General features: G+C 35.9%; 4 protein-coding genes, 3 long non-coding RNA genes and 5 pseudogenes across 10 annotated transcripts; 4 read left to right on the top strand and 8 right to left on the bottom strand.

The window, feature by feature from the left end:
* Positions 1 to 28,382: 28,382 nt before the first annotated feature.
* On the top strand, positions 28,383 to 31,790 carry LOC148584032 (uncharacterized; annotated as a pseudogene). Its single transcript, XR_015913015.1, has 6 exons — positions 28,383 to 28,549; positions 29,345 to 29,764; positions 30,202 to 30,267; positions 30,424 to 30,563; positions 31,096 to 31,222; positions 31,627 to 31,790. The product of XR_015913015.1 is annotated as an uncharacterized LOC148584032 (transcript).
* A 5,921-nt stretch (positions 31,791 to 37,711) lies between these two features.
* On the top strand, positions 37,712 to 40,572 carry LOC148584031 (uncharacterized). Its single transcript, XR_015913016.1, has 2 exons — positions 37,712 to 40,167; positions 40,284 to 40,572. It is a non-coding gene; the product is annotated as an uncharacterized LOC148584031 (long non-coding RNA).
* Positions 40,573 to 40,625: 53 nt separating this feature from the next.
* Positions 40,626 to 42,113, bottom strand: LOC148584030 (GDSL esterase/lipase At5g22810 pseudogene; annotated as a pseudogene).
* A 6,281-nt stretch (positions 42,114 to 48,394) lies between these two features.
* On the top strand, positions 48,395 to 64,981 carry LOC148584028 (uncharacterized). The gene is made up of 3 exons (XR_015913005.1): positions 48,395 to 48,514; positions 48,631 to 48,766; positions 64,908 to 64,981. It is a non-coding gene; the product is annotated as an uncharacterized LOC148584028 (long non-coding RNA).
* Positions 48,944 to 53,022, bottom strand: LOC148584029 (GDSL esterase/lipase At5g22810-like). Its single transcript, XM_088519250.1, has 5 exons — positions 52,791 to 53,022; positions 51,969 to 52,096; positions 51,470 to 51,703; positions 50,344 to 50,599; positions 48,944 to 49,166 (listed from the first exon to the last, which is right to left on the bottom strand). The coding sequence occupies exons 1-5, from the start codon at positions 53,020 to 53,022 to the stop codon at positions 48,973 to 48,975; spliced, it is 1,044 nt and encodes a 347-aa protein (XP_088375376.1). The 3' UTR covers positions 48,944 to 48,972.
* Positions 64,982 to 81,038, bottom strand: LOC148584027 (GDSL esterase/lipase At5g22810-like; annotated as a pseudogene).
* A 7,124-nt stretch (positions 81,039 to 88,162) lies between these two features.
* LOC132162811 (GDSL esterase/lipase At5g22810-like) lies at positions 88,163 to 98,841 on the bottom strand (annotated as a pseudogene).
* On the top strand, positions 93,558 to 94,654 carry LOC148584026 (uncharacterized). Its single transcript, XM_088519170.1, has 2 exons — positions 93,558 to 94,338; positions 94,623 to 94,654. Exons 1-2 carry the CDS (start codon positions 93,558 to 93,560, stop codon positions 94,652 to 94,654), a joined length of 813 nt encoding a protein of 270 aa, XP_088375296.1.
* A 4,403-nt stretch (positions 98,842 to 103,244) lies between the features above and the next one.
* LOC132163332 (GDSL esterase/lipase At5g22810-like) lies at positions 103,245 to 105,278 on the bottom strand. The gene is made up of 5 exons (XM_088519165.1): positions 105,026 to 105,278; positions 104,627 to 104,757; positions 104,268 to 104,501; positions 103,867 to 104,122; positions 103,245 to 103,534 (listed from the first exon to the last, which is right to left on the bottom strand). Exons 1-5 carry the CDS (start codon positions 105,261 to 105,263, stop codon positions 103,341 to 103,343), a joined length of 1,053 nt encoding a protein of 350 aa, XP_088375291.1. The 5' UTR covers positions 105,264 to 105,278; the 3' UTR covers positions 103,245 to 103,340.
* A 3,549-nt stretch (positions 105,279 to 108,827) lies between these two features.
* On the bottom strand, positions 108,828 to 124,612 carry LOC132162812 (threonine dehydratase 1 biosynthetic, chloroplastic-like; annotated as a pseudogene). Its single transcript, XR_015912989.1, has 7 exons — positions 124,145 to 124,612; positions 115,046 to 115,225; positions 114,657 to 114,926; positions 112,796 to 113,002; positions 111,283 to 111,557; positions 109,851 to 109,944; positions 108,828 to 109,637 (listed from the first exon to the last, which is right to left on the bottom strand). The product of XR_015912989.1 is annotated as a threonine dehydratase 1 biosynthetic, chloroplastic-like (transcript).
* Positions 124,613 to 126,007: 1,395 nt separating this feature from the next.
* LOC148584025 (GDSL esterase/lipase At5g22810-like) lies at positions 126,008 to 128,643 on the bottom strand. Its single transcript, XM_088519242.1, has 5 exons — positions 128,406 to 128,643; positions 128,021 to 128,151; positions 127,657 to 127,890; positions 127,188 to 127,443; positions 126,008 to 126,201 (listed from the first exon to the last, which is right to left on the bottom strand). The coding sequence occupies exons 1-5, from the start codon at positions 128,641 to 128,643 to the stop codon at positions 126,008 to 126,010; spliced, it is 1,053 nt and encodes a 350-aa protein (XP_088375368.1).
* A 7,404-nt stretch (positions 128,644 to 136,047) lies between these two features.
* On the bottom strand, positions 136,048 to 138,373 carry LOC148584024 (uncharacterized). Of its 2 annotated transcripts, none has more exons than XR_015912942.1 (4): positions 138,234 to 138,373; positions 137,224 to 137,321; positions 136,353 to 136,428; positions 136,048 to 136,109 (listed from the first exon to the last, which is right to left on the bottom strand). It is a non-coding gene; the product is annotated as an uncharacterized LOC148584024 (long non-coding RNA). The 2 variants fall into 2 exon arrangements; XR_015912941.1 differs by lacking the exon at positions 136,048 to 136,109 and adding an exon at positions 136,114 to 136,167.
* Between the last annotated feature and the right edge of the window lie 5,806 nt (positions 138,374 to 144,179).

Below are 144,179 nucleotides of genomic sequence, written 5' to 3'. Positions count from 1 at the left end.
CGTGATAATGTATAGGTATTAATATATACCTAGTAGTGTGTGCATTTGTTATATATGATCGAGGACCCTAAAATAATTAAAGAACTAGGTTAGTTATTTAATTAATATTCATATCCAATATTCATGGATATGAATTTGTTAGAAAAAATAAGGGGATAGTACCAATTAAAGTGTGTATTCATTTGGAGTACTGTCTCTATTTAATTAATATTCATGTATAACTTACAAATTAATAAGAAATTTAATGTACGTCTCAATATTAAGACTCATTCAATTTAAGTATTAATTAAACAAAGTATGGAATTAAATCTCTATAATTATCACTACGTACTACACGTACTTAATTAGAAGGTCAAATGATTAAAATTGAAATTAAATAATGTTGTATAAATTATTTACTAATTAATAAGCCAACATTTTTCAGCTAAACAAACAAAAAATAAAAAAAATAAAACAACAATCCGGCCACATTTAAAAAACTATTATATTATGAAACAAAAACCTAGCTATCATCAGAAACATCATCTTGCATGCATGCATGTGCATATACAGCGAACGTACAATAAGTAAATAACATTTCAAGCAAAAAAAAAAAAAAAACAAACACCTCCATCAATTAATACCTACTCACAAATGCTCGATCAATCCAATATATTAACCAAACATCATAAGGATTCATGACAAAATAAAACATAAATTTGATTAAACAAGACAAAAAATATATATATATATATATAATAAAACAGTATATATAAAATAAAACTATATATAAATATATATATATATATATACCTGCAGGAGATCGAGCTGGAGTTGATCGACGACGGAGAAGTTTCAGCCGGCGAAGTGATGGAGATGGCCGGAGCACGTCATGTGAGCTGGAGAGAGATAGAGCGAGAGAGAGAGAGAGAGCGCGGGAGAGGGAGCTGAGAGAGAGAGAGAGTGCGGGAGAGAGAGCTGAGAGAGAGAGAGAGCGCGGGAGAGAGAGCTGAGAGAGAGAGAGAGCGCGGGAGAGGGAGCTGTGGGCGCTGGAGGAGAGAAGAAAAAAAAGAATGGGAGGGAAGAAGAAGGCAGGCCGGCGGGAGAGGTAGCTGGAGGGGAAAAAAAAAAAAAAGGGAGAAATCCCAAATTTAAAAGCACCTTGCCCCTGCTGGCGCCTGCAAGGCGTGGCCGATGGGACGGCCAGCAGGTGCTGGCCTTCCCAAGGCCGCGCCTGACGCGCCACTTGGCACGTCAGGTATATATATATATATATATATATATATATATATATATATATATATATATATATATATATATATATATAAGTTATATAATTGTATAATTATATTTATAAATATAATTGTATGATATAAATAATTAAGTACGTTAATATACTTAATTATATCCTATAAATATAATATTCTAAGTATATAGTATTTAATTATTGTAAGTATAATATATAATATATTGTAATTAACTTAATTATAGCAAAGGTTCTAATATTAATCTAAGTATTTTTCAAAAATCAAAGAAGAAGAAAAAAGGTTTGTAAATTAATATATAGTATTTAATCACAAAAGATTTTGTGTTTTCATCCCTTGAAGTTGCAATATCTCCAAATTAATTGAAAATGTCATTTTATACAAAAATAGTATATCGACATGTTTATATATATATATAATATGTTTTGGAATGATTGGTTTTGTAAAGCAAATTTTCCAAATCAAAGTTATAAAAATGACATGTACGTGTACGTCAAACCTAAATTAAGGATATATAACGTACATTATCCTATAATTTAGCTCGTTCAATATTTTGGAATCTCCTTAAAATAATAAAATTAAGTAATTAACATGCATTAGGCATATTGAAGTATATAAATATTAAATAAGTTGTATAAACAAAAACAAAAAACCAAAAGAAAACAAAAATAATAATAATAATAATAAACATAATAATAATAATAGAAATAAAACTTTCTGACGTGTCTTTTTGACACGTCAGAAATTTCTGACGTGTCGTTATGACACGTCAGCAATTTCTGATGTGCCGAATGTTGGCACGTCAGAAATTAATAATTTTTATTTCTAATTAAAAAAATTGCGTCAAAATTAAATTTGACTAAATTTTTACTGACGTGTCAAGAATTAACACGTCAGTAAATCCTGACGGGTTACTTTTGACACGTCAGAAAATAATTTTCCTGACGTGTCTGATTGGCACGTCAGTAATTACTGACGTGGCAAAAAAAAGACACTGTTTGCCACGTCAGAAACTGCCCTGTTTTTTGTAGTGGACGTACGGTGGTGAAAAGAATTATATATATATATATATATATATATTATTTTAGTTGAAAAATAATTTAAATTAATAAATTTTTTTATTGAAAAAAATTCCAAAAAAAATTTAAAAAACAAAAATTATTATTTTTTAATAATTTTTAAATTACTGACGTATTAATTTTGACACGTTAGGAAATTTACTGACGTGTCAAAATTTGACACGTCAGAAAAATTTTTGACATGCCAAAAGTGACACGTCAGAAAGAAAATTTTTTTGACATGTCAATTTTGACACGTCAGAAAATTCTGACGTGTTAGATCTAACATGTCAGAAATTTTTCATTTTTGACACCCATAATTTTAATGCTTGAAACACATTCAAAATGCCCCATCAAAAAAATTTCCTGACGTGTCAGATCACCTGACACATCAAAAAACTTATGTTAGCAAAAAATTATTTTTTTGTAGTGGCAATTGCAATTTCAAACAAACTCACAGAAGGGCAAAAGTGCTTGTTAGGAATCTCCATTTGATAACTGCTAACCTCCACAACGGCAACCAAAAAAGAAAAAAAAATAGAAAAAAGCGTGACCAAGTCTCTTATCCATAAATAAAAAAACATTTTCCAATGGTGCCTCTAAATAATTGCATCATTAAAAAAATGGCAAGAGAAATTGTAAGTTTTAATTGTTGGCTCAATATTCAGTGATGAAAATGGGTTCAAAGTGCCAAATCCACATGGGCATCCGGACGGGACTTATAGTCGTCTGAACGGACATCATTGCCGCAAAGTTGTTCTTCAACCCAAGAGATTCGTCTATAAGCCCATCTGCATGGCATCTGAACGAGATAGATGAACAAGAAAACCCGAGAGCCTCGTTTGCAACATTGTCTGCAAGCCGTACGTAGACGCCGTGAAGTCAACTAGAGTTTCGGTGAAGGAAGATCACGTAGAAGGATTGTGCCAGCTGTCTCTGGAAAGGGCTATTGCGGTTGGAGGCAAGTGGGTCGCTTGTCTTGTACAAGAGAGTGTCAATTGCAAAGGTTTTGTAAGTGTGAACTTCTTGTAATCCTTATTCTTTTACTGATTTAGTTGATTTCCTGGGTTTGGTTGCCCTGAAGAGGTTTCACATTTTAGAGAGTTCTCTAAATGGTTTCCTCTTCGTAACCAAAATATATGTGTTACTGCTTTACAAATTTTGGTGTTGTTTATTTTTAATTCCGCGTATTATTTGCATACACCTTTGCAACCCCTGCTAGGTGTTGTTAGGAGTCGTATATTAGGTTTTTCAATTAGTATCAGAGCGATTTCACTCTATTGGGATTAATTTTCTGAGTGTGATCCTAGACTCTGCAAAATATGTCTCACACAGTTGCACTTAACTCTCTTCCCGTCTTTGATTGATCCAATTATACGTTTTGAAAAATTCGCATGAGAGCATATCTCAGATCCACTAACGTTTGGTATATTGTTGAATTTGGATGGAATTGTCCAAATAAGACACTTGCCGAATTGTCAAAGGATGAAAAAATTGATTCTTCTGTGAATGACAAAGCGTTAATTGCCATCTTCACATCTATCTCCATCGAAGAATTCTCAAAAATTTCTCGATGGGTAATAGCTAAAGAAGCATGAGAAACATTGGAAATTACTCATGAATGATCTAAAATTGTGGAAGCGTAAAAAATTAAGATGTTAGTTTCTCAATTTGAAGAAATTAGGATGGAAGAGGAAGAGACATTTGATGATTTTTACTCTAAGCTTAGCATCATTAGAAACTCTACTATTAATCTTGGAAAGAAAATAACTGATGCTAAGATAGTAAAGAAAATCTTAACATCACTACTTGCGAGGTTCATACCTCAGATTACTGCTATACAACAAAGCAAAGATTTAAAGACAATGAGAGTAGAGAAACTTGTCGGTTCTCTTCAGACCTTTGAACTCATGTTACCTAAGCCCAAAAACTCAAAAAATCTTGCTCTTAAGTTCAAGACTGCTAAAGGTAAATCTGTAGATCTTTCTGATGATGACTTCGGGGATAATGAGGAATTAGTCTTGCTTGCTAGGAAGTTTAGAAATTTTTTTAGATCTAACAATGAAAATTTTAAAAGGAGTGATTCAAAAAATTATGTGAATATAAGAAATGAAGTTAAAGAAAAATTACCTCATGGTCGTAAGTGTCATGAATGTGGTGGTGTTGGTCACATTCGTGTTGATTGTGGAAATTTGAGAAATTCAAAAGGCAAGGCTTTTAATGCGACTCAAAGTGATGAATTAGATAACGAGGAAAAAGCTAAAAATGTAGCTAATTACATAGCTTTTGGGGTTTCTTATGATAGTGAACATGAGGCTAGTGAGTCTAACTCTCTAGATAGTGAACATGGTATATGTGATAATGAATCAGAAGATGAGGGTGATTTGCAAAATGCTTATAATAATCTATATGTGGAATGCATTAAACTGAAGAAGTTGAATAAACAGCACTTGTAGAAACTCAAAGAGGTTAATCTTGAATATGATCAACTTTCTATTACCTTAACTAATTCACATGCTATTCATAATACTTTGATGTCTGAAAATCACATGTTAATTGCCAAAGTGAAATTCTTAGAGAATGATCTTAATGAATCAAGAAATCATCTGAAAAGTTCTCTAATGAAAAGCTAAATCATATGTTGCATAATTAGAAACATTCATTTGATAGAACTAGATTGGGCTTTGATAAATTTGTTGTTTCTTCTACTAATGTTGCTTCTCCTTCAAAGTTGATTTTTGTGAAACCAGTTTGTAAAGAAGAGAGCTTGGCTAAGAAGCAGGTAATGTATCCTCTAGTTTCAAGAGGTGAGAAAGGTAAGGGAATTCTAACCGATTCCTATGTGTCTCATTCTACACTGAGACGTGCTCATATGGCAAAGAACCAACTTTTTTCAAAGGTTCATTCCAACATGTCATCATTGTGGTAAGATTAAGCATATTCGCCCTAATTGCTAGTCAAAAAGAGATGATTTTCGTTTTAGGAATAGTCAAGAGGAATCATTCAACATGCTAAGGGGTGTTATTACCCAGTTAAATGACTTGGACAAGTGTAACACTTTTGTTCCCAAAATGAAGAAATTTTGGGTGAAGAAGGTTGATGCCATTCACCCGTTGAGGGGGAGTGATAGTGGACTTACCTAGATTAGGTGGGCATATTGCATGCCTAGGACAATTCTTGCTTACACTCTTATGTTCTAGTGCAAAAGTGTGTTGGGTGTGTTTGTTTCTTAATTTTTGTTGTTGTTTTGGTTCTTTTTATTTGTGTGCTAGTTTTGTTTTAGTTGTTATATTTTTGCTTTGTTTTTTTTTTTTTTTTTTCGTCTCTTATTTTTTTTAAAAAAATACAAAAATATTTGTTTTTTGGAGTGCTCTGCACTGGTTCTTTGTGCTCATATTCATAGACTTTCAAAATCCCATGTCCAGTCGTGTCCTTTGAAAACGGACCTACCTTTGCATAAGGCACTATTTGAGCTTTTGATATTGCATGACCATGGTGAGTGTTGTATAGCTTCTCATGTGGGATCTTTTCTTTATGCTGATCATGCACTTTTTAGAGTCGATTTTCTTTTTGATTACTATGGAAAATGGCTCAAGGTCACAATGTAGGTGATGTATGGTTTAAGGCTCGGTTAAAATTGACCAATCTGCTAGTTGAACCTAAATCCTAAAAATTCCTACATTCTTTTTAGTCATGCACAAATAATATATGACATGTCTGTAAAAGAGCATATTTGAACAAAAATGTTCTATGTCATTAATGCTGGAAGAATCCCTCTAGAAAAAGTTAGTGACCAACTCATTGCAGAAAAACACGGTTACTAAAGGATTTGTGGTAAAATGATGTTTATTCTATAAAAGCTTTAGGATGAGGGATTCTAGGCCCTAGTACTATAAGGTTTGCCTTTAACTGTGCATCATTACCATCATCGCTTGCCGAGTGATCCTAGATCCTTTCTTATGACTTGACGATTTGACTCTCACACACGACACATTTGAGCATGAGTTATCTTGTCCCATTGGCAAGCTAATGTTCACTACTTTTGGCACATGTGTTTGTGTACGCTTATATATATCTGTTCTCAATGCATGAGTTGTTCTAGTTTTGAATGTGATTTCGCTCAATACATGTTATTTTTGTCAAAAATGATATGTGCACTATCTTCTATCCAGTATTGCATTTAGGGGGAGAAAGTCTGTTTCTTTTGTTCCTTTTGTTCTTCGTGACAAAAAGAGGGGGTAGAAATTTGATTTTTTTTAATAATTTGAGATATTTTAGGATATTCATTGCTTGAAATTATGAGTTTTTGATGTATGCATCATGTGTGTTTACTTGATTTTTTAGGGGAAGAAACATTTTTTGTAAAAGTTTCTTGTTGGTATTAAGTCATACATTGAGGGGGAGTTTTTGTGTTCTTCAATATCTTGATGTATTCTTCATGCATTTTCCTGCATGTGATTGTTAGAATATAAGTAATCAAATCTCATTGATTTGATTACAATCCCAATATTTGATTACAATCATTCCATAAGTAGAGAATATTTGATATCAACATAATTATGGAATATACGAAAAATATATTATATTTTCTTGTTCCATGTATTTTGTGAGTGTTTCAGGAAACATGCGACCTTTTGTGAATTTGTGACAAAAAGGGAGAGTTATTGTTAGGGAGATGATGGGTTGTCTCGGCTATTGATTTTGTCACCGAATTACCAAAGGGGGAGTTTGTAAGTTTTAATTGTTGATTAAATATTCGGTGATCAAAATGGGTTCAAAGTGCCAAATCTACATAGGCGTCCGGATTGGACTTATAGCCGTCTGAATGGACATCATTGCTGCAAACTTGTTCTTCAACTGGAGAGCTTCGTCTGCAAGCCCGTCTGCATGGCGTCCGAATGAGGTAGATGAACAAGAAAACCTGAGAGCCTCGTTTGTAACCTCGTCTACAAGCCGTCTAGATGCGCCGCACCAAGAGGCGTGAAGAAGCGATGTTGCCCTAAGGCTCGTCTGGACGAACTTACTCCCCGTCCGGACGAGCACATACAAGAACTAGATTTCTTGGTTGTAAGAGCCCCATCAAGTCAAGCCCACTTACCGTTCGGATGACTCGTAGCTTTTAGGTATATTTTACAATGTAATTGAGTTCTACCTAGACTAGGGGTCTTTAGGTTTCATATATAGATCTCTACAGATCTGTATACATAAGAATTCTGCATCTAGAGTTCGACATTTTGTGCTAAGAGAGTCTATGATAATAGAGTGTTTAGTCTCTCTCTTAGAGTGATCAATTGATCAAAACTTGGTGATTGTTAAAGTGAAGTCAACCGGAGTTCCGGTGAAGGGAAATCAAATAGAAGGATTGTGCCACCTGTCTCTAGAAATGGCTACTACAGTAGAAGGCAAGTGGGTCGCTTGTCTTATACAAAAGAGTGTCAGTTGCAAAGGTTTTGTAAGTGTGAACTTCTTGCAATCCTTATTCTTTTACTAATTTAGTTGATTTCCTGGGTTTGGCTACCCCAGAGAGGCTTTACATTTAGAGTGGTTTCCTCTTTATTACCAAAATATTTGTGTCACTGCTTTACACATTTGCAACCCCTGCTAGGTGTTGTTATGAGTCGTATATTAGGTTTTTCATAAATGAATTGCACAATTAGACTTACTTGAAAGTTTGGCTTCATGGAAGGTGATTTTAAGGAATGGAATGCAGCCTCCAAGACTGGATTGCAAGGTTTCCCCCAACAAATGTCTTGATGGCAAAATGCTTAAGCATCTGACTTCAAATGATCAAACAAACACAAATTAATGAATCTAAATCTTGGAGAGACCGAAATTTCATTTTCAATAAAGTCAAGGCTTTTATACATGTTTTGTTGAATCTCTATAGTATGTGTATCACTTGGGCGCTTTTTAATTTGATTGCCTATACATATTGTGCTGGTCCATTGTGGTTTCAATTTCAGATCATAACTTTGAATCTATTTTGTTTAAATGTATGTGTTCAATTTGTTGTTTGTAGCTTTATATGATTCTTTAATTTTGTGGAATGCAATGAAATTTCATGCGACTGATTCAATGTTTTTCCATGATTTCCTTCAATTGTTCGAAGCAGTTGGATTATCGGGGACAACATCTCATGGTTTGCTCATTGAACTGAAGTTGTAATTCTTTGGCCGGCAGTTAGAAACATGTGGTATTGACTGAATTTGAAGATGGTTGGTACAATTTTTTTCATACAAGAGTTGCTAAAAATCAAATCTTTATTTCAAGATCAAGCGTGAACCCATTTTGCATTTCTACTAGTGAAGCGGTAATTTCTGAACTTGGATCCAGGCAGCATTAGTTTCTAAAAGAACCACATTGGGTTGTTGAAGTGGAAAGATAGCAACCTCGGAAAGAATTCCCATACATATTTGCACCAGCACCATAGCTTCTGATGCCGCGTGACTTAGTAGGCTGCAGCGAAGAACAACAATAAAGCAACAGATAAATAATTCTTAGATCTTAAGTCTACCAATGATCTAAGAATTTCTCTCAAAATATAGAGTCTACCTATGATTTCAAGGAAAAATATGAAGAAAACTCACCTATGAGTAATTTTTATTCAACAAACTTCAATAAACAACGTAAACTGATAAACTAGAGGCTATAAGCGTGTATTTATAGCCCTAAGACTTCTAAACCTAATAAAATATGACATAAATACCCATAAAACCTTAAACCTAATAAAATAACGAAATATTGACTTGCAAAACCCTAATCCTATTAAAACAATGAAATAAAGTGGGTTTAACCTAACTAAAACGCGGAAACATAACATAAGGCCCTATGTGCGCTCGATCGCAGGCATGCATGCAATAGATCGTACTTCCAGGGAATTATGTGATCGATCATGCACTCGATCGCAGGATCGAGCACAGTACTAGAACCTGTTGCGATCTGCATCATTCTCCCCTTGTTGGAGAGAATTCACCCTCGAATTCAGCCGGTTCTTTCCACGGTCCTTCAGATGTCCAGTCAACTCATTCCACTCGCCCTTCCTCAAGATCAAGACAAGGAAACACCCCAAAATAAACATAACACTTTTCATCATCGAAATACCTTGATGGTTGTCATGAAAGCCCTATACACCATTTGGCAATACTTCAGATTTGCCGTTATTCATTCGTTCCTTCTCCCTTCCACGTGCCATAAAGATACTCAAAAATGGATTAGTCGTAATTGCCCTTATGAATAAATAATTCTCCTCAACCGCATAGAGCTCTCGACAATCATTATTAGGAGAATTTAAAATATCTTAAACACGAAGGAAATCAACATAATCAACCTCATCACCATTAAAATTAGGCACTTCACCTGAAAGGTCTTCATCAACCTCTTCATAATCGGCGATGTCATCCGTGGGCTCTTCCTCTTCCAATTGATCATCTTCTTCAGAGTAAAGGTCGCCAAACATGGGAAGAAACTCATCTTCTTAATCTTACTCTTGCTCTTGGCCGAATGGCAAGGGTGTTTCTTTAAGATCTTCATCCTCCTCGATGGGATCACATGTTGGTGGGGGATCTCAATCCCCAAATCTTTGTGAAGGCTCTTCAACATCTTCTTGTTGTTTGAACTCTTCATCAATGAATCCATCTTCTTGGAACTCCTCATCATCCCCTTCATCTTCCTCCTCTGCATAATACGGATTTGATAGGTGGGGTTGAGGTTTGGGAATAACAGCTAAGGTCTTGTGCCGTGGACCCCGGTTGTCTAATCGTATTTCCTTCCGTTAAGACATCACCTCACCATAGGAAACCATGTCGTCCTCATCCACGTCCGGTACTACCCCCTTGATGGCCCTTTCCGTGTCAGTCAGCTTGGGCCTTGCTATTAGTGGTTGACCATTCCCTTGTGAAGGTTTTGGCTCCGCTTCTTGCTTAGGTAGTAATGTCAACTTGACCTTGTCAACCATGAAACTGTACGTATTTTTTGTTTCATCATGGATAACACCCTTATCATGTTGCCACGGCTTTCCCTACAATAGGTGACACATATCCATGTCGACAACGTCACACTACACACAATCTACATATTTAGCTCCAATAGAGAAAGACACTTGGCAATGTTTAGATACCCTTACCTCGTTTCCTTTCATGAGCCACTCCAATTAATAGGGAGTAGGATGCCTCTTGGTTTCAAGCCCTAGTTCTCGAACCGCTTCTTTTGAGACTACATTCAAAGCAGCACGACCTTCACCAGAGGTAGTAGCAGACGAGAGGCACTTGATGGCAGCATGGAAAATTTTATTGTTAGAGAATCTAATAACCACAATTGCAAAGGAAAACCCGCTCAAGACCACCATAGCAACGGACAGCAGCAAAACAAGAAAAAAGTACCAAAATAAAGCCAAAAATGAAGTCTCCGCCCGAAGATAATACATCGCAAAAACAAGGAGACTACTTACACAGAAAATACAAGAAAACAAATGCGACAACATAAAATACAAAGAAATAAAAGACAATAACAACAAAACAAAAAGCAAAAAACAATAGATAAAACAAATAATCCACAGAGCAGCAAAAACACCACAAAACACCGGCAGGGGCGGGGTGTGGCCAGCGCCGGCGAAGAACATAATGGGTGCCGGCGAGCGGTGGATGGATCGATGAACGGCTGGCGGAGAAGGGAAGCTGGGAAGCCGGTGATAAAGATGGAAGAGCTCGATTGGTGACAGAATCGACATGGGATAATAGATTGGGTTGTGAAAAAACCTGATCTAAAACCCCAAAAGCCGGATCCACAACAAGGAGCGACAGGCTGGACGGTGATGGACAGGATGGCGATGGGCTGAACGGCGAGGACGGCGACAGGCTGGATGGCAATGGACAAGACGACAACGGGCTGAACGGCGAGGACGGCAACAGGCTGGGGCTGGACGATGACAGAAAGCAGAAGACAACGGGCTGGGTGGGTGGGATGGATTGCGGGCTGGACGGCTGGATGGACGGTGGACTGGACTGCGGACTGGATGGCGGGATGGACAACAGGCTGAATGACGGGATGAATGGCGACCTAGACGGTGGGATGGACGGCGACACTGAAGAGCAGCAAATGGACAAGACGAACGATAAAAAAGGATAAATAAACCAAACAAAACCTGCAAGGAGACAAGGAAAACACATACCAGGTTGATGATTGACTTGAAAGATTGATGGATGAAAAAGCAGAGGACTTGTACAGAATGGAATGCATCTTTTGTTGCAATGAATTTTGTTGTAATGAATTTAGAGTTTTGAACTAAAAATTGTGTTTAAATAACTTTTGTTGTAATGATTAATATTTTTATTTGGTTGGAACACATGTTTTGGTAACTTCTTTTCTCGCAGTATTTCCAGCACTGCTACTCGCACATGGTTCTCGTGTTCTTGATGATTGGTTGAGTAAACTAGGATGTCGTCATTGATCATGACCACGAATCAATCCAAGTAGTTGCGAAAGAACCATCTGCGAGAAATTGCAAGGGAGCCATTGTGTTCTCCAATATAGATATTCAGTCAATGTACCATTAATTAGTTCTTAGTAGATATTCAGTTAAGTGAAAACGTGCAAAATATGAAATTAAGGGCCTGTTTGGGATATGTTTGAGAGGCTTAAAAGTGTTTTTAACACTCAAAAAACCTTTTTTTTTTTTTAAATTAAAAAAAAAAATACGTGTTTGGTAAAAAAATTAAAAGCACTTTTAAAGGTCTAAAAAGCCTAAAAATGGCAACAAAAAAAAAAACTTTTGGTGAAAGCTAAAAGCTTTTTTTTGACTTAAAAGCTTTATTTCTTAAGCACAATCTCAAAAACATGCTCTTAGACGAGTTTTTAGTCATGTTGTTTGCATTGGCTAACGCACTACCGGCTTATGATTTTTATTTTTATTTTTATTCAATTTCAGTCTTCTTCTCTAAAATAGTGAAAAGTTTGTTTGTTTGTTTTCTTTCTTTCTTTCTTTCTTTCTTTCTTTTTTTTTGGGTAGAAAGAATTACATGAGATTGGCTATCATTCCATGAATTAATTAATTTTTTTTTTTTTTAAAAAAAATATTGTTATCTTTAATGGATAACTTTTGAAACTAGCAATGATAGAAAGAAATTTGAATAGATAAAAACAATGGAAAATTCAGGGAAAAAAAAAAAGAAGGATAATAACAAATCAAATGGACTAATCGCAAAAGCTTTTAACGAGAATCCATATTTACATAGACACTTATCCACCAACGTTAAAGATAAATGCTTTATTAGACGGATTATAATAGCATAAACTCAACAAAAAAATAAAATAAAAAAATAAAAACACTTGAAATAATATAGATAGAAAAAGACGAAGAAGCCAATGGCCTTACAAGTCTTGGAAAAACAAACCTAAACAATAAAAGAAACACTCATAACCTAAACGACAATATCAAAACACTCAAATCTAAACGGCATTTTAGCTAGACCGACACACATTCCTCTATCCCAAAGAACCCTCATAACTTGGAACAACATAAAAAACTTTGGTTTGCCCGTTTTCCTGGAAAAAACAAAATTCTTCGACTTTGTCAAAGGGCTCTCCACTTCCACAAGTGATGCCTTTAGATCGTTTGAGTGAACAACAAGTCTTCGTCGGAGCATTATTTATTTTCCAACAACGGAAAGAACTTTTGGAGCCGGACCAACAGCCATTGCCAAGACTATCACCAACGACTTTAGGCAGCGGCACTGGAGCAGGCGGCTTATAATTCGGGGGTGCGGTATCCCATCCCCATTCTGCAGGCGCGACTGGAACGGTTGAAATTGGTGGAGATGGACTCGCCGGAGTCGATGAACATGGTGGAGTTGGAATCGGAGTCGGAGGTGGAGGTGCACTTGGTGTTGGTGAAGGCTGAGTCGGAGGTGGAGGTGCACTTGGTGTTGGTGAAGGCTGCTGGTGACCACAACTATCCATTAGCCAATTAATAAAAGGCATTTGAGGTTTAAAAAATATAGATTTTGAAGCGCAATCGCCATAATATTCTTTAACAACCCCGCAACATTTGGAGCTTATGTGCACTTTCTCCCCTCTAAGAGACACAAAGGAAAAAAAGTCCCGGCTAACACAATTTATTATTGTGTTATCAAAGATTGAAATACATTGATTGATCCAACCAAAAAAATTTTGTGAGTTGAGCTCGTGCTTTGGAAGAATATGATCATGTGAATCAACTTCCTCGGCATCACATGTGAATGAGACCGAGCAAATAATGAAGAATATAGCTGCTGCAACTAAATATTTCTTCATAATGCTTAAAACTGAATTTCTAAGTGAAGGTGCAAGCAAGGATGATAATGAAATTCCGTAGACTTGGATGTTATGCTATATATATATATATAGAGGAATGATAGGGACCCAACTTTTTTGCCCTACAAAAGTCCAACTTTTGCCTTATTTATTTTTAAAAAATAAAATAAAATAAAAATGAAAAAAATGTTTGAAGCAACCCTATCTATTTTTTGTCTTTCTTTTATTTGGTATTTTTTAAAAAATGAAAAATGGTATTTTTTTTCATAATAATGTCATTTTTTTTTAAGAAAATGTCATTATTATGAAGAAAAATACTATTTTTCATTTTTAAAAAAATACTAAATAAAAGAAAGACCAAAAATAGATAGAGTTGCTTCAGACATTTTTTCCATTTTCCATTTTGGTTTTTTTAGAAAAAAAATAAAAGGTAAAAGTTGGACTTTTGTTGGGAAAAAAGTTAGGCCTTTAGCATTTCTCATATATATATATATATATATAGCTTAATTAAAAGATCAAATTAGTTAGCATGTCAGATTTTTTTTTTAAAAAAAAAAAATAATAATTAATTATATCGTTTCATTATCTTATGGTTTCAAAAATCTGCTCAAATATAAGATTTGGAAATTGACCGAGTTTAGTATTTTTAAAAGCAAGCTTTTCTAGACAATTCAGATGGAAAATATTTGGTAAAAATCTGTTGAAGATAAATTTTCAAAAATCTTCAAATGATGCACAAGATATTCAAGAAGCATAAAATAGCGAAAAATCATCAAGTTCAAATTTAAACTCAAGATTGAAGAACGGATGAGTTTCTGGTTATCAAGAAGTTTATATACAAAGTAAAAATAATAATAATAATAATAATTAAAAAAATTAAAAGAAAAAACCAAAAAATTAAAAATTAACTAAACTAAACTAAACCTATAACTTCAAACAATTTATATTAAAAAAAAGGGGGAGGGGAGGGGGATGGCCGCTTTGGGCAAACCACCCCAAACCGGTTGAATGAGGGTGGCTCAGCCCCCCCTAAACCCACTTGGGTATATTGGGTCGGACCACCCCTATGTGACACATGGTCGTTTGGTACCCCATACCGAATGGGGCTAGCTGAGCCATCCCAAATAGCTCGTCCCCCCCCCCCACATTCTTTTTATTTTTATTTTTTGTGTAAGTTTTAGGTTTATTTATTATTATTATTATTATTATTTTAATGTTTATGTTTATGTTTATGTTTACTCCTGAAGTCATTTATGTTGACATTTTACCCCGAGGGCATTTTCATAATTTTTGGTTGAAAAATATCACATGCCACGCACATGACTTGGTTTTTGTCTAAATAGACGAATTTGATGGATGCATGGTATTTTTTGCTAGGTGGATATTTTATGGGATAAAATGTAGTTTCTCCTTAAAAAAAATACCGACACACTGGCATACGTTCAGGTAGGCAGCATTTACAACAAAACATAATTAAAAATTTTAAAAAAAAATGGGCCATTTTAATCTTAGGTGGCATGGCTCATTTTCCAAAAATCTATTAATTTATTGTTTAAAATTTATTAATTTTAAACTGGATCATGCCACCTATGATTAAAATGGCCAAAAGATGGACTTTTTAATGAAGCCAGGCATTTCTCAAATTTGTTAGTATCTCAATAATTTTTTTTTAAAAAAAAAAAAAAATTAAATTACATTGTATCATTATCCTAATGTTTCATAAATTTGTTACAAGATAAGTTTTAAAAAATCTGCTCCAATCCAGATTGAAGAATGAATTAGTTTCTACTTATCAAGATAACATAGCTTAAAAGATCAAATTTGTTAGTATCTCAAATTTGGTTTTTTTTTTTTTTTTTTTTTTAAAAAAAAAAATTAAATTATATCGTATCATTATCCAATGGTTTCATAAGTATGTTACAAGATAAATTTTCAAAAATCTATTCCAATCTAGATTAAATGATGATAAATCATCAAGTTCAAAATTAAAGTTAATATTGAAAAATGGATGAGCATTCAAATCTTAGATTTTGGCTAAATGTTTTGGTTGTTGTCTAAGATAGTCAATAGTATCATAGTCAAAGGTTCTGAAATCGAACCTTAATTTCATTAATTCACCTTATTTAAATTAAATATTATTTATGTTGTGCCCCACCTATTAAAATAGAGTTTGAATCCATACATGAGGGGTATTAAGTGATTAAATTTACCCATTCCTATCAACTTAAGCTTTTGGGATAAATGATAATTAAACAGAACATACTAAACAACAACCCTTAACATCAACATATATATGATCGACTTAGTGAATGGCCATCAAGGGAAGGAAAAGGTTGGCAATTAGGGTTAAAAACAAGCCAAGCCAAGTTGGGAATAGTCATTTTCTTTGAATAGCAACTCTCAAGAATAAAAAAACTAATCAAATAACGAAATAACTATTCCTTAACAATGTCTTATTATCCATACCAAACGCGTCCTAAGGAGTTCTCTTCAAGTGGAGGGCGTTGAATTCCTCATTATCTCACCCTCTCTTCAACCAAATCTTTATTGTACTATTTCCCAATTGTACTCCGATTTCTATTCATTTAGTTATTTTGTTCAAGCCTTTGTTGAATTCTTTTGGTTATTAGAATCAATTTTCAATTTTTCTAAGTTATTTAGTGTGATATATATTTTCTAATTGAGTAGTTTCATTTCATTTCTAAATTTACTAAATTTGATTGTCTTCTTATATTTACATTTTCTAAGAAAAAGAAATAAAAAGAAATATTAGACATACTTGCAAGTAGTGACCACATAGTTTTAGGTTACAAGAATCTATAAGTGTGTCCCTTTCAATCAGAGTCCAACTTTCAAAAATGAATAAATAATTTACAAATAGAAAATGTTTTTCTCAAATCCGATTGTGTTCCTTAAACATGTACAAAGTGCGTGTGTTTTTTAAATATAATAGGGTCATTGTTAAAAAAATTTCAAAATTATTATGTATATATATTGCTGTTTGGAATGTAATAAATTGAAGCTATTAAAGAGCCTTCAAAGAAGAGAATTTCACATTGAAAAAATAGAAAGTCAAGTTAACATTTATAAGGCCCAACACACATTAAGTATTTGCTTTAAAGCAATGCTTGGGTGCACAAAGCGCGTGAGTGGCAGTGAGCTGTAGGGTGCCTTGATGGCGCAGTTGGAACTTAGCGTGCAATGATCAATTCATGACAATTCATTTTTGGACGATCATGATTATTCGATCTAGTGGTTTATGTTAACCATAGAATGTTTCTAACGTAAATCCAACGGTCGAATTTACTGGACTGTTTAGTCAATAGTGAGATCAAATTAAGTTTGATTTGACATATTGTTACTAAAAATTATGATCTAACAGTTATAATTAAGTAATGGGAAAAATACACTTTACTCTCCAAAGTTTCACTCAATTTGCAATTTTGCCTCAAATGTTTAAAAATTGACAATGTACACTAACAAAGTATCAAAAATTTGTAATGTGACCCATTGTCAATAATTTCCGTTTTCTCTTACGCAAATTATTGAAAAGACCTAATTGTCTCTATATTTTTGAAAAACAAAAACAAAAAAAAGTAAAAAACAAAGAAAAAAAAAAGTAAAAAAAATTGGGGGTGGTCGTAGCCACCCCCTTGGCCCATTTAGGGGTGGCCGAGCCACCTCCTTTGGCCATTTGAGGGTGGCTCGGCCAACCCCAAAAGGTTTGGGGATGGTTTCGGCCACCCCCATTTGCCCATTTGGACACCCTCAAATTATTTTTTTTTTAATCTAATATTTGTTTATTTAATTAGGGGCATTTTTGAAATCCTCTCAAAAAATTAGGGGCAATTTTGAAAAGTTTAGACAAAAAAATGCACATGCTCAGGATGTGAGCAATTTTCCGTCAAATTATATGGAAATTGCTAACGGATGGGGGTCGCATTGGCAATTTGATACTATGATGGGGTACCTTGCCAATTGTTAAATATTATAGGCCAAATTAAAAATTGGGAAAAATTTTGAAGGTGTAAAATGTGTTTTTCTTTTTTTTTTTTTTTGAAAAATTGCTATAGCATTGTATTATATCGAAGAACGCATAGCAGAAAAATCAGCATGCAATGAATCACGAATACATTCCAGGGGATTATATAACCACACCCTATTGACATTTTCATGCATAGCAACAGCTGCGAGAACATGTGCCACAGTATTTCCTTCTTGACGAACATATCCCATCTCCCAAGTCGGAATAGAACTCAAAGCCACAATGATATCTGCTATCAGATGACCTCGGCTACTTTGATCAGGACACTGTAAATTTACAGCATCAACCACGTTTTTTTCATCCCCCTCCAGTTGAACCCGTTGCAATCCTAACTCCTTGCAGAAATTTGCAGTCACAGTAGCCCCCATCGCCTCTGCAGACATGGGATCTACACAACCCGCACGGGTCAAGCATTTCGCGGCCCACATTTTTCCAAGGGGGTCCCGAATAATCACGCCTAAACCAATTCTTCCTTGTTTCCTATCAACACTGGCATCCCAGTTGGCCTTGAGGAAACCAGCGGGGGGAGCCTTCCATGTATGTGTTTCTAGTGCTTCCGAGATTACATTCTTGCTCTTTAAAGCATCCGCCAGTGCCTGCATATCTTCCGTCGCCCTGACTGCTTGCTGGACAATAAGACATGGGTGCGTAAAATGGCCACCGTGTATTATTTCATTACGTTGAAGCCAGATGCGCTGTGCTATCCCCACGAATTGGGAGAATTCCATCGTATCACATTTAGCCAACATCCCTTCCACCACTGACAGGAATTTTGGTCCTGCAAACCTGCTTTTTTGGAACTTTATACAACCAGCTCCCCAGACATCCCTTGCAGCAGGACATTGCCACAGGATATGGAATGTAGTTTCCTCCTCCATCTCACAGATTGGGTAGCTAGAGTTGGTAATCACCTTCCGAGAGCATAGATTCACTCTAGTAGGGAGAATCTCATGGCATGCACGCCAGAGGAAGTGCTTTTCTGCATTTGAAATATTTAAGGTCCAGAGCTTACCCCATAGAGCGCTAGCACAAGTTCGGGAGGATCCCTCAGCCGTGTTGATCTCCTCTCGTTCTTTTAGCATATGATAAGCACTCTTTACTGTAAATACTCCTCTTGCTGTGCCCCTCCATATTAGAGTATCCTCTTGATCTGTCAAACTTATTGGCACCGATTGTATAGCAAGGATCTCCTCCCTAGTAAAAATCTGCTGCAAAAGGTCCTGATCCCACTAGTTTGTGTTGGCATCAATGAGATGGGAGACCGTTGCATTTGGCTCAAGCACCGAAGGAGGTGAATACACCATGTAAGTGGTTGGTGTCCAAAGCCATTTATCCTTCCAAATGCGAGCTTTTTTACCATTTCCGACTCTCCAGAACAGCCCCTCTCGAACCAAGTCACATGTCCCTTGAATGCTCCTCCAAGCAAAAGAAGGTCTTTTCCCTAAAGGAGCATCAAGGACCGAACAATCCGGATAGTACTTGGCCTTCATAATCCTTGCAATGAGACTTTCTGGTGTCTTCCATAGACGCCATATTTGCTTTGCCAACAAAGCTTGCTAAAATGTGTTCTTCTCTTAAATAATCGTTGATAATATTTTTAATATAACAATCGTAATTAAGTGTTTATTATGAATTGACAGTCAAATTTAATGACTACAAATCACTCTTTCGAGGTAGTTTAGAATTGCGACAAGTGTCCTTTTAATAATTTATTGCACCAATTACTGCATAGCCACCTGTTTATATATATATATATATATTTTGAAACCTTCCGAATCATATTGCATTTCATTCTCAAAATCAGCATACATTCATAGCAAATTTCTCTGCGTCAACAATCTCCCGCAAACAATCTGGGATGTCATCAGACCACTGCCTATCTACCTCCTGTAGCAAAGCCATCCGAGCCAAAGCGTGAGCAACTTTATTACAAGTTCTATTGACATAGAGCAGTTTCGAAGCGGGGAAGGAATTGAGGGAAGCACGTATATCATCGATCAAGTGACCCTTTCTACTCCAATCTGCAACGTCGGACCCCACAGCCTCAACCACCACCTTGGCATCCCCTTCCAACTCAACCTGCATTAAGCCCATCTCTTGCACCACTTGGGTAGCCAAGAGAGCCGCCAACGCTTCAGCAGCGGTTGGCTCAAAAGTGCCAACACGCGTGCTGCTCAAAGCTGCATGCACCTCCCCCGTATGATCCTGAATGAGCACTCCTAAACCTATCCTCCCCGTTTGCTTCCCAACAGCCGCGTCCCAGTTCAATTTATACCACCCTTGCTGAGGTGTTGTCCACTTCCCCAGAATAGCTGGCTCTTTTAGAGCACAGGGCCAAGAAATCCCTGCTTGAGCTTGAGAGAAATCCTGGAGAGTAGTGATAGCATTCTTAACAATGGTATTAGGGTGGGAAAAAAAACCTTCATGAAGGAATGCGTTTCTACGAAGCTAGACCCGACGAGCAGTGAGAATGAAAGTCTGGTATTCATCCACATCACATTTCAGCAACATCTCCTCTGTTAGCCGTAGGAAATTTGGTTCCCCCAGAGAGCTTTTCTGAAATTTTTTACAACTCCCACTCCATACATCCTGTGAGGAGGGACATTGCCACAGAATATGATAGCTTGTCTCTGCTTCCAAGCCACACATGGGACAGCTTGGATCTGAAATCACCTTCCTCCTGAACAGCTTATCCCGTGTAGGTAAAATATCCTGATAGGCCCGCCAAAACCATACCTTCTCCGCATGTGGAATTTGTAGTTTCCAGAGGCTTTTCCAGACCAAACTGTTTTGTCTCTGGGAAGAACACTCTGCCATTTGTGCACATTCCAGATCTTTTTGAATATGATAGGCACTCTTGACTGAAAAAATACCTCTATCAGTTCGCCTCCAGATGAGCTTATCTTCCTTGTTAGTGCAACTGATTGGGATAGCTTGTATCATTCTAATCTCTTCTGTCGAGAATAATTGAGACAGTAATCCATGCTTCTATTCATGCCCACTTTCATCAATTAATTGGTTTACAGTTGCTGCCAGGTCAAGCATTTTTGGAAAAGACTGTACCTAATAGGTTGATGGCTTAGGGAGCCATCTATCTCCCCAAATCCTCCTTTTTTCCCCATTCCCGATCCTCCAAACCAGCCCCTCCCTCATAAGAGTACATGATCCCTCATAAGAGTACATGAGCTTTGAATACTCCTCCAGGCAAAGGATGAATTTCTCCGTAGTGGAGCTTCAATGACCGAGCAATCCAGAAAATATTTCGCTTTCATTATGCGTGCAACTAGGCTATCCGGCGTAGTCCACATCCTCCAAATTTGCTTAGCCAAGAGTGCTTTGTTGAAACAAGTAATATCACGGAAGCCCATGCCTCCCCCCGCGTTTGAGACCCTCAATTTGCTCCAACTCAACCAAGCAATTTTTCTACCATTTCCCTTGTGACCCTACCAAAACCCTTTCATAAGGGAATTGGTCTCTGAGCACAAGGTTTTAGGAAGCAGAAAAACACTCATGCAATAAGAAGGGATGGCTTGAATTACAGCCTTTAGGAGTATTTCCTTTCCTGCTTGGGAAAGAAATCTCAACTTCTAATCCTGAAGTCTTTTCCGCACCCGCTCCGTAATACCCTTAAAGGCTTTCAACCGGGAGCAACCCACCAAGGCTGGCAACCCAAGGTATTTGTCATATCTCTGTGTAGCTGGGATACCTGCAAACTCCAAAATGGTTTCCTTCTCACCCACTATTGTATTCCTACTGAAAAAAATGGAAGTTTTATTAGTGTTCATTTTTTGACCCAAGGCCTCCTCATATTTTTGCAGAATGGCCGACAAATTGCTCCATTGAGCTAGAGTGGTCCTGCAAAATAATAAACTGTCATCTGCAAAAAAGAGGTGGCTAATCTTTGGGCCCCTCTTTGAAGTTGGTACCCCGGATAAGAACCCTTGCCTATTTGCATCCGCCACCATAGAACTCAAGACTTCTGCACAAATCAGGAAAAGGTAAGGGGAAATTGGGTCTCATTCCTTGAGACCCCTCGTAGGGGTTATATGCCCACATGGTTCTCCATTAATCAGAAGCTTATAATGGACCGAAGTAACACACATCATTACTAGTTGGATCCAACGCTCATCAAACCCCATTTTTCGCATTACCGCCTCTAAGAACCTCCATTTCACCCTATCATATGCCTTACTCATGTCTAATTTAACAACCATAAAACCTTTTTTTGTCATATCTTTGTGTAGCTGGGATACCTGCAAACTCCAAAATGGTTTCCTTCTCACCCAGTAGTGTATTCCTACTGAAAAAAAAAAATGGAAGTTTTATTAGTATTCATTTTTTGACCCGAGGCCTCCTCATATTTTTGCAGAATGGCCAACAAATTACTCCATTGAGCTAGAGTGGTCCTGCAAAATAATAAACTGTCATTTGCAAAAAAGAGGTGGCTAATCTTTGGGCCCCTCTTTGAAGTCAGTACCCCGGATAAGAACCCTTGCCTATTTGCATCCGCCACCATAGAGCTCAAGACTTCCGTACAAATAAGGAAAAGGTAAGGGGAAATTGGGTCTCATTGCTTGAGACCCCTCGTAGGGGTTATATGCCCACATGGTTCTCCATTAATCAGAAGCTTATAATGGACCAAAGCAACACACATCATTACTAGTCGGATCCAACGCTCATCAAACCCCATTTTTCGCATTACCGCCTCCAAGAACCTCCATTCCACGCTATCATATGCCTTACTCATGTCTAATTTAACAACCATAAAACTTTTTTTGTCATATCTCTGTGTAGCTGGGATACCTGCAAACTCCAAAATGGTTTCCTTCTCACCCACTAGTGTATTCCTACTAAAAAAAATGGAAGTTTTATTAGTGTTCATTTTTTGACCCGAGGCCTCCTCATATTTTTGCAGAATGGCCGACAAATTGCTCCATTGAGCTAGAGTGGTCCTGCAAAATAATAAACTGTCATTTGCAAAAAAGAGGTGGCTAATCTTTGGGCCCCTCTTTGAAGTCGGTACCCCGGATAAGAACCCTTGCCTATTTGCATCCGCCACCATAGAGCTCAAGACTTCCGCACAAATCAGGAAAAGGTAAGGGAAAATTGGGTCTCATTGCCTAAGACCCCTCGTAGGGGTTATATGCCCACATGGTTCTCCATTAATCAGAAGCTTATAATGGACCGAAGTAACACACATCATTACTAGTCGGATCCAACGCTCATCAAACCCCATTTTTCGCATTACCGCCTCCAAGAACCTCCATTCCACCCTATCATATGCCTTACTCATATCTAATTTAATAGCCATAAAACGTTTTTTGCCTCGCATTCCGGTGTGCATTGTATGGAGAGTTTCATAAGCCGCCAAAATATTGTCCGAAATCAGTCTCCCCAGGATAAATGCACTTTGGGTGGATGAAATAATATTAGGAAGGACCTTTTTAAGCCTATTGGCAAGCACCTTGGATATAAGCCTATACAATACATTACAAAGACTAATACGCTGGAACTCTGTCACATTTTTCGGATTATTAGTCTTTGGAATAAGCGCAATGTAAGTCAAATTCAGATTTGGCGGCAAACAACCAGAATTAAGGATCTCAAAAATACCTCCACATACCTTCTCTCTCATAATAGCCCAATTCTGTTGAAAGAAACAAGCATTCATCCCATCCGGACCGGGTACTTTGAGGGGCGCCATTTGGTGTAGAGCTTGGCTAATTTCTTCCATATTAAATTCTTGCATGAGCTCAGCGTTCATGCCAACCGAGACACGAGCATCTATGTGTTGCATACACTGCCCCAAGTCACCTTCACTGCCAGCAGAAAACAAATCAGCATAATAATCAACAAAAGCCTTACATACCCCTTTAGACGTCTCCCACCACTTCCCATGTACATCTTGGATTCTATCAATTACATTTTTCTTTCTCCTGGACTTGACACATGCATGGAAATATTTGGTGTTCCTATCTCCATACTTGAGCCAGTCAGCTTTAGCCCTTTGTCTCCACCATAAATCATCTTTCTCTAGTTGGACTTGGATGTCATGTTTTAACTTTGAAATTTTATCACTACTGCACATATTTTCACTTCCCTGCAGCTCGGCTAATTTCTCCCCCATACGTGATATGTGCCCATGCTTTGTTTCTTGCAAGCTATTCTTCCAACTTAAGATGTGTTGCATGCATGCAGAAAGCTTGTTCTCCATCTGGTCCCACCCCCTCTTCTTCCCCATTGGTTGCTTCCAAACCTCTTCAATCACTTCCTGGAACCCACTTTCCAAAGCCCATCCAGCTTCATAATAAAATCTACGGCCTCGTTTAGTCTTGCGATCATTTTTAATGAGACTCAATACTAAAGGAGTGTGGTCTGATGAAACAGCAGCTTCCATCCTCACCACCGCCTTCGGGAAACGAGTCCTCCATTCCATATTGGCGACACCACGATCCAGCCGCTCCTTTACGAATGTTCTCCCCTCTCGACAGTTATTCCATGTATATTTTGGGCCATAAAAGCCTAAATCAGACAAATTGCACTCCTCCAATGTGTGCTGGAATGCTTCCATATCCGTTCTCTTTCTCAAACTCCCCCCGCCCCATTTTTCTGTCCCATTAACAACCTTGTTGAAATCGCCAATGCACAGCCATGGGAGAGGGTCTTGCCGGGCTAGGAATTTTAATAAAGACCACGCCTCATGTCTCTTGGCAAATTAAGGGTGGCCATAAAACCCCGTGAATTTCCAAAATAAGTCAGCTTTGGGTCCGTTTATTATTACATTGATATGCTGATGGCTGAAATTTTTAACCTCAACCTTTGCACCTTCCCCCCATAATAACCCCGAACCTCCACTCTTCCCGACGCAATCCACTACAAACATATTAGAGAATCCCAATTTGATTCTCACATTCTCCATTTTATTTTTTCGCATCTTGGTTTCCATTAGGAAAACCAAGTCGGGTTTCTTGTCCCTCACCATCTGGCAAAGGTCTTGAACTGTCCAGAGGTTTCCAAGCCCCCGGCAGTTCCAACTAAAAATAATCATTGCGGTCGGCGGGGCTGAAATTCAGCCTCCGCCATTCCCGATCCATCTGTTATGTTACTGCCTAGGCATTCCTTACGTCCCTTCTTTGGAAAGACCAAATTGTTGTCTCCCCCTTCAACCCCAGTCTTTACATTTTTTTTTCTTGTAACCCCACCGAACCCTCTGCTGCTCCTTCCATCCATTCCCTTTCTTTTCTTTTCCAAGTTACTATAGCACTCTCTAGGCCTACACTTTCCTTGGGTTCCTTACTGCTAGCACAGGCTTCCTTCACAGTTTTTTCTATATCAGCAAAACTCAACCCCATATAACCTCCTTTGTTGCCAGGCCGGTACTGTCCACTTCCCTCCAAGCCCAAATTTTTTGTTGGGCTCTCCCTCAGACCTCGCTGGGCCTTAATCCCCTTGCCTTTGATTTTCTCCTTTCGTCCAGCAACCATACGCTCCTCTTCTCAGTGGACTGCATTAAAAGAAAAAGCATAAATATCTTTTAACTTTAAATTGTGTCCCTCATCAACCAGCTCAGTCGAGACATCTCCTTTATGTACCCATTCGAATCCCATGGGTTGACCAACCGTTACAGGGAGAGTTTCCTTTTCGACTTGATTCTCAACATAGAAACTTGTTGCTCTTCCACCTTGATTTTCGCCAAAAAATCTGCTCCCCTCCTTGATTGAAGGGGATCTAGATCTTTCCCCAAAAAAATCATCAGGCTCCTCCCCTTCATCGGAAAAGTTGGTATCTCGTCTCTGTTCCCCTCCCCGCCAAAATTTTCTGTTGCCCTGCCCTGACCGACTTCCTGAAACCGGTGGGTCTGGGTAGTTTCTTCCATGTTTTGATACAAAGCCTCCTTGGTTCTGATCTGCCCTTTTGGTTGGTGATGGTGCTCGCATCCAGGGGCCATATTGGCTTGAACCAGCCTGGTTTCGCATGTCGCTCCGCTTTTGACACCCACCTGGACCATGGCTAATGACACCACACTGGAAACAAAATTTAGGAAGCCTTTCATATTGAAAAACAATCAAGCTCGACTTTCCTTCTAGTTTCAACTTACGCCCCCTCGAGAGGGGTTTGGTCAAATCTAGTTGTATCTTCACTCCTAAGAACTCCCCCCAGCCCACTCTGTCGGCGTCTGTGTCCACCTCTTCCACTAGTCCAACTGAAGAGCCAATCTTACGCCCAACCTCACGCCCCATACATCCCAATGGCAGATGATACATTCGAACCCAAAATGAGGCCTTGTCAAACATAAATTGTGCCAGAGGAGTGCGATCGTCATAGTCCTCAACTAAAAAAAGAGTGCCTTAAAAAACCCACGGCCGGCCCTCCAAAACTCTCTTTTTATCTCGACCGTGGTCAAACTTGACGATAAAGAGATTTTCCCCCAGAGCTTTGAATGACATGGTCCCTGATGGTCTCCACCAGCGTTTTAGGGTATTTTTTATTGTCTCCATACTCACGTATCGATGGGCTACCAATTTTTCGACAACACAATCCCTGCCTCGGTTGGTCACTGCTTGGAAATCCCCGGCCTGGACTTCCACTTCCACCTCCTCTTCATCTAGCAAGGAGAAGTTATCCCACATCCTCGTTAGATCATCCGCCATGATGTTTAGACTCAGCTTGCACGCAATCCTCCACAATCACAATAGACGTGGAACCAGATCCTTCTCCTCTAGGTTATTGCCAGAGAGAAAACATAGCAAGGAAAACAAACAAAAGTTGAGATTTTCTCTGTTTATTTTTCTCTACCTTTTACTGTTGTTAACCCACATAACAAATAAAAGTTGAGATTTTTCTCTACTTTTCTCCACATACAACAATTTCTACACTTCACGCATGTTATTGGTTGACAAGGTTGCTCATTAATTGTGTCTTCCTATGCTCCATGTAGGAAAGGATCTTATCAAACTGCTTCTTATATACAACATATAAATTCCTTAATAGATCAACTATTATTAATTAATGTTCAAATCAAATAAAGAAACAAATAAATAAAAATCAAATTATATAATAAATACAAATCAAATTATATTGAGGAATTAATATTTACTAAATTATACAATATCGTTTTAACAACCCCCCCCCCCCCCCCCCCCACCTTTTTTTTTTTTTTTTTTTTCTTCGGTTCTCTCTTTCCACGTCTCGCTCTCCACTCGTTTGTGAACTACGTTAAAACCTATACTTGTGGCAGTGGGACAACTACTCCTAAAACGTTTGGATTTATTTATAATATTTTTATTTTTGTTGGACATGTGATCCACTAAGCTGGTGGGCAGTGATAGTGATCATCCACGCCTAGCCTCAATCTCGGATTCTTACAAAACAACCAAACGTCAAAGCGACCCTACGGGAAGAAGGGAGGGGAGCGATGACACCACATTCGATGCTTAAGTCAGTAAAGACATAAGGTGCAAATGAAAGTGATAGATAAAGATTGGGGGATAATAGCATATTTGGTTAAAATGAGATAGAGATGAAGATTACGTGATAATTGGATACCTAGTTTAGCCTCTTACTCACCTTATATAGATAATAGAAGAGGTATTATTTATGTTGTGTGCCTTCAAAAGGCAATTGTCGCCCGACTGCCATTAATTTGGCCTTCAACTATGTGGGTGGTGGTACTTTGGGCCTGGTGATGGCGAGCTGAACCTCCAAACTTCCATTCAAATAATTTTTTATTTCCCTAGGCTATTTGTATAGACTAACGAAAATTAAGTGTTAGATGGACATGTGATCTTGATGCACGGAGCTCCATACTTCCATAGTTCCATTCCAATTTTTATTTTCAAATAATAAATTTAACCATTTAAATGTAGATTTGATACTCATTTTTACATCAAAAATTCAAACTTAAGATCATCTATGTCAATTCTCAGGAAAAAAAAAAAAGATCATCTATAATGTCAAGAAAATTATGACTGATATTATGATTTAAAAAAATAAAATAAAATAAAAATTAGGGTAAAGTCCACATAACCTCCTCAAACTACCATCCAACTGACAATGTCCTCCCCAAACTTTCAATTGTGACAATGCCCCTCCTAAACTATCAAAACATTGGCAATGTCTCCCCCCAAGACTAACAAAAAGATCAAAATGCCCTTATATATTTCTTAATAAGATAAAAATACCCTTGAAAAAAAAAATTAAAAAAATTAAAAAAAAATTATTATTTATTTAATTTCAAAAGAACAATTTTTTTTTTTAAATAAATAAATTAATTTTTAAACGAAATTTTTTAATTTTTTTATAAGAATTTTTTTTTTTTAAACGGAAATTTTTATTTTAAAAAATTTATAAAACAAAATTAAAAATGAAATTTTTATAGCAAAAAAAAAAAAAAAATCGAAAATTTTTAATTTTTTTCTTATAAAAAGGATTTTTTTTTTTAATTAGTTTTAGGTTTTTTCTAGAAGTTTTATTATTTTTTGTTTTTATTTTATTGGGGGTAGTTTCGTTATTTGGGGAAACATCATCAATTTTTAGTAGTTTGAGGGGGACATTGTCACAATTGAAAGTTTAGAGGAACATTATCAATTGGGTGGTAGTTTGAGGGAGTTATGTGAACTTTTCCCTCAAAATTATCATATATTCTCACATAATTTTTTTCTCTTATTTTGTATTTTGTATTTTTTTTCTTTCTTTCTAAATGTACTATATATATATAAAAGCTCTATGCAGTAGCGAAAGCCGGGAAATTTGAGAAAGTAGAGGCAGAGCTCCGCTAAGCCGGTGGGTATTCCGCACAGTTAAGGGCTATGGCGCTCGACTTAGAAGCAGACCTTGTAGAAGAAGAAGAAGAAGAAGAAGAAGGGGAAGTACAACTTGATGCACCGGCACATCACCCTTCTGCTCCGCCTGATGAGGTAGCAATCAACGGCTTTGATTTCACTTGGTTTCTTTTTTTGTTCCTGTCGTCCGTTTAGCTCTTATCTTTTCTCTTCCCTCTCTCTTAGGAGCTTAAGTGTATGTAAATAGGGCTTTAGTGGTTCATTTGTCACGCTATTTGATAGTGACGATTCTGTTTGATGGTTCAGTGAAAATTTTGCCAATTCTAGGAAAATCTCACAGTGTTCTTGGCCCTTTCTTTTTGGTTGTATTTGAGGTCTAATTGATTTATAAACAGGTTAAATAGGGCATTCGATGATGTGGGTACCAGTTGTTTGTCAAATATATTCATTGTTAAATCCATTTGCAGCTCAGATATATGCTGGTTCTTATTCAAATATGATTTGGCCGACTTTTGGCACAATACATGTGAAGTACATTGTGATTAAAGCTCATATGCTTGCATAAATTTTCCCATACGCACTCAACTTGGCTGAAATCTGAAATTGGGAACTCTTGATTGTGGTAATAACCATAGTTTTCTTCCGTACTCTGATTGAAGCAAATGATAGAGCGTTGATAATACATGTCCACACCAGCCCGGCCCATATATGTGTAAATACATATATAAATACATTTTAAGAGCATTAACATAACGTAAGGGTGGGTTCGATGGGCCCTGCCTTGAAGAGGCTCCTTGACATCCAAAAAAAAAAAAAAAAAAAAAAAACATAACGTATACCTGGTCAACAATGTCTTGTGTTGTAAACATGATTATTATTATTATTATTATTATTATTTTAATTTTTAATTTTTTTTTTACTGTTGTGCAGTTGTTTGACATCTCAACTACAGTTGATCCTATTTCAAAAAAAAAAAAAAACTACAGTTGATCCTGGTTATACAATCTCTCTGATACGGAAACTTCTACCAACTGATGCAAGTAATAACCACGATTCTCTTGGCGTTGATGCGCGTGTTGACATTAATCAAGTAGAAAATACTGGTCATGTGGAAGAATGTTCAGCTTCTCTATCTGGAGATGAAGTTCAGAACTCTTCAAATAATAACTTTGAGAGCATGGAGATTGTTGGGGATTATGATCAACATGCTCGACAAGAAGGAGAAGATGAAGAGTCATGTCGTAGATCTGATCGATCAGCCTAGTATATCATCAGGAGAAGAGGCTTGGGGAAGAGTATGGTTGCATTTTATGGGATCTTTCTGCAAGTAAAACTAATGCAGAACTCATGGTACTCAAGTTTTCCCTTCAATTGACAATTAATCTCAATGGTGCTTTTTGCCTGTATTGATTCTGATTGCATGTCAAGTCATATCAACCTTAATTCTGGATTTTGGATATAATGAGGCTATTGTAACTCAAATAAAAAGTTGATTAAAGAACTATCCAGTTGGAAGTACAATCTAGCATCAATCCTCGTATCCCCTCTAAAGTCTTGATTATGCTTGTGATCATGAGATGAAGATAGCAGTCATTAACACTTTATTAGAAGGCCTGATTAATCATATTGTTATAGGTTTCTACCTCCAACCACCCTTCTCTTTTGCAAGCACCCGAATTTTTTTAATTTTCCTTGAACTAGGTTTTGAACTATGATTTGTCTTGTTATTGCTAGAGGTCTGACTATGAAAGCTTTCGTACTGCAATCTAAGTAACATATTTGTGCAGGTACAAAACCTCGTACTTGAAGTACTTTTAGCAAACCTTTTAGTTCCCCAATATGTGCATGTTAAGGTAAGCCACATTTCAACTTTGTTGTAAAATTCTTTTGCCCGATGAACTTATATTCATTCCTTCTCTCTTAACTTGTTTTCTGTAAATGGAAAAACTGTTAACCTGGAGATTGTGAAGACTTGTTTCCTGTGGATCTAATTGATTTTCTTGCTCCAGGAGATTTACCTCGGAATTATTGGAAACCTTGCCTGCCATGAAGTTCCATTGAAACATATAGTCTCCACAAATGGGTTGGTTGAGATAATTGTGGAACAATTATTTCTAGACGACGCTCAATGCCTATGTGAAGCTTGTCGGTAATACATAGTCTTGCGCTTGTAATTCCTATTGTCAATCATTTGAGAAAACGTTTCAGATTTTGGTTTTATTATTATACTTGCTGCTAGTGTTTCATTCTTTCTAACCTATTAAGTTGTAACTTGTAGCCTACATCCATAAGTCTCATTATGCCTATCCTGGATTATTGTGCTCCTAATTTTCTTTTTCTTGGTATTCCTTGTTTCTTCTGGCAAGAAACTTTCAAATCAGCCTTTGTTTCTCCTCTCTGTCCATTTGCGAACAATAACCATACATAGTGGAATGACAGTTCTCACTTTTTCCCCTCTTTTTGAAAGAATACCCATGCTTTTTTATTTTTTATTTTTATTTTTTATATCTATTAAATTAGAATACTCATTATCTTGTAATAGAAAATCAGCAGTGTCCGAGTCTCTTATTGCATGTTGCATCAGTCATGTCATTTACAGTTTCGTGTCTCTAGTATTAGTGGTTTTGAGACAGACTCAAACAGATGCTGTATGCTTTTCTTATATATATATCCTGATACAGGTTGTTAACTTTGGGTTTTCAAAGTGGTGAATGTAGAACGTGGGCTGAAGCATTGCAGTCTGAACATATTCTATGCCAGATTTTATGGATTATGGAAAATACCTCAAATCTACAGCTTATTGAGAAGGTAGAAAATATTGTCTGTGGTTTATTTTCTTTGAGACATTCTGGTAAATGTGCGTGTGGGTGCCTATATTGAAAAGTTTTCACCATAGGATATTTTTGGGTGCTTGTGGTGGTATTTCTTAGTAAGTATATTTCAAACAGCAGTGTCAGAGAAAGCAAAAAACCAAGTGATTGCACAAATAAGGGTGTCACCGACTATGGAGTTTAAAGATCCTGTCCACATATTCATTGTAGGAGGTCAAGCTTGATACTTCCTAAGAGGGCTGATTGGTTGAATAAGTTATGGAAGTAAGAAACACTATAGTTGTAGGAAGATTTTGGTTATAATTGTCATTTGAATTATTTGTCTTTTTAATCAGATGTTAAAAGTATTTTTCTTTTGTTAACAGAGGTTATATTATGTAGGTTTGAATCAGCAACTTGGTAGGAGGGTTGGCTGGTTAAGTGGATTCTTGACAAAAGAAACTTTGGTACTGAACACAGCTCATCTCAACTAAGCTTATGTCACAATGAAAGAAACTTTAAGAATGTTGAAAAATCCCAAATATAATAATTTTTAAATGGTTGACTTTTGCCTTGTTTAAATGTTAAAGCATTTTCTATATAACTTGAAAAATTTACATATTTGATGTTTCACTTTACTTGTAGAGTTCTTGGCTTGAAATGTGTGTACTATTTTTATGTACTCTTTAATTGTTCCCCCTGTTCGCCAGTTTTTGTTTCATTTAAACTGAACAAGTATTTAGAGTGTTTTTTTTTTTTTTTCATGAATAAATGGGATAATGGTGTTTGGTTTTGGTTTTGTGATTATTTTTGGTTATTGCTGAATAAATTGCGTATAGGGGTATACAAACAGCCAGTGTTTATCATATGTTCCTATATTGTTAAAAATTTTAAAGTTTTTGAACACTTGTGCCTTCATTAAAGTTAATAAATTTAAATAATTATTGAAATATATGCATTTGAGTCCATATCATGTCGCATTAGATATGATTAAAACAATGTTACTTGCAAATCACAAGGAGTTTTAAATACCATTTAAGTTCAGCTTTGTTACATACGAAAGCCAACTTTTCAAAAAAAAAAAAAAAAAAAAAAAAAGGGGAAAATTATATTTTACCCCTCCAAAGTTTGGGGCGATTTGTAATTTGACCTCCAAAGTTTCAATTTTGGCAATGCACCCCCTCCCCCCTCCCCCCCCCCCCCCCCCAAAGTTCCAAAATTTTCAATTTGACCAATTGTATCCAAAACTTTCCATATTGCCCATAATTTTTTATTTTTTATTTTTTATAAAAATTTAAAAAAAAAAAAAAATTCGGGGTGGCCGTAGCTACCCCTTTGGCCATCTGGCCATTTTTGCACTTTCAAATATATATTTTTTTTAATAAATAAAAAAAATAAATAAAAATCAGGGGCAATATAAGAATTTTGAGATAATATTGGTCGAATTGCAAAAATTTGAAACTTTGGGAAGGTAGATTGCCAAAATTGAAACTTTATAGGTCAAATTACAAATTGCCCCGAACTTGGGGGGGGGGGGGGGGGGGTAAAGTCTATTTTTCCCAAAAAAAAAAAAAAAAAAAAAACCAAAATCTTCTCTTGGATTGTTATAAAAGCTAGCTTTCTAAACTGAATTTTTGGGTTGATCAGAACGCTATATTTGAGGGCCTCATGTAATCATCAATAACTCCCTTCTCATTGCTTTTGGTTTGATGCTTTAGGGGCTAAATATTGCTAAAACATATAGTAAGTCCACGCTTTTTCAAGGAGTTAGAAAAAATTCAACAGGAATTCTTTGTTGTGATATTGCGAGAGCCTTGTGGAACTTGGTCTTTAGGATGTTTGGAGCCGAGACGGGTGATGGAGCTCTTGGCATGTTGGAAAAGAAGGTTTTGTCAAAAGGATCCTAATGTTATTTTGAATGTAATCCTTTCCTATTTAATGTGGTGCATCTAGAAAGAATGTGAGAAGACGAGCTTGGATATATAGCTTTGTTTCTGAAACCTCTCATTGAGTGGATCTCAGTTAATGTTTTTTTTTTTATGCCTCTAAGTTTGTAGATATTTGTTCTCTTTCCCGCTGTTCCTGATCTTGCTGGGCATTTTCTATTGTATAATTCATGTGTATTTTGAGTTGTGCTCCCTTGCGCTTCTAATAAATTTTTCTTCTTAAAAAAATAAATTCAACTGGAATTTTAAATTAATTTTCTTTGGCTGAAGAGGTTTTCTTTTTTGAACAAAGTGTTGGAATATTGTTAGCCGTCGTTGAAAGTCAGCCGAATGTTGTGCATATTCTTCTTCCACCTTTGATGAAGTTGGGATTACCAAGTTTATTGATTAATCTCTTGACTTTTGAGATGAGCAAATTAACAAGTGAAAGAATACCTGAAAGGTACAGCTTCACTCTGTATTTAAATGGGAGTATATATTTCGTAGACCAAGGCTCCCTTTTTTTTTTAAATGACAACTGATATATCTGTAGCTTGCAATGGTTCAGTCAAGCAATTATCTCATTTTATTTGCAATTTCTTTTAAGTATTGCTACTGGGGCAATTGGCTATCTTTTAGCAATTAAGCACCTTATAGTCTAGTAGTACAAAATAGTGGTCATGTCTTACATGAATCTTATTCACCAAATACCAGTAATACATTTAGTCCACATGATTTAAGTATATCTCTCTGCCTGTAATTTATGAGTCTAAGCAAGCAAAAACCGTATCCTGCTAGTTGTCCTTGCCATTGTTTACCGTTCCTGTGTTTCATTGCTGTAAAGGAATATAACTAGGGATCTAGAGATCCATGACTAAATAATGACTCCTATATGAACTGCTGTTAGTAAGATTTGGTGTCTTTGTTCAATTTGCAATTTATATTTCTATAAAGAGGATCAAGTGATCTGGCTCAGTTGGCCATTGTTGTGAATAATTTGAATGTGCCATGGTGGCTGGACTTGTCAATATGCATCACTGGGGCCCATGTTTGAAAGCTTTGCTGGCCATGGAATTTCTGGCACGTGCCCAACAATCAATGGCCTAAAACTATGTTCATAACCTATATTCGGTAACTTAAGCACAGTATATATGATGTGTTATTGTTTTGAATTTCTAAATCTTCAAATGTACTTGTTTAGCAATTTTTGTTTAAAAATCCAATGAAAAGGGTAAAGTCTCTTATAGGGGCTGGTAGTTGGACAGCGGATATCTAATGCTTTAGTCTTTGTATAATATATGGTTTTATGATCAAAGATAATTTAGCTTTTTTCAAGGAGTTACTAATCTATCTTACGCGATTTTATAACCCAAGAAAATTGTTAATTACTCAAACTTTGCAATTTATGGCCAGACGGAATTATATTGCCTCCTGATGCTTTTATTAAGATAAATTATAGTGATTTTCCTTTGTTTTTTCTTTTTCTTTTGGCTAATGAGGTGTTAGGAGATTTTTAAGCACCTGACTAGTACCTGGGCATATGCGGTCTGCTCGTCCCAAACAAGCTGATGACTAGTTGCAAGTATTATAATGTTTGTATTTTTGGATAGAAATTGTTGTGTTTATCCCTTTCGTGTGGACTAGCATGGTCATTTGTTTTGTTTTGGGCCTATAATGGGATGGGTCAATTTTGTGGACACGTGAAGAAGCCATTTACTCTCACCCTATATATAAGTGAAGTTTTCCCATTAGACTTCATTAGGTCATTATGTGAAAATTAGGATTGAGAGTAATAGCCTCTCTCCACACACAAAACACAGTTTTCTTTTACATGTTTGGGCATTTATAGGTGATTCATGAAGGTAGATATGAAAAGGCTGTCATGAGAATTTTGAAGGTATGACATTGTTAGATTTATTTATATATGCTATGGAGAAAGAACATATTTATTATTGCTTTATTCTAACAATTGGTATCAGAGTCTCTGTTTCTTTTCTTCATAGCTGTAATAAATCTTGTTTAGACTGATATTTTTTATCTAAAAATATTGTGAACAAACGAGATTTGGTTTCGAGTGGAGGCGGTAATGGATTTGAATTTCTTGCCGCCACCACTACTATGGGTAATCTAAGCGTACCGTCTCCATCTCGCATTGCCGCCGTGCAGTGCTGTTGGCAGTGTTTTTTGGTTTGTGATTCTATTTTTCTTTCATTGTTATGTGGCTTTTAACGCGTAGAAGATGGTTGTCAATTTGTTTAGCGTGCTATTGTAGCATGTTTTAAAATAATATGTATATTATATTTTTTTGAAAATGGCATGATTTAGACGCCTCAATTTTTCTTAATAGTGCGTCAGATGCTATACGATTTGGGGTCTATTTTTTGTAATGTTCTACATGGTTCTTTTTTTTAGCTTCTACACTATGAGTCTCATTTTTAATCCTTTTTTTTTTGGGGGGGGGGGGGGGGGGGGGTTTAATTTGCTTGTGTATTGAATTAAAAGGATTTTTCTTTTTCGTTAACGAATCAAATGTGAAGACATATATTTTGTCCTTCATGTATGTTTGCTTCATACGAAGCATAAGGGCTTAAAATTTTTATTAAAAAAAAAAAGGGGTTAAAGATGGACATGTGATAGAGTTACATATGTGTGAACTTCAATGGTGTGTGCATATGTGATGAAGTGATGAGACTTTTGCATTGACATTAATTTACATATTTATCAAACAAAGCGGTTAAAGATTAAATATGTGTGAACTTATCCTAGATTCATGTCATTTTATGTCCAACAATGAGTTGTTTATATTTTTTATAAACTTGGATTTACTGGAGCTAAGGATTTGGGCGGAAAAGAGATTGGTCTCAATTGTGGTATTTATTTTGAGATTGATAAGTTTTTTGTGCTATATTTATTTCAACAATGTGTTTTATTTTTGTGAATATACACACTATTTTGTTTTATGTATACATATGATTTTGAGTATACATATTATTTTTTATCCCTAAAATGAGGGCTTTGACAACTCCATTGATATTTATTTCAATCATATGTGAAGTTTATTTTGATTGAAATATTTTTTGTCGAGCAAAAATTGTTAATGTGTTATACAGTATATTTATATTCAATATAAAGATGTAAGTTTTATGGTGTATGGATTGACAATTTCTTGTATGTGTGTTAAATGTGAAGCATATAATCCAAATTTTTATTTCATTTGTCATGGACAACAAGCGTTTTTTCGACCCAAGAGATTTTCAATATTCTTTCTTGGAGATATATCATCTTATGGGAGTAGTGAGTTATATATTTTCTCATAAAACTTTAGTTCCAGCCCATCATTTGATAAAATGCTATTGGTATAACTCTTGTATACGTGACACTCTATGATTTGTAAAATACTCGCATATAAGAGAGAGTTGAGCCAATGTAAAAGAAATAGACACGTGAGGGGGAGATTTGTTGTAAATTCACGTGCGAATGTTATGTCTCACATTAAGAAATGAAAAGAAATGAGTAAATATTATATTGAAGAAAACAAAAGTTAATATCAGCTTATTTTGTATACAATATTGTTTTGTTTATATTGTTCATCATATTTGTGATTCTGAAATATTTGGTTATGAACAAATACTGATTTTATGGCATGTCCTATAAGAAATATATAAAGGGTGTATGTATTGTTGCTTGTGAAATTTTATGCATTCCTTTCAAGATTTATATGTGAATTTATATAAATTCCTATTGAGATTAAGGAATTTTGTGTAATATGAATAATTGTGTTGTATATAAAATCGATGATTTTGACCGGTTATGTTCCCACCTATCGTGGGACAAACTTTGATAAATTGTTGGATTTTATCGTAAATTCAATAAATGTGTGTGTGTGTGTGTGTTTTTTTTTTTTTTTTTGTGAACGAATAATTATGTTATGTATAAAATTGATGATTTTGACCAGTTATGCTCTCACTTATCATGGGAATAACTATAATAAATTGTTGAATTTTACTGTTAATTCAATAAAGGATTTTGCGAACCTTTGAGAGCATTGGTATGTTTAATACATGATGCATTATTGCCCTTATTGTAATTCAGTGATGCCGTGCATGTGGTATAATTTGGTACTTGTGACAGTTTTGTGTTATTTTGATTAAATGTTATTTTAGTGTCTATTGGTTAAATCTCTAGTTTGTTTGAAATATATCTTGAGGTAAATCTGGAGAGTATTTGTGAATATAAAATTCTTATGTAAAGGAACAAAATCCAATTTGTCAATAATATTTTATAATGATTATCAAGTAATTTTTAATATGTTGTGCCTTTATTATTGTAAAGGTGTACTTGGTAATCATTTTAATGAGTTATGTGAAAATATTTTTGGACTAAGTGAGACTTATAAATAGATTTCTTTTCCACAAGAAAAGTTTTTTAAGTGAAATATACAATCTATAACTAATGTTCATTTTAATTATGACTAAAGATAACATTTGTGGTTTTCTGTTATCTTCCAATATAAGTTGAACTACTTGCATATATAATGATATTCATTTAGAGATAAATGAACTTTTAGTTAAATGTACATAATTTTTTTGTACACCAAAACCGATGATTTTGAATGGTTATGTACCTACCCATCGTGGGACTAATCATGATAAATTATTGGAATTTACTGGTTCAATGTGAATAATGTTGTTGTACATCAAAATAAATGATTTTGAGTGGTTACGTACTTGTTTATCGTGAGACTAACCATGATAAATTATTAGGTTTTATTAGATATTATTCGAATTAAATAAATAAATAAATTTGGAGTTATTATTTTGTGAATCGTAATAATTATACCAAGGTCCATACGGATAATAACTTTGCCCTATCAATAAATTATTAGATAGTAAGATGTTTGGGAAGATGAAGAAAATGGTTAGATACTTTGCACTTGGTTGCCCAGTCTTATCCTCTCGATAGCGGGTCATTTTAAGTCTTTGTATTTAATTATTTTGTTTTATCATGCATAGGAGTCCATTTTGTATTGCGGACTCTAGCATAGAATTTGACAAAAATAATGCGTAAGAATCCATAATGTACTATAGACTCTGACATGGAGTTGAAATAAAAACAATGCGTAAAAGTCAATTGTGTGTTACAGACTCTAGCATGAATTTGACATGAAAAAATAGTGCGTAAGAGTTCATTATGTGTTAGAGACTAGCATGAACTTGAGATAAAAATAATAATGCGTAAGAGTTCATTCCGTGTTACAGACTCTAGCATAAACTTGACATGAAAAAACTAGTGCGTAAGAGTTTATTATGTGTTAAAGACTCTAGCATAAACTTGAGATAAAAGTAATACGCAAGAGTTCATTATGTGTTAGAGACTTTAGCATGAACTTGAGATAAAAATAATGTGTATGAGTCAATTGTGTGTTGCAGACTCTAGCATGGATTTGACATAAAATAGTGTGTAAAAGTCATTGTGTTAGAGACTCTAGCATGAACTTGAGACAAAAATAATGTGTAAGAGTGCAATGTTTATTTTGAACTCTAGCATGTGTAAGATAAAAATCTTACTATTTGGTGAATGAGGATATTTATGAGTGCATGTTTCTGTTTTTTTTTTTTTTATATGCATCATAAATTTATTGTGACATCCTCAATCCTAACGATCCTGGCATATCTCTCTTGGAAAAACACATATTATGAAAATGTGATAGTTTCTAAGTGTCAATTGCCTCAAGCAATCATATTAATCGAGTCAACTGTGTATAGCTTGATGTGGACTTAAGTATGTACATAACATCATATGATTATATTAACGGTGTACTTGGGAAATACTTGAGTCACTAGAAAGCTGCAAAGAAAATACTAAGGTACTTGTGGGGGTGCTAGGGACTTTGTGCTAATATAACGGTAATTCGACATTCTTATTGTAGATGGATATTGTGATGCCAACTATTTTGGTTGTCCAAGTTGTGTATTTGTGATAGTGGGAAGAGCTATTTCGTGGAAAAGTGTCATACAAATACTTATAGTTTCCTCAACTATGGAGACATAATGTATAGTTTATTGTGAGACTACGTATCATAATACATGACTGTAGACTTTTATCTCAGGGGTAGGTATTCTAGATGCCATTGTGATGTCATTAGAGATATTTTGTGTTAATTCTACAGCAATTTTATTTCTCTCGAAACACTAGGAACTCCTTACGATACAAGCATATTGACATAAAAGTATATGTTTGTTAGAGAGAAAGTTAGCTGAATCTCACATTTGTGTAGTGCATACTCCCACAGAACATATGTTGGCGGACCCACTAACAAAGTGTTTTGGCTCCTATAATGTTTCAGGAGCATGCGACTCATATGAGGTTGTTAGAGTCTTTTGTTCTATTAAGTTAGTGCAAGTTATGTTCCTGAGTATTTTTTTGTGTTGCCATATAATGTTCTACACGCATTTGTGTTAACTATGGCATTGGTGTTGTGATATGAGACATTGTGTATTAGTCTCAGTGAGCTTCATTTGAAAATATAGTAATCACTATTTGTGTTATTTGTGTCTTATACTTGCATTCTATTTTCCTTGGTCACGTGATTGTACGTACTTTTATATGTCATGCATCTTATCGGTGTTTTCTAACTTGTTACTTGCAAATACATTTTGATCAGGTTGTGTGTTTAGAATGCTTATTTGTACTTATCTTGTGATTAAATGACTTATGTTGTTAAAGTTGGAGATTGTTATATTTATTACTTTTGGGTGGACAAGCATAGTCATTTGTTTTGTTTTGGGCCCATAATGGGATGTGCCAACTTTGCGGGACACATGAGGAAGCCATTTACTCTCACCCTATATATAAGTGAAGTTTGCCCATTTGGCTTCATTAGGTCATTATGTGAAAATTAGTGTTGAGAGTAATAGTCTCCCTCCACACACAAAACACAGTTTTCTTCTATATGTTTGGACATCTGCAGGAAATTCATGAAGGTAGATATGGAAAGCTTGTCATGAGAATATTGAAGGTATGACATTGTTAAATTTATGCATACATGCTATGGAGAAAGAACAGATTTATTATTGATTTATTCTAACAGTAATTTCTTTCCTGCATTTGTTCTTCACTTGCAAACAATTTTAGGTACCCAATTCTTGATGTAGTCCTTCGTGCAATTGAAGCTTTTTCTGCTGTAGATGGTTATTCTCATGGAAACTGTTAAAATAAGGAACTTTTTAGACTGGCTTGTGACATGGTCAAACTCCCTCACAAAGTTGAGGTACATTTTAGCTTGCTGAAAATCGTAAAATACGGGTATATTATATAGGTATAGGATAATTGTAATTTTTTGTAGTGCTGTTTCATTTCACCATTTTCAGATAATGTTTTGATAATTGGTTGTTTGCTGAATGTTTGATTCTTGACTATTCTATATCTTTTGCACTTTGGAGCTATCTGCCCTTACTACTAAAGAAATTAATTGGATCAGCTGTAGAGCACACTGCCACTTGTGAACAAATCTAGGGTGACAAAGCTGTTCCCAGCCTTCGATGGATGGAAACCGTCCCCGAAGACGTACTCAGATGCATTAGCACACGTCCCCACAGAAAATAGATTGCATAGTATTGATGTTTCTAGCAAACCTATTCCACAGCAAGCCTTCCTTGACTTAACAAACCCTGTAACCACCCACATTTATGAAAAATTAAACAACCATCATGCAATGAGTTATGTCTCTTAATTCATCCCAAAAAAAATAAAGTTCAGTCTCTTAGGCTCTGTTCGTTTCGACCTGAAATATTCTTTGTTTATCGAAATGATTTTTTGGAAAAATAAAATAAAAAAGATTTTAGCTTATAACAATTTTTGGCGTTTGGCTTGTAGGGAAAATTGGCGATGGCGGCGGGAAACCGCTGGTGACTTCTGGCGACCTCTAGTTGCGGCGGCCGGCGACGAACTCTAGCGCCTCCGTACGGCTTCGAACGGTAGAGAATGAACTGCGAGAGAATGCATGTAGAAAAGAGAAGATGAAACTCATAAAATAGTTTACGGTTTTTTTTTTTAAAAAAAGGAAATTACTTTATAGGATTAAAAAAGGTTTTTCGTGTCAGTAAAAAATGTTTTCAGTTTAACTACGATTTTCAATTGTACCAAAAAAAAAAAAAAAAAAAAACTTTTTCTAGAAGATATTATACGCCGAAACAAATAGAGTTGTAGTAGAGGCTCACTCAGCTGCGCAATACTAAAATTTACTAGGCACTTTTTTTTTAGGTGTCTAAGCCAAATTGTTTAATTAGCTCCTTTTTTTTTTTTTTAATTGAATTAGGAAAATGTTACAAGTGAGTGCATTTTCCACTCTTGATCCGAAAGGAAGAGATCAAGAGTCTGAGACCCAACAAAAGGGATGGGTTCCCCATCAATAAACCCAAAGAGAAAATTGCAGTGCAGAAAAAACAATCAAATAATATAAAATGGATCAAAAAATGATAAGGTCCTATCAGAAGTGATTGCATAAAGTTGTACTAACACCAAAACAAGGAGGATGAACAATGTGAGGGAGGAGAAAAGAGATCCCTCCTTCCCTGGAACAGCTTCACAAGGCAGTAGAAGAGTCTCACTAGGGAGGCAGAAAATCTCAAACCATAGAACATTGAAAGGTTCTCTCTCTAAAAATTAGAGAGAGAGAGATATATGGTATATATATATACAACTTTTTTGCAATTTGCTAAAATAAATTTAACTCCCTCCAATCACATGCTTATGTGAACCCAAAAAACAAATCCACTTACCATTTGCTGTAGGATTTGTGGAAATATTGTAACGAGGTTGGTAGATATCAAGGATAACCAATGACAGACCAAAAAGCCGATTTTGCAACCTCTGAGATGTGGCATTGAGATTGTAATTGAAGGAAACTGCATCAATGTTCAACCTTTCCACACACTCGTTGCTACCCAAACCAAATATTGTCATGGCTGCTGGCAGGCATCCCATTGGGGGCAGTGTTGTCACTCTAATTCTCCGTGCTCCCAATGCATATAGCCTCTGTCACACAAAAAAAAAAAAAAAAATTATTGTTTATCAATGAATGCATAGGAATTTGTTTATTTTCTTATTTCTTACAAATAATATACATAAAAGCCAATTTATTAGTAGTAATTGATCATCATTGAAATGTTATGATATGACATAAAGATAAAAGTAGAAACTTGAGGCATTAAGCTTAATTTTTAAGCAAAAATTACACATATTTAACTTAATAAAAAAAAATTAAAGGAAATTTAAAATCAGTTAGGGCCACATACGGCCTCCCTTAGTTAGTCATAATATGGTTTGGTCTCTGGTTGGTTTTGAGTGGTAAGTTACTTGGTCATGGTGCTTCATGAAGCATTAGGTCTAAGCTTTAACCCCTTTGATTATTGTTGGGTGGTCTTGGCATCTCTCAACTCCAAAAGCTAGTTCAAGAGGTAAGGCTTATCCTTATATTTATAAAGTGCCCTTCAGCCCCTTACACAACCGATGTTGGATAACCCCAACAATCTCTCTGATCTCACACATCGGGTCTTGGATTATAAAGTCCCCAAATAGGAACATTGCCGGAACTACTGCCCATTGGCGACAAATAGTGCATGAAACAGAAGAAGAAAGGAAGCCAAGAAAGATCTTGAAAGAGCCATTATAATTATAATATATATTATCTGATATCAACAGTAGTGTGTTAAGGAGGTTGGAATTTAAGGAGGGCTGTAATAACTGGCTGGAGAAACCTTTAAACCTTTGATCTTGGTTTCCTCAAACACACACTAATCACCATGCACACAAAGATGATTGGTTGAGAAGTCGTCACTGTTCCTCAAACACACAATAATCGCCAAGCACACAAAGATGGTTGGTTGAGAAGTACTCGTCACTTAATTAGAAGATCAAATTAGTTAGCATGTCATATTTTTTTTTTTAAAAAAAAATTAATTAATTATATCGTTTCATTATGTTGAGGTTTCAAAAATCTATCTATTCAAATATAAGATTTCGAAATTGACAGAGTTTAGTATTTTTAAAAACAAGTTGTTCTAGACAATCCAGATGGAACATATTTGGTAAAAATCTATTGAAGATAAATTTTCAAAAATCTTCAAATGATGCACAAGATATTCAAGAAGCATCAAATAGCGAAAAATTATCAAGTTCAATTTTGAACTCAAGATTGAAGAATGGATGAGTTTCTGGTTATCAAGAAGTTTATATACAAAGTAAAAAAAGAAAAAGCCAAAAAATAAAAAATAAACTAAACTGAATTAAACCTAAAACTTCAAACAAAAAGTTTATATTAAAAAAACAAAACAAAAAAGGGAGGGGAGGGCGGGTGGCCGCTTTGGGCAATGACCCTAGACCGGCCGAATGAGGGTGGCTCAGCCACCCCTAAACCCACTTGGGGTCGTTTCGGCCACCCCCATTTGAGCATATTGGGGTGGTCGGACCACCCCATGTGACACATGGTCATTTGGTACTCCATACCGAATGGGGGTAGCCGAGCCATCCCAAATGGCTCGGCCACCCTCACATTCTTTTTATTTTTTATTTTTGTGTAAGTTTTAGGTTTTTTATTTTTCTTATTTTTTTTAATGTTTATGTTTATATTTACACTTTACCCCGGAGTCATTTATGTTGACACTTTACCCCAAGGGCATTTTTGAAAATTTTTGTTGAAAAATGTCGCATGGCACGCACGTGACTTGATTTTTGTCCAAATAGACGAATTTGATGGACACATGGTTTTTTTTTGCCAACGTCAAATACATTATGGGGCCTTTCGTCAATTTTTAAATATTGGGCGCCAAAATGCAAATGCATGGATACTTCAAGGGATAAACGGTAGTTTTTCCTTGTAAAAAATATCAACACACTGGCATACGTTCACGTAGGCAGCATTTACAACAAAATATAAAAAATCATTTAGTAGACGATCAAATTTGTTAGTATCTCAAGTTTGTTTTTTAAAAATTTAAATTACATATATTGTATCATAATCCAAACGTTTCATAAATTTGTTACAAGATAGATTTTCAAGAATCTGCTCAATTCCAGTCTTTCTGCTTATCAAGATAAAAGTGCTTAAAAGATCAAATTTGTTTGGTTTTTTGGTTTTTTTTTTTTTTTTTTTAAAAAAAAAATTAAATTACATCGTATCTTTATCCGCTGGTTTCATACATCTTTTACAAGGTAAATTTTCAAAAATCTATTCCAATCTAGATTAAATGACGATATATAAATCATCATGTTCAAATTTAAAGTCAAGATTGAAGAATGGATGAGCATTCAAATCTTATAGTTTGGCTAATGTGATTGTTGTCTAAGATAGTCAATAGTATCAGAGTCAAAGGTCCTGAGATCGAACCTTGACTCTGTTAATTCGTCCTATTTAAAGTAAATATTCTATTTGTTGTGCCTCACCTATTTAAATATTCTATTTGTTGTGCCTCACCTATTAAAAGGGAGTTTGACTCAACACGTAAGTGGGTGTTAAGTATGGAGCATATAATCCAAATTTTTATTTCATTTGTCATGGACAACAAGCGTTTTTTTGACCCAAGAGATTTTCAATATTATTTTTTGGAGATATGTCATCTTATGGGAATAGCGAGTTATATATTTTCTCATAAAACTTTGGTTCCAGCCCATCATTTGATAAAATGCTAATGGTATAACTCTTGTATACGTGAGACTCTATGATTTGTAAAATGACTTACATATAAGAGAGAATTGAGCCAATGTAAAAGAAACTCACACGTGAGAGGAAGATTTGTTGTAAATTCATGTGTGAGTATTATGTCTCACATTGAGAAATGAAAAGAAAGGGGTAAGTATAAATTGAAGAAAACAAATGTTAATATCAGCTTATTTTGTATACAATATTGTTTTGGATACATTGTTCATCATATTTATGATTCTGAAATATTTGGTTATGAACAAATACTGATTTTAAGGCATGTGCGATAATAAATAAATAAAGGGTGCATGTACTGTTGTTGTGAAATTTTATGCATTCCTTTCGAGATTTATATGTGAATTTATGTACATTCCTATTGAGATTAAGGAATTTTGTTTAATATGAATAATTGTGTCGTATATAAAATCAATGATTTTGACCGGTTATGTTCCCACCTATTGTGGGACAAACTACGATAAATCATAAATTCAATAAATGTTTTTTTTTTTGTGAACGAATAATTAAGTTATGTATAAAATTGATGATTTTGACCAGTTATGCTCTCACCTATTGTGGGAATAACTGCAACAAATTGTTGAATTTTATTGTTAATTCAATAAAGGGTTTTGCAAACCTTGAGAGCATCAACATGTTTAATACATGATCCATTATTGCTCTTATTGTAATTCGGTGATGTCGTGCATGTGGTGTAATTTGGTGCTTACCACAATTTTGTGTTATTTTGATTGAATGTTATTTTAGTGTCTATTGGTTATATCTCTAGTTTGTTTGAAATATATCTTAGGGGAAATCTAGAGAGTATTTGTGAATATAAAATTCTTATTTAAAGGAACAAAATCCAATTTGTCTATAATATTTTATAACGATTATCAAGTAATTTTTAATATGCTGTGTCTTTATTATTGTAAAGGTGTACTTGGTAATCATTTTATGACTTATGTGAAAATATTTTTGGACTAAGTGAGACTTATAAATGGATTTCTTTTCCATAAGAAAAGTTTTTTAGATGAAATATACAATCTATGACTAATGTTCATTTTAATTATGTCTGGAGCTAATATTTGTGATTTTTTGTTATCTTCCAATAGAAGTTGAACTACTTGCATGTATAATGATATTCACTTAGAGATAAATGAACTTTTGGTTAATGTGCATAATTTTTTTGTACACCAAAACTGATGATTTTGAATGGTTATGTACCTGCCTACCGTAGGACTAATCATGATAAATTATTGGGATTTGCTGGTTCAATGTGAATAAAGTTGTTGTACTTCAAAATGAATGATTTTGAGGGGTTACGTACTTGCCTATCGTGAGACTAACCATGATAAATTATTGAATTTTATCGGATATTATTCGAATTAAACAAATAAATAAATTTGGGGTTATTATTTTGTGAATCGTAATAATTATACCAAGGTTTATACGGATAATAACTTTGCCCTATCGGTAAATTATTATGTAGTAGAATGTATGGGACGATGAAGAAAATGGTTATAAACTTTGCACTTGGTTGCCCAGTCTTATCCTCTCGATAGCGGGTCATTTTAAGTCTTTGTATTTAATTATTTTGTTTTATCATGCGTAGGAGTCCATTTTGTATTGTAGATACTAGCATAGAATTTGACAAAAATAATGTGTAAGCATCCGTTATGTACTATAGATTCTCGATAGCAGGTCATTTTAAGTCTTTTTATTTAATTATTTTGTTTTATCATGCATAGGACTCCATTTTGTATTGCGGACACTAGCATAGAATTTGACAAAAATGATGTGTAAGCATCCATTATGTACTATAGACTCTAACATGGAGTTGAGATAAAAATAATGCGTAAAACTCAATTGTGTGTTGGAGAATCTAGCATGAACTTGAGATAAAATAAAATAATGTGTAAGAGTTTATTTTGTTTTACAAACTCTAGCAAGAATTTGACATGAAAAAAATAGTGCGTAAGAGTTCATTATGTGTTAGATACTCTTGCATGAACTTGAGATAAAAATAATGCGTAAGAGTTCATTATGTGTTAGAGACTCTAGCATGAACTTGAGATAAAAATAATGTGTAAGAGTTAACTGTGTGTTGCAGACTCTAACATGGATTTGACATAAAATAGTGCGTAAAAGTCATTATGTGTTAGAGACTCTAGCATGAACTACATAAAAATAATGTGTAAGAGTGCAATGTTTATTTTGAACTCTAGCATGTGTGTAAGATAAAAATCTTACTATTTTGTGAATGAGGAAATTTATGAGCGCATGTTTCTGTTTTTTCTGTTTTATATGCATCACAAATTTATTGTGACATCGTCAATCCTAACGATTATGGCATATCTCTCTTGGAAAGACACATATTATGAAAATGTGATAGCTTGTAAGTCTCAATTGCCTCAAGTAATCATATTAAATGAGTCAACTGTGTATAGCTTGATGTGGACTTAAGTATATACATAACATCATATGATTATATTATCGGTGTACTTGGGAAATACTTGAGTCACTGGAAAGTTGCAAAGAAAGTACTAAGGTACTTGTGGGGGTGCTAGAGACTTTGTCCTAACATAACGGTAATCCGACATTCTTAATGTAGATGGATATTGTGATGCCAACTATTTTGGTTGTCCAAGTTGTGTATTTGTGATGGTAGGAAGAGCTATTTCGTGGAAAAGTGTCATACAAATACTTATAGCTTCCTCAACTATGAAGACATAATGTGTAGTTTATTGTGAGACTACGTGTCGGAATACATGACTACAGACTTTTATCTCAAGGCTAGGTATTCTAGATGCCATTGTGATGCCATTAGAGATATTTTGTGTTAATTCTACAGCAATTTTATTTCTCTTGAAACACTAGGAACTCCTTACGATACAAGCATATTGACATAAAAGTATATGTTTGTTAGAGAGAAAGTTAGATGAATATCACATTCGTGTAGTGCATACTCCCACAGAACATATGTTGGCGGACCCACTAACCAAGGGTTTTGGCTCCTATAGTGCTTCAGGAGCATGCGACTCATACGGGGTTTTTGGAGACTTTTGTTCTATTAAGTTAGGTCGAGTTATGCACCTGAGTATTTTTTTGTGTTGCCATATATAGTTCTAGGCGCATTTGTGTTAACTATGACATTGGTGTTGTGATATGAGACATTGTGTATTAGTCTCAGTGGGCTTCATTTGAAAATATAGTGATCACTATTTGTGATATTTGTGTCTTACACTTGCATTCTATTTTCCTTGGTCACGTGATTGTAAGTACGTTTATATGTCACGCATCCTATCGATGTTTTCTAACTTGTTACTTGCAAATACATTTTGATCAGGTTGTGTGTTTAGAATGCTTATTTATACTTATCTTGCGGTTAAATGACTTATGTTTTCAAAGTGGGAGATTGTTGTATTTATTACTTTTGGGTGGACTAGCATAGTCATTTGCTTTGTTTTGGGCCCATGAGGAAGCCATTCACTCTCACCCTATATATAAGTGAAGTTTGCCCATTAGGCTTCATTAAGTCATTATATGAAAATTATGGTTGAGAGTAATAGTCTCCCTCCACACACAAAACACAGTTTTCTTCTACATGTTTGGACATCTACAGGAGATTCATGAAGGTAGATATGGAAAGCTTGTCGTGAGAATATTGAAGGTATGACATTGTTAGATTTATTTATACATGCTATGGAGAAAGAACAGATTTATTGTTGATTTATTCTAACAGTAATTTCTTTCCTGCACTTGTTCTTCACTTTCATACAATTTCAGGTACCCAATTCTTGATGTAGTCCTTCGTGCAATTGAAGCTCTTTCTACTATAGATGGTTATTCTCGAGGAAACTGTTAAAATAAGGAACTTTTTAGACTGGCTTGTGACATGGTCAAACTCTCTGACAAAGTTTAGGTACATTTTAGCTTCCTGAAAATCGTAAAATACGGGTATATTATATAGGTATAGGATAATTGTAATTTTTTGTAGTGCTGTTTCATTTCACCTCTTTCAGATAATGTTTTGATAATTGGTTGTTTGCTGAATGTTTGATTCTTGACTATTCTATATCTTTTGCACTTTGGAGCTGTCTGCCCTTACTACTAAAGAAATTAATTGGATCAGCTGTAGAGCACACTGCCTCTTTTGAACAAATCATGGGTGACAAAGCTGTTCGCAGCCTCCGATGGATGGAAACCGTCCCAGAAGACGTACTCAGATGCATTAGCACACGTCCCCACAGAGAACGGATTGCATAGTATTGACGTTTCTAGCAAACCTGTTCCACAGCAAGCCTTCCTTGACTCAACAAACCCTGTAACCACCCACAATTATGACAAATTAAACAATCATCATGCAATGAGTTATGTCTCTTAATTCATCCCAAAAAAATAAAGTTTAGTCTCTTAGGCTCTGTTCGTTTCGACCTAAAATATTCTTTGTTTATCGAAATGATTTATTAGAAAAATAAAATAAAAAAGATTTTAGCTCAAAACAATTTTTGGCATTTGGCTTGTAGGGAAAATTGGCGATGGCGGCGGGAAACCGCTAGTGAATTATGGCGACCTCTGGTTGCGGCGGCCGGCGATGAACTCTAGTGCCTCCGTACGGCTTTCGAACGGTGGAGGGGAATGAACTACGAGAGAATGCATGCGGAAAAGAGATGATGAAACTCATAAAATAGTTTATGGTGTTAAAAAAATGAAATTATTTTATAGGATTAAAAAAGGTTTTTCGGGTAAGTAAAAAATGTTTTCAGTTTAACTACAATTTTCAATTGTACCAAACACAAAAAAGAAAAGGAAGAAAAAAAAAAAAAAAAATTTCCTAGAAGACACTATACGTCGAAATAAACAGAGTTGTAGTAGAGGCTCACTCAACTTCGCCATGCTAAAATTTACTAGGCACTTTCTTTTAGGTGTCTAGGCCAAATAGTTTACTTAGCTCCTTTTTTCTCTTTTCTTTTTTTTTTTTTTTTTTTTTTTTTTTTTTTTTCTAATTGATTGAAGAAAATGTTACAAGTGAGTGCATTTTCCACTCTTGATCCGAGAGGAAGAGATTGAGAGTGTGAGACCTAACAAAAGGGACGGGTTCCCCAACAATAAACACAAAGAGAAAATTGCAGTGCAGGAAAAACAACAAATAATATAAAATGGATCAAAAATTGATAAGGTCCTATCCGAAGTGGTTGCATAAAGTTGTACTAACACCAAAACAAGGAGAAGGAACAATGTGAGAGAGGAGAAAAGAGATCCCTTCTTCCCTGGAACAGCTTCACAAGGCGGTGGAAGAGTCTCACTAGGGAGGCAGAAAATCTCAAACCCTAGAACATTGAAAGATTCTCTCTCTAAAAATTAGAGAGAGAGAGATATATGGTATAGATATATATATATATATATATATATATACACAACTTTTTTGCAATTTGCGAAAATAAATTTAACTCCCTCCAATCACATGCTTATGTTAACCCAAAAAACAAATCCACTTACCTTTTGCTGTAGGATTTGTGGAAATATTGTAAAGAGGTTGGTAGATATCAAGGATAACCAACATCAGACCCGAAAGCCGATTTTGCAACCTCTGCGATGTGGCATTGAGTTTCGAATTGAAGGAAATTGCGTCAATGTTTAACCTGTCCACACACTCGTTGCTACCCAAACCAAATATTGTCATTGCTGCTGGCAGGCATCCCATTGGGGGCAGTGTTGTCACTCCAATTCTCCTTGCTCCCAATGCATATAGCCTCTGTCACACAAAAAAAAAAAAAATTATAGTTTATCAAAGAATGCATAGGAATTTGTTCATTTTCTTATTCCTTACAAATAATATACATAAAAGCCAATTTATTAGTAGTAATAGATCATCATCGAAATGTTTTGAAATAACATAAAGATAAAAGTAGAAACTTGAGTGTTTGCTAACAATTTTTATTTAAAAATAAATAAATAAAAAAGAGAAGAAAAAAGTTTGATCAAATAAAACTATACTTGTGTTAGGTTGGACGTATGTGCGTGTGTACGCACTCTTACTCATTTTTGGGTAAAATATGTCTAGCATATTGAATTACTTTCTTTCTTTTCTTTTCTTTTTTCTAATTAAAAGGATAGGATGGCTGATTAGATATGGCTATTATATTTTGGTGTGACCATTATAGTACCCACTCACTGGGAACCAACGACAAAAGTGGTGTAAACAATGGGAAACCGCAAAAACTTCATTAAGCCCGATTGAGTCATAGCTTTACCTAATCCCTCCAAGACATCAATAAAACTCAAATTGGCTAACATTAATTAGACGAGTGTGGGGATTTCGAACCTACCAGTTGGGGATTCCAATTGAATTATAATTACTATCTTATAATTTAAAAAATGACATAAATAATTTAGAGAAATGTTTATTCTCATTCTCTTAACCATTTCCTAACAATCTTCTTCTCTTTTTTTTTTCAAATGGATTCAATCCACCATTGGATTTGTAGGTCCACATGTGGGTCTTACATATTCAATGGTAAATTCTTAAAAATATATATGTATAAAAATGGTTGAGAAATTGTTAGGAAAATGAGGCTTAACACTTCTCAATAATCTATTTTTGAGAAGTGTTGAGAGGAAGGACCTGAATGAAGTTTGTATAGGATTGCATGAGAATGTCTGAGAAGCGATCAATAGTAAAGGCGAGTTGAAGAAGAGGATCAATGTAATAGTTCTGAAGAAAGTCACTGCTCCCAGCACTAAGATAGTAGACTGCATCAGATGTTATTGTTGAAGCATTTGATCTTCCAGCAATTTCCACCAACCTATTCTGGTACTCCCTATAGTTATCCAGCTGCTGACTTAATGAGATCGTATTCTACAACACCAAAATCCACAAGTTATATTGTTAGAATATGAATTAAATGATTAAATTTATTTATTTTTATTTGCTTAAGCTTTTGGAATAAGTAGTTATTTAACATTGTATCAGAGTAAGAATAAAGGCTCTGACTTCGAATTCATGTTTTTATCTCAATTAAATATTCTATGTGTTGGGGGTTTCACCTATTTTTACCAACTTAAACTTTTGAAAATTTAATGTTTATGAGAGTGAATTTTTTTTCTCTTGTTAATGTATTTACATAAAGTTCGGCTGTAGCATCAAAATAACCAGAAGCAGCTGAAGCAAAGTTTGCACCGGCCAAGAGGTTATTTCCGTTGGCTTCTCTGCTAAGATAAGCTTGTGGATAACTGGTTTCTAGCATATCAGCTGTAATTAACAAAGAAAAAAGAAAAGAAAAGAAAGAATACAAATGAGAACTCCATTAAAGAACCAGAACTAGAAAGCATTACTATTGATAGAGAAACTTCTATTATATTAGTAGAGAAACTTTAACCTCAAAGGGTTGGTTGATCCATGGACAAAACTAGAATTTCTTATTTTCAAGGACTAATAAGGCATTAAGCTTAATTTTTAAACAAAAATTACACATATTTAACTTAATAAAAAAAATTAAAGGAAATTTAAAATCAGTTAGGGCCACGTACGGCCTCCCTTAGCTAGTCATAATATGGTTTGGTCTCTGGTTGGTTTTGAGTGGTAAGTTACTTGGTCATGGTGCTTCATGAAGCATTAGGTCTAAGCTTTAACCCCTTTGATTATTGTTGGGTGGTCTTGGGCATCTCTCAACCCCAAAAGTTAGCTTAAGATGTGAAGTTTTCTCTCACACTTATAAACTAACTACCAGCCCCTTCACAACTGATGTGGATAAATAATTTCTTAGGGCAACACCTAAGATGGAGAGCTTGAGTTTTACCCAATTTTTATGGAGGGGCTCTTTGCCCTGGTTTCCCGAGAAACTAGTCAGGGCAAAGCCCCATATACTCGGATATAAATAAAAAATAAATAAATAAATAAATAAAATTAGAGAAACTTTGAATTAGGGAGTTTGAGAAAGATGAACCAATGAAGTCAGGGGCAAGCTTTCCATTGCAGAACCTCCCGGTTGGTTGTTTAGTGACAAAGTCTCTTCCATACGGAGGGAAGTTAGACTTTATAAAGGTGAACAGGTCGTTATTGTTACCCACATCAAAGGCAGAGTCCCCAAATAGGAACATTGCGGGAAGCCCATTGGCCACAAATAGTGCAAGAAACAGAGAAAGAAAGGAAGCCAAGAAAGATCTTGAAAGAGCCATTATAATTATAATATATATTATCTGATATCAACAATAGTGTGTTAGGGAATAACTGGCTGGAGACCAACATTTAAAGCTTTGATCTTGGGTTCCTCAAACACACACTAATCACCAAGCAAAAAAAAAGATGGTTGGTTGAGAAACAATCTTTGAACAGTATTAAATGTAATAAATGGCTGGAGGCACACAAAGATGGTTGGTTGAGAAGTACTCGTCACTTAATTAGAAGATCAAATTAGTTAGCATGTCATATTTTTTTTAAAAAAAATTAATTAATTATATCATTTCATTATGTTGTGGTTTCAAAAATCTATCTGTTCAAATATAAGATTTCGAAATTGACAGAGTATAGTATTTTTAAAAAGAAGTTGTTCTAGACAATCCAGATGGAAAATATTTGGTAAAAATCTGTTGAAGATAAGTTTTCAAAAATCTTCAAATGATGCACACACTACAAAAAAAATGTCATTTTTTGACGTGGCAAACAGTAGTATTTTTTTGCCACGTCAACAAATGCTGACGTGCCAAAAGTGGCACGTCAACAAACTTTTTGCTGACGTGCCAAATGTGGCACGTCAATATTTACTGATGTGTTGAAAACAACACGTCAGTATTTACTGACGTGTCATAATTGACACGTCAGTAAATCTGAACCCAATTTAATTTTACATCATTTTAAACTTAATAACTAATTAATTTATTATTTACTGACGTGTCAAATATTGACACGTCAGTAAATATTGACGTGCTATATTGACACGTCAGTAATTTCCTGACGTGTCAATATACCAGGTCAACAGTTAGTGACGTGTCAAAGTGACACGTCATTAATTATTGACGTATCACTTTGACACGTCAGTAACTATAATATATATTTAGATTTGATATATATATAAATAATATATAATATATATGATCTCAACATTATCAGGTTAATTTAATATTGTACAATATGATCGATCCCAATTAACATTCAATAAAATTAATTTTTAGAAAACAAACACCAGTAGTTTAATGCTTTTCTTTTATAACACGGTAACCCATTTCAACATTCAAAAATTAAAAAAAAAAAAAAAAAAAAATTTATTTTCGACTGTTAGCCATGTTTTACTCGAGATACCGTATATATATATATATATATATAGCAAAACCATGCAAAAGGATATATATATATATATATAACATGCATTTTTCTCGATCTCGTTCATTTAATTATGAGCTACCAAATTTGGTATCTCATTAATTAAAATAATTAAAGTAACAATATTGGTGATCGATGATATTAAAGTTTTGACACACACACACACACACATATATATATATAAACCATGCATGCACGCTATATATCATTTAGGTTTGAGCCATGCACGTTAAAATGAAATTGTTGTTGGTAAGATTAACTGCACTCTTCACGTACACCAAATAAAACCAAATACATGGAAACTCAAATGAAATACAAAACAGAAAAACATTAATTATATTAGTATTAATATAATTAATACTATATAAACATATAAACATGCATGCATGATATTTAAAAATATATAAAATTAATATATATATATATATATATATATATATATATATATATATATATATATATATATATATTCCTGACGTGCCACATGTGGCACGTCAGGAGCGTGCCTTGGGAAGGCCAGCGCCTGCTGGCTGTCCCATCGCACGCACCTACCCCTGCCCTGATATTTTTTTTTTTGTTTTTTTGATTTTCCCTCTCTCCCCTGCTTATCACTCGTCTCTTCTCTCCCGCCAGCCCTGCAATTTTTTCTTCTTCATTTTCTTCTATCTCCTCCCTCGCTCTTCCTCATTTTCTTCTAGCTCCTCCTTCATTTTCTCTGTGATCAGCTCTATCTCTCTGCTGGCGCGCAGTACGTACCACTCTCTCTAGCTAGCTCACTCCCCATCTCCGGCGGCCACTTCCACTTCGCCGTTGCCGTCTCCAGCGATTCTCCGGCCGAATCTACTCCGCCAGTCTCCTCCATCTCTCCTGCAGGTATATATATATATATATTGTTTTATTGCACAATATTGTGTTGTTTTATAAATTTTATGTTTTATTTTGTCATATATTCGCATGATGTTTCAATAATGCACTGGATTGAGTATTTGTGAGCATCTAATTGAGGTGAAATTTTTTTTCTTTTTTGGAATATCTATTAATTAATTACTTATTGTACGTTGGATATGCACATGCATGCAAAATGATGTTTCTCATGCTAGCTAGGTTTTTGTTTGAAAATATAATTGCAAAAGGTTGGCTTATTAGTAAGGAATTTAGAAAACATTATGTCAATTTTAATCTATCATTCATTTCAATATCGTTTGACCTTCTAATTAAGTACGTGTAGTGCATGGTGATATATAATATTTATAGAGATTTAGTTTAAGACTTTGTTTAATTAATATTCAAAGTTAATGAGTTTTTTAATATTCTTTTAACCATAAACGTTATGGATTAATTTGTAAGTTATAAATTCACACAACGCGAGGATTCAAGCCGAATTACATGGATTTAACGGGAAAAAGAGTTGGCAAAAGTGCAAACCTTGTCAAACTTAAAGAGACGTGCTATATTGAATAAGTAAAAAGTCATGACTTTGTTTTTTAGGCTATTTTTTTTTTCACACTTTTGTTTTGAGTCTTTTTAACAAATCTAATCATAATTAAACACATAACCTAAAACACTTGCAAAATATATTCAATTCGATTCTTACTTAATTCTATCGCACATATATTATTTTTTCAAACAAAAAAACAACCATACAAAACGGATAAAAGTTTTGGTTAATTTGAGGAACTTAGCTTGTTCAAGTTGAAATATAACGCATTAAAATTTATATTACCTAAAAACTAGTTGGAATTTTGTTAAAATTGTGATTAATATGAAAGAAATTAATCTAATGTGTCAATAACCCAAGAAACGTCCGGACCAAAAATATATATTACGAAAGCATTTACCATATTTGCAATACACTCAAAATTCTTTTAACCTTTATATATATCATATACAAAATAAATAAATACACCAAACAAAAGAGTTGTATGACCCATGCATGTCATCACCTACTAATTAATGCCAAAGTCTAACGACATTTAAGCTAGATTTATTGTATTTAGGGTCCTCATAACGAACCTAGCTCGGTAGATGTATTAGAACAACCTTATAAAATAACCTAGCTAGAATTAATTTGTTTAGGGTCTCCACCAAAGAAAATGCTTAAATTTGGATCAAGTATTGTTTTTTTTTATTGGTTTTTCTGGATTAATTATAATAGATAAGTGTTATAAATACACCCTTTGGTACGGATGAATGTAGATACGCATGAATATGTATATATTTTTGGACATAAACATGGTTGTTAATGATGTTGTTAATCCTGCTTAATTTTTTTTTTTTTTTTTTTTTTTTTGAATCCTGCTTAAATTTGGTTTATATATCATGGTTGGTTTGGTGATGGATGTGGGTTAGAGCTTTGCATTTGAAGTGTTTATTTGTATTATGAGATGAACCACTATGGTCCTTGTAGAATATTAAGAATCTAGTGTATGTGATTGTGTGAGAGTATGAAACGATCAAGTCCACAGTAGATGAATATCATAATTTTATGTAGTTAATATAACATGATTTGAATATATATAAACTCCTATGTGTTAATATCCTCAACAAATTAAAATATTACGGGAAGATTATCAAAATGCTACATGCATTATATTTATATTTCAAATTGTTGGCTTCAATTTGGTCTAGTATGAAATAGTTTTGGTTGAGATAATTATTTAGAGTTATTCATGGGCGTATAAATGGATATAACTACATGGCACAAAGCAATACATGCATATCAATATCATCAAGAACAGTTGTTTAGAAACTTAATTTTGTAACTTTAAATATAAATAGATATAAATGCACTCAATGCTAGAGAGGGTGCTTTTCCTTTTTGTTTATCATCTCTTCCATTGAACCCCCAACATTAATAACCTATATGGAAGCTCTATAATTGCAATGGAAAAAAGAAAAAGATCATATGTCTCACATAATTGCCATGGCAAAAACGAAGTTCATTTTCTCATGTCTATATATTATTGATTGCTCTGTGACCATGCATATATATATTGACTTAATTTTTTTCTATTTTTTTTTAATATGACTTTTCTGCTAAGTGAGTTGGGTGAATATTCGGGCATTTTTCTTTCACGTTACCGACGTGATTGTTTGTATTCGGGCTCAATGATTGTTTGTCTTATCATTTGCAGTTAGTGAATTTTATTTGTTTGGTGATTGTTTTATTGGTGAATATTGTTTGTTTTATCATTTACAGGTAATGGACATCGTCGAGAGGATGCTATGGATGTCAATGATTGATAGTCTGGTTGATCATTTGAACGTCTGGTTGGCTATTTACACTTGTGTATAAGTTACTTTGTTGATGTAATTGTATTTGTGATAGTTTTATTGATGATAACAGAGAGAATTAAATTGGTGTATATTATGTTATTTGTGGTTGGCCATTAGACATTTAAGCCATTTTTGGTGTGTTGAAGTTAGTTTTGGTGGATAGTTTGTGATTAATGTTAATGGATATGATGTATGTTATTTGATGGAAAAGTTGTATATTATTTGCATGGATTTGATGGATATATTGTATATCAGGTTAATCGTAATTCGTAATACAAAATTTGGGAATAGTCCTGAAAAAATTTACAAAAAATATAGGGGAGGAGGAAAAAAAAATTTAAAAACTAACCAAATTTCCTGACGTTTCAAAAGAGGACACGTCAGGAATTGCTGATGTGTCAAAAAATGGCACGTCAGGAATTGCTGACGTGTCATCTTTTGACACGTCAGGAATTCCTGACGTGCCATTTTTTGACACGTCAGGAATTTTTTTGACGTGTCAAAAATGACACGTCAGAAAATTTCTGAAGTGCCATTTTTGGCACGTCAAAAACAATCCTTACATGTCAAAAAATGACACGTCAGGAAAAATGGCACGTCAAGAATTCCTGACGTGTCATTTTTTGACACGTAAGGAACATTTTTTGACGTGTTAAATCCAACACGTCAGTAATTTCTGACGTGTCAGATTTAACACGTGAGTAATTTCTGACGTGCCATATTTGGCACGTCAGAAATTTCCAATTCCTGACACCCATATTCTTCACGACTGAAACACGTCAGGATTGCCCCGTCAGGAACATTTACTGACGTGTCAGACAGCCTGACACGTCAGTATACCTATGTCAATAAAAACTCCTTTTTTTGTAGTGGTACAAGATATTCAAGAAGCATCAAATAGCGAAAAATTATCAAGTTCAAATTTAAACTCAAGATTGAAGGATGGATGAGTTTCTGGTTATCAAGAAGTTTAAATACAAAGTAAAAAAAAAAGAAAAAAAGAAAAAACCAAAAAATAAAAGATAAACTAAACTAAATTAAACCTAAAACTTCAAACAAAAAATTTATATTAAAAAAAAAAAAAAGAGGGAGGGGAGGGCGGATGGCCGCTTTGGGCAAAGACCCTAGACCGGCCGAATGAGGGTGGCTCCTAAACCCACTTGGGGTGGTTTCGGCCACCCCCATTTGGACATATTGGGGTGGTCGGACCACCCCAAGTGACACATGGTCATTTGGTACCCCATATATACCGAATGGGGTAGCCGAGCCATCCCAAATGGCTCGGCCACACCCACATTCTTTTTATTTTTTATTTTTGTGTAAGTTTTAGGTTTTTTATTTTTCTTTTTCTTTTTTTTTTTTATTTTCTTAGTGTTTATGTTTTATTTACACTTTACCCCGAGGGCATTTTTGAAATTGTTTGTTGAAAAATGTCGCACGCCACGCACGTGACTTGGTTTTTGTCCAAATAGATGAATTTGATTGACACAAGGTATTTTTTGCCAACGTCAAATACATTACGGGTGTCTTTTGTCAATTTTTAAATATTGGGGGCCAAAATGCAAATGCGTGGATACTTCAAGGGATATACGGTTTCTTATCAGGATAAATGAGCTTAAAAGATCAAATTTGTTTGGTTTTTTTTTTAAAAAAAAAAATTAAATTAAATTAAATTACATCGTATCTTTATCCTATGGTTTCATAAATCTTTTACAATGTAAATTTTCAAAAATCTATTCCAATCTAGATTAAATGACGATATATAAATCATCATGTTCAAATTTAAAGTCAAGATTGAGGAATGGATGAGCATTCAAATCTTAGAGTTTGGCTAATGTTTTGGTTGTTGTCTAAGATAGTCAATAGTATCAGAGTCAAATAGGGGTGTCAAGGCGGTTACGTAACCATAACCGCCTTAGCGGTTAGTAAATTTCACTAACCGCAACCGCTAACCACCTAGCGGTTAACGGTTAGCGGTTAGTGAAATAGATAACGGCAGGTTAACCGTTTTTTCAAAATTGGACTTTTTTTTGGGCGTTTTAGGGCTTTTTTTTACTTTTTTTTTACATTTTTTTTTTTGTTATTTTTAGTGTCTTCTTGGGCCCAATTGCTATAAAAAGAGCCCATATTGAAAAATCAAAATTAGTTGACCCAAAATTTACATTTACTTGTACTTTAAAAAAATTTCCTTAAATATTAAATCATAACCGGTTAACTTTGTTTTTTTTTTAAAAAAAAAAAAAAAAAACACACACACACAACATATGAAAAGAAAAAAAAAATTCAACACAACATATAAAAAAAAGTTCAGAATTCAGACAACTGTCACAAAATATAATGCTAATACATTAATACTTAAATTGTATTTATAAGTAACACATTAATTGGTTATTGTTTAATCTAATGTCAATTACTTAATTTGATATTATACGAATCATATCATCATTGTACATTAATAATATGATTCATTTGAAGTCTTGAATAAAGTATTTGAATTGTCATTGAATCATATGATTAAGTATTGATATTATACATTTATATTATTTATATGTATATGTAGACTTATATAGACTTATAACATATATAAACTTATAAGTTTATGACATACATTGGAAATAAGTCTCTAGATATTTAATTATTGTATTAGTATGAATTGGTATACTTATGAGTTATGTCATATTATATATGTATAATTTGTTATTATATAATCAAATGATTTAATGATCAATTGATCATGTGATATAATCATATAAATTATAATGATAATATATTAATACTCAAATTGTGATTTAATTATTTTTAAAAAAAATTGTGATTTTATGATCAAGTGATCATATGATATAATCATATAAATTATAGTGATAATGTATTAATACTCAAACTATGATTTAATTATTTTTTAAAAAAATTGTGATTTAATGATCAAATGATTATGTTATATGTATAAATATTTTTATAATTATAATTATAAAAATATATTATATAAAAAGGCGGTTAGCGGTTACGGTTAGTCAAACCAATAACCGCGGTTAGCGATTAATACGGTTAAGCGGTTAAACGGTTAGCGGTTAGCAGTTATAACGGTTAGCGGGTGGTTTTTAACCGCCCGCATTGACACTCCTAGAGTCAAAGGTCCTGAGATCAAACATTGACTCCTTTAATTCGTCCCATTTAAATTAAATATTCTATTTGATGTGCCTCACCTATTAAAAGAGAGTTTGAACCAACACGTGAGGGGGTGTTAAGTGTGGAGCATATAATCCAAATTTTTATTTCATTTGTCATGGACAACAAGCATTTTTTTGACCCAAGAAATTTTTAGTATTATTTCTTGGAGATATGTCATCTTATGGGAGTAGTGAGTTATATATTTTCTCATAAAACTTTGGTTCCAGCCAATTATTTGATAAAATGCCATTGGTATAACTCTTGTATACGTGACACTCTATGATTTGTAAAATGACTCACATATAAGAAAGAGTTGAGCCAATGTAAAAGAAACTCACACGTGAGGGGAGATTTGTTGTAAATTCATGTGTGAGTATTATGTCTCACATTGAGAAATGAAAAGAAAGGGGTAAGTATTATATTGAAAAAAACAAATGTTAATATCAGCTTATTTTGTATACAATATTGTTTTGCATACATTGTTCCATCGTATTTGTGATTCTGAAATATTTGGTTATGAACAAATACTGATTTTAAGGCATGTGATATAATAAATAAATAAAGGGTGCATGTATTGTTGCTTGTGAAATTTTATGCATTCCTTTCAAGATTTATATGTGAATTTATATACATTCCTATTGAGATTAAGGAATTTTGTGTAATATGAATAATTGTGTTGTATACAAAATCATTGATTTTGACCGGTTATGTTCCCACCTATTGTGGGACAAACTACGATAAATCGTAAATTCAATAAATATTTTTTTTGTGAACGAATAATTATGTTACATATAAAATTGATGATTTTGACCAGTTATGCTCTCACCTATCGTGGGATAACTGCAATAAATTGTTGAATTTTATTGTTAATTCAATAAAGGGTTTTGCGAACCTTGAGAGCATCGGCATGTTTAATACATGATGCATTATTTCCCTAATTGTAATTCAGTGATGCCGTGCATGTTGTGTAATTTGGTGCTTACCACAGTTTTGTATTATTTTGATTGAATGCTATTTTAGTGTATATTGGTTAAATCGCTAGTTTGTTTGAAATATATATCTTGGGGAAAATCTAGAGAGTATTTTTTAATATAAAATTCTTATTTAAAGGAACAAAATCCAATTTGTCCATAATATTTTATAATGATTATCAAGTAATTTTTAATATGTTGTGTCTTTACTATTGTAAAGGTGTAGTTGGTAATCATTTTAATGAGTTATGTGAAAATATTTTTGGACTAAGTGAGACTTATAAATGGATTTCTTTTCCATAAGAAAAGTTTTTTAAATGAAATATACAACCTCTGACTAATGTTCATTTTAATTATGTCTGGAGGTAATATTTGTGATTTTCTGTTATCTTCCAATAGAAGTTGAACTACTTGCATGTATAATGATATTTACTTAGAGATAAATGAACTTTTGGTTAAACGTGCATAATTTTTTTGTACACCAAAACCGATGATTTTGAATGGTTATGTACCTGCCTATCGTGGGACTAATCATGATAAATTATTGGGATTTGCTGGTTCAATGTGAATAATGTTGTTGTACATCAAAATGAATGATTTTGAGTGGTTACGTACTTGCCTATCGTGAGACTAACCATGACAAATTATTGGGTTTTATCGGATATTATTCGAATTAAATAAATAAATAAATTTGGGGTTATTATTTTGTGAATCGTAATAATTATACCAAGGTCTATACGGATAATAACTTTGTCCTATCAGTAAATTATTATATAGTAGAATGTTTGGGACGATGAAGAAAATGGTTAGAAACTTTGTACTTGGTTGCCCAGTCTTATCCTCTCGATAGCGGGTCATTTTAAGTTTTTGTATTTAATTATTTTGTTTAATCATGCATAGGAATTCATTTTGTATTGTGGACACTAGCAAAGAATTTGACAAAAATAATGCGTAAGCGTCCGTTATGTACTATAGACTCAAACATGGAGATGAGATGAAAATAATGCGTAAAAGTCAATTGTCTGTTACCGACTCTAGCATGAATTTGATATGAAAAAATAGTGCGTAAGAGTTCTTTATGTGTTAGAGACTCTAGAATGAACTTGAGATAATAAAAAATAATGTGTAAGAGTTCATTCTGTGTTACAGACTCTAGCATGAATTTGACATGACAAAATAGTGCTTAAGAGTTCATTATGTGTTAGAGACTCTAGCATGAACTTGAGATAAAAATAATGCGTAAGAGTTCATTATGTGTTAGAAACTCTAGCATGTACATGAGATAAAAATAATGTGTAAGAGTCAATTGTGTGTTGCAGACTCTAGCATGGGTTTGACGTAAAATAGTGCGTAAAAGTCATTATGTGTTAGAGGCTGTAGCATGAACTTGAGATAGAAATAATGTGTTAGAGTGCAATGATTATTTTGAACTCCAGCACGTGTGTAAGATAAAAATCTTTCTATTTGGTGAATGAGGATATTTATGAGTGCATGTTTCTGTTTTTTTTTTTTTTTTTTTTATATGCATCATAAATTTATTGTGACATCGTCAATCCTAACGATCCTGGCATATCTCTCTTGGAAAGACACATATTATGAAAATATAATAGCTTCTAAGTCTCAATTGCCTCAAGCAATCATATTAATTGAGTCTACTGTGTATAGCATGATGTGGACTTAAGTATGTGCATAATATCATGTGATTATATTATCGGTGTACTTGGAAAATACTTGAGTCACTAGAAAGCTACAAAGAAAGTACTAAGGTACTTGTGGGGGTGCTAGGGACTTTGTGCTAACATAACGGTAATCCGACATTCTTAATGTAGATGGATATTGTGATGCCAACTATTTTGGTTGTCCAAGTTGTGTATTTGTGATGGTGGGATGAGCTACTTCGTGGAAAAGTGTCATACAAATACTTATAGCTTCCTCAACTATGGAAACAAAATGTGTAGTTTATTGTGAGACTACGTGTCGGAATACATGACTGCAGACTTTTGTCTCAGGGCTAGGTATTCTAGATGCCATTGTATTCCATTAGAGATATTTTGTGTTAATTCTACAGCAATTTTATTTCTCTCGAAACACTAGGAACTCCTTACGCTACAAGCATATTGACATAAAAATATAAGTTTGTTAGAGAGAAAGTTAGATGAATCTCACATTCGTGTAGTGCATACTCCCACAGAACATATGTTGGCGGACCCACTAACCAAGGGTTTTGGCTCCTATAGTGCTTCAGGAGCATGCGACTCATTTGGGGTTTTTGGAGACTTTTGTTCTATTAAGTTAGGTCGAGTTATGTGCCTGAGTATTTTTTTGTGTTGCCATATATAGTTCTACGCGCATTTGTGTTAACTATGGCATTGGTGTTGTGATATAAGACATTATGTGTTAGTCTCAGTGGACTTCATTTGAAAATATAGTGATCACTATTTGTGTTATTTGTGTCTTACACTTGCATTCTATTTTCCTTGGTCACGTGATTGTAAGTACGTTTATATGTCATGCATCCTATCGATGTTTTCTAACTTATTACTTGCAAATACATTTTGATCAGGTTGTGTGTTTAGAATGCTTATTTATACTTATCTTGTGGTTAAATGACTTATGCTGTTAAAGTGGGAGATTGTTGTATTTATTACTTTTGGGTGGACTAGCATAGTCATTTGTTTTCTTTTGGGCCCATAATGGGATGGGCCAATTTTGTCGACGTATGAGGAAGCCACTCTCACCCTATATATAAGTGAAGTTTGCCCATTAGGCTTCATTAGGTCATTATATGAAAATTAGGGTTGAGAGTAATAGTCTCCCTCTACACACAAAACACAGTTTTCTTCTATATGTTTGGACATATACAGGAGATTCATGAAGGTAGATATGGAAAGCTTGTCATGAGAATATTGAAGGTATGACATTGTTAGATTTATTTATACATGCTATGGAGAAAGAACAGATTTATTATCGATTTGTTCTAACAGTAATTTATTTCCTGCACTTGTTCTTCACTTTCATACAATTTCAGGTACCCAATTCTTGATGTAGTCCTTCGTGCAATTGAAGCTCTTTCTGCTATAGATGGTTATTCTCGAGGGAACTGTTAAAATAAGGAACTTTTTAGACTGGCTTGTGACATGGTCAAACTCCCTGACAAAGTTGAGGTACATTTTAGCTTCCTGAAAATCGTAAAATACGGGTATATTATATAGGTATAGGATAATTGTAATTTTTTGTAGTGCTGTTTCATTTCACCCGTTTTAGATAATGTTTTGATAATTGGTTGTTCGCTGAATGTTTGATTCTTGACTATTCTATATATTTTGCAGTTTGGAGCTGTCTGCCCTTACTACTAAAGAAGTTAATTGGATCAGCTGTAGAGCACACTGCCTCTTGTGAACAAATCATGGGCGCCAAAGCTGTTCGCAGCCTCCGATGGATGGAAACCGTCCCAGAAGACGTAATCACATGCATTAGCACACGTCCCCACAGAGAACGGATTGCATAGTATTGACGTTTCTAGCAAACCTGTTCCACAACAAGCCTTCCTTGACTCAGCAAACCCTGTAACCACCCACATTTATGAAAAATTAAACAATCATCATGCAATGAGTTATGTCCCTTAACTCATACCAAAAAAATAAAGTTTAGTCGCTTAGGCTCTGTTCGTTTTGACCTAAAATATTCTCTGTTTATCGAAATGATTTTTTGGAAAAATAAAATAAAAAATATTTTCGCTTAAAACAATTTTTGGCGTTTGGCTTGTAGGGAAAAATGGCGATGGCGATGGTGGCGGGAAACCGCTAGTGAATTCTAGCGACCTCTGGTTGCGGCGGCCGGCGATGAACTCTAGTGCCTCCGTACGGCTTTCGAACGGTGGAGGGGAATGAACTACAAGAGAATGCATGCGGAAAAGAGAAGATGAAACTCATAAAATAGTTTACGGTTTTAAAAAAAAATGAAATTATTTTATAGGATTAAAAAAGGTTTTTCGGGTTAGTAAAAAATGTTTTCAGTTTAACTAAGATTTTCAATTGTACCAAACACAAAAAAGAAAAGGAAGAGAAAAAAAAAAAAAAAAACATTTTCTAGAAGACATTATACGCCGAAAGAAACAAAGTTGTAGTAGAGGCTCACTCAGCTTCGCTAGGCTAAAATTTGCTAGGCACTTTCTTTTAGGTGTCTAGGCCAAATAGTTTACTTAGCTCCTTTTTTCTTTTTCTTTTTTTCCTTTTTTTTTTCTAATTGAGTGAAGAAAATGTTACAAGTGAGTGCATTTTCCACTCTTGATCCGAAAGGAAGAGATCGAGAGTGCGAGACCTAACAAAAGGGATGGGTTCCCCAACAATAAACACAAAGAGAAAATTGCAGTGCAGAAAAACAAACAAATAAAATAAAATGGATCAAAAATTGATAAGGTCCTATCCGAAGTGGTTGCATAAAGTTGTACTAACACCAAAACAAGGAGAAGGAACAATGTGAGGGAGGAGAAAAGAGATCCCTCCTTCCCTGGAACAGCTTCACAAGGCGGTGGAAGAGTCTCACTAGGGAGGCAGAAAATCTCAAACCCTAGAACATTGAAAGGTTCTCTCTCTAAAAATTAGAGTTATATATATATATATAAAACTTTTTTGCAATTTGCTAAAATAAATTTAACTCCCTCCAATCACATGCTTATGTGAACCCAAAAAACAAATCCACTTACCATTTGCTGTAGGATTTGTGGAAATATTGTAAAGAGGTTGGTAGATATCAAGGATAACCAATATCAGACCGGAAAGCCGATTTTGCAACCTCTACGATGTGGCATTGAGCTGCGAATTGAAGGAAATTGCGTCAATGTTCAACCTGTCCACACACTCGTTGCTACCCAAACCAAATATTGTCATGGCTGCTGGCAGGCATCCCATTGGGGGCAGTGTTGTCACTCCAATTCTCCTTGCTCCCAATGCATATAGCCTCTGTCACACCATATATATATATATATAGTTTATCAATGAATGCATAGGAATTTGTTTATTTTCTTATTTCTTACAAATAATATACATAAAAGCCAATTTATTAGTAGTAATAGATCATCATCGAAATGTTTTGAAATAACATAAAGATAAAAGTAGAAACTTGAGTGTTTGCTAACAATTTTTATTTAAAAATAAATAAATAAAAAAGAGAAGAAAAAAGTTTTATCAAATAAAACTATACTTGTGTTAGGTTGGACATATGTGCGTGTGTACGCAGACTCTTACTCATTTTTGGGTAAAATATGTCTAGCATATTGAATTACTTTCTTTCTTTTCTTTTCTTTTTTCTAATTAAAAGGATAGGATGGCTATTAGATATGGCTATTATATTTTCGTGTGACCATTATAGTACCCACTCACTAGGAACCAACAACAAAAGTGGTGTAAACAATGGGAAACCGCAAAAACTCCATTAAGCCCGATTGAGTCATAGCTTTACCTAATCCCTCTAAGACATCAATAAAACTCAAATTGGCTAACATTAATTAGACGAGTGTGGGGATTTCGAACCTACCAGTTGGGGATTCCAATTGAATTATAATTACTATCTTATAATTTAAAAAATGACATAAATAATTTAGAGAAATGTTAATTCTCATTCTCTTAACCATTTCCTAACAATCTTCTTCTTCTTCTTCTTCTTTTTTTTTTCAAATGGATTCAATCCACCATTGGATTTGTAGGTCCATATGTGGGTCTTACATATTCAATGGTAAATTTTTAAATATATATATATATATATATATATAAATGGTTGAGAAATTGTTAGGAAAATGAGGCTTAACACTTCTCAATAATCTATTTTTGAGAAGTGCTAAGAGGAAGGACCTGAATGAAGTTTGTATAGGATTGCATGAGAATGTCTGAGAAGCGATCAATAGTAAAGGCGAGTTGAAGAAGCGGATCAATGCAATAGTTCTGAAGAAAGTCACTGCTCCAAGCACTAAGATAGTAGACTGCATCAGATGTTATTGTTGAAGCATTTGATCTTCCACCAATTTCCACCAACCTATTTTGGTACTCCCTATAGTTACCAGCTGCTAACTTAATGAGATCGTATTCTACACCACCAAAATCCACAAGTTATATTGTTAGAATATAAATTAAATGACTAAATTTATTTATTTTTATTTGCTTAAACTTTTGGAATAAGTAGTTATTTAACATTGTATCAGAGTAAGAATAAAGGCTTTGACTTCGAATTCATGTTTTTATTTCAATTAAATATTCTATGTGTTGGGCATTTCACCTATTTTTACCAACTTAAACTTTTGAAATAAGTGAAAATTTAATGTTTATGAGAGTGAATTTTTTTTCTATTGTTAATGTATTTACATAAAGTTCGGCTGTAGCATCAAAATAACCAGAAGCAGCTGAAGCAAAGTTTGCACCGGCCAAGAGGTTATTTCCGTTGGCTTCTCTGCTAAGATAAGCTTGTGGATAACTGGTTTCTAGCATATCAGCTGTAATTAACAAAGAAAAAAGAAAAGAAAAGAAAGAATACAAATGAGAACTCCATTAAAGAACCAGAACTCGAAAGCATTACTATTGATAGAGAAACTTCTATTATATTAGTAGAGAAACTTTAACCTCAAAGGGTTGGTTAATCCATGGACAAAACTAGAATTTCTTATTTTCAAGGACTAATGAGGCATTAAGCTTAATTTTTAAACAAAAATTACACATATTTAACTTAATAAAAAAAATTAAAGGAAATTTAAAATCAATTAGGGCCACGTATGGCCTCCTTTAGTTAGTCATAATATGGTTTGGTCTCTGGTTGGTTTTGAGTGGTAAGTTACTTGGTCATGGTGCTTCATGAAGCATAGGTCTAAGCTTTAACCCCATTGATTATTGTTGGTTGGTCTTGGGCATCTCTCAACCCCAAAAGTTAGCTTAAGATGTGAAGTTTTCTCTCACTTATAAACTAACTACCAACCCCTTCACAACTGATGTGGGTAAATAATTTCTTAGGGCAACACCTAAGATGGAGAGCTTGAGTTTTACCCAATTTTTATGGAGGGACTCTTTGCCCTGGTTTCCCGAGAAACTAGTCAAGGCAAAGCCCAATATACTCGGATATAAATAAAAATTAAAAAAAAAAAAGAAACTTTGAATTATGGAGTTTGAGAAAGATGAAGCAATGAAGTCAGGGGCAAGCTTTCCATTGCAGAACCTCCCAGTTGGTTGTTTAATGACAAAGTTGTTGAAGCATTTTTCCGAATGATGACGTGGAAAAGGAGACAGCACAATATTTGATAACCGAATGTTGAGCTGACAATAAAAGACAAGAAAAAGGGATCAAAGCTGCCGGCGTTGTCCGGCCAGAGGGAGCTCCGATGCCTAAGTTAGCCACAGTGTTTAAGAAAAAAATGAACTTGAAGATTATGGATCAGAGAAAAGATAAGCAAAGTATTCAGTTTCAGAGGGTGAAAAGGAGTTACCGAAATAATGAGATTGGAACCCCCCTTTTATAGGCATCGAACTTGCTCCTGTTCATCTAACACTGTGGATTTACCGAGGGTCCATGTGTCGACAGTATACTAGAACAAGATATTTATTTCTGACATTCTAATATTTCTGAGAATAATACTCGATACCTGCCTCGAGCTCGGTTTGCCGAGCTTGATGGCCGAGTGTTAATAATACAACCAAATATAAAGCTGCTCTGCCGAACATGAGTTTGTTTTGAACAGTAAATAAATGACCGAGTATGGGGAATGGGCCAGTAAATTAGAACTGGGCCCAAATAAGCCGAAATTTGACCCAGCAGTTACCCCCCAATTTCCTTTTTCTTTTTAACAGAATAAGGAAATTATATGTAGGAAACCGAACACAGGTCAGTTTTTATAAGCTCGGTTTTGTCGTTCGGCAAGATGATGCGAGTTGGCTCTTTAAATTTCAAATTTTCAAATTTTGAATTTTCAAAAAATAAAACTGAAGCGTTTGAGATATTTTACCTCCGCCTTTTGAGAACCACGTGTAGGCTTCTGGGTGGTTTTGCGCCTGCTGTAGTTACCACGCGTCAGCTCCTGTACCGAGAAAGAGATGCAGAGATGTCGCTTCGCCGAACCCTAGCTCCTAGGGCATTCAATGCGTCGTTTGGTTTTCTTTCGCAAGTCTTTATAAAAACCTTCTTCTTCTTCATTCAAAACCCCACCGTTGTATATCGCAGAAGCCATTGTTGCTCTCAGAATTCTGTCAACTTTTCCTTTCTTCTCGACTTGGTGTTCTGTTTTATAAACCCTTGACTCCGTCCTCCCTCTTCATTTCCTTTCACAATCTTCCGATATCGAAGCCTGATGGGTTTCAAGGTTCAAAATGTTCCTAAGGAACTGGGAGAATCACACCCAGTCACATGGAGATCCAACCTGCTAACAAAAGATGAGCAACAGATACGCGAAGCTTGTCACATCCCTGACTCAGTTCAGTTGAGGTTCAATGATGATAGGGTTGGGGTATCGTGGATGTCGACAGCCAAGAAGCTTGCGTCTATATGGACATGTTCCAGATTGGCCTAAGGCTGCCTTTCCCGAGGGTAGTCCAGTAGATGCTGAGCTACATTCGGTTAGCTCCACATCAGTTGGCTCCCAATGCCTGGAGGGTATTCTTCGCCTCAATGATCGCTTGGCCACTAATACTCGGGGCTGATCATCCACTCACAGTGCCAGAATTTCTCACGGTTTACCGATTGACAAAGTGTTCCAGAACCGAGTTCTTGTTCACTTTTCAGCTTAGGAAGAAAAAGAAATTGTTCACCTTTCGGCGTACTTACTCAAGCAATCACGAGTGGAAAGAGGAGTTCTTCTTCATCCAAGGTGAATGGCAATTTTCACCTTCAGAGGTAATCAGGGATCCAAGCATTCCTCGGGAAACCACTTCCCCGTCAAACCGAGGTAAGCCGAGTTTCATTTCTTTTCTTTTTTTTTACTTTTCCTTTGCAGTAAAACTAATCTTGATATCTGTACTCTAGGTCAACAAGAACCTCGCTTAACTCCCGCTGAGTACAAGCGCATGCAAGATGTTCGGGATCACGCCGAGCTTCATCCTTTGGAGATGGACTATGACGTGATCATGACCGAAGCGAACAAAGCTCGGTACATATGGACCCCGGCACCTGCAAGGCTGGTAGAAGCCACTGCACCGAGAGCTTTGGCCGCCGAGGTACCAAGGAGACTAACCGCGAGGGTCGCCGAGCCCTCCAAAGAGAAAGGCAAGAGGAAAGCCGAGGACGTTCCTCTCAAAAAACACTCGGTGAAGCCGCGAACGAGTGCAAGCGTATCCGTGAAAATCGCCGATGAGCCCGAAGACCCTCATATTCCTTCTTTGAAGAACAGTAAAAAGCGGTTAAAACCCCAGCAGGAAGGAGTAAAAAAATAAAGGCTACCGAGGATAGCTTGCAGACAGCCAGACCTGTTGCCGAAACTGCAACAGAGGGAGTGACAAGACACTCGGCTCTCGTGGCTGAAGGAATGAATGGCGGGGGTACAATTGATTCAAGAGGCCCCGAGATGGAGACATCTGCTCCTTATGTTAAAGCTTACTCCAAGGTCCTTGTTGGAGTTAGGGAGTTCCTGAGTAGGCAGGATAAGTCGGCTCAGGACGCCCTTTTTGCCGAGGGGACTCCTCCATCTTCCTCCTTTACACCAGCTGGGGTTGAAGCTCAAACAGGTGAAGCTGTGAGAGCCACTCCCCACTCGGCTACTCCTCAAATTCCAACACCCGCCAAGGCTGTACATATAAGTTCCTCTGACTCCGAGGAACAAGAACCAATAGATGCTGGTGAAATCTTCGCCTTCCTGGACAACAGGACAACTGCCGCAACACCCCTGGCTGTTATCCAACCAGGACAAACAGAAGAGGAGCCCTTATTCCCACACACTGAGTTTGACAAAACCGAGCCTTCGGTTGGGGAAGCTACAACTAGTGGGCCTGGAGTTGAAGAACCAGTAGCACTTGGTCCCTCGGTCATGGAGACTGCTAACAAAACTTCAGTTTTTGTTGATCCCATGGACACCGAGCAAACCCTTGTTGAAGGAACTTTTGAAGTGCCTTTTGAAGATGAGAGGCAATCGGATGTTGATCTTACAACAACCATGGGTGGAGTTGTTGAGGAAGAAATGGGCTTCAAACTCCCAACTGGAGGAGTATCACCACAACTCGGGGAATCGTCTCAACCCGTGAATAATGAATTGCCGAGCATGAATACGGAGAGTTCTTTTGAACCTCCAAAAAATACTTTTATGGAGAACCTGGCCAGATCTTTGAAGGCAGCTGAATCCTCGGCCAAGCATTCACCTGAATCACTTCTTTGGATGTTCGGGGAACCTCTTACTCAGCTAGGTGCTAAATGGCTGGCCAACCCCTTCGTTCTCCTGGCTGGTACAATCCCAGGCAACAGCCCGGTGGAGGTCAACACTCAGCTCCCGAAGGAAGTGATGGAGCACATGTTGTACCATCAACTTGAGGTAATCGCATTCCCGCACACTTGATTTCTGATAGCAGTATTTTTGTTCTAATAAACTTCTTTCCATTTTGCAAGGTTCGATGAACAGCTTGAACTATTACCTTCACTATCGAAAATTTGCTGAGAACCAAGCTCAGGAAGCTGAGAATACAAGAAAGAAACTTGAAAAGGCCGAAGTCGAAATCCAGCGTTTAGAAGCTCAAAATGCTGGGGCTATCGCTCGGTCTCAAGAGTTGGAATCCAGGCTTGCTGCCGAGAGGGTGAAATACAAGTGTTTGCTAGCTGACTTCTCGACCCTTGAGGAGGGAGCAACCCTGCTGAAGAGAAGCTTTGACAAACTCTCGGCTTTGGAGCCCGAAGGCACCCAAAGGAAGCTTGAGGAGGCCGAGCGAAAAGTGGCCCACCTGGAGGCTCAGTGCTCTCAGAATCTCTCTAGGATTCGAAAGCAAGAAGTCCAGGGGATTGCTGAGAGATCTCGAATCAGGCAGCTGCTTCTTGACATCCTGGCCCTGGGGAAAAAGGTCGATTCTTATAAAGAGAAATATGCTGAGGCCGCGTTTGAACGTCGTGCAGCCGAGGGTCGAGCTAGACAAATTTCTGAAGAACTGGAAGCAGCCCAGAAAGAATCGGCCTTTCAAAACTCCCGAGTCGAGGTGGCTGAAGAGAGACTGGTGGACATCAAAGGGCAGCTTCTGGCCTTAAAGAAAAAATGGAAGTAAGACAAAACGAAGGCCAAAGCTGCTGTTAAGAGGGCTGATGACCTCAAAGGGAAATTCCTGCAAGCGAAGGAACAAATGTTCAAATATAAGAACAAAGCTCGGGATTTCTACAAGCAGCTCTCCTTCGCTTCCTGGGCCTGAGATTACGGTTGGGGTACGGGCTTCATCTCAGGTTTTGAGACTTTCGAAGATGGTCGAGGAATCCTCCCGAAGGTGTTGACCTCAATACAATCAAACCTGAAGATGTTCCTCCTACCGAAGAAGACATTTCAAAAATCTCCACCCTTGGCAAAGAGCAGATGCCTGATTGCAAAGGCATCACAATTTTCGGTTTTCACCCGTTTGCTCGGCGTCAAGTTGGAGAGTCTTCTACGGCGGCCGAGCGTGCCGATGTTCAGGATCACTCGGAGAAGTCGGTGGCTGCATCTGATGACGACCGGGATCGCGCCTCTCCTTAAGTTTTCCTAATTGTAAATACCGAGAGAACATCTCTCTTTTTGTATCTAACTCATACAAATTTTGTAAATGAAAGAAATTTTTCACAATGAGAAAATCCCACGTTTGGTCCATATTTAAACTTGTACATCAATATTTGCAAATATAACATACAATGTATACCCCCCTGATTCCCATAGTTTATAAATGTAATTTATACTAGTGGGAATCTTATCGAGGCGTAAAAGATTTTGAACCGAGTGTAAAACTTGAATTAATATTACAACATGCTGTATGTTTAACCGAGGATGCGCTTTTTTGTGAGTAAATTACGTTAACCATTGATAAGTGTATGTTTGAGGAAACTACTCGGTAAGTGTGTATGCTTGCTTTGAGGAATATGCTTGGTATAAAGGCTTAATACTCGGTGGATTTTGTAGTTGCAGGAATATTATGTACTTCATCATCGGGAAAGTGCCTTAGTGATGTTTACTGAAATACGTTCGGGAACTTCTCTGGCTATATTTCTCCGTTGAAGAACCTTTGAATAAAGGTTAAGTTCGGAAAGCGCTTTGTTCAGCTATATTTTTGAACTCTTCCTTGGGAAAGCGCCCTAGCGACGTATCGCCGAGTTACGCTCGGGAAAGTCTCAGGCTATATCTCGCCAAAGGTGTTGGAAAGTGTTATAAATACTTTCCAAAGGATGATCCTCGGAACAGCGCTTAGTGCAGCTATATCTCCCGAAGCGTGGAATCGAAAGTTTGTTAGTTATTGAGATCGGCATACTTAAGACATTCTTCTTACTCGGGAAAGCGCCTTAGCGAATTCTGACCGAGCGACACTCGGTGATTTCTCCAGCTATGTTTCACCGAACTCAAATCTTTTTTTTTTTTTTAAGATTTTCATTTGGTTTAATGAAAATGCCTTGGTAAGAACATATCGAGTGATGCTCGATAATTCTAGGGCAGTATTTCATCAAATGCATGGTCCGCCACATACTTAAGATTTCTGCATGATTATAATCTCAGAAGACCCTTCATTGATATATCTCGATCAACTAAAAAAGAATATAACAAAAGTGATGCTCTGAGGATTATAATTTTATACAAAATACTTCTTAAGATGCTCAGCATTCCATGGTCACTGGAGTTGTTTTCCTTCGGAGTTTGTAAGGTGGTAAGCTCCTGCTTTGCCACATCTGATCACCTGGAACGGTCCTTCCCAATTTGGTGCGAGCTTTCCCTCGATCGCATCTTTGGTTGCCAAGGTGACTTTTTTCAAAACCAAATCTCCAACTTTGAAACTGCGATGCTTCACTCGTCGGTTGAAATACCGAGCTACTCTTTGTTGATATGCTGCCATTGTAACCTAGGCCTGATCTTGTTTTTCTTGTAGTAAGTCCAAATGTAACTTTAGACCTTCGTCGTTGAAGTTAGGGTTTAATGTGTCCACTCGAAAACTTCCTGATCCGACCTCGGCAGGGATAACAGCCTCGGTTCCGTAGGCTAAGGTGAAAGGAGTCTCCTCGGTTGAAGTCCTTCTGGTTGTGCGGTATGCCCATAGAACTTCGGGAAGATTCTCTGACCATTCTCCCTTATGCTAACCGAGCTTTCTCTTGAGAATCTTGAATATGGTCTTGTTCGTTGCTTCTACTTGTCCATTTGCTTGGGGATGTCCCGGAGATGAAAAGTATTGCCGAACATGAAGTCCGGCACACCAATTCCGAAAGGACTCACAGTCAAATTGCTTACCATTGTCAGTGAAAAAGGCATGAGGAATCCCATATCGACAAATAACATTTCTCCAAAGAAATTTCTCGATGTTCTTAGCAGTAATATTCACCAGAGCTTCAACTTCTGCCCACTTGGTGAAATAGTCTACGGCGACCACAATGAACCGAACTTCTCCTTTCCCTATAGGTAATGGCCCCACTATATCCACCCCCCATTGTGAAAATGGCCATGGTGACGAAACCGAGCTAAGTTCTTCAGGAGGATGCTTGATAACGTTGGCAAAACGCTGACAGCTATCACAAGTCTTGACCATATTCATGGAGTCCTGGTTCATGCTCGGCCAAAAGACTCCTGCTCTTATAGCTTTGTGAGCCAAGATGTGGGGTCCCAAGTGACTGCCACAGATTCCTTCATGAATCTCTCGAAGAACATAATCACCTTCTTCCTTTGAGACGCATTTAAGGAGCGGTAACATAAAACCTCGTTTGAAAAGAGCTCCATTGACCAATGCAAACCGAGCAGCCTTTCGTTTTAACTGTACAGCCTTTCTTTTTCCCCTGGTAGAATTCCCCTTTCAAGATAACCAACAATTTCCTTAGCCCAAACAGGCATAACTTTGATAGTTAGAATAAAAATCTTTCCAGCAATGGAAGGCTGTTGCTGAACTTGTATTATCTGATCGGATTCTCCCATCTCACACTCGGTTGAAGAGCCTAAACGGGCCAGATGGTCGGCTTTCTCATTCTCTTCCCTTGGGATTTTAACAATACAAAACTTCTTAAAAGATTTTTGCATACCTTGAATTTTGGACAAGTAGAGTTTCATTTTGGTGCCTTTAGCCTCAAACTCGCCGCAAATATGGCCGACTATAACTTGTGAATCACTCCGAACCTCCACCAACTCTGCCTCTAGCTCTTGAGCTAAACCGAGCCCAGCTATTACAGCTTCATACTCGGCTTCGTTGTTGGTAGTTTTGAATTCTAACCTTAATGAGCTCTTCAACTCTCTTCCATCTGGTGTGATCATTACGACCCCAGCTCCGCCGTGTCTTTTGGTAAATGAACCATCCACATAAATTACCCATGTTCTCTCTCTCGACCAATCTTCCTGGTCTCGAATGTCGGTGAATTCTACCACAAAGTCTGCTAAAGCTTGACCTTTGACAGCATTACGTGAAATAAAGTGAATGTTGAATTCACTAATTTCAATTGCCCAGTTGACCAGCCGACCAGACAAGTCCAGCTTCCGAAGTACTTTCTTTAACGGATAATCGGCCAGAACATGGATTGTATGAGCTTGGAAGTACAGTCGGAGCTTTCTAGAGGCAATTACTAAGGCGAAAGCAAGTTTTTCCATCTGTACGTATCTTTCCTCGGCGCCATGCAACGCTCGGCTGATGAAGTAGACTAGCTTCTGAACCCCTTCTTCCTCCCGGATCAAAGCCGCACTGACAGCAGTTGATGATACTGCCAAGAATAGATACAATGTTTCACCAGGAACAGCTCGGCTGAGGAGGGGTGGACTAACCAGATACCTTTTGAGCTGTTCGAACGCCTGCTCGCACTCTTCAGACCATTCGAAAGCCTTGCGTAAAATCTTAAAAAACGGAAGACACTTATCTGTAGACCGAGAGATGAACCTGTTCAAGGCTGCGATCCTCCCTGTCAACTGCTGAACCTGCTTCACATTCTTTGGAGATTGCATATTCAATACCGCCTCGATTTTTTCTGGATTGGCCTCTATCCCTCTGCTGGAAACCATATAACCGAGGAACTTCCCGGATGAGACTCCGAATGCACACTTTGTAGGGTTCAATTTCATCTTAAAGCGCTTCAATGTCTTGAACGCCTCCTGCGAGTCGGTAACATGGTCCATCTGCAGCCTGCTTTTGACCAGCATGTCATTAACGTAAACCTCCATATTCTTACCAATCTGTTCTTGAAACATCCTGTTTATCAGCCTTTGGTAAGTTGCACCGACATTCTTCAGACTGAATGGCATGACCTTGTAGCAATACAAACCTCGGTCAGTGATGAAGGCTATCTTTTCTTGATTAGATGGATGCATGAAAATCTGATTATAGCTTGAAAAGGCGTCCATGAAGCTCAGTAACTCATACCCTGCTGTTGCATCAACTAAGGAGCTAATATGGGGTAATGGAAAATTGTCCTTCGGGCAAGCTTTGTTGAGATCGGTAAAATCTACGCACATCCTCCATTTCCCAGAGGACTTCTTAACCATCACTACGTTGGATAGCCAATCAGGGTAATGTGCCTCTTCGATGAACTGTGCCTTCAGTAGCTTGTCCACTTCCTCGGCTATCGCCATGTTTCTATCGGGGGAAAACTTCCTTCGCTTCTGCTTTACTGGTTTGACCTCTGGATCAATGTTCAAGTGATGAACAATATCTTTGGGGTCAATCCCTGGCATGTCTTAAGGAGACCATGCAAAAACTTCAAGGTTCTGCTGGAGAAACCGAATAAGGGCTTCTTTAACTCTAGGATCTAGCTGCGAACCAATCTTGACAACCTTTCCCTCAGCTATAGGTATATCAATAAGTGGCTCGGCTGGCTCCTTCCTCAACTGCATCTTTCGCTCATCAGCTAAACTACCAATTGTCAATAGTGCTGACTTTGGGCATTTTTTCAAAGATGTATTATAACACCTTCTAGCAACAACTTGGTTTCCCCTAACCTCTCCGACCCCTTCAATGGTCGGGAATTTCATTTTTAAGTGATAAGTGGAAGTGACCGCCCTCAATTGATTCAAAGCCGGGCGACCGATGATCATATTGTAAGCCGATGGTCGGTCAATGACCAAAAAATCCACCATGATAGTAGATTGTCTAGGCGCAGTCCCTGCTGTAACCAGAAGAGAAATCGATCCAATGGGCTGGACATGCTCACCTGCGAATCCTATCAATGGTGACAAGAATGGTTTCAATTTCTCTCGGCTAATGCCCAATTGTTGAATAACTGTCCAATAAATAATATCAGCCGAGCTTCAATTATCTATCAAGACTTGGTGAATGGCATGGTTAGCTACCGTTAGACTTATCACCAAAGCATCGTCATGTGGCATTGAGACCTCTTTCGCATCTTCCTCCGAGAATGTTAGAACACTCGGTTCCCTTTTCTGAATTTTGGAGGGTTTTTCTAGCGCAAAGATTTCTTCCATTCTAGCCTGCTTGGCATAAGCCTTCCTTGCCGAGCTTGATTCTCCTCCGCCAGCCAGACCTCCTGAGATGGTGTGAATTTCGCCAATAATAGCTTGCTTCTGAGGATTTTGCTGCTGATTTTGTGAAATCCTCGACTCATCACGCCTTTGCCTCTGGTTACGTGACCGATCATTACTCTGACTCGAATGCTGTCCCTGTACATCCTGAACATTTTTTCCTTTGCTGTTCTCCTCAGCCAAGAAATTCAATAACTTCCCATTTCTCAGAAATTTTTCAATCTCAAACCGAAGACTGATACAATCCTCGGTTTGATGCCCATGATTGTTATGATACTCGCAAAACTTCTGAGTACTACGGTGCTGGGGAGGAGACTTCATCCTTCCTGGCCATCGAAAACTTGGGTCCTTTTTAACTTCCATGAACACCCTATAAACAGTTGTATTCAAGGGTATCCATCCCACATATTGTTGATGCTGGTTCGGACGAAGCAGCAGACCGACCTTCTTATCCTGAATTTTAAGATTTTGGCCGTCCTTCTTCTTCTTTTCGATTATAACTCTTGGTTTCATTACGACTGGATCAGCAGCAGACTTTCTCTCAGCAGCTTTAGATTTCAGCAACACCGAGATAGTCTCTTCCTGGTTGATGAATTCCTCGACCTTGCTGTTGAATTGTCGCAAAGTTCCCGTCTTTGGCCTTTTGGACAACTCGGCCATCAAAGGTCCTTCAGTCTTTATACCGTGCATCAATGCTAATAGAATGGTTTGCTCGTCAGTACTCTCCACTGTTAACTTCTCCCGATTGAATCGCGACAAATAATCTTTCAAAGATTCGTCTTTTTCCTGCATGAGAGATAATAAATATGTAGGGTTCTTCTTTCTTCTTCTAGCGGCAAGAAATTGACCTAGGAACTGCCGTCCAAGATAATCGAAACTATCAACAGATTTAGGGCTCAGACTTCTGAACCACTCCTTTGCAACTCCCTTCAAAGTCAAAGGGAAAGCTCGACAAGCGATTTCGTCAAGAGTTTCATGAAGGATAATATGAGCTCGGAAACTCTCCATATGGTCAGAAGGATCTCCGCTTCCATCATACTCGCCAATCCGAGGAACCTTAAAACTACCAGGCATAGGGAACCTCATTACTCGGTCAGTAAAAGGTAGGTTAGTGTATTGCATTAGATCCTTGGTAGTAGACCAATTTTCTCTATTTTCAATTAAGAAAGCCATCTTCTCAAATTTCTGCTGGAGATCTTTAACATCTTTATGCACAGCAACCTCAACAGGTTTATCGAGATGCGACCAAACATGGCGGGAATGGCTATACTTGGAATTGCCATGATGGGTTTTGGCGTGACTGGACTCGCCATGGCGCGATTTCCCACCGAGCTGCGAATGCTTGGAGAGCTCTTGTCGGTGGGAGTTAGCCTTGGCCCGAACAGTATGAGGATTGCCTTGTATTGAACTTTCAGCGTCTAGTTGGGTTGACTGATGTCGGGCTGATGGTGGTGGATTCCTGTGGGACTCTTCTCGTCTTCTCTTCTGTGCTGAATCTTCTCTAGGAGGCAACCTAGAGACGATCTCTTCATTCTGCTTCCTCATAGCTTGAACAGATTCGGCTATCCGCTTCATAAAGTCCGCCATGACTGCTGTTTGGGGATTTGGATCATGTGAGGTTCCAGGTATATCTGACTGGATGGTTGGGATAATATGAGGAGATGTGCCAGGGTGTGGAGGTGTGTTCACCATATCGGAATATGAAAGTTAGTAAGAAGCAATAAAAATCGTGTTCCCACAGACGGCGCCAAACTGTTGAAGCAGTTTTCCGAATGATGACGTGGAAAAGGAGCCAGCACAATATTTGATAACCGAACGTTGAGCTGAGAATAAAAGACAAGAAAAAGGGATCAAAGCTACCAGCATTGTCCTGCCAGAGGGAGCTCCGATGCCTAAGTTAGCCACGGTGTTTAAGAGAAAAATGAACTTGAAGATTATGGATCAGAGAAATGATAAGCAAAGTATTCAGTTTCAAAGGGTGAAAAGGAGTTACCGAAATAATGAGAGTGGAACCCCCCTTTTATAGGCATCGAACTTGCTCCTATTCATCTAACACTGTGGATTTACCGAGGTCCACGTGTCGACAATATACTAGAACAAGATATTTATTTCTGACATTCTAATATTTCCGAGAATAATACTCGATACCTGCCTCGAGCTCGGTTTGCCGAGCTTGATGGCCGAGTGTTAATAATACAACCAAATATAAAGCTGCTCTACTGAACATGAGTTTGTTTTGAACAGTAAATAAATGACCGAGTATGGGGAATGGGCCGGTAAATTAGAACTGGGCCCAAATAAGCCGAAATTTGACCCAACAAAAGTCTCTTCCATAAGGAGGGAAGTTAGACTTTATAAAGGTGAACAGGTCGTTATTGTTACCCACATCAAAGCCAGATTCCCCAAATAGGAACATTGCCGGAAGCCCATTGGCCACAAATAGTGCAAGAAATAATGAAAGGAAGCCAAGAAAGATCTTGAAAGAGCCATTATAATTATAATATATATTATCTGATATCAACAATAGTGTGTTAGGGAATAACTGGCTGGAGACCAAAATTTAAAGCTTTGATCTTGGGTTTCTCAAACACACACTAATCACCAAGCAAAAAAAAAAGATGGTTGGTTGAGAAGCAATCTTTGAACAGTATTAAATGTAATAAATGGCTGGAGACCTCAAACACACACTAATCACCAAGCAAAAAAAAAGATGGTTGGTTGAGAAACAATCTTTGAACAGTATTAAATGTAATAAATGGCTGGAGACCAACCTTTAAACCTTTGATCTTGGTTTCATCAAACACACACTAATCACCAAGCATACAAAGATGATTGGTTGAGAAGTCGTCATTGTTCCTCAAACACACAATAATCCCCAAGCACACAAAGATGGTTGGTTGAGAAGTACTCATCACTTAATTAGAAGATCAAATTAGTTAGCAAGTCATATTTTTTTAAAAAAAAAAATTAATTAATTATATCGTTTCATTATGTTGTGGTTTCAAAAATCTATTTGTTCAAATATAAGATTTCGAAATTGACAGAGTTTATTATTTTTAAAAAGAAGTTGTTCTAGACAATCCAGATGGAAAATATTTGGTAAAAATCTGTTGAAGATAAATTTTCAAAAATCTTCAAATGATGCACAAGATATTCAAGAAGCATCAAATAGCGAAAAATTATCAAGTTCAAATTTAAACTCAAGATTGAAGAATGGATGAGTTTCTGGTTATCAAGAAGTTTATATACAAAGTAAAAAAAAGAAAAAACCAAAAAATAAAAAATAAACTAAACTAAATTAAACCTAAAACTTCAAACGAAAAGTTTATATTAAAAAAAATAAATAAATAAAAAAAGGGAAGGGAGGGCGGATGGCCGCTTTGGGCAAAGACCCTAGACCGGCCAAATGAGGGTGGCTCCTAAACCCACTTGGGGTGGTTTCGGCCACCCCCATTTGGGCATATTGGGGTGGTCAGACCACCCCAAGTGACACATGGTCATTTGGTACCCCATATATACCGAATGGGGTAGCCGAGCCATCCCAAATGGCTCGGCCACACCCACATTCTTTTTATTTTTTATTTTTGTGTAAGTTTTAGGTTTTTTATTTTTATTTTTATTTTTTTATTTTCTTAATGTTTATGTTTTATTTACACTTTACCCTGGAGTCATTTATGTTGGCACTTTACCCCGAGGGCATTTTTGAAATTGTTTGTTGAAAAATGTCGCACGCCACGCACGTGACTTGGTTTTTGTCCAAATAGACGAATTTGATTGACACATGGTATTTTTTGCCAACGTCAAATACATTATGGGTGTCATTTATCAATTTTAAAATATTGGGGGCCAAAATGCAAATGTGTGGATACTTCAAGGAATATACGGTAGTTTCTCCTTGTAAAAAATATCAACACACTGGCATACGTTCACGTAGTCAGCATTTACAACAAAACATAAAAAAGTATTTAGTAGAAGATCAAATTTGTTAGTATCTCAAATTTGTTTTTTATAAATTTAAATTACATTAATGTATCATTATCCTAACGTTTCATAAATTTGTTACAAGATAGATTTTCAAAAATCTGCTCAATTCCAGATTGAAGAATGAATTAGTTTCTTCTTACCAAGATAAATGAGCTTAAAAGATCAAATTTGTTTGGATTTTTTAAAAAAAAAATTAATTAATTAATTAAATTACATCGTATCTTTATCCTATGGTTTCATAAATCTTTTACAATGTAAATTTTCAAAAATCTATTCCAATGGTTTCATAAATCTTTTACAATGTAAATTTTCAAAAATCTATTCCAATCTAGATTAAATGACGATATATAAATCATGATGTTCAAATTTAAAGTCAAGATTGAAGAATGGATGAGCATTCAAATCTTAGAATTTGGCTAATGTTTTGGTTGTTGTCTAAGATAGTCAATAGTATCAGAGTCAAATAGGGGTGTCAAGGCGGTTACGGTTAGCGGTTATTGGCAATAACCGCTAACCATAACCGCCTTAGCGGTTAGTAGATTTCACTAACCGCAACCGCTAACCACCTAGCGGTTAACGGTTAGCGGTTAACCGCCGGTTAGCAGTTAGTGAAATAGATAAGGGCCTGCTAACTGCTTTTTCAAAATTGGACTTTTTTTGGGTGTTTTAGGGCTTTTTTTTACCTTCTTTTTTTTTTTTTTTTGGTATTTTTATTGTCTTCTTGGGCCCAATTGCTATAAAAAGAGCCCATATTGAAAAATCAAAAATATTTGACCCAAAATTTACATTTACTTGTACTTTAAAAAAAATTCCTTAAATATTAAATCATAACCGGCTAACTTTGTTTTTTTAAAAAAAAAAAAAAAAAAAACAACATATGAAAAAAAAAAATTCAACACAACATATAAAAAAAAGTTCAGAATTCAGACAATTGTCACAATATATAATGATAATACATTAATACTTAAATTGTGTTTATAAGTAACACATTAATTGGTCATTATTTAATCAAATGTCAATTACTTAATTTGATATTATACGAATCATATCATTATTGTACATTAATAATATGATTCATTTGAAGTCTTGAATAAAGTATTTGAATTGTCATGGAATCATATGATTAAGTATTGATATTATACATTTATATTATTCATATGCATTTGTAGACTTATATAGACTTATAACATATATAGACTTATAAGTTTATAACATACATTGGAAATAAGTCTCTAGATATTTAATTATTGTATTAGTATGAATTGGTATACTTATGAGTTATGTCATATTATATATGTATAATTTGTTATTATATAATCAAATGATTTAATGATCAATTGATCATATGATATAATCATATAAATTATAGTGATAATATATTAATACTCAAATTGCGATTTAATTATTTTTTAAAAAAAATTGTGATTTAATGATCAAATGATTGTATTATATGTATAAATATTTTTATAATTATAATTATAAAAATATATTATATAAAAAGGCGGTTAGCAGTTAGCGGTTACGGTTAGTAAACCGAATAACCACTAACCGCTAGGCGGTTATAGCGGTTAGGCGGTTAGCAATTAATACGGTTAAACGGTTAGCGGTTAGCGGGCGGTTTTTAACCGCCCGCATTGACACCCCTAAAGTCAAAGGTCCTGAAATCGAACATTGACTCCTTTAATTCGTCCCATTTAAATTAAATATTCTATTTGTTGTGCCTCTCCTATTAAAAGGGAGTTTGAACCAACACGTGAGCGGGTGTTAAGTGTGGAGCATATAATCCAAATTTTTATTTCATTTGTCATGGGCAACAAGCATTTTTTTGACCCAAGAAATTTTCAGTATTATTTCTTGGAGATATGTCATCTTATGGGAGTAGTGAGTTATATATATATTTTCTCATAAAACTTTGGTTCCAGCCCATTATTTGATAAAATGCCATTGGTATAACTCTTGTATACATGACACTCTATGATTTGTAAAATGACTCACATATAAGAGAGAGTTGAGCCAATGTAAAAGAAACTCACACGTGAGGGGGAGATTTGTTGTAAATTCATGTGTGAGTATTATGTCTCACATTGAGAAATGAAAAGAAATGGGTAAGTATTATATTGAAGAAAACAAATGTTAATATCAGCTTATTTTGTATAAAATATTGTTTTGCATACATTGTTCCATCGTATTTGTGATTCTAAAATATTTGGTTATGAACAAATACTGATTTTAAGGCATGTGATATAATAAATAAATAAAGGGTGCATGTATTGTTGCTTGTGAAATTTTATGCATTCCTTTCAAGATTTCTATGTGAATTTATATACATTCCTATTGAGATTAAGGAATTTTGTGTAATATGAATAATTGTATTGTATATAAAATCAATGATTTTGACCGGTTATGTTCCCACCTATTGTGGGACAAGCTACGATAAATCGTAAATTCAATAAATGTTTTTTTTGTGAATGAATAATTATGTTACGTATAAAATTGATGATTTTGACCAGTTATGCTCTCACCTATTGCGGGATAACTGCAATAAATTGTTGAATTTTATTGTTAATTCAATAAAGGGTTTTGCGAACCTTGAGAGCATCGGCATGTTTAATACATGATGCATTATTGCCCTGATTGTAATTCAGTGATGCCGTGCATGTTGTGTAATTTGGTGCTTACCACAATTTTGTGTTATTTTGATTGAATTCTATTTTAGTGTCTATTGGTTAAATCGCTAGTTTGTTTGAAATATATATCTTGGGGTAAATCTAGAGAGTATTTTTGAATATAAAATTCTTATTTAAAGGAACAAAATCCAATTTGTCCATAATATTTTATAATGATTATCAAGTAATTTTTAATATGTTGTGTCTTTATTGTTGTAAAGGTGTACTTGGTAATCATTTTAATGAGTTATGTGAAAATATTTGGACTAAGTGAGACTTATAAATGGATTTCTTTTCCATAAGAAAAGTTTTTTAAACGAAATATACAACCTATGTCTATTGTTCATTTTAATTATGTCTGGAGGTAATATTTGTGATTTTCTGTTATCTTCCAATAGAAGTTGAACTACTTGCATGTATAATGATATTCACTTAGAGATAAATGAACTTTTGGTTAAACGTACATAATTTTTTTGTACACCAAAACCGATGATTGAATGGTTATGTACCTGCCTATCGTGGGACCAATCATGATAAATTATTGGGATTTGCTGGTTCAATGTGAATAATGTTGTTGTACATCAAAATGAATGATTTTGAGTGGTTACGTACTTGCCTATCGTGAGACTAACCATGACAAATTATTGGGTTTTATCGGATATTATTCGAATTAAATAAATAAATAAATTTAGGGTTATTATTTTGTCAATCGTAATAATTATACCAAAGTCTAAACGGATAATAACTTTGCCCTATCGGTAAATTATTATATAGTAGAATGTTTGGGACGATGAAGAAAATGGTTAGAAACTTTGCACTTGGTTGCCCAGTCTTATCCTCTCGATAGCGGGTCATTTAAGTCTTTGTATTTAATTATTTTGTTTTATCATGCATAGGAGTCCATTTTGCATTGCGGACACTAGCAAAGAATTTGACAAAAATAATGCGTAAGCGTCCGTTATGTACTATAGACTCTAACATAGAGTTGAGATAAAAATAATGCGTAAAAGTCAATTGTGTGTTACCGACTCTAGCATGAATTTGATATGAAAAAATAGTGCGTAAGAGTTCATTATGTGTTTGAGAATCTAGAATGAACTTGAGATAATAAAAAATAATGTGTAAGAGTTCATTTTGTGTTACAGACTCTAGCAAGAATTTGACATGAAAAAATAGTGCCTAAGAGTTCATTATGTGTTAGAGACTCTAGTATGAACTTGAGATAAAAATAATGCGTAAGAGTTCATTATGTGATAGAAACTCTAGCATGAACTAGAGATAAAAATAATGTGTAAGAGTCAATTGTGTGTTGCAGATTCTAGCATGGATTTGACATAAAATAGTGCGTAAAAGTCATTATGTGTTAGAGGCTCTAGCATGAACTTGAGATAGAAATATTGTGTTAGAGTGCAATGTTTATTTTGAACTCTAGCATGTGTGTAAGATAAAAATCTTTTTCTTTGGTGAATGAGGATATTTATGAGCACATGTTTCTGTTTTTTTTTTTATATGCATCATACATTTATTGTGACATTGTCAATCCTAACGATCTTGGCATATCTCTCTTGGAAAGACACATATTATGAAAATGTAATAGCTTCTAAGTCTCAATTGCCTCAAGCAATCATATTAATTGAGTCAATTGTGTATAGCTTGATGTGCACTTAAGTATGTACATAACATCATATGATTATATTATCGGTGTACTTGGAAAATACTTGAGTCACTGGAAAGCTGCAAAGAAAGTACTAAGGTACTTGTGGGGGTGCTAGGGACTTTGTGCTAACATAACGGTAATCCGACATTCTTAATGTAGATGGATATTGTGATGCCAACTATTTTGGTTGTCCAAGTTGTGTATTTGTGATGGTGGGATGAGCTCTTTCGTGGAAAAGTGTCATACAAATACTTATAGCTTCCTCAACTATGGAGACATAATGTGTAGTTTATTGTGAGACTACGTGTCGGAATACATGACTGCAGACTTTTGTCTCAGAGCTAGGTATTCTAGAAGCCATTGTGATGCCATTAGAGATATTTTGTGTTAATTCTACAGCAATTTTATTTCTCTCGAAACACTAGGAACTCCTTACGATACAAGCATATTGACATAAAAATATATGTTTGTTAGAGAGAAAGTTAGATGAATCTCACATTCGTGTAGTGCATACTCCCACAGAACATATGTTGGCGGACCCACTAACCAAGGGTTTTGGCTCCTATAGTGCTTCAGGAGCATGCGACTCATATGGGGTTTTTGGAGACTTTTGTTCTATTAAGTTAGGTCGAGTTATGTGCCTGAGTATTTTTTTGTGTTGCCATATATAGTTCTACGCGCATTTGTGTTAACTATGGCACTGGTGTTGTGATATGAGACATTGTGTATTAGTCTCAGTGGGCTTCATTTGAAAATATAGTGATCACTATTTGTGGTATTTGTGTCTTACACTTGCATTCTATTTTCCTTGGTCACGTGATTGTAAGTACGTTTATATGACATGCATTCTATCGATGTTTTCTAACTTGTTACTTGCAAATACATTTCGATCAGGTTGTGTGTTTAGAATGCTTATTTATACTTATCTTGTGGTTAAATGACTTATGCTGTCAAAGTGGGAGATTGTTGTATTTATTACTTTTGAGTGGACTAGCATAGTCATTTGTTTTGTTTTGGGCCCATAATGGGATGGGCCAATTTTGTCGACGTATGTGGAAGCCATTTACTCTCACCCTATATATAAGTGAAGTTTGCCCATTAGGCTTCATTAGGTCATTATATGAAAATTAGGGTTGAGAGTAATAGTCTCCCTCCACACACAAAACACAGTTTTCTTCTACATGTTTGGACATCTACAGGGGATTCATGAAGGTAGATATGGAAAGCTTGTCATGAGAATATTGAAGGTATGACATTGTTAGATTTATTTATACATGCTATGGAGAAAGAACATATTTATTATTGATTTATTCTAACAGTAATTTCTTTCCTGCACTTGTTCTTCACTTTCATACAATTTCAGGTACCCAATTCTTGATGTAGTCCTTCGTGCAATTGAAGCTCTTTCTGCTATAGATGGTTATTCTCGAGGAAACTGTTAAAATAAGGAACTTTTTAGACTGGCTTGTGACATGGTCAAACTCCCTGACAAAGTTGAGGTACATTTTAGCTTCCTGAAAATCGTAAAATACGGGTATATTATATAGGTATAGGATAATTGTAATTTTTTGTAGTGTTGTTTCATTTCACCCTTTTCAGATAATGTTTTGATAATTGGTTGTTCGCTGAATGTTTGATTCTTGACTATTCTATATCTTTTGCAGTTTGGAGCTGTCTGCCCTTACTACTAAAGAAATTAATTGGATCAGCTGTAGAGCACACTGCCTCTTGTGAACAAATCATGGGCGACAAAGCTGTTCGCAACCTCCGATGGATGGAAACCATCCCAGAAGACGTACTCAGATGCATTAGCACACGTCCCCACAGAGAACGGATTGCATAGTATTTACGTTTCTAGCAAACCTATTCCACAGCAAGCCTTACTTGACTCAACAAACCCTATAACCACCCACATTTATGATAAATTAAACAATCATCATACAATGGGTTATGTCTCTTAATTCATCCCAAAAAAATAAAGTTTAGTCTCTTAGGCTCTGTTCGTTTCGACCTAAAATATTATTTGTTTATCGAAATGATTTTTTGGAAAAATAAAATAAAAAAGATTTTAGCTTAAAACAATTTTTGGCGTTTGGCTTGTAGGGAAAATTGGTGATGGCGGCGGGAAACCGCTAGTGAATTCTGGCGACCTCTGGTTGCGGCGGCCGGCGATGAACTCTAGTGCCTCCATACGGCTTTCGAAAAGCTCCATTCCAACCGAGCTATCCGAGTCCAGTCCAAGAATTGATCTGCCTCCCTTAAAAGTTGTTGAATATTGGGACCTGAGTGCACGAGAGATGCCGACTCCATGGGGATGGCAGTACTTGGAGCAACACCAGAAGGGTTCATCGGAGTTGCCACCAAGGGAGTGGCAGCAATGGGGTTATCAGCAAGAAGAGCCTCGTATGCAGTTACTAGAGCCGCAGTCGGCTCTAGATTAACTCTCCTCCGCGCAACTAAGAAATCGGTGAAGAGGGATTTCCCCTTGTCAACTTGAGCAGCGGGTTCCTTGCCCTTCACCAGTCTCCTCCTTTTCAGTTGAGGGACTTCGGGTAATTCGGGCTCGTCAAGCAGCTTCAAAACCATTTTTGCCCGAGGCTCGCCCACCTTTCCCTTGCCCTTGTCCATTATAGGCTTTCGGGGGGTCGCGGCTTGGGTGTTGGTTGCCGGAGGGCTTAAATCTACAACTGCCGGAACTGGCTCTTCCTCGATCCCCCAAAGCCACCATTGGTGGTGTACAAACCTTGTTTGTAGGTCGTTCAACCTGGTCGTTGTGGCCAACTTCTTATAGGTCACACCCTGTTCATGTGTTTGAGCCCAGGCCAATACCTTGTTTACATGGACCATCTCCTCCTCAGATAGACAGATTTCCTTATTGGAGGTTCAGGAAAGGGATGGTCGTTTCCTGAGGTAATCTCGGTTCTTCTACCTTCTCCCAAGAAGCAAATTCCCATTGCCTTTGCGCGAAGAAATACTTCTTCTTCCATCCACGGTTGCTTGTGAAGGTCTTGTCCATCTGGATGAACTTCCTTCTCCTCGTCTGAAAGTTATACAAACCATCACAATTAGGATTCTTTTGGATTCTGTACATCCATAAGAATTCCGAGGTAGTGAGATGGTGCTCTTTAGCGAGAGCCATGGGCCATACGGCGACACAAGCAAAGAACACCCTCCAAGCGTTAGGAACCTATTGGTGCGGAGCCACTTTCCTACGGCCCAGGAGCTCACAAACAACCCTTGGAAAGGGTAACTTGAGGCCTGCTCAGAACATAGCCTCATATAGACAGACTTCGTGATTTTCGGTGTCTACTATTGCGCCTTTCCTCTCATCATCAAAACGGAGCTTCACCGATTTAGGGATGTAACAATCTAAAACGATTCTGCACTCATCTTCTTTAGTCAGATCCGGCCTCCATAAGGCTGGGTAGGTCTTACCCAAACCACCGTCTGAGTCTGATCCTTTGTCTTGAGACATAGTCGGATATGGATCTAGTAAATAAGAGGTTTGAGAAAGGAGAATTTTTTTGCAAAGTGGTAAGGTAAGAATAAGGCCCCCCTTTTATAGCCTTAGTGGGTCGAATCAACGGTCAGCATCGGTTAGAGAAGCAGAGGAGATGAGGACGCATAGCCCTAGAAACGCCTCGAAAACATGCGCAATAAATGCACCGAGAAAAGCACGCCTCTACAAATCACGCGTAACAGCTAACAACAGACAGCCGAAAGAACATCCACACAGGCATCGACACGTGGAGGAACCGACGGGTCCTCGGTCATACCAACCATCTCAGCAAAAATTTTGGAGGGAAATTTCCCACCGAAATTTGAAATGCGAACTTCCCGCCTTGAAGGTCTCGGACATTCTACTAGCAAAGAGTCGGGCCTCGAAAGGCCGATCCATTTTTTGAAAAACACAAAATTTCCATGGTTATTCAAAGCAGAAAATTGGAGGGTAACTGTTGGGTCATGGATAAGCCTCATATGGCCCAATGGATCATAGACCCGACCCATGAACCAATAAGACCCCAAAAGGCCTCGGACAACTTAACCCGATAAGGTCTCGGACGTCCAGTCCGAAGCCCAACTCATCGGGGGCAAAATAGTCAAGTGCCGAGGGTAGGTCGGTCATTTCATAAATACAGATATCTATGTATTCAATTTAAACGGGTAATCTTATCCCACATTTGCAAAAGCTATCCACATGGACTAGCTGTCAACGTATCAATACACATACCCTTATCCAAGGACAACTCGGTTATTTGAAATCTATTCATTTAGATGAGGTTACTTACCCATAAATTCAAATCCCTAAAGAAAAGGGAACGCCAAAACAACCAATATCCTTCACCAGTAACTGCACAGCAAATACTCAGGGATATAGGAGCCGTCGGTTACGGGACTACAGCTACTCGAGATCTATAAAATGAAAGTCATACTAGAAGTCCGAGGTAATTGCAACCTTGCTCTCTAGTTTTTGTTGCTATTATTTCTTCTCTTTCAAACTGACTTAGGCATCGGAGCTTCCCCAACGGAACACCACCGGTTGCTTTGATCCTTCTGTTTGTTCTATCTGCTGTTTGCAGCCCATTTCCTCCTCCAACGTGAGGACACGACTTGGTAATGTGTGCTGCGTCATCATCAGAAAACTGTGCATCAACAAATATGAATTGCATAACATTGCCGTTGCTAGCCTGATGCACAGCAAGCCCTCTTTGCCTCCAAAAACCCTGAAACCACACATATTATGAAAAATTAATTAATAAATATATATATATATATATATATATATATATATATATATGGAGGACCATACTACATAATAAATACCGCCCGACTGCTAAGAAAGCCCACGAAAAATACAATATATATATATATATATATATATATATATATATATATATATATATATATATATATATGGAGGACCATACTACATAATAAATACCGCCCGACTACTAAGAAAGCCCACGAAAAGTACATGCATTGACACTACCATGCGATTGCCTCGCTCATAATATACACACTCTTATAGTATGTCTAAGATTATGTTTGAGAAATAGAGTTTTTAAGTTAAAAAACGAGTTTTGGAAAAAGTTTCATTTTTAAGTTTTTGCCAAAAAGTACCTTTTGGCCATTTTTAGAATAAAAAAGGCAAAGAAGTATTTTTGGAATTTTTTACCAAACATGCCAGCTTTTGTTTGGTATAACTTTTTAGGTGCTAAAAGTACTTTTTAAGCTTTCTAACGCAATCCCCAACAGATCTTTAGTCTATTTTATCTGTCTTTACTCTCTCTAATAAATTATAAGGGCTTTTACCGACATGAGTGTCGGAGTGTCTATGGTCTTTAGACCGGCTAACCTTTTGACGACCCTTCCTAGAAAGTGGCTTGAGGTCACTATGGGTAGCCCATGTATCAACACTATATATACAATGAGTTTGGTCTCATAGTAGAGGTTCGATGAGCTAAATGACGAGTCACTTTCCTTTAGGTGTCTAGGAGAAATTGTTTACCTAGTGTACTTTTTCAACTTACTAATATGCGTCTGAGAAAAAAACAAAAAAAACCAAAACAAAACAAAACAAATTTAACACCTTTCAATCTCATGCTTACGTACCATTTGCTATAGCATTTGTGGAAAGATTTAAAAGAGGTTGGTAGATATCAAGGACAACCAATATGAGACCAGAATGGCGATTTTACAGCCTCTTAGATGTGGCATTAAGCTTCTTATTGAAGGAAACTGCATCGTTGTTTAACCTTTCCACACACTCATTCGCACCCAACCCATATAATGTCATGGTTGCTGTCAGGCATCCCATTGGGGGAAGTGTTGTCACTCCAATTCTCCTCGCTCCCAATGCATATAGTGTCAATCAGATACGGTCCATATATATTTAGCCATAATTAGTCTTTCTAGTTATGGCATGTTCTTGTATTATAGCTATAGTATATTGTAATTAATAGATAGATTTTAGTTGCCTTATTGGTTTCCCTAGATTGTTGTAATCGCTGAGATACAGCCTGTAATTACCTAGACAATTTTCTATATAATACGAGCAACCCTCACATTGAGAGGTATTCAGTACAATTGACATGGTATCAGAGCCATCATCTAAATTAGGGTTGTTTTCAGTTACCTGTTGAGGGCCGTAGGAATTGTCAAGCTTGGGTTGGGACTGGGTCGTTGTTTTTGTGGCGGTCGATAATTTTAGGGGAGTTGTCGATCATTCTGGTGGGTTCTAAACTGCTGTTCGGCAGTTTCTTGGTTTGTAGAGGACCCTTGGTGGCTGTCGCCAAGGTCTGTGGTGGTCGTCGGCAGGTTCTGTGCAGTCTTGGAGCGTTCCCGGTGATCTGTGGTGGCTATCGGCAAGGTCTGTGGTGGTTGTCGGCAGGTTCTGTGCAGTCTTGGAGCGTTCCCGGCGATCTGTGGTGGTTGTCGGCAGATTCTGCGCTACGTGTGTTGTCGACGTGGTGTTATCGGCGACTTGGGCTGTCGGTGTGGTGCAGTCGGCGTGGTGTTTCCGGCGAGTTGGGCTATCAGAGATTTGGGTTGTCGGCGTGGTGCGGTGAGCGTGGAGTTTCCGGTGAGTTGGGCTGTCGGGATTCTGCTTGTGGTGCTGTTGATTTGAGTTGCTGAAATTGTGTTTTTAGGCTTGGGTGTTGTTGGGCTTGGATTTGCTGGGCTGATTGGTTTGGACTTGCTGATTGCTGGGCTTAGACTTGCTGAGTTGCTGGTAACTTTGGGCTTGCTGGGCTTGGGCTTTGTTGCTGTTCAGGGTTACAGATTGCTGTTTGACTTGAGTGGACTTGGGCTTGCTGTCCAACAGATCTGGTGGGCCTGCTACTTCTTTATCAGGTTGTCTAATTTCTAATTTTTTGATTTCATTATGTCTTCTAGCGAGACTTTTGGGGTCCGTTTTACTGGAAAAAATTATTCTGCTTGGGAATTCCAATTTCAATTATTTGTTACGGGAAAAGAGTTGTGGGGCCATATTGACGGTAGTGATCCAGCTCCTACGGAATCTAAGGATTTAGCTAAGTGGAAGGTCAAGGATGCACGTGTGATGTCTTGGATCTTAGGGTCTGTTGATCCTCTTATTGTGCTCAATCTGAGGCCCTATAAGACTGCGAAGACTATGTGGGAGTATTTGCTGAAGGTTTATCACCAGGACAATACCGCACGCCATTTTCAGCTGGAATATGAGATTGCTAATTACACTCAAGGCAATCTCTCCATTCCGGAGTATTTTTCTGGTTTTCAGAATTTGTGGGGAGAATTTTCTGATATGGTGTATACAAAGGTACCTGCTGCATCTCTCTCTGCTGTTCAGGCTGTTCATGAACAAAGCAAGAGAAATCAATTGCTGATGAAATTACGCCCTAAATTTGAGGTTACTCGCTCAAATTTAATGAATCGGGATCTTTCGCCATCTTTGGATGTTTGTTTTGGAGAATTACTCCGTGAGGAGCAGCGTCTTCTCACGCAGGCTACGTTCCAGCATGATTCCAACCCAAATCCAATAGCCTATGCAGCCTATGGGAAAGGGAAGGGTAAGGATATGCGCAAGGTCCAGTGTTTCAGCTGTAAGGAGTATGGTCATATTGCCGCCAATTGTGTAAAGAAATCTTGCAATTACTGTAAGAAACCGGGCCACTTTATCAAAGAATGTCCCACTCGGCCTCAGAATCGTCAAGCTACTGCCTATCAGGCTGCAGTAAACACCTCTTCTGCTCCATTGATGTCCTCAGCCTCTTCTTCTGCGACCGGATCAGCTGTTCTTACTCCTGAAATGGTCAAGCAGATGATTATGTCAGCCTTCTCTACCTTAGGGCTCCAAGGTAATGGTACTATTTCGTCTAAGTCTTGGCTTATTGATTCTGCAGCATCCAATCATATGACCAGATCGTCTGATACTCTTTGCAATGTTCGTCCATATCATGGTTCATCTCATATTCAAGTAGCTAATGGGAGTCATTTAGCTATTAATGAAGTAGGAGATATTAATCCTTCATTCAGAGATGTTTATGTCTCTCCTGGCCTTTCTAATAGTCTTATTTCAGTTGGCCAGTTAGTTGAAAAAAACTGTGATGTCCATTTCTCTGGTGATGGTTGTCTTGTGCAGGATTAGGTGTCGGGGAAGATACTCGCGAAGGGGCCTAAAGTTGGCAGACTATTTCCACTGCACTTTTCAATTCCTAGTTGTTTATCTTTGGCTTGTAGGACAGTTAACACTCCAAACGAAGTATGGCACAAACGTTTGGGTCATCCAAATTCTGTTATTCTGTCTCATATGTTAAATTCTGGTGTGTTAGGCAATAAAGAACGAGTTTCTCAAAATTTGTCATTTGATTGTTCTGTATGCAAACTTGGTAAGAGTAAAACTCTTTCGTTTTCTTCTCATGGTAGTCGTGCTACAAAATGCTTTGATGTTGTGCATAGTGATCTATGGGGCATTTCTCCTGTCATTTCTCATGCTCGATATAAATATTTTGTAACATTCATAGATGATTTCAGTCGATATACTTGGGTCTATTTTCTTCGGGCCAAATCTGAGGGTCTGTCTGTTTTTCAGACCTTTGTAGCATATATTGAGAATCAATTTTCTACAGGCATTAAGATTTTGAGGTCTGATTCTGGTGGAGAATACATGTCCCACAAGTTTCATGATTTCTTACGCCACAAAGGAATTGTCGCTCAGGGCTCTTGTCCTTATACTCCTCAGCAAAATGGGGTGGCGGAACGAAAGAACCGTCATCTCTTGGATGTTGTTCGTACTTTATTACTTGAGTCCTATGTTCCTTCTAAATTCTGGGTTGAGGCATTATCTACTGCAGTTTACTTAATTAATCGACTGCCCTCTCAGGTCTTGCATTTTGATTCTCCTTATTATCGTTTGTATCATCAGCATCCTAGCTATCTTAATCTGCATACTTTTGGATATGTTTGTTTTGTTCATTTACCTGCTCATGAACGTCACAAACTTTCCGCTCAATCTGTTAAATGTGCCTTTATGGGTTATAGTGTTTCTCACAAAGGTTATGTTTGTTATGATCCTTGTTTGGACAAATTTCGTATCTCTCGTAATGTTGTGTTCTTTGAGCATCAATGTTTCTTTTCTACACATGTTGAATCATTGCCTGAGATTAGTATTCTACCTTGTTTTGATGAATTGCCTCTTTTGCCTGAGCGGTTCAAACTTGGAATTGTGTATACTCGACGTCTACCAACTTTGCCCCTTCCCGAGACTGACCCTTCATCTGAAACTGTTCCGACAACTCCTCCGATTGATCCGCCATCTGAGACAGTTCATGAGTTTGGTCCTCGCCGATCTGCTAGGGTATCACGTCCTCCTGATAGGTATGGTTTTCCCCACACTTCATTTACTACTACTTTATCTTCTATTTCCATCCCTACATGTTTTTCCGAGGCTGTTAAATATGAATGTTGGCGGAAAGCGATGGATGAGGAACTTCGGGCTCTCCAGGACAATCATACATTGGACATGGTTCCTTGCCCCTCTCATGTTAAAGCCATTGGTTGTAAATGGGTTTACTCGATTAAGCTTCGCTCTGATGGGACTCTGGATTGGTATAAGGCCCGCTTAGTTGCTCTTGGGAACAGGGAAGAATATGGGGTAGACTATGAGGAGACATTTGCTTCGGTCGCGAAGATGACTACAGTGCGTACAATTATTTCTATTGCCGCCTCCCAAGGCTGGCCACTTCACCAGATGGATGTCAAAAATGCTTTTCTTCATGGTGATCTCAAAGAAGATATTTACATGACCCCTCCTTCGGGTTTGTTTTCTTCTCCATCTGCCGCTGTGTGTAAGTTAAAGCAGTCTCTCTATAGCTTAAAACAGGCTCCCCGGGCATGGTTTGAAAAATTCAGGTCTACTTTGCTTCGCTTCTCCTTTGTCCAAAGCCAATATGATTCTTCTTTGTTCCTTTGCAAGACTTCGACGGGTATTGTTCTTTTACTTGTGTATGTGGATGATATTGTTATTACGGGAACCGACTCCAGTTTGATTGCACATCTCAAGCGGAATCTTCAAGACTCTTTTCATATGAAAGACCTTGGTCCTCTTACGTATTTTTTGGGGTTGGAGGTGCACACTGATTCTTCTAGTATATTCTTGAATCAACACAAATATACCCAGGACTTGATTAGTCTAGCTGGTCTTCAAGATTCTTCTTCGATGGATACTCCTATGGAGGTTAATGTGAAATATCGAAGTGAGGAGGGTGATCTTCTCTCTGATCCTACTGTGTTCCGACAGTTGGTAGGCAGCTTGAATTATTTGACTATTACTCGGCCCGATATTTCCTTTGCTGTCCAGCAGGTTAGCCAGTTTATGCAAACTCCCCGCCATCTTCATTTAGCTGCTGTTCGGCGTATCATTCGATATCTTCGGGGCTCTTCTGGCCGTGGGTTGTTCTTTCCAACTGGCTCTCCTCTTCGCCTTGTTGCTTATAGTGATGCGGATTGGGCAGGATGTCCTGACACTCGGCGGTCTGTCACAGGTTGGTGCATGTTTCTTGGTGATTCTTTGATTTCTTGGAAGAGTAAGAAGCAAGCTCGTGTTTCTAAATCATCTACTGAATCCGAATACCGGGCAATGTCTGCTGCTTGTTCTGAGATTGTCTGGCTTCGTGGGCTTTTGGCTGAGCTTGGTTTTTCTCAAACTGATTCTACTCCTCTTCATGCTGATAATACTAGTGCCATTCAAATAGCTGCTAATCCTGTTTACCATGAACGTACGAAGCATATTGAGGTAGACTGTCATTCTATTCGGGAAGCCTTGGACACTCGTGTTATCTCTCTTCCTCATGTTTCCACTGATCTCCAGACAGCTGACGTCTTCACGAAGGCTATGACATGACAACGTCATCAGTTTCTTGTGGGCAAATTGATGCTTCTTGATCGACCAGCATCAATTTGAGGGGGGATGTCAATCAGATACGGTCCATATATATTTAGCCATAATTAGTCTTTCTAGTTATGGCATGTTCTTGTATTATAGCTATAGTATATTGTAATTAATAGATAGATTTTAGTTGCCTTATTGGTTTCCCTAGATTGCTGTAATCGCTGAGATACAGCCTGTAATTACCTAGACAATTTTCTATATAATACGAGCAACCCTCATATTGAGAGGTATTCAGTACAATTGACATATAGGCCCTGTCACAAATTAATGTTTCTTAGTTGATCAATTAATGCATACAAATTTTCTTTATTTTTTCTTAATTCTTACAAATATTAATGAATGTTTGTTAATAAGTAATCAATGTTTGAGAAGTGGTGTGAGGAGTTGAGGGACCTGAATGAAATTTGTATATGAATGCAAGAGAATGTCGGAGAAGCGATCAAAAAAATAGGTGGATTGAAGAAGAGGATCAACATAATAGTTTTGAAGAAAGTCATTGTTCCCAGCACTAAGAAAGTTGACTGCACAAGATGTTATTGTTGAAGCATTTGATCTCCCTGCAATTTCCACCACCCTACGCCGATACTCCCTGTAGTAGTCCAGCTATTGACTTAATGAGATCGCATGCTACAGATATCACATCATGTCATATATATTAATATATATGAATGAGAAAATGCTAGAATTTTAATCTTGTTAATGTATTTACATATAGGCTGGCTGTAGCATCAAAATAACCAGAAGCAGCTGAAGCAAAGTTTGCACCAATCAAGAGGTTATTTCCACCTGGTTCTATGCTAAGATAAGCTTGTGGATAAGAAGTGAAGCCTAGGCTTTCAGCTGTAATTAGAAGAAGAAAAAAAAAACCCCACAAATGAGAACTCCAATAAAGAACCAGTAGAAAGCATTACTATTAATAAAGAATCTTTAAATCGAAGGGGTTGATTCGAGTGGTAAGTCACATGGCCCAGTACTTCATGAAACATTGGGTCTAAGGTTCCAACCATGTAAAGGGGTGGTTTGCCCGGATACCCAATTTATAAAAAGAATATATAGAAAACATAAAAAAAAAAATAATAATAATAATAAATAAATAAAATAAAATAAAATTTAAAAAAATTTAAAAAAAAAAAAAAAAAAAAAATTTAAATTTTAAAATTGGGGAGTTTGAGAATGGACCAGTGAAGTCTGCGGCAAGCTTTCCATTGCAGAACCTGCCGGTTGGTTGTTTAGTAACAAAGTCTTTTCCATAACGAGGGAAGTTAGCTTTTATAAGGGTGGCGAGGTTGTTATTGTTACCGACATCAAAAAAAGAGTCCCCAAATATGAACAATGCAGGAACACGCTGGCCATCAGCCACAAATAGCCCAAGAAACAGAAGAAGAAAGGAAGCCAAGAAAGAACTTGAAAGTCTCATTATATATATATATATATATATATATATATATATATAATCTGATATCAACACTTTGTTTCTTTCTTTATTTCTAGGAGATATAGATAGAGGAGGCTTGGAAGATGGGTAGTTATAGCTTGGAGGTAGAGGCTTGGAAGTGCAGTGGCGGAGCCACGTTAGGCTTTTTTTCTACCCGAGTTCCACACTGCACCCCCAAAAAATAAAATTATTTTCTCTTACTTACGATCGATACTCGCTCATCAAACATAAGGGGCAAACGACTCAAGCAGTGCTGGATCTCTGGAAATTTTCTGTAACAATTTCAGTGTTTATGACTTTTAGGTTTAGGTTATATGAAAAGGGGAAGAAGATGATGACAAACATTCCACTTATTAAACGCATCGTTTAAATAAATTTTTGTCTGTTTGTGGACTATTGCAGCTTCTTTCTTACAATAAGTCAATCGGTCAATGGGCTTAATGCATCAATGGACCACTGCCTTACCTTCTTTCTTTTAACACATGAGTGGGCCAGTACGTTTGGTTAAGAGACCAAACTCCAAATACTTTCCAACGGTGCAAACCTTTTAAACTCTTATAGCAGCACTTTACAACATGATTAAAAAAAAAAAAAAAAAGGCCTAACGTTTACACTTAAAAAAAATTAAAATAAATAAACCCCTAAGTATAGGTCTTAAAGCCTTCAATAATTCATACCAATTGCTTGTAAAATTTTATGATTAAACTTTTTATATTTAGATTGTTCAATTAAATTATTTTTCTTATGAATATATATTTTTTGTTACATGTTTTAATTGTATGAAATACATAATTTTAATTGCCAACTATTATATGAAGATCACCAATGATTTCAATAAGTTCCAATCAAATTCTAACCAAGTCATGTCAAGGTAATAAGTCTGCCAATAGATCTTTGCTTAAGGAAAAAAAAAAAAAAAATTTAAATAGAGACTAAATTCTAAAGACATATCTACAAAAAAGACCTTATCAACCAATTATGAAGACTTGTAAAGGATAATTGTTTTTGTTTTGACTCTTCTAGTGTTTACAACAATTACTGAACAACTATTTTCAGCAATGAAAATTGTTAAAATACGACTTCGCAATAAAATGGAGGATGATTTTCTTGCAAATAGTATAGTTCTCCATATTAAAAGGGAAAGTGCTGAGAGCTTCAATTTAAATTCGCTACTTGATGATTTTGTACTTCTAAGAGACAGTAAAGTGCAGTTCTAGATACTTTTTTTGTTTGTATTTTTGTCTTTTTGATATAGTGGCGACATGTTACATTTATAATATATCAATTTGAGCACATATTTATGAACTTTAATAAATATTTTTTTTTGAGATGCATATATTATTTGAATTACCAAATTTTTAGGGTAGAGAAAATTGTTAGGACGCCAAAAAACTTTTAGCGGCATCTCCAATATGAATTGTCTGGCTCCACCACTGTGGAAGTGCAATATATAACTGGTTGAAGACCAACCTTTAAACCTTTGATCTTGATGGGACCGTCAAACACACACTAATCACCAAGCAAACAAAGATGGTCGGTTGAGAAGTCACTGTTTCAAGAAACATGGCCAATTTTCTATAAAATCTTTCTTGTGTCCACATTACAAAATGATTGCAGTCCTTTTTTAGAAAGTTTAGTAAAGAAATGATAATATATATATATATATATATATATATATATACACACATGGTTGAGTTGTAAAAAATAAGTTTTGTTTGAATTGATAGGTGGCGTACCATGTTAACTACTACTCTCTAAAACACTTAATTAACCTATGTATTCTTTTTCTTTTTCTTTTTAACTGGAAAAGTCTTTTTTTATTTTTTTATCTTGCAATTATATCGTGATACTGATGTGGTAATTCTGTTAACTTTTAGATAAGTAGTGTTATATTTTAGACTCTTATACAATTATCATACAATCTTGTAAAAAATTAAAAAATTAAAGACCAATTTTCATTGACACGTCATTTCAGTGATATGGTAATCATATATCAATTTACCAAATAATATTACTCTAACTTTTATCAAGCTTTGATATGAAATTGCCACATCAATTTGGAAATACGTAAAAAATAAAGAAGAACCTTAAGAGCAAAGAGAGAATAAAACCCATAAACTCAAACAAAACAATAGGAAATACATGGAAAATAAAGAAAAAACAAAAACAGCAAACGGAAAACGGAAAACGGAAAACGGAAAAACAACAAAAAATAATCCTACAAATAGCAATGTTGGTGGTGAAAAAGGTGGAGGAGCAGCAAGAGAAGCCCGTTGATCAGGGATTGGGGAACACACGTCAACATATGAGACGCGTGAATGGCTAGAGGCGAAGCAGAATGTGGCGGTGGGGAGCTGAGAGGCTAGTGAGGACAATGGACTGGCGCGTGAAGACCTGATTTGACTAAAGGAGAGTATATCCAGTTTTAAAGAAAACTCATCTACGAACCATGGCAGATCTGGGTTGCAGGGTGGAGGACGACAAGCGGCGAGTGGCGGGGAGCTGGATGGTGAAGGAGGCAAGTGGCCTTGGGCAATGGAAGGTGGTGAAGAAACATTGTGTTAAAGGGTGGAAATGAAACTTGAAAGCCACGAGAACACCAATTGTCGAAAAAAAAAAAGGAGGGGGGGTTGGGGGGGGGGGGGGGGGGGGGGGGGTGTAGGGAAAGAGGAAGAACCTTCCCTCCTCCCCAAACAACCACACAACCGGTGGTAAAAAGTCTCACAAAGGAGGCAAGTTTTCTAGGTACCCTACCTAGAGAGAATGAAAAGCTTCTCTCACTAGAGAGAAGTCGTAAATTTATCTTCTTATTTATAAGTGATTGCACTTGGCATAAGCAGTGTCGAGTTTGGTAACGCAGCTTGTAACCAAGTGGGACAAGTATACATAATAATTTCTCCATTTAATATATGTTTTACTTTCTTGGATAAATTCATCATGAGGCGTTTGTATTTTTTTTTTTTTTTGTTATTTCTAAGTTCAAATGTAAAATAGATAGCCCTAATGCTTCTACCAATTTATTGTCTATCCAACGTCTTTGTGCTGACAACGATTGTCATTTTATTCTAACTGTGTTTGAATTCTGGGTGAAGAACAACTTGACGGGTAGAAGCACATCCGCATCAGCATGTGCATAACGGATGTGGACAAACATGGTATCCCAGCCAATCTTTACGTACGTAAGAGTTGCTTACAATCATTGATAAGAAAATGGACAAAACATGTCACCCTCACTAACATAAGATTTAATTTGAGAGTGAATGTCACAACCCAAGTTGCCATGATAAAAATAAGGGGAAACTTCATCGTTTTGTAGTCTCCCCCAAAGTTCAAAATACTCTTGTATTTTTCTTAGGTTTTTTTTTTTCCCCCCACTTTTTTGTTTTTTTTAAAAAAAAAAAAAAATCCAGAAACAAAAAAAAAAAACAAAATCATTGTAACTTAAGGGTAATTTTGTAATTTCATAAAATTTACAAGGGTATAATCATTGTTTCGACATTTGACAAACCTTAACGGGAGGGTTGAGATTGCAAATTTTTTAAAGTTCAATACACTCAATTAAAAGTTTTTGAACTTTAAAGAGAAACTGCAAAAAAGATAAAAAGTTTAAGAGAATTAAATAAATCATAAAAAATAATTAAACCTTCGTTGACCTATTCAAAAAGCCAAACTAGTTATCCATCTTCATCTTCCAAGATCCATGACAGCTACAATCCATAGTCAACTTCATGCCACCAAACATGGGAGGGGAACCAAGAAATCGACTTCAGCTGCTTGATTAATTTATATTATTCAATTACGTGATGGGTGCAAGGAGTTCCCGTACCACCAACTGATTTTTCAAAGGTACAACTAAAAAGAATTAGTGAAAATTTTTTATTTTAATTTCTTACCATATATATTTGATTTGTTCTAAGACAAGTTGGGAATGTTGAACCCAAATTGAAGATCATATAAAACCCGTTAGACCTTCTTTTTTTTTTTTGTCAATTACCTGTTCAGTGAGTTCAAATTGGGTTTGCATAGCCCAAGGGTAAAGCCTCAGTCAGTACTATGGTTAGAATCTATTTGGAATTGCGTTAAGAAGTTTTTAAACAGTACTTTTAGTATATAAAAAGCTACGCCAAACAAAAAATTGGTCTGTTTAGTAATATATATATATATATATATATATATATATACTTTTTTAGTCTAAAAAATACCGAAAAATCATTTTTGAGAAAAACTTAAAAATAAAGTTTATTTTTTTCCCCAAAAAAGCTCATTTAACTTTAAAAGATATTTCTCGATGCAATATCAAAGCAAGCTAGTCTTTATTTTCTTTTTTCTTTTTTTCTTTTTCTTTTTGCGGGAACATATTACAACAACAAAACATGCACAAGAAATATAAATTAACCAAACAACCCTAAGAAAAATCGATCTGTTGAAGAGAAATAAAGGCAGAATAATGTTGAGGTATGTAGATGCGTGCGTGTGTTTGATTAGCTGATGAGCGAAATGCCACTTGCGACCAAAGTTTGGGCTATAATGTTGTTTGCAGCCTCGGAGGGATGGAAACCGTCCCAGAAGACATAACCTGATGCATTAGCACAGGTGCCCACAGATAATGGATTGCATAATATTGCCGTCTCTAGCAACCCTGTTCCACAGCAAGCCCTCCTTGCCTCAAAAAACCCTGTAACCACAGATATTATCAAAAATTAATTAATATATCAATATATGTATTGATCATAGTATTACATAATAAATATAGTCGGCCCGTGGACTGCTAAGAAAGCCTGAGGAAGCCCACGAAAAGTACACACACTAATGCTACCATGCAGCCAAAGGCACTCTCATAGACCCTATGTGCTCCGCATATTGACTTGGGCGTCGGAGTGTCCCCAGTCTTTAGACCGAGTAACCTTTTTAAGGTGCCTAGCTAGGAAAAATTGTTCGCTTAGCCTACATTTACAACTCTTTTACACCAAAAAAACAAAAATTAACACCTTTCAATCTCATGCTTACCATTTGCTGTAGCATTTGTGACAAGATTGAAAAGAGGTTGGTAGATATCAAGGACAACCAATATGAGACCAGAAAGGTGATTTTGCAACCTCTGAGATGTAGCATTGAGCTTGTTATTGAAGGAAATTGCGTCATTGTTTAACCTTTCCACACACTCGTTCCCACCCAACCCAAATATTGTCACAGCTGCTGGCAGGCATCCCATTGGGGGTAGTGTTGTCACTCCAATTCTCCTCGCTCCCAATGCATATAGCCCCTGTCACAAATTAATGTTTCTTTTTTCTTAATTCTTACAAATGTTTGTTAATGTTTTTATTTCCAAAAAATAAAAAATAAAAAAAAAACAAAACAAAACAAAACAAAAAACAAAAGGGAGGCCGTGCTGTGAGGAGAGGGGGGACCTGAATGAAATTTGTATAGGATTGCATGAGAATGTCTGAGAAACGATCAAAAGAATAGGCGGCGTGAAGAAGAGGATCAATGTAATAGTTCTGAAGAAAATCACTGTTCCCAGCACTAAGAAAGTAGATTGCACCAGATATTATTGTTGAAGCATTTGATTTCCCTGTAATTTCCACCACCCTACGCTGATACTCCCTGTAGTACTCTAGCTGTTTACTTAATGGGATCGCATGCTACATATATAGATCACCAAAATCAACAACAACATATCATATCGTATCACATCATATGTCATATATATATATATATATATATATATGAGAAAAAACTAGAATTTTAATCTTGTTAATGTATTTACATATAGGTCGGCTGTAGCATCAAAATAACCAGATGCAGCTGAAGCAAAGTTTGCACCAATTAAGAGGTTGTTTCCGCTGGCTTCTCTGCTAAGATAAGCTTGTGGATAAGAAGTGAAGCCTAGACTTTCAGCTGTAATTTCAAAAAAAAAAAAAAAAGAGAACTCCATTAAAGAGCCAATAGAAAAAGCATTGCTATAATTAAGAGAGAAACTTTAACCCGAAAAGGTTAGCTTGAGTGATAAGCTATTTGGCTCTGGTGTCTCATGAAACATCAAATTTAAGGTTTGACGACTCCATTGATTGTAAATAATTTTTTTAAGCAACACCTGCGAGCGAAAGCTCGAGCTTTATTGGACTCGCAAAAAAAAAAAGAATTGGGGAGTTTGAGAATGATGAACCAGTGAAGTCAGCGGCAAGCTTTCCATTGCAGAACCTCCCGGTTGGTTGTTTAGTGACAAAGTCTCTTCCATAAGGAGGGAAGTTAGCTTTTATAAGGGTGTGGAGGTTGTTATTGTTACCGACATCAAAAACAGAGTCCCCAAATATGAACAATGCAGGAACAAACTGGGCATCAGCCACGAATAGCCCAAGAAACAGAAGAAGAAAGGAAGCCAAGGAAGACCTTAAAAAGCCCATTTTAATTTTATATAATCTGATATCAATACTTTCTTTCTTTCTTTCTAGCTAGGAGAGATGGATAGAAGATGCTTTGAAGATGGATAGGAATTTAAGGAGTGCTGCAATAACTTGTTGGAGACCAACTTGGACCAAGCAAACAATTATGGTCGGTTGAGAAGTCACTGTTCCAAGAAACGTGTCCCATTTTGTAGAAAATCCTCCATGTGTCCACATTACAAAATGGTTGCAATCCTTCGTTTAAGAGAGTTCAGGAAAGATAAGAAGAAGAAAAAAAAAATGCAACATTTTTAGTTGGTATTATTTTTAAGCTATTTGATGCAAGCAATTGTCTGACTTTCATAATTTTAAAATTTACAATTTTTTACTAACATTGTTGTTTGAATGAGTTGTAAATAATAAAGTTTGTTTGAATTGATAGGTGTCGCTCTCTCTAAGAAACCTTAACCTATGTTTTTTATTGAGTAATGTTATTTAGTATATAGTTATTCAATTACTATACAACTGAAATGACATGGTAATGAAAATCAACCTTTAGATCAACAAGAATGCGTAAAAACAAATTAAATGTTCATTTTCACTATCACGTCCCATTTATTTGTTGATTTCCCACTTGTGGCGCTTGTCAATCTTGTAATTCCTTTGGATCTTCTTCTCCATTCTTTTTCCTCAACAAGCGTCTCTGTCCTCTCAGATCTGTAAGATTTGTTTGTCATTTTCCTTTTAATAAGGATACGTTTTGGTTGGTTTGGAAAATCCTGCTGTTGCTAGTTAATCCATGTGGTTCTCGTGGTGTTGCTACTTTCATGTGGTTCGTGAGATCTGAGAGGACAGAGGCGCTGGTTGAGGAAAAAGAAATGGAGAAGAAAGATCTGAGGAATTATTTACCTCACCAAATAATCAATGGTGAGGGGAAAATGTTTCTTTCTCAAGCGAATGAAGATATAGAAAGCTATTAATTATAATGAAGATATAGAAGGTCAGCTAGCATCCATTTGGATTTAAGGTTTCAACAACCGCGATTTCAGAATTAGCAATTTCAAAACCTGATTTTAAAAAATGCACTTGAGCGTTTAGTAAAACTGTAATTTGTCTTTTAAAATTATAGTTTTTCCTTTAAAATTGTGCGTTTTTTAAAATGCATCCACCGCAATTTAAAATTAATGCATATATTTCTACATTTTTAAGTTGCATTTTTTAAAAAACGCACTCCCGGCCAAAGAGACTTTTAGGCCATTTACCAATTAGAGTAAATTGTAATATTTTTTTCAAATTAGGGAATCAATCACCGAATTGGCAAAAAGGGTAATAGTTTAATGAAAAAAAAAAAAAAAAAAGCAATAAGAAAAATGGGTGTTTCCTACTAAATTCCGTTGGAGTATCGTGATGAAGTATATGTTTGAGCTGTCCTAGCTTCTATGAAACTCTCCCCAACATTCATAATTTCTTAACCCCAAATAAAAAAGAGATAAAACTTAAATTCAACTAGTGGTAGTGGCAGCATTTCTTGACCCTTTTTATTTTATATTTACTAGTGAAGCAGCTCTCCAATCACTGTCAAGATCTTTGTCTGCAAAATGGTAAGATCTGAAACATGTTCTGCTCTCATGGTTGAACACTTGAATCTGGTTAAAAGGTCAGTGGAAACCCCAAAAGCATCAAAAAGATTTGTTGAAATGGTTGTCTTTTCTTATGGGTAATGGTTTACTATTTCGTGTTCAATTATCTGTTTTTTTTTACTTTGGATGATGTTGCCTTCCTCCTAATCTGGTGTTAAAACCCTTTTCTTTTCTTTTTTTTTGTGCTAACTCTAAAGCGTAGCTTGGTATGAAATATTTGGCCATACTTCAATTATTAGAAAGTTATGAGGGTTGGTTACTTGGTCATGATCATTGAGTCAAATGTGCACAAATTTTGTACTCAATGGATTTGGCAACGTTTAAATCTAATTTCTCTAAATTAAATCTACACAGTTAAAAGAACTACAGAGTATATGCCCCACTCATGACATGCATGTTGCCTAAAGGCACAATTTCATATTTACCTCTTGTTTGGTAGTCGAAGCACCTACACTCGAAAGGGCTAAATTCACTTAAGCCTATTTTGCACGGAGTAAGCTGTAGATTAAAAAATTAGTTTTTCTTTCTTTTCTTTTCTTTTTCCTAATCAAATAAAGGGGAAGGGAAAAGAGAAGACTACAACAAACTATATATAAATAAAGGGGGGGCAATCCAAACAAGAGCCTAAAAAAACAAGAAATCAGTGCCCAAAAAAAAAAAAAACAAAAACAAAAACTATTAAAAATGATTGAAATAAATGACTGACCCATTAGATGAACTAGGGCTGCCACAAGGGGTAGAATAAAGAGAATATTTTTGAAACATAACTACCTACATAGCAATAACTGCATCAAACAGTAAGTCGCACCACAAGAAGGGAAATGACCCTAAGATTGGTTGGATCGAAGCCACCAAAGACAACCATAAATCAGTGCAAAAAAATTAAAACTATTGAGAATGAGTCAAATAAATTATCAGAGCCATTCGATGAACTAAGGCCGCCACAAAGGGCAGCTTGAAGAGGCAATAATTCTGAAACACGACTATCTACATAGCAATAATTACAACAAACAATAAATTGCACCACAGGAAGAGAAATGGCACCGAGATTGGCTAAATTAGAGTCGATGAAGAGAAGCTTCACCACAGTGTTCGACAGGGTCAAAATCACCCCTAGCCTCGGGGATTTTGGACTCTCCAAACAAATTTTAAAATGTCACAATTTTTTTTTTAAAAGAAATTTTTTTTTTTTTCTTTCTAAATTATAGGTAATTTTAATGAAACTGACCCCTAAAATTTGTCTTTACCATAAAAAAAGTTCATTTTTTTCAGTTTTGTCCCCCTCACTCCTAAAATTATGGTTCAGCCCTAGGTGTCTTGTGATGGAGTTACCAAGTAGGAAAAGCTTGCTGGACACCAAAACAAGAACAACAATCAGATCTGAATTTCTCCAAAGACAAAAATAAGGTACCAATTCTGGAGATCCAATGAAATGAAAAAGTAGAAGTACACAAATATTACATGTATTTTACGTAAGGCCCACAAATATTACATGCTAAGCACCAACTCGGTCTTCATCTTTTGATTCTTGTCACTATTTTTTTCTGCTGATTTCATTCCTTGTGCCTTCTCTTTATACAGCAGCTTAGATTTATTAGCGAGACATACAGTTGGCGTTTGGCAACTGGTTTGGAGTATTTTCACGGAATTTCTCTAACCTTCTTCTCCCTCTTCTCCTCAAAACCCATCTTTGTCTCTTAAACCTCTTCCTTTCTCTCTCTCTCTACCCACCTGGGTTGGTGTTCTTGCAATTCATGACAAAGAACATGTTGAATGTGGAGAAAAAACTACCTCAAAACTGGGTTCGATTTAAGAAGAACCCAAATCTTCAAGAACACCAACCCAGGCGATCAATAGAGAAAAAAACCCAAGAAAATTCAAGCCACCAAAAAAAAAAAAAATCAAAAAATCAAAAAATCAAAAAATCAAAAAATCAAGCCACAAACTTCTCAAGAAAACCAACACCTTCCTTCCTCCCAAACCAAAAGAAAATAACCAATTAAGCTCCCCTATTGATCGTCCTAGCCATAAAAAATAACCAAAATAAAAGCAAGAAAGAGAAAGGAAGAAGAAGAAGAACGGGTTTAGAGAGAGAAAGGAAGAAGGAGAAGAAGCGTGAGAGAAGAGAACGGTTCCGTGAAAGAAATCACAGCCTTTGTTTTCTTTTTATTCTTTTTGGTTTAATCCCAACCGTTGGGAGATTTAACAACATGGTGGGTAGGAACTGCTTGGTTCGGTGGGCAAGGGGGATTTCAAGGAAAAAAAATAAAAACGTGAAGGATGGAGATGCAAGGGGCAATATGGTAAAAAGTGGGTGAAATTTTGAGGTTGAAAGTTTAAACTTGATGGTCAACCGGTCAAATTGTGCACAGCATCTGGGACAACCCGGTTGCCAAACTGACCCATAGTGGTGCCCTTTAAAGCAGGACAATGATTCTCTCAATTTCATTTGAAATTGTTAGTATCTAAATCATGGCCAAAATCTAAAGTTAGTGCATCTAACGGTGTACATAATACTATATTATTTTAAACTTTGTAAAAGAAAAAAAAGTGTCAATATTAACATCATGTGCACTGTTAGATGCACCAACTTTAAATTATGACCATGAAATGGAGGTGTGACATCAGTAGTGGCAAAGCTCCATCGCCTGATTCAAATACATGCATATCCTAGACTATTGGCCAAAGCCTTGAATTCATCCATCTCAGAGCTTACAACTTGGAGACCCATTAATACATTTCCACCACTCTCACCCTGGTAAAGAGGCAAAACACAATGTAACCCTTAGCAATAAGCTCAAACTAAAGATATAATTTCTTTAGGCTATTCTTCCATATAAATTATAGCAAAAAACAACGATAGTTAAAGGCCGGAAAATCAAAAGATCATTTCCAAGAAAATTATCAAAATAAATTTGGCTTTTGCATAATTGGGAATTCAAAGGGCTAGTAGAGAATTGAGCACAACCTGTCCTCCGTAATTGAGCATGCTACTATTCCAACGGGCACTGAAGGCATCTAGTAATTTCATCAAAGCACCTGGCCTCTTGGCGATCACCCGCCTGAAAAATATCCCAAAAGGGTGGAATCATATTTAATGACAAACTGAAGATAACTGAAGGAAGAAGGGGAAGGGAAAAGAAAAAAAGAAGAAATATTCTCTATTAACAGCTCAATCTTTGAATATGCATTATTTCATAAAATTTTATCTTTCGGTATATTTCTAACACTTGCATTATTGCATTACAAAGGAAAGTCATGAAATTAAAGCTATGGAATCGTATAAGAGGTCAATATTGCAGTGCAGTCCCATGATCGAGGTCTTAATAATTCAATTCTTCTCTTATAACTTAGCAACTAAGCTAAAAGTGAAGTGAAAAGAAATATGAAAATTGTTAGAATATTAATTAAATGATTAAATTCACTATCATTTATCATGGTATCAAAATAGAGATTTTGAGTTCAAACAATGTCTATAATTCATCTCCCATTTCAATTAAATATTTCACATATTGAAGTCATATAAGATTAAATAATGAAATCTTATAAGAGGTCAATCTTCTAGAACTCTTAATAATTTTATTCTTCTCTTATAACTTATTTGCAACTAAGCTAAAAGTAAAAGTGAAAAAAAATATGAGCATTGTTAAAATATCAATTAAAAAATTAAACTTATATTTTTTTTATGAGCATAAACTTTTTGAACAAACGATTTACTATGGTATTAAAGCAAAGATCTTAATTTATGCAGCATTCGAATGTGTTAGATTAAAGTACACGATTTTTAAATTTGATGTTCGAATTATCTTCAAACAAGGTTCAAACAAAACTCTTTGGTCTAAATTTTTTCAACTTACCATCTGATCATGTATCAAACAAGCTTCAAATGATGCTCTCGATTTTGCAATTTTTAGTTTACCGCTCAAACGATTATCGAACTTGCTTCGAAGAAAGAGTTCAACATTGGAACCCAAGTAGTACCGGTCAAACACGCATGAATAGAGTGTGAAAACTAAATCTTTTTAAGCTAAAAACTTCATTATTCATATAGCCCCATAACTTCTATCATCCTAGATTATGTGTAGTCCATACTAACCACCTTAGGCAAAGGTACTAGGCATCTAAGTCACTTATCACCCAAAAATGGTTGAGATATTCAAGTTTGAGACGAAGTCTTTGGAGTGATGCATGAACTCTTCACTAACAAGTGACACAACTCTTTTAAACTTAAATTAGTGTTTTTGTCCACAAAATGTGCCGTGCCAACACAACGTAGGTACTTAACAAAACCAACAATAATATTTGTTTTGAGGATGATTGTTATAAAAAAACAAAATGATGATCTTAGTTTCAGAAAATCCATTGGAAGAAAGGCTAAGAATAGAATTGGCTTACTGCACATAGAAAAAGTATTTTGTTGGCATACCAATGGACAAAACTCTTTGAACTTTTCGCACTTCTCTGGAACAAATGTTGCGAGGACAGACTCATGCCGCCTACCAACATCAGCAAGTTGGGATACCAGCCTTAGTCCATCAAAGTTCATGTTCGCTCCACTGGTTATTGCAACAACATTTTCACCTTTCAGTCCATAATATTTGAAATATGCTTCTGCTCCAGCAATGGAAAGGGCCCCCGCCGGTTCATGTACAGCTCACTTTTCCTCGAACATGTCCTGCAGCAAAAAGTCCAATTACTATAGTGTCTTGCCAAAGTTCCATAGAAAGAATTAGCATGCTTAATTACCCACTCTTTTCTTTCTTTCTTTTTCTGGATGTCGAAAGCCAGAAATGACTCCATATTATATGATTAAGCAGGTCAAATTACAAATTGAAGTGTGATAAACTTCAAGCATACAAATCAAAATATTCAGGTTATGATCTTTCTAGTGCCATAATCTAACTAAACTATAAGGGTCTGCAATTTTCTTAATAGAATGCCCATTTAAGATGCTTCTGACAAGGACTCTTTTGCAGCCCTAAGAATCAGATGTAGTCTAACACTTTAGTGTGCACATTTAATTTTCATTTTTTTTATATTTTTTATCCTACTGAAGAGAAAATTTTCTTTGTTTCATTGGCACTAAGAGAAATAATGAGAATACTAGTTGATTCATACTGTGGGAATCAATTGTTTACTCCATTATTAGTGAAACAGAAATTTGAGAGTCAGAGGATCCAAATATCAGATAGAATTGGAAAAGGACACTGTTAAGCTAGATAAGTAATGACTCAGCAAGTAACCTTTTTCTTCTTAATTCTTACTCCTGGTTGTTGTATGAGTCATCTTATCCAGTAGTATTAACCATCGAACGGTAAAATATTGTTCCAAAAGCAAGCCACAAAGCACACAGCAATTCTTATGAGCTGCGCTCAACAATTGTTTGGGCCTCATCATGTACTAGGCAAGTATTGGATGTTCAACTTACTTTTTAAAACCTTGAATTTGGTTTAGGTATCAAGCATGGTGGCCTGCGTTATATATATATATATATATATATATATATATATATATATATATATATATATATGTGTGTGTGTGTGTGTGTGTGTGTGTGTGTGTGTGCGCGCGCGTGTGTGGAAAACTACATTTACTCCCTCTAACTACCACCCTAGGGAGAGACTATTGGACCCATCTACCTTGAGCAAGTTGACTCAACACCCTAGGCTACCCAGGGCAGTTGGGCCCCACAGCCTGCTCACTTGGACTGCCCAAATTTCTATGCATTTGGGACAACTTAATTGTAGTGGATCATCATCTCGTAATTAGATGGGAGTAAATGTTGTTCCCTATATATACATATAGGAATTTCACTAACATTAAATGGAAACAGCCAAGACTATTCCATGTACGGTAAAATCAAAGGCCTCTGTGATGCAAGGTTCCGAGCTAAAAGTATGAAGAGAGACTCACCTTTATTGATGCACAGATAGCATCTTGGCTGACAAGAACTACTCCATCAATGAGCTCTCTGCATAACCGAAGAGTTTCATTTCCAACCACATCCACAGCTACTCCATCTGCAAATTTTCCTATTTTATCTAGCATAATTCTCTGCCGATGATATAAAGAGAGTGCCATTGAGTTTGCGTCATATGGCTCCACCCCAATGATCTTGACCTACATGATAGATGTATGCTGGTAGTGCTAATTATGGTTTTACGCAAATGTAACCAGAAGATTTACACACTGGTTAAATAAACATTGTGAAATGCAAAGCACAGAAAGTGGAACAAAAAACTGAATAAGTAAAAGGGAAAATTGCAAAATTAGTCTACGGGGTTTGAGATTATGACAAATAACTCTTTAAGGTTACAAAACTGACAAATAACTCCATGTGATATGCCTGTGTAATAAATAACTCCCTTAGTACAAATTCCAATACAAATTCCGGTCATTTTTCGGTCTGTGTCATTATGAAATTATACATTTACTCTCAAACAAATTATAAAAGACTAAAATAAAAGAAGGGGGGAAAAACATAAAAGAATAGAAAAACGGGCACTTATGGGGTGGTTTGGCCACCTCCTCTAGCTGGTCTAGGGGTGGCCAAACCATCACCATAGTTAACACCCATTTTTCTTTTTCTTTTTCTTTTTTTTTTTCTTTTTCTAATACTTTTTTTAGGGTAAATGTGTAATTTCATCATGGCCACAGCAGAAAAAAATGTCCAAATTTGTACCAAGGAAGTTATTTGTTACATAGGCACACCACAAGAAGTTATTTGTCACCTATTTGTACAACCTCAAATCCCAGGACCAATTTTACAATTTTTCCTAACAATGGACTCTGAGAATTTGTTCGTTGATACCATAAACTCAGTACACCTAATCAACAAATAAAATGAAAAATAGAATTATAGAAAAAGAAAGATGGGATTTCATTCCAACTTGGATGAGATTTGAAGCAGAAAACAGTTCATTAAACTTAACATGCACTCCGATTGAATCACACTATGAAACAGATAAATGAATCATCAAATTAATTTCACACTATATGTTACCAGCCTCCTACTTATTTAGTCATCATGTTTGATATTAGTACATCCATAGAATAAAAACTTTTAATCTGTACACCCAATTCTTAAAGCATAGCAGAAAACTTGAGACAGTCCATATGCTGAATTCCGGGAATACTTTCTTTTTCCCAGACTTAAGATATCATTGCATCCATAAGGCAAAAGGGCAGACTTAAGATATCATTGCATCTTAAAGAAATTTTTCCATAAAGTTACATTTCTATTTCAAAAATGTTCCATAAGGGCAGGTTCTCATGAGACCCTTTAGTTCTCATGAGACCCTTATTCAGCTTCAATAACATCCATACTTCCAAACAATGCGCTCAAATCTCCTAAACTTGAAGAATAATTTTGATGACTTAGGGTAAGTTTGGGATTGCGTTTGAGATGCCTAAAAGTGCTTTTAACACTTAAAAAGTCCATTTGAAAAAAAAACTTACTCATTTGGTAAAAAAATAAAAAGCGCTTTTAAGGATTCAAAAAGCCTAAAAATGGCCAAAACGCACTTTTGACAAAAGCTTAAAAATGAAGCTTTTGTCGAAAAGCACTTTTTGACTTAAAAGCTCCATTTTTCAAATGCAATCCTAAACATGCTCTTAGTCTTAAACAGTTGAATCCAGGAAGTTGTAATATATTTTCAGTTTGTATATTATTTAAACACAATAAGTTGTTTGTATACTTTTTCAGGAGTTCTATTGAAGTCGTAGGCCAAATGCATTTGCTTAGTTGAATTTTGAAGGAAAACGTGTCACATACCTCAGGGTAAACTGCCTTCACATAGGCAGAAATTCCAGCTATTAGCTCGCCACCTCCAAAAGGCACAAAGATTGCATGCAATGGAGCAGGCATTTAACGCACAATCTCCATTCCTACAGTCCCCTGCCCTGGAATGATATCTGGGTGATCAAAACCAGGAACAAACGTTCGACCTTCTTCTCTGGCCCGCTTCTTGGAATACTCTTGTGCTTCATCATAGGACTCGCCAACAAACACAACTGTAGCACCCAACCTCTCCACCGCCTTCAGCTAAACAAATGTGTAATACCAAATAATTGGGATATCTAAAATTGACAACATAATGAGACAAATCAAAAGCTTTTTATCAGAAATTAATGAATGTGATGGTAGGAAAAAAGGCTATCAACTTTGATTTCAGGAGTTGCAACAGGCATGGCGACGACTGCATCACAGCCTAGTTTTTGTGCAGATAACGCAACTCCTTGGGCATGGTTCCCTGTTCATACACAAATGACTCCCCTGTCCAACTGTTCCCTTGAAAGCTTGGCCATCATGTTATAAGCTCCCCGCAGCTTGAAGGAGAATACCTAGCAGTTTGAAGACATCAATAAAGAGTTTGGAAAACTGTTTTCTGTTCTTGAAATGTGGAAGACAAACAAGCACAAACAGCATTTCCTCAGAATGAACCCTTTCGACAAAAAAATCCAAAATGATGGTTTTCTTGTTTACAGGAACATTAATCGATCTGTTGAGATTAAATTGTTATCAAATTCCTGCATGAAAGACAATTTTCAAGAAGCAAAATCTCATGGTCTCGTAAAAATGAGGATTCTTTGAGATATTTTTCGAAGTTAGCACAAAGTATATTATCATCAAGAAAAAGTTCCATTTCATAGGAATATGCAAGTATGTAAGACACACAGCAGTTCAGTTCTCGCAGGTTGCCAATTCCTCATCAGTTGATCTTCCTTGGTCGATTCAGCTCCCGGCGCCATCTCCGCCATTGTTGGTGCCTCGATCTGAATTGGCTTCTCGGCAACCTGAGCCCTTTCCCTCTCCTACACAGAAGCCCAGTTGCTCCACAGCACCCAATGACCACTCGCTTAAGGAAAAATGTTTTCCGGCCCAAGAGACACATCATGATTGTCTCACTCTCAATTGTATTTCAGACCCCTCGGGCTCTTACTACTGATTTGGGCCATTGCAACTTTGGGCCTATGCATTGCAACTTTGGGCCTATGCATTGGGCCACATCTTCTAGATACTTGAGCGGCAGCAGGCCATGGAAAAAACCGATAAGAATTAAGCCCTTATGTTTGATGTGCGTTTGAAATGCTTAAAAGTGCGTATAATACTTAAAAAGTTGGTTTGAATAAAAAAGTATCCGTTTCGTAAAAAAAAAAAATGAAATCGCTTTTAAGGGTTCAAAAAGCCTAAAAATGGTCAAAACGCATTTTTGGTAAAAACATAAAAATGAAGCTTTTGGACTCAAAAGCTCTATTTCTTAAGGAAAATGATAAAGGCACAACTTAAACCCAACTTTGGCACAACTTTTTTCTTAAGTTTTTTTTTTAAAAAAAAAAAATGCATGTTGAGGAGAGAGAGAGCCTTAAACTAGAGAGAGAAAGAGAAATTTAGTTTAGAAGTTGGGCCAAAGTTGGGTTTAAGTTCTAGGTGTATCATACCTCATTTTTTAAACACAATCCTAAACATGCTCTAACTCGAATTGATAGTAATGTAGATAGGTAATATAAAAAAATTTATATGAAATACCCACTTATCTAAATAAAGTTTAGGCCGCCACCCGACCGTTAGTGTCCCATGTTCGGGGATACAAATCCTCTCTTCATTTCTCATATATATATATATATATATATATATATATATATATATATATATATTTTTTTTTTTTTTTTTTTTTTTTTCTTTCCAGAATGTAAAGTTGGTGCATCTTATATAATTTCAAATTATTTAAACTTTTTTTTAATTTTCATATGGAGTATCCCGATTGCTAACAATTTAGACAAATAATTGCATTATGTCCTAATAAAAACAGCACAATATGGTTTCACCTGCCATATCAATTTGGTGGGTTGTAAATGGATTTTCCGTATGTAATTTTTGTTTTTAGTTTTCAAAGTTTGAAAAACAAATATAAATACAGATCAAGAATGACTCATGACAAAAAAATAAAATAAACCTAGGGCATGTTTGGATGTGCGTTTGAGAAGTCTAAAATTGTGTTTAATACTCAAAAAATCCGTTTGAAAAAAAATAAAATAAAATAAAAAATACTGGTTTAGTAAAAAAATTGAAAGCACTTTTAAATCTCCAAAACAACCTTAAAATGACAAAAATACACTTTTAACAAAAGTTTAAAAATGAAGTTTTTGCTAAAAAACGCTTCTTGACTTAAAAGCTCGATCTATTTCTCAAACACAATTCCAAACATACTCTTAGAGATATATTTTGTGTCATTTTTTTTTTGTAATTTTTTATTATTTCTTCTGGAAATTCATTATTGAATCCATGAAATTCTCAAATTCATTGAGGGATAGATTTTTACATCTTTTATAACAAAATAGATATGATTTGCAAAATAATGAAAAGGGAAAATTACACTTTAACCTCTAAAGTTATGGGCGATTTTCAATTCGAGCTCAAAAGTTTTAATTTTTGCAATTCACCCTCTCAAAATTTTAATTTTTTTCAATTCAGCCATTCCGTCAGTCAAAGCGGCTTTGACTGACGGAACAGTGATCACGTGCGTCACAAGTGCTTTGACTGACGAAACAGTAATCACGTTCGTCGCAAGTGATCGCTTTTGTTGATTTCTTCCCCAAAATGCCCCCATCTCCTTCGGCTTTCCACAATCTCTTATCCTTCAAATCTCAAAGTGTCAAGCTCACAGTCGACGTTTTCAATCTCTCAAACACAAACCCATTTCGAAAAGAACCCTCTACCTTCTCATATGAAATCCGCGATTAGAAAAACAACCCAAAAAGAGGGAGGTAGAGGTTTCTAAACAACCCAGAAGAGTGGTTGATTTTGATTTTGTGGCAGTGTATGTATTACGTATATATATATATATATATATATATATATATATATATAAGAATTCGTTTCCTGAGTTTCTACATCGGATTGGGTTTCATAGTTCGTCTTTAAGACGATCGGTTGGGTTCATATATAAACATATATACTTAATATTATAATAACCCAACAAATAAATATCAATTAAGAAAACAAACAAAGAAAGTGACGAAAATATATTACCAATAATATCAACAAAAAGGCATCATTTGACAAAGTCCATCCCTCAAAAGTCTCAATCTGAGTCGTAGCGAGGATTGTGGAACGCTGAAGGAGATGAGGTATTTTCGGTACTAAAACGCCTGAAATGATCACGCGCCTTACACGTGATCACTGTTTCATCAGTCAAAGTTACTTTGACTGACGGAATGGTTGAATTGAAAAAAATTAAAACTTTGAGGATAAATTGCAAAAATTAAAACTTTGGAGTTCGAATTAAAAATCGCTACCAATTTTGGGAGATAAAGTGTAATTTTTTCTAATGAAAACAAACATTTCCCGTAAACTTACATACTTGAGGTTGAAGATCCTCCCTCTTGAGCCAAAGATGAACACCAAGCTTCTCCGAGAACTTGGAGGCATAGTCCAATGGCGTCTCCACCGCAACATCATAAACCTTAGATGACAATATCTTCGTCAAGTAGCTGGTGGCGCTGTGAACCCCGTCCCCACCCATCCCAGATGGCAGCGCCGCCATCTTTTCCGGCACAACACCGAGGAAGCCACTCTCATACACCAACGACTAAGACGAGACTTTCATCAGCTGGGGAACATGTGAAGAGGCCGACCCGGGTGGCGTCGTATTAAGAGAATCGAGCCCTGAGAGCTTGTGGAAGCAGATCTACTCCTTTGGGTTTGTCAATGTTGCAGTAATAATGGATGGTTGACTTTTGTTGGAGTACTTCGTCCTGATTGGTGGGAAGGTTGACTGCTCGGGTGTGCTACGAAATAGAAGAGTGGGTGATTCTCTCTACTATAGTTTTTTACTCCATCTTTCGTAGTAAATTTTTTCATGATCGCCTCTGCCAATTAACATACCTCACATTGAGGGAACCACTTAAATCTTGGTGTTATTTTGTGTGTGATTGTTCTCGCCTTATTTAACCGTAATTATGATCACGTGTTTGTGCACAACACGCTAAAACAAGTTCAAAACACTAAAAACTTGTTCAAACCATTTTTAAAATTGTTTAAAATATGTCCTAATAGAGACCAAAATGCCCATTACCTCATTTGCGATAACGGATAATAACCGTAATAACCACGCCGATGCAAATAATAATCATATGATGCGAATGCATATGCGGATGTGAATACCTAAAAGTAAGAACCATGTCCTACAAAGTTCTTTCTAATATCTAAAATGAGTTGGGCATGTTGAACCCAAATTGAATATCATATAAAACCATTTAGACTTTTTACTTTCTTTCTAATTTTTTTGTTTTGTTTTTTCAATTCCCTGTTCAAATTGGGTCGAACCCCAGAAGCCCCAAGATAAAGCTTAAGCCACTGGTTATAACCTAATTGAGATTGCATTAAGAAGTGTAAAAAGTAATTTTAATATATAAAAAGTTGTACCAAGTAAAAAGTTGGTCCGTTTGGTAAGAAGCTCAAAATATACTTTTTAACTTTTTTACTCTAAAAAAAGACCAAAAAGCACTTTTGAAAAAAAACCTTAAAATACATTTATTTTTATTTTTTATTTTATCAAAAAACTCAATTTAACTTTAAAGGCTCCATTTTTTTTTTAATGCAGTACCAAACATGTTCTATTAAAAAAAGTGACATGTCTCATTTTAATAGATTGGGTTGAAGGAAGTTCCTCCAACCCAATTTGGAGGAAAACTCTGCCCCACTTAATATACTCGTCGCATAAATTGGAAAGAAGTAAAAGATAACACAACCTAAACAAGTCTTTATTTTCTTTCTTGTCAGAAGATACATATATATGGAAGCAACTTTAACTAAAAATCGAAACACTGTTATACAGGAATGAATTTATCATTACTTTTCATTTAATCTGTAGAATTATACATAATCATACAAATCTCTATCATCTTCCATCCATATTATACAAACAAACCCACAAGAAATATAAATTAACCAAATAAACCCTCAATAACATGGATCTGTTGAAGAGAAAAACAGAATAATGTTGAGGTAGATGCATGTGTATGATAATTAGCTGATGAGCTGAACACCACTTGGGATCAAAGTATGGACTATAAAGTTGTTTGCAGCCTCCGATGGATGAAAACCGTCCCAAAAGACGTAATCTGATGCATTAACACACATGCCCAAAGAATATGAATTGCATAACATTGCTGTCGCTAGCACGCCTGATACACAGCAAGCCCTCTTTGACTCAAAAAACCCTATAACCACACATTTTATTAATTATGAAAAATTAACAAATCTATATATGGAGGACCATACTACATAATAAATATCCCCCGACTGCTACGAAAGCTTAAGAAAGCCGAGGAAAAGTACACGCACTGATGCTACCATGCGACTGCCGCGCTCATATACACACTCTTAATCTATTTTATGAAGTCTCTTCCACTAGGAGGGAAGTTTGATTTGACAAGAGTAAAAATGTGTGTTTGAGGAACCCAAGATCAGAAGTTTAAAGGTTGGTCTCCAACCAGTTAACAACCCTCCTTAAATTCCCACCTCCCTAACACACTACAATCAGTTATTACAGTCCTTCTTAAATTCCCACTTTCCTAACACACTACAACCAGTTATTACAGCCCTCCTTAAATTCCCACATCCCTAACACACTACTGTTGATATAAGATTATATATATTATAATTATAATGGGGATTTCAAGATTTGTCTTGGCATCCGTTTTTGTTTTTCTTGGGCTATTTGTGGCTAATGGGCAATATGGTGATGGGCAGTATGGTAATTGTTTCTGACATCAAACCCCGAGTCCCCAAATTTAGGACATTACAGGCCCATACTGCAATGTTCTTATTCAGGGTCTCGGGTTTTGATGTCGGAAACAATAACCATACTGCCCATCACCATATTGCCCATCAGCCACAAATAGCCCAAGAAAAACAAAAACGGATGCCAAGACAAATCTTGAAATCCCCATTATAATTATAATAAATATAATCTTATATCAAGAGTAGTGTGTTAGGGAGGTGAAAATTTAAGGAGGGCTGTAATAACTGGTTGAAGTGTGTTAGGAAGGTGAGAATTTAAGGAGGGCTGTAATAACTGGTTGTAATGTGTTAGGGAGGTGAGAATTTAAGACGGGCTGTAATAACTGGTTGTAGTGTGTTAGGGAGGTGGAAATTTAAAGCGGGCTGTAATAACTAGTTGTAGTGTGTTAGGGAGGTGGGAATTTAAGACGGGCTGTAATAACTGGTTGTAGTGTGTTAAGGAGGTGGGAATTTAAGGCGGGCTATAATAACTGGTTGTAGTGTGTTAGGGAGGTGAGAATTTAAGGCGGGCTATAATAACTAGTTGTAGTGTGTTAGGGAGGTGAGAATTTAAGGCGGGCTATAATAACTGGTTGTAGTGTGTTAGGGAGGTGAGAATTTAAGGCGGGCTGTTAAACACACACTAATCTTGGAATGACTCCCCTGCTGATATACACACTAATCATGACCAAACACACACTAATCATGACCAAGAAAATAAAGAGGGACGGTTGAGAAGTTGTTGACGGATGACCAAACACACATTAATCATGAGCAAGAAAATAAAGATGGTCGGTTGAGAAGTTGTTGACGGAATGACTCCCCTGCTGATACACAAATGACTCCCCTGTCCAACTGTTCCCTTGAAAGCTTGGCCATCATGTTATAAGCTCGCCGCAGCTTGAATGAGAATACCTAGCAGTTTGAAGACATCAATAAAGAGTTTGGAAAACTGTTTTCTGTTCTTGAAATGTGGAAGACAAACAAGCACAAACAGCATTTCCTCAGAATGAACCCCTTCGACAAAAAAATCCAAAATGATGGTTTTCTTGTTTACAGGAACATTAATCGATCTGTTGAGATTAAATTGTTATCAAATTCCTGCGTGAAAGATAATTTTCAAGAAGCAAAATCTCATGGTCTCATAAAAATGACGATTCTTTGAGATATTTTTCGAAGTTAGCACAAAGTATATTATCATCAAGAAAAAGTTCCATTTCTTAGGAATATGCAAGTATTTAATACACACAGCAGTTCAATTCTCGCAGGTTGCCAATTCCTCATCAGTTGATCTTCCTTGGTCGATTCAGCTCCCGGCGCCATCTCCGCCATTGTTGGTGCCTCGATATGAATTGGCTTCTCGGCAACCTGAGCCCTTTCCCTCTCCTACACAGAAGCCCAGTTGCTCTCCTCTGGCCCCACAGCACCCAATGACCACTCGCTTAAGGAATAATGTTTTCCGGCCCAAGAGACACATCATGATGGTCTCACTCTTATTGTATTTCAGACCCCTCGGGCTCTTACTACTGATTTGGGCCCTTGCACCTTTGGGCTTACGTGTTGGGCCACAACTTCTAGATACTTGAGTGGCGGCGGGCCATAAAAAAACGGATAAGGATTAAGGTTCTGTTTGGGTGTGCGTTTAACACTTAAAAAGTTGGTTTGAAAAAAAAAAAGTATCCGTTTGGTAAAAAAAAAAAAAATGAAAGCGCTTTTGATGGTTAAAAAACTTAAGCCAAAACACATTTTTGGTAAAAACTTTAAAATGAAGCTTTTAGACTTAAAAACTCTATTTCTCAAACACAATCTCAAACATACTCTAACTCGAAGTTAGGGCCGGCTCAGGCCCTAGGCGAGTTAGGCCCTCGCCTAGGGCCCCCAATTTAATAAGGCCTACAAAAATATTTTTTGACTTAAAAAAAATTTGGAAAAAAAAAATTGAAGGCCCAAATTTTTTTTTAATAGGACCCAAAAAAATTTTCATCAAAATTTAAGGCCTCAATTTAATAAGGCCCCAATTAATAAGCCCTTTATAAATTCTAAAAATAATTCAAAAATAAATAAATAAAGGGACAAAGCATTAAAGGTCTTACATCATTACATGCCAATTCCCTAGAGCTCTACACGCCTGACACCCACAATACACGCCTATATCATGCAGTCATGCTCTTAGCCTCTTTATGGAATTTTTTTTTTTTTTTTTGGTAAGAAAATATATTCGTTATTACCATTTATTTTCTATTTATTATTTAGCCATCTAGGAAATCCAATAGCGAAAAATATAAACTGTTGTCAGCCTAGGAAGCTTACCATATGCATTTTAAATATCAGAGTTTCTCTATTTGCCACTTTATCTCTCTTCTTTGCTTGTTCTTTTCTGAGTTTTTCTTCTCTGCCTATATCATCATTTTCTCTTCCTCTCCGACTCTGAGTGATCGAGTCTCCTGTCCTATCTCCAAGAACTACTTCATAATTCCTTTGCCAAATCAGGTTTTATTGTTCTATTTTTATCATTTATTTTATTATAGTCATAATTTTTTTTTGATAAATCGTGTTTGTTTAATTTGTTAGTATTTTTAAAGTATATATATATATACTTAAAAAAAAAATTAGGCCTAATTTCAAAGTTTTGCCTAAGGCCACAAAATACATTGAGCTGGCCCTGCTCGAAGTAATAATAATTTAAATAGGTAATATAAAAAAATTTATGTCCCCCCCACCCCCGGCGACGGTTAGTGTCCCATGTTGGGGGATAAGGATACTCTCTCCATTTCTCACATATATATATATTTTATTTACAGAATTTAAAGTTTTTGCATCTTATATAATTTCACATTATTTAAACTTTTTTTTTAAAAAAAATTTCATATGGAATATCCAATTAAATTGCAAAGAATTTAGGCAAGTAATTGCATTATGTGACTATGTCCCAATAAAAACAATAAAAACAGCACAATATGGTTTCACCTGCCATATCAATTTGGTGGGTTGTAAATCGATTTTCCGTATGTCATTTTTATTTTTAGTTTTCAAAATTTGAAAAACAAATATAAATACTGAGAATGACTCATGACAAAAAAATAAAATAAATTTAGAGCATGTTTGAGTGTGCATTTGAAAGGCTTAAAATTATGTTTAATAATCAAAAAGTACTGGTTTAGTAAAAAAAATTGAAAAAGCTTTTAAGGATCCAAAAAGTCTAAAAATGACCGAAACGCACTTTTAACAAAAGCTTAAAAATGAAGTTTTTGCTAAAAAACGTTTTTTGACTTAAAAGCTCGATTTATTTCTCAAACATGCTCTTAGAGATGTGTTTGGTGTCATTTTTTTATAATTTTTTTTTTCATTTAATTTCTTTTAGAAATTCATTATTGAATCCATGAAATTCACAAAGGATAGATTTTCACATCTTTTATAACAAAATAGATATGATGTGCAAAATAATGAAAACAAACATTTCTCGTAAACTTACGTACTCCTGGTTGAAGATCCTCCCTCTTGAGCCAAAGACGAACACCAAGCTTCTCAGAGAGCTTCGAAGCATAGTCCAGTGGCGTCTCCACCGCAACATCATAAACCTTAGGTGACAATATCTTCGTCAAGTAACTGTGAACCCCGTCCCCACCCATCCCAGATGGCGGCGCAGCCATCTTTTCCGGCACAGCACCGAGGAAGCCACTCTCATACACCAACGACTCAGACGAGACTTTCATCAGCTGGGGAACAAGTGAGGAGGCCGACTCGGGCGGCGTCCTATTAAGAGAATCGAGCCCTGAGAGCTTGTGGAAGCAGATCTGCTCATTTGGGTTTGTCAATGTTGCAGTAATAATGGATTGTTGGCTTTTGTTGGAGTACTTTTTCGTCCTGATTGGTGGGAAGGTTGAGTGCTCTGGTGTGCTGCGAAATAGAGGAGTGGGTGAAGCAATGAAGCAGAGAGCTTCCATTTTTGCACAGAGAGAGAGAGCCGAGTGCTTGCAGACTAGTATAAAAGACCTTCACAAACATTCCTATATATATAATATTCTCAAATGTTCTTGTTGGAGAGATGACTTTCTATAAAGAATGTCAATATTATAAAGTTTATCATGAGTACTAGATAAGATCTAGGTAGGAATACAACGAAAAAACTATATTGACGTATACAACTTGTTATCTTCAAGAGTTGTGATTATTTATCTTCAGCAAGCCATAACTATGGCTCGTCGTCGTTATCTTTCCCATCTTCTTCTTCTAGTTGAGTCCCATTCGATTGCTACCTCTTATCATGATAATGTTCTTAGATATATTTATTTATACATATATTATATATATGTATATAATGAATCATCTCCATTTCACTTAGAAAAAAATAGTGAACGACAATCTCTTTAAAAATGGTAATCCCAAAATCACGTTTGGTTTGATCATCACACTAAAAAATCAAAGAAATAAAAAGACTTCTTGAGGGTCAAACTACCGATAGCTCCTTCAAGAAAGGCCACGTACCAAAAAACACTTGAAAGACCGGCGGCCTACAAGCCAAGGCCTATTAGGCCGGTGACCTATGATCAGAATCTGAAGGGCCCATAGAATTATGGCCCAAACGACCCAGCAAGGACCCGGATACACCATATCTTGAATGCAACTCCCAACAGCCTCACCCAATACACTATACCCCCCTCCCAAGGATAAAGCTTAAGCCACTGGTTAGAACCTAATTGAGATTGCGTTAAGGAGTGTAAAAAGTATTTTTAATATATAAAAAGTTGTACTAAGTAAAAAGTTGGTCCGTTTGGTAAGAAGCTCAAAAAAATATTTTTTTTAACTTTTTTACTCTAAAAAAAGACCAAAAAACACTTTTGAAAAAAAAAACCCTAAAATAAAGTTTTTTTTTTTTTTTTTTTTTTTTTTTATCAAAAAGCTAAATTTAACTTTAAAAGCTCTATTTTTTTTATTTTTTTATTTATTTTTTTTCAATACAGTACCAAACATGTTCTATTAAAAAAATGAACACATGTCAATTTTATAGACTAGGTTACAGGAAATTCCTCCACCCAATTTGGAGGAAAATTCTGCCCCTCTTAATACAACCGTAAGCAAGTCTTTATTTCTTTCTTGTCAGAAGATACATATATATGGAAGCAACTTTAACTAAAAATCGAAACACAGGAATGAATTTATCATTACTTTTCATTTAATCGGTAGAATTATATATAATGATACAAATCTCTATCTTCTTCCATCCGCATTATACAAACAAACCCACAAGAAATATAAATTAACCAAATAAACCCTCAAAAACAAGGATCTGTTGAAGAGAAAAGCACAATAATGTTGAGGTAGATGCATGTGTATGATAATTAGCTGATGAGCTGAACACCACTTGGGATCAAAGTTCGGACTATAAAGTTGTTTGCAGCCTCCGATGGATGGAAACCGTCCCAGAAGACGTAATCTGATGCATTAACACACGTGCCCAAAGAATATGAATTGCATAACATTGCCGTCGCTAGCACGCCTGATACACAGCAAGCCCTCTTTGCCTCAAAAAACCCTGTAACCACACATATTATTATGAAAAATTAACAAATCGATCTATATATGGAGGACCATTTTACAAAATAAATATCACCCAACTTCTACGAAAGCCTAAGGAAGCCGAGGAAAAGTACACGCACTGACACTACCATATGCGACTACCTCGCTCATATACACACTCTTAATTTATTTTATAAAGGCTTTTACAGACTTGGGCGTCAGAGTATTCCCAATCTTTCAATGGGCTGACCTTTTGACAACCCTTCCCCTGTTTTGTAGGAGGAGCTCCCTTCCTAGAAAGTGGGTTGAGGTCACTATGGATGGTCCGTGTATGATCTACATTAATATACAATGGGTTTGGTCTCATAGTACTAGAGGCTTGATCAGCTATATGACGAGCCACTTTCTTTTAGGTGTCTAGCTTCAGGGACGGAGCCAGGAAATTTTATGAGAGGGGGCCAACCAAATTTTTTTTTTTTTTTTTTTTTTTTTCGGTTCTTTAGAATTTTTTTATTAAAAAAAATTATTTTTGTTGTTTTATATGAACTAAAGAAAAGTGAGCATTTGAAAGTAAGGGCCAAAAAATGGACATTTGAAAGTAAGGAACACAAATAAAAAAAACTTAATGGGTATGGCCCAATAAAATTACGAATAGGGCCAAAAATTTTTATCGGATATGGCCAAAAAATTTAAAAATAGGGCCAATTTTTTTTTGGGAGGGGGCTAAATCACTAAACTTAAAACATTACTTTAATTTTTTTTATTTTTTTTATTTTTTTACTTATAAATTTTTTTTCTTCCTTATTTGGGGGGGACCATGGCCCACCCCGGTCCCCCCCTCCCTCCGTCTCTGTCTAGCCTAGCAGTAATTAATGTTTATCTATCCTACGTACGATTACAACTCTTTTACAATTTACTAACATGCATGCGTCTACCAAAAATAAATAAATTAACATCTTTCGATCTCATGCTTACGTGAACATAGAGAAGTAATCCACGTACCATTTGGTGTAGGATTTGTGGAAAGATTGAAAAGAGGTTGGTAGATATCAATGACAACCAATATGAGACTAGAAAGGCGATTTTGCAGCCTCTTAGATGTGGCATTGAGCTTCTTATTGAAAGAAACTGCATCATTGTTTAACCTTTCCACACACTCATTCGCACTCAACCCATATAATGTCATGGCTGCTGGCAGGCATCCCATTGGGGGTAGTGTTGTCACTCCAATTCTCCTCGCTCCCAATGCATATAGGCTCTATCACAAATGTTTCTTAGTTTATCAATTAATGCATACGAATTTTGTTTATTTTTTCTTAATTCGTACAAATAGTATACATAAAGATAAAAGGTAATCTTGAATGTTTGTTAATGTTCTTATTTCGAAGAAAAAATAAAATAAAATAAAATAAAAAAGGAGAAAGATAAGTATAATCTAAGTTTTGAGAAGTGATGTGAGGAGAAGAGGGACCCGAATGAAATTTGTATAGGAATGCAAGAGAATGTCCGAGAAGCGATCAAACGAATAGGTGGATTGAAGAAGAGGATCAACATAATAGTTCTGAAGAAAGTCACTGCTCCCAGCGCTAAGAAAGTAGATTGCACCAGATGTTATTCTTGAAGCATTTGATCTCCCTGCAATTTCCACCACCCTACGCCGATACTCCCTGTAGTACTCCAGCTGTTGACTTAATGAGATTGCATGCTACAATATCACCAAAATGTACAACATATATCATATCATACCATACCATATCATATGTCATATATATATATATATATATATATATATATATAAGAAAAAACTAGAATTTTAGTCTTGTTAATGTATTTACATATAGGTCGGCTGTAGCATCAAAATAACCAGATGCAGCTGAAGCAAAGTTTGCACCCATCAAGAGGTTATTTCCGCTCGCTTCTATGCTAAGATAAGCTTGTGGATAAGAAGTGAAGCCTAGGCTTTCAGCTGTAATTTTAAAAAACAAAAAAATAAAAAATAAATAAACCCTTAAATGATAAATCCATTAAAGAACCAGTAGAAAGCATTACTATTAACAGAGAATCTTTAACCCGAAAGGGTTGATTCGAGTGGTAAGTCACTTGGCCCTCTGCTTCATGAAACATTACATCTAAGGTTCAACCCGTGTAGAAGGGGCGTTTTGCCTGGATACCCAAGTTATAAAAAATAAAAAAGAATTGGGGAGTTTGAGAATGATGAACCAGTGAAGTCAGCGGCAAGCTTTCCATTGCAGAACCTCCCGGTTGGTTGTTTAGTGACAAAGTCTCTTCCATAAGGAGGGAAGTTAGCTTTTATAAGGGTGACGAGGTTGTTATTGTTACCGACATCAAAAAAAGAGTCCCCAAATATGAACAATGCAGGAACACGCTGGCCATCAGCCACAAATAGCCCAAGAAACAGAAGAAGAAAGGAAGCCAAGAAAGATCTTGAAAGTCTCATTATATTATATATATATAATATGATATCAACACTTTGTTTCTTTCTTTATTTTCTAGGAGATATAGATAGAGGAGGCTTTGAAGATGGATATATAGTTATAGCTTGGAGGTGGAGGCTTGGAAGTGCAATAGGTAACTGGTTGGAGAGCAAACACAGATGGTCGGTTGGGAATTAAGTTACTGTTTCAAGAAACATGACCAATTTTCTATAAAAATCTTTCATGTGTCCACATTAATAAATGATTGCAATCCTTTTTTAGAAAGTTCCGGAAAGAAATGTCAATATATATATATATATATACATGGTTGAGTTGTAAAAAAATAAGTTTTGTTTGAATTGATAGGTGGCGTACCATGTTAACTGCTATTCTCTCTAAAAGAAACCTTAATTAACCTATGTATTCTTTTTCTTTTTCTTTTTAACTCGAGAAAAGCTTCTCTCTTCTTCTTTTTTCATGTTCAACTTTCTTTGGGCTAGGGCCACTTTGCTATTTATCTCTCACCACATCACTTTTTTATCTTGCAATTATATCATGATGCAGATTAACCTTTAGATGAGTAATGTTATATTTTAGACTGTTATATAATTATCATACAATCTTATGAAAAATTAAAAAAAATCAAAGGATAATTTTCATTGTCACGTCATTCCAGTGATATGGTAATCATATAACTGTTTACTAAATAATGTTACTCTAACTTTTATCAAGCTTTGATATAAAATTGACATATCAATTTGGAAATATGTGGAAAATAAAGAACTTTAATGAAGAACAAAGAGAGAATAAAACCCACAAAATTAAACTCAAACAAAACAACAGGAAATACAAGGAAAATAAAGAGAAAAGAGAAAAGAAAGGAAAAACCAAAACAACAAGCAAAAAAACAACAAAAAAAGCCATACAAAAAGTAGTGTTGGTGGGGGAGAAGGTGGAGGAGTGGCAAGAGAAGCCCGCTGACTGAGGCGTGGGGAACACGTATCGACGTCTGAGGTCCACGCCAAGTGCATGGAGCTCACGCTTCAGTGCATGAATGGCTGGAGGCGGAGCGTAAGGTGGTAGTGGGGAGCTGGGAGGCCGGCGAGGATGGTGCATTGGCGCATGAAGACCTTGGTCGACTATAGGAAAGTCTATCGGGTTTTATAGAAAACTCATCTATGAACCATGACAGCTTTGGGTTGTAGGGTGGAGGACAGCAAGCAACGAGTGGCAGGGAGCTGGATGGTGAAGGAGGCAAGTGGCCTTGGGCAGCAGAAGGTGGTGAAGAAACACTATGTTAGAGGGTGGAAATGAAACAAGAAAGCCACGAGCACACTAATTGGAGGGAAAAAAAAAAGGGGTGGGGGGGGGAGGAGGGAAAGAGGAAGAACTTTCCCTCCTCCCCAAACAACCACACAACAGGTGGTAAAAAGCCTCAGAAAGGAGGCAAGTTTTCTCTACCTAGAGAGAAGGAAAAGCTTCTCCCACCAGAGAGAAGTTGTAAATTTATCTTTTTATTTATAAGTGATTGCACTTAGCATAAGTAGTGTCAAGTTTGGTAATGCAAGCTTGTAACGAAGTGGGACATTAGTCTACATAATAATTTCACCATTTGATATATATGTTACTTTCTTGGATAAATTCATCATTGGGCGTTTGTATTTTTTTTTTTTTTTTTGTTATTTTTAAGTTCAAATGTAAAATAGATATGGATTTCATCTAAAACATTAGGCCTTAAGGAAACACTAAAACAAGCCCAAAACACTAAAAAAGGTCCAAACTATTTTCAAAATCGTTTAAAATATGTCATAATAGAGACCAAATAGCCAAATATTACCTCATTTGCGGATAACGGATAATAACTACATTTAATAACCGAAATAATTAGTATTGTGTGGATGCAGATAATAATCACATGATGCCGATGTGAATACTTAAAAGTGATAATCACTTTATTTATATACAGATGTACATATTGTCAATAATCACATCCGCATCGGCATGTGTGAGACAGATGTGGACAAACATATATGGTATCCCAGCCAATCTTTAATTTACGTAGGAGCTACTTACAATCATTGATAAGAAAATGGACAAAACATGTCACCCTCACTAACATAAGATTTAATTAATTTGAAAGTGAGTGTTACAACCCAAGTTACCATGATAAAAATAAGGGGAAACTTCATCCGTTCGTAATCTCCCCCCAAAGTTCAAAATACCCCTGTATTTTTTTTTTTTAGGTTTTTTATTCACTTTTTCTTTCTTTTTTTTTTTTTTAAATCATTGTAACTTAAGGGTAATTTTGTAATATCATGAAATTTACAAGGGTATAATTATCATTTCAACATTTGACAAACCTTAACCGATGGGGTGAGATTGCAAATTTTTTAAAGTTCAATACACTCAATTAAGAGTTTTTGAATTTTGAAAAGAGATTGCAAAAACCGTAAAAGTTTAAGAGAATTAAGTAAATTTCACATAAAAATAAGGGTTAAATACAAATCTAGTACCTGTGGTTTGCACCAAAATCAAATAGTCACCTGAGTTTTCAAAAATATCACAAATGGTACATGTGGTAATTAAGTAAATAAACCTACTTGATACCTCCGTTAAGATTCCATTAAATTTTTTAACAGAATGCCATGTCAACCTTACATGTGGGCACCACGTGGCGTGGTACCTAGGATGCCACCCCCTAGTACCAACCTTGAAAAAACATTTGATGGGGGTAGTTCATGAGGTCATCATCCGTATCGAAGGCATAAATCTGGTGGTTTTGGCTACTAAGACAACGGATAAACTCCAATTTACTTCTCTTTGGGAACAATTGAAGAAGACGCAGTCCGAAAGGCTGTAATAAGGGGAATCTACTTTGAATTGGAAAGGCGAGGAAGATAAATTGAGTCTTTGGAACTGCCTTGGAAAGCAATGATCTGGATCGTATAATTGAATTACCTGAGATTTGTAGTCAATCTGTTTGACAAAAAGCTTGACTGAAATTAGCAGCTCGACCTCCGTATCATTTGTATATATCGGTACGATGGAGATTAAACCCAAGATACCCACAGTGCTCTGGCTGGCTGTCAACTCGGAAGGAAAATCGAATGGCTGGGCCATGGCTTCCACACCATATATTTTTTTTTTTTGTTTAATGGTTTGGCCCTGGGGGGTGGCCGAACCACCCCCTTAGGCCATGGGATGGTTCGGTCATCCCCAGACGGCCACCTTGGGGGTTGGCTGAACCACCCCCCTAGGCCATTCGGCCACCCCAACTCTCCTTCTTTTTTTTTTTTTTTTTTTTCTTTTTTTTTTTAAATAATAATTAAAAAAATAACATGGCACCCAAAAACTCAAGTACAACGCCATGTGGCACCCACGTGTAAGAGTGACATGGCATTCCGTTAAAAAATCTAACGAAATCTTAATAGAAGTACCAAGTGAATTTATTTGCTTACCACAGGTACCATTTGTGATATTTTTGAAAACACAGGCTATTTGATTTTGGTGCAAACCAAAGGTACTAAATTTGTATTTAACCCTAAAAATAATTAAACCTTCATTGACCTAGTCATAAAGCCAAACTAGTTATCCATCTTCCAAGATCCACGACAGCCAGGGGCGGAACCACCTTAGGCCTTAGGGCATAAGGTGGTCCCCCAAAACAAATAAATTTTTTAAAAAATATATATGTATTTTTTAAAAAATAAATCTTTAAAAATTGATTTTTGACCCTCCAAATAATGTTTCAAAGGTACTTCTAAAAACAATTAGTGAAATCTTTTGTATTTTAATTTCTTGCTATTTTTGAATAATTTGCACACGGTGGACCACCCACATGCATCCTGCAAAGTTCTTTCTAACATCTAAGACGAGTTGGGAATGTTGAACCCAAATTAAAGTTCACATAAAACAATTTAGACTTTTTTATTTTCTTTCTGAATTTTTGGTTGTTTGTTTTTTTTTTCCCGATAATCGGTTGGTTCAAAATATTTTTTTTTTTCTTCAAAAAAAATTCATTTTGACTTTAAAAGTTCTACTTTTCAATGCAATGCAATATCAAACATGTAAGCAAGCTAGTCTTTATTTTCTTTATTTTCAATTTTCTTTTTTGTCGGAACATATATTACAACAACAAGACATGCACAAGAAATATAAATTAACCAAACAACCCTCAAAAAAATCTATCTGTTGAAGACAAAAGGCAGAATAATGTTGGGGACCTGGGGTAGATGCGTGTGTTTGATAAATATAATGGATTGCATAATATTGCCATCTCTAGCAACCCTTCCACCACTACAAGAAATTCGGTCTTTAAGGGCGACATTATTTGGACGCTAAAAATCCTAAAGTGGACGCTGTTGACAACAACGTCGACTTTTGAACGCTAATTGTCCGACCCTAATGATCAACTTTGTGATTATCAGCGTCCACTTATAAGTGGACGCTAATGATTACTTTTAGCGTCGACAATGTGGATGTTAAAAGTCGTGAATTTTTGTAACTAAAGTTGAAGTCAACGAAAGGCAAAATCAACGCTAGTGCTCTACTATCAGCGTCCACTCAAAGTGGACGCTAATGGTCATAAAAAAAAAAAAAAAAAAAAAAAAAAAAAAAAAAACAACCATCATCGTCCAAAGTAGAGTGAACGCAGATGGTTAACTATTAGCGTCCACTTTGTCGACGCTAATGGTTATAAAAAAATAAAAAAATAAAAACAGCCATCAGCGTCCAAAGTAGAGTGGACGCTGATGGTTAACTATTTAGGGTGGACTATTAGCGTCCACATGGAGTGGACGCTAATAGGTAACCATTAGCGTCCACAAAGTAACTATTGCTAATGGTCATAAAAAAAAAAATTTTAAAAAAAAAAAACAACCATCAGCGTCCAAAGTAGAGTGGACGCTGATGGTTAACTATTGGCGTCCACCTTAATGGACGCTAATGATTAAAAAAATAACCATCAGCGTCCAAACTAAAGTGGGCGTTGATGGTTGTACTATTAGCGTCCACTATTAAAAAAAAAAAAAAACAACCATCAGCGTCTAAAGTAGAGTAGACGCTGATGGTTAACTATTGGCGTCCACCGTAATGGACACTAATGATTAAAAAAATAACCATCAGCGTCCAAACTAAAGTGGACGCTGATGGTTGTACTATTAGCGTCCACTATTAAAAAAAAAAAAAAACAACCATCAGCGTCCAAAGTAGAGTGGACGCAGATGGTTAACTATTGGCGTCCACCTTAATGGACGCTAATGATTAAAAAAATAATCATCAGCGTCCAAACTAAAGTGGACGCTAATGGGTCTGACATTCTAAAAAAAATAAAACATTATTAGGGTCAATTCAACCCTAATAATGTTTTATTATTATTTTTTATTTTTTTAAAAAAAGCAATTTTAAAAGATGAGGTCATATTCAAAAGATATATCAATGATCCTAATGAAAAGAAACAATAAAAAAGTCATGACAAAAGAATAACAAAAAGGCAACAAAAAGTTTCTAGCCATACATATTGCTTATCAAATTGAAAAATCTAAAGTGAAATGATTACAAGTACAAAAATTCAGTATGCCGATAAGAGAAATATGAACATTACAATTCACAATGTCCAAAAGAACATGCTCAAAACACCAAAAGGAAGATTTTCTAATTTGTAAAGGATAAATATGAAGATGCACGCAATAACGCCATTACCAAGTTACTTTTCCACTGATCAAGGATAACTCTTTCAAATCAACCATGTCAAAGTTGTAAGAGTACATATAAAACTGAAGAAATGCAAGAGAAATAAGCAAAAGAACAAATATAGTTAGCAATACAATAAGGCAATAGTCCATATGGTGAATCCATGGCCACATAATATTTACATAGGATAATTAGTTTGTCAATTGAAATGTTACTCAATTTTTATATCATGGTAAACAACTTTGGGTTACAGTGCCTCGTGAAAGTAAGCTAGCCTACATGATTAGTCCATTTATAAACATGCTTTATTCAAGTGGCAAAATCTGAACTAACTTCTGGCAAAAATTTTAGGCAAAATTAGTTCTAATTTAACAGTATCTAAATTTCTTTACCTACTTTTTCTTGAGAAACTTGATGAAAAAAAAAAAAAGAAAAAAGAAAAAAGAGCCTAACTATTATTCTTTCAAATATGGAGATTCTCGTCTCTCATCTTTATAGTGAAGGAAACCAAGTGGCTTATTACTTGCAAGGTTATGACATCTCTTGAAGGAAATAAAATTAGAGAAAATAATTTTTGTAAAAGATTTAGTTAGGATTGTCCTAATGATTTTTATGGGTCGTACTATGCCAAGGTGGTGTTTTACTTAGCTTCTATGTGATTTTTTTGATAAGTACATAGCTTCTATGTGATTACTGTATTGAGGTTTCATGAAAAGCACTAGAGAAACAGAGGACGCACATTCATATTTTTTCCCATAGCCTTCCTCCCTCATAATGCACGGCACATTCATATTTTTTCCCGTAGCCTTCCTCCCTCATATATATATATATATATATATATATATATATATATATATATATATATATATTGTAACCTTGAATACAAAGAGCAAAATACCCACATAACATATTAACCTAATAAGCTCTTCCAACACTCCTCCTCAAGTTGGAGCAGATATATCATATAAGCCAAGCTTGGAACAAATAAACTCTAGTTTCTTTCGATACAAGGATTTCGTAAATATATCAGCTAATTGATCTCCAGAATTCACGAATGGTGTAGATATACCTCTGCTATTACCACAAAATATAAATAGGTGTTACCCAACCTACTACTGATGTCTCTAGGAGGTTGTACCAAAGGTTTGAATTGATTCCGGCCTTCATTAGTTTTTACATTTTTTTTAGTGCAGCCACAGCTAAACCAAAGCAGAACCTACTACAACCAATAAATGAGAAAGTAATTGTGTTATTGAACAAACAAAAAATAATTAATTATTTCCAACTCAACAACCCTGAATTTGGCAAAACAAAAAACCCAAAAAGGAGCCCCTTGAGCATTTCCATATTTGCCAAGAATGACAAAGCACCAACCAACTAATCAACCAAAACAAAATAAATAAACAAATAAAACAATAGAAATAAATCACCAACTCCGCTGACTAAGACGCAACCTCAGCCAGTTTACTGTTAAACCCCTATTCTAAATGCTGCACAGGTTAACTACCTTCCTTTCTATGGCAGCAATCTTATCCATACCACATTGTGGACTTCCCTGAACTAAACCAAAGAACTCCGTTCAACACTTGATTAAATTATTAAAACACAATGCAAATGGTGTACTAGATAGTTAATTCAACATCCATTTACAGATAAGAAGACTAACATTTCCATATTCCTTAATGCAACAAGAAAAACCCAAGTATAACATCAATGGAAAAGAAAATATATGATACCATTACAGGGCAACCAGCTCTTGGAACGCTATCTGAACGCAGACCTCCAAAAGGATTCAAGCCTGTATATTCAACAAGAACACAAGCATCTATTCCAATGGATTCATAAAATTCCCCAACCTGAAAACACAATCAACCAGAGATGAAATGTAGAAATGAAAAACCAAATACTCATTGACACAAAACTGTATACTATAGACCCCAAAATAGAAAAAATAAATAAATAAATAAAATAACTGCTAAGATCCCATAGGAAAAACTTGAAAAGTAAGGGATGGAGTGCAGAAAAAAGGGAAATAGCATACTCTGCAGAGCAAAACTTCACGTGGAAACCTTGACTTAAACTGCAACATCTCCCAGTTGAGTGTTCCTTCTTTTAGACTACTTTGAGCACAATGCTATGTTAGTTTTATGCAGAAGGAACCCTTCTCTAAGATGCTTTTGAGAGAACTCATAGTATTTGCAATCATGCGAATACCATTAAAGACAGATTAATAAGGCTCAGAAATGTAAAAAATGCTCTGGAAACAGACATTCTTCTACTAAAGGAAAGTAAAGTAAGAAATTATTATATTGGAGCTTACCAAAGGTAACAGACATTCTTCTACTAAGTCAGAAACAGAACATAACAAAACCAGTTTCCCAGAAGCACATAGTGCCCGGGACACTACTATAACCACAAATTCCTGAAAATTTAAGGCAAGATAGTCAATCAATTCACTTGGCTTAGGAATATAGCACGGAATTAATAATCAAAACCGCTGATTGATCTCAAGTCAGACCCCACGAAACACCACAAGTTTTAATCAGAAACCTTAAACCTGTCACTTTTTCAAGATTCAATTTCACAACCAGAAGCATTTTGATAGCTTATCACAAACCCACTATTCAGCTCTAATGCAGCTGCTGACCATTCCAATAATCAAAATTGTATAAGAGCAATGTTCCCAATTAAGCTAATTCAATTTTGCCCCTTGTCTAAAGATGTAAAATAAGAATGATTTCACCGAATATTTACTAAAATTCTAGATGGCAACAAATCATCACACCAATTAACAAAAGCAGGAAAAAGAAAGGACCCATTTTGGCCTCTCTCTTTTTTCTTTTTGGTTTCACTAAATCATAAGCATGCGTGCAAAATATCAATAAGCTGATTGCAACATCATAAGAGCTCACCTCCCATTTCTCAAGTTAACATCCAAGCCTAGCAAATTGGTATATGTAAGCCTTTTAACCAGCTGAACAGTTGAAGGCTTTCTGCACCTCTCCAACCTCTCTACAACAAAGAAACCATGACCATTCAAGATCTTACTTAAAAGTATTCAATAAATTTAGGGGAAACTTCACTTACCCCCTATACTTTTGCGCTTTTTGCAGACACCTCCTATTGTTCAAAAGCTCTTACTTTGGTATATCAAACTTTCGTTTCCTTTCACTATGCCCCTTCCATTAGGATTTTTCGTGAAACCCTAACGGAAGGGTGTGAAATTCCAATCTTGCCCTTATTTTTTATTAAAAAATAATTCTCTTTTTTTTTAAATCCTGACCCATGGGTTTACCGGTGGATCTAACCCACCCGTATTGTGACCCATGGGTCATATTATTATTATTATTATTATTATATAAAAGAAAAAAAAAATAGTGACATTATTATTATTATTATTATTATTATTATATATATATATATATATATATATATAAAAAATAGTGACCGGGGGTCACTTGTGACCCACCGGAGGGTCATAAGTGACCTCCGGAGGGTCACAAGTGACCCTCTTGTGACCCTCCGGAGGTCACAAGACCCACCGGGGGTCTCTTGTGACCCCCCGGTGGGTCACAAGTGACCACCGGTGACCCCCGGTGGGTCACTTTTTTATATTATTTTTTAATATAATAATTATAATTTTTTATTTATAAATAAGGGTAAATTTGAAATTAAAAAAAAAAATTAGGAGTATAAAGGTCTTTTACTAAATCAAATGTTTGATTTAACTGCAAAAGCTAACGGTAAGGGGGTATTTGAAAGGAAACAAAAATTTGATACACCAAAGTGAGAGCTTTTGAACAATTGGGGGGGTGTCTGCAAAAAGCGCAAAAATATAGGAGAGATAAGTGAAGTTTATTCCACACATATTAAAGAAGCAAGACTATCAAGCAACTTAACAAAAATGCATGAAGTAGCACACCTCCTTCCACCATAGTAAGTGAGAAAGATCCTTATCATTGAGGGCACCATTTAATGCTTTAGATTTCTTGGTGGTTTTTGAGCTTCCCTTCAAAACTTTCTGGCCTTTAAAACAACAAATCCCATCCAACTGTCTGCTGCTGTAGCTTATTTTTCAAAAAAAAAAAAAAAGTCTCATGATTTAGATGTAAATCAAAACAGACAAAAGAAGGAAGAATTGAACATTAAGTACGATCAACAGCCACACCACTTAAAGGTTTTCTTTACCAGAATAGTCTTCAACAATATTGTTGGCTATGGCAATGACAGTCTCATTGTCCATTTTCTAACCGCCAAAACACCAGATCAAGCATTATAATCAATTCATTACACATAATTGATGATTCCCAATGCACTTACTAATTTCAAAAGCAGAAACCTCACAGATATACAGCTCATATTGTTATAAAAATGCCAAGCACAGCAATGCATTTGAGTGGCTTTATTACCCCACCCCTTGGAGGGGGCCTTTTTTGCTTATGGGTCAAGCATACATGGATTATCTCACTTGTCACACAGAAATCCTTATGATACGTTTGGTACACGAAATGAATATTCCATTAGGAAAAAAAATAGCATTTATTAAGAATGGAAGAATGTGAAATAAATAGCCTTGGTGTTAAAGTATACATATACTCTAACACTTGGAATAGACATTCCTGTAAGAAATTGAATATATATAAATGCTAATTAACAATATAATTAGCAGCGGAAATTTAATATATATATGTATATGTACCTCCAGCCATTGCTTTGCTCAAGCAGCTTGAAGAACGACTCCACAGCAATCAAACTAAAAACAATTTTATTGAGAGGTTCTTCTGACCTATGCCTACCAGTGAGTGCCAATTGATGGAATACACAGGCCTTATTTATAGGTAGGTCAGGGGACCCTCAATTAGAGCTGTTACCTTAATTATTCCTCCCATCAAGGAATAAAAATCAAATCAATACAGCTAATTGATTCCACAAAATAAAATCTTTAATGAAATCAAATACTTGTTCCACAAGAATTAAATCAGTGATTTAATTCAGAATATTTGATTGAAATCAAATACTTCTTCCACAAGAATTAAATCAGTCATTTAATTCATAATATTTGATTTACATAATAAGCTTCAAATTGGAATAGAATATTGAACACCGTAATTTTATAATTACAATAATATATGTGACATAAAGGGACATACTTAAATGGAATTTCTTACATTCTCCCACTTGGCCCTTATGACACATAAATTCCTTATGGTGTTCAGTTCTATGATTTGGCCAATACTTTATCTATTCCAACCATTCATGGAATCCTCCCACTCATTCAAGGAATACTACACACGAATCATGGCGGTAAAGCTTTTATGTAATAAGCCGTCCCTTCCATGTATCACGATGTCTAATACCTCCCTAAATGAGTACTTTATGGATAATGTACTTAATGAACGAACTTCCTATAAGTCATTCGGGTCCAAACTTAATTTTTATCCTCATGGATAAGATAATAAATGTGCACAAAACTTTATTAAAATAACATGATGTCTATAGACTGAATAGAAAGAACTAAGTACAAAATGAATCAATGAGCCCCATATGCTCCACATGACTTTTAAACTGCTTTACCGGTAAACCTTTAGTCATGGGATCCGCAATCATCAGTTCAGTGCTAATATGCTCAATGAATACTTCATTCCTTTTAATGTTCTCTCTCACACGAAGGTACTTGATGTCGATATGCTTACTTCTGCTTCCACTTTTATTATTCTTAGAGAAGAAAATGGCAGCACGATTATCGCAGAAGATCTTGATTGGTCTCGCTATAGAATCGACAACCTTGAGACCACTAACAAAATTTCTTAACCATAATGCCTGTGTAGTGGCTTCATAGCATGCAATAAATTCTGCTTCCATTGTAGATGTAGCAATTATAGTCTGCTTGCTGCTTCTCCAAGATATAGCCCCTCCAGCAAGAAGAAAGATATATCCTGAAGTAGACTTCCTGCTATCCACACATCCAGCAAAATCTGAATCTGAATATCCAACCACCTCCAAATGGTCAGTGTGTCTGTATGTCAGACTGTAGTCCTTGGTTCCTTGCAAATACCGCATCACTTTCTTTGCAGCTTTCCAATGTTCCAATCCTGGGTTGCTTTGATATCGACCCAGCATTCCAACTGCCATTGCAATGTCAGGTCTAGTACAGACCTGTGCATATAATAGGCTGCCAACTGCAGATGCATATGGGATACTTTTCATCTGTTCTTGTTCCAATGCATTATGGGGACACTGATTATTACTGAATTTATCCCCTTTAATGATAGGTGCTACAGAAGTTGAACAGTTCTTCATTCTGAATCTCTCTAAAACCTTTTCAATGTAAGCCTTCTGAGACAATTTTAATATTCTTTGATTTCTGTCTCTGTGAATCTCTATGCCAATGACATATGAGGCTTCACCCAAATCTTTCATTTCAAAGTTTTGAGAGAGGAACTGTTTGCTTTCTTGTAGCAAACCTAAATCATTACTTGCAAGCAAAATATCATCTACATATAGGACTAAGAAAATAACTTTGCTCCCACTGACCTTAAGGTATATGCACTGATCAACAAAGTTCTCAACAAAACCATATGAGGTAATAACTTTGTGAAATTTGATATACCATTGGCGGGAGGCTTGTTTTAGCCCATAAATAGATTTTTTTAATTTGCAAGCCTTCTGACTGTTATCATCAAATCCTTCAGGTTGTTTCATGTATACCTCTTCTTCAAGATCCCCATTTAAAAATGCTGTTTTCACATCCATTTGATGTAGCTCTAGATCAAAGTGAGCTACTAATGCCATGATTATTCTAAATGAATCCTTCTTTGATACTGGAGAGAAGGTTTCATGATAATCAATGCCTTCCTTCTGAGTAAATCCCTTGGCCACAAGTCTAGCTTTATACCGTTCAACTTTACCAGAAGCATCTGTTTTGGTTTTGTAAACCCATTTGCAGCCTACGGCTACAGCTCCTTCTGGTAAGTCAACGAGATCCCAGACTTGATTTTTAGCCATGGATTCCATCTCTTCCTTCATGGCATTGAACCAAAATGTGGAGTTATTTCCACTCATGGCTTGTGAAAATGATTTTGGATCATCTTTAGGCCCAATGTCAAAATCAGACTCTTGGAGGTATACAACATAATCACTAGGGATTGCTGGTCTACATATTCTAGAGGATCTTCTTAATCCTACTTCCTCCCCATTTGGAGGAGGTTGAGTAGGCTCATTCAGAACCTGTTCCTCAGGAGTTGGCTGTTCTGAAATTGATTGTGGTTCAAGGAAATCATTTTGATTTTCCCTAAGCACAATCAAACGTCCTTCATGTGAAGGAGTTTCAGTCAACTCTCGTGCTTCCTCTAATTCAACCATTTGAGGATGAGCACTCCCACAAGGTTCAGTATCCTCTATAAATTTTGCATTTATAGACTCAACAATTCTAGAACTATGCGAAGGACAGTAAAACCTAAATCCCTTGGAGTTAACTGCATAGCCCATAAAAAATCCGCTGGTTGTCCTTGGGTCTAATTTCTTTAGACTTGGATTGTAAATCCTTACTTCAGCAGGACAACCCCATATGTGTAAATGATTTAAACTTGGTTTCCACCCATTCCATAATTCAAAAGGTGTCTTGGGGACAGCCTTGGATGGAACTCTGTTTAAAACATACACAGCAGTTTTTAAGGCTTCACTCCATAAAAATAAAGGGAGATGGGAATTACTCAGCATGCTCCTAACCATGTCCATAAGTGTACGATTCCTTCTTTCTGCTACACCATTTTGTTGTGGTGTGCCAGGCATCGTGTATTGAGCCACAATACCTTCCTCTTCAAGGAATTTCGCAAATGGACCTATCATTTGTCCCTTTTCTGTGTACCTACCATAGTACTCTCCGCCTCTATCAGATCTTACGATCTTGATTTTCTTTTCCTTTTGTTTCTCTACTTCTACCTTATAGGTCTGAAAAGCATTTAATGCTTCAGCCTTATCATTTAGAAGATAGAGATACATAAACCTTGTATGGTCATCAATGAAAGATATGAAATATCTTTGACCATTTAGGCAGGGAGTAGGAAAAGGTCCACAGATATCAGTGTGTATGATCTCAAGAATCTCAGAACTCCTTTTGGCACCTTTAGTGGTCTTGGTGGTTTGCTTTCCCTTTATGCAATCCACACAAGTACCAAGGTTTGTAAAATCAAGAGTTTTTAAAACTCCATCATTCACTAACCTTTTGATTCTCTCAATGGAGATATGTCCTAATCTCCTGTGCCATAACAAAGCAGAGTTTTGATCCATTAGACTCCTCTTTATGCCAACATCAGTATGCAATGATAAATAATTGTTTTCAAAATTGGGATCTAGATCAATTTTGAATAAACCATCAATTTTTATTCCACCACCAATCAATTGTTCACCTTTAAAAATACTAAAAGTTGAATTGATAAACCAAAATCCAAAACCCACAGCATCCAATTTGGAAACTGAAATTAAATTTCTAGAAAATTCTGGAATAAAAAATACATTTTCAAGGTCTAAAACATATCCAGATTTCAAAATTATTCTAAAGGTCCCAACAGCTTCTACTTGTGAAAATAGTTTGTTTCCTGAATAAACACGTTGTTCATTGCTTGCTGGCTTCCTTGTTGTGAGAAAACCCTGCATTGAGTTGACAATATGGATTGTAGAACCCGAATCAATCCACCATGTATTATTAGGAGCCTCAACAAAAAAAGATTCATGACACACTAGAGATATAAGATTACCTTTTCTTTCGAGCCACTTTATATATTTTTGGCAATCTTTCTTCATATGCCCTTCTTTCTTGCAAAAGTAACAAGTATCCTTCTTGCCAATTTTCTTGATTGGCAACTTGTTCTCCCTTTTGAAGTTTTGGGCATGCTTGCCTCTCTTGGTCTTTCCCTTAGCATGAATAGCCATGTGAACACCTTCTGGCTTCTCATGTTTTAACCTCTCTTCCTCTTGAACACACATGGTCAGAAGTTCATTTACTGACCATTTGTCTTTATGTGTGTTGTATGATATTTTAAAAGGAACATACTCAGAGGGGAGAGAGTTCAAAATGAAATGCACCAAGAATGACTCAGATATGTCAATCTCTAGGGACTTGAGTTGAGCTGCCATGTCCCTCATTTCCATAATGTGCTCACGCACACTTCTGGAATTATCAAAGGACTTGCTTGATAGTTTCTTCATTAGGGTGCTGGCTAAGGCCTTGTCGGAACTCACAAATTGTTCCTCAACTGCCTTAATGAATGCCTTAGCCTTAGTGCATTCAGGGATGGAACCCCTGATGCCTTTAGAGACATGAGATTTCATGAACATTAGACTTAAGCGATTTGATCGCTCCCACCGTTCATGTTTAGTAATCTCTTGTAGCGTACTTTCCTCCGTGAGGGCGGGTGGTTCGTCCACACGGAGCGCCAAGTCAAGCTCCAAACACCCCAATGTGAAAAATAAATTTTCTTTCCAGTCAGAAAAATTGTTACCATTAAGCATTGGAACATGAAAAGTTCCATCCATTAAAGCAGTAGGAATAGCTGCAATAACCAAGGAAAATATTTTAATGCTATGAAATAACTTTATTTAAATTAACCAATGTTAACTTAATAGTAAATTTCAACCTACCTGTGGGCAAAGGTTGCATCATGCATGAAATTTACTCTTTATTAATAAGACTAATAGATTTAGCATTAATAAATAAAATTTTCCGTACCTGTGGGCCTAAGAGAAATTTTATTTTTAATGTTAAATTTACTATCTTATTCTAATTAATTCATAAAAATAAAAACGTCCCTGTGGGGATTGGCAAATTAAATTTATGAATTAATTACAACATGATGTTAATTTTTCTGGA

The sequence above is a fragment of the Corylus avellana genome, chromosome 8, assembly GCF_965113065.1.
Source record: "Corylus avellana chromosome 8, dhCorAvel1.hap1.2, whole genome shotgun sequence".
NCBI lineage: Eukaryota > Viridiplantae > Streptophyta > Magnoliopsida > Fagales > Betulaceae > Corylus > Corylus avellana.
This window is presented reverse-complemented; position numbering and strand designations above follow the sequence as displayed.

Bases quoted from the DNA above. Each gene is read 5' to 3' on its own strand.
- LOC148584026 (XM_088519170.1), top strand. From the start codon at position 93,558: ATGTCTTGGATCTTAGGGTCTGTTGATCCTCTTATTGTGCTCAATCTG. The intron at 94,339-94,622 runs GTACTATTTCGT...GTGCAGGATTAG, and splicing joins CTTAGGGCTCCAAGGTAATG to GTGTCGGGGAAGATACTCGC.
- LOC148584025 (XM_088519242.1), bottom strand. From the start codon at position 128,643: ATGAGACTTTCAAGATCTTTCTTGGCTTCCTTTCTTCTTCTGTTTCTT. The intron at 127,891-128,020 runs GTAAATACATTA...GTGATATTGTAG, and splicing joins ATGCTACAGCCGACCTATAT to CATGCAATCTCATTAAGTCA. The intron at 127,444-127,656 runs GTCCCTCTTCTC...CATTTGTGATAG, and splicing joins CCTATACAAATTTCATTCGG to AGCCTATATGCATTGGGAGC.
- LOC148584029 (XM_088519250.1), bottom strand. From the start codon at position 53,022: ATGGCTCTTTCAAGATCTTTCTTGGCTTCCTTTCTTTCTCTGTTTCTT. The intron at 50,600-51,469 runs GTCCTTCCTCTC...TTTGTGTGACAG, and splicing joins CCTATACAAACTTCATTCAG to AGGCTATATGCATTGGGAGC. The intron at 49,167-50,343 runs GTAAGTGGATTT...GGGTGGTTACAG, and splicing joins CACAAATCCTACAGCAAAAG to GGTTTGTTGAGTCAAGGAAG.
- LOC132163332 (XM_088519165.1), bottom strand. From the start codon at position 105,263: ATGGGCTTTTTAAGGTCTTCCTTGGCTTCCTTTCTTCTTCTGTTTCTT. The intron at 104,502-104,626 runs GTAAATACATTA...CTATATATGTAG, and splicing joins ATGCTACAGCCGACCTATAT to CATGCGATCCCATTAAGTAA. The intron at 104,123-104,267 runs GTCCCCCCTCTC...AATTTGTGACAG, and splicing joins CCTATACAAATTTCATTCAG to GGGCTATATGCATTGGGAGC.